This window comes from Erigeron canadensis, chromosome 2 (genome assembly GCF_010389155.1).
Source record: "Erigeron canadensis isolate Cc75 chromosome 2, C_canadensis_v1, whole genome shotgun sequence".
Taxonomy (NCBI): domain Eukaryota; kingdom Viridiplantae; phylum Streptophyta; class Magnoliopsida; order Asterales; family Asteraceae; genus Erigeron; species Erigeron canadensis.
The window spans coordinates 23,939,687-24,083,865 of NC_057762.1; the positions used below are offsets into that span (position 1 = coordinate 23,939,687).

The 144,179-nt window shown below is 33.0% G+C and overlaps 12 protein-coding genes and 2 non-coding genes across 17 annotated transcripts; 7 read left to right on the forward strand and 7 right to left on the reverse strand.

Moving 5' to 3' along the window:
* Positions 1 to 6,778: 6,778 nt before the first annotated feature.
* LOC122586877 (histone H2B.5-like) lies at positions 6,779 to 7,418 on the reverse strand. Its single transcript, XM_043758892.1, has one exon. It carries the CDS (start codon positions 7,341 to 7,343, stop codon positions 6,927 to 6,929), a length of 417 nt encoding a protein of 138 aa, XP_043614827.1. The 5' UTR covers positions 7,344 to 7,418; the 3' UTR covers positions 6,779 to 6,926.
* Positions 7,419 to 29,999: 22,581 nt separating this feature from the next.
* On the forward strand, positions 30,000 to 30,724 carry LOC122590275 (histone H2B.5-like). Its single transcript, XM_043762604.1, has one exon. It carries the CDS (start codon positions 30,075 to 30,077, stop codon positions 30,489 to 30,491), a length of 417 nt encoding a protein of 138 aa, XP_043618539.1. The 5' UTR covers positions 30,000 to 30,074; the 3' UTR covers positions 30,492 to 30,724.
* On the forward strand, positions 30,027 to 50,652 carry LOC122590276 (histone H2B.5-like). The gene is made up of 2 exons (XM_043762605.1): positions 30,027 to 30,057; positions 50,089 to 50,652. The coding sequence occupies exon 2, from the start codon at positions 50,108 to 50,110 to the stop codon at positions 50,522 to 50,524; it is 417 nt and encodes a 138-aa protein (XP_043618540.1). The 5' UTR covers positions 30,027 to 30,057; positions 50,089 to 50,107; the 3' UTR covers positions 50,525 to 50,652.
* On the reverse strand, positions 35,113 to 35,185 carry TRNAA-AGC. Its single transcript has one exon. It is a non-coding gene; the product is annotated as a tRNA-Ala (tRNA).
* On the forward strand, positions 36,398 to 37,867 carry LOC122587921 (histone H2B.3-like). Its single transcript, XM_043760075.1, has 2 exons — positions 36,398 to 36,436; positions 37,472 to 37,867. The coding sequence occupies exons 1-2, from the start codon at positions 36,398 to 36,400 to the stop codon at positions 37,865 to 37,867; spliced, it is 435 nt and encodes a 144-aa protein (XP_043616010.1).
* Positions 47,687 to 49,188, reverse strand: LOC122587922 (zinc finger BED domain-containing protein RICESLEEPER 2-like). Its single transcript, XM_043760076.1, has 2 exons — positions 48,117 to 49,188; positions 47,687 to 48,015 (listed from the first exon to the last, which is right to left on the reverse strand). The coding sequence occupies exons 1-2, from the start codon at positions 49,186 to 49,188 to the stop codon at positions 47,687 to 47,689; spliced, it is 1,401 nt and encodes a 466-aa protein (XP_043616011.1).
* A 5,378-nt stretch (positions 50,653 to 56,030) lies between the features above and the next one.
* TRNAA-AGC lies at positions 56,031 to 56,103 on the reverse strand. Its single transcript has one exon. It is a non-coding gene; the product is annotated as a tRNA-Ala (tRNA).
* A 380-nt stretch (positions 56,104 to 56,483) lies between these two features.
* On the reverse strand, positions 56,484 to 57,653 carry LOC122587923 (zinc finger protein ZAT5-like). Its single transcript, XM_043760077.1, has one exon. It carries the CDS (start codon positions 57,651 to 57,653, stop codon positions 56,508 to 56,510), a length of 1,146 nt encoding a protein of 381 aa, XP_043616012.1. The 3' UTR covers positions 56,484 to 56,507.
* A 1,949-nt stretch (positions 57,654 to 59,602) lies between these two features.
* On the forward strand, positions 59,603 to 64,659 carry LOC122588698 (UDP-N-acetylglucosamine transferase subunit ALG14 homolog). The gene is made up of 6 exons (XM_043760867.1): positions 59,603 to 59,707; positions 60,477 to 60,673; positions 60,909 to 61,048; positions 63,079 to 63,225; positions 63,327 to 63,386; positions 64,100 to 64,659. Exons 2-6 carry the CDS (start codon positions 60,526 to 60,528, stop codon positions 64,274 to 64,276), a joined length of 672 nt encoding a protein of 223 aa, XP_043616802.1. The 5' UTR covers positions 59,603 to 59,707; positions 60,477 to 60,525; the 3' UTR covers positions 64,277 to 64,659.
* A 597-nt stretch (positions 64,660 to 65,256) lies between these two features.
* On the forward strand, positions 65,257 to 69,674 carry LOC122589562 (pentatricopeptide repeat-containing protein At3g09040, mitochondrial). 3 transcript variants are annotated; one of them, XM_043761863.1, is made up of 5 exons: positions 65,257 to 68,336; positions 68,412 to 68,524; positions 68,651 to 68,763; positions 69,009 to 69,089; positions 69,167 to 69,674. In XM_043761863.1, exon 1 carries the CDS (start codon positions 65,290 to 65,292, stop codon positions 68,206 to 68,208), a length of 2,919 nt encoding a protein of 972 aa, XP_043617798.1. In that variant the 5' UTR covers positions 65,257 to 65,289; the 3' UTR covers positions 68,209 to 68,336; positions 68,412 to 68,524; positions 68,651 to 68,763; positions 69,009 to 69,089; positions 69,167 to 69,674. The 3 variants fall into 3 exon arrangements, with proteins under 3 accessions (XP_043617798.1, XP_043617797.1, XP_043617799.1); XM_043761862.1 differs by lacking the exon at positions 69,009 to 69,089 and having other exon boundaries at positions 69,153 to 69,674; XM_043761864.1 differs by lacking the exon at positions 69,009 to 69,089 and having other exon boundaries at positions 68,655 to 68,763; positions 69,153 to 69,674.
* A 1,711-nt stretch (positions 69,675 to 71,385) lies between these two features.
* On the forward strand, positions 71,386 to 76,348 carry LOC122587180 (cyclin-L1-1). The gene is made up of 9 exons (XM_043759274.1): positions 71,386 to 71,591; positions 72,502 to 72,665; positions 72,828 to 72,909; positions 73,007 to 73,147; positions 73,233 to 73,402; positions 73,627 to 73,900; positions 74,601 to 74,994; positions 75,972 to 76,007; positions 76,110 to 76,348. Exons 2-9 carry the CDS (start codon positions 72,514 to 72,516, stop codon positions 76,163 to 76,165), a joined length of 1,305 nt encoding a protein of 434 aa, XP_043615209.1. The 5' UTR covers positions 71,386 to 71,591; positions 72,502 to 72,513; the 3' UTR covers positions 76,166 to 76,348.
* A 5,116-nt stretch (positions 76,349 to 81,464) lies between these two features.
* LOC122588846 (MND1-interacting protein 1-like) lies at positions 81,465 to 86,416 on the forward strand. The gene is made up of 4 exons (XM_043761060.1): positions 81,465 to 81,535; positions 81,634 to 83,235; positions 84,109 to 84,647; positions 86,170 to 86,416. The coding sequence occupies exons 2-3, from the start codon at positions 81,649 to 81,651 to the stop codon at positions 84,607 to 84,609; spliced, it is 2,088 nt and encodes a 695-aa protein (XP_043616995.1). The 5' UTR covers positions 81,465 to 81,535; positions 81,634 to 81,648; the 3' UTR covers positions 84,610 to 84,647; positions 86,170 to 86,416.
* Positions 86,417 to 95,040: 8,624 nt separating this feature from the next.
* LOC122589362 lies at positions 95,041 to 96,406 on the reverse strand. The gene is made up of 2 exons (XM_043761649.1): positions 96,290 to 96,406; positions 95,041 to 96,146 (listed from the first exon to the last, which is right to left on the reverse strand). Exons 1-2 carry the CDS (start codon positions 96,338 to 96,340, stop codon positions 95,364 to 95,366), a joined length of 834 nt encoding a protein of 277 aa, XP_043617584.1. The 5' UTR covers positions 96,341 to 96,406; the 3' UTR covers positions 95,041 to 95,363.
* A 42,954-nt stretch (positions 96,407 to 139,360) lies between these two features.
* Positions 139,361 to 142,126, reverse strand: LOC122589224 (SHUGOSHIN 2-like). Of its 2 annotated transcripts, none has more exons than XM_043761482.1 (10): positions 141,917 to 142,126; positions 141,546 to 141,706; positions 141,404 to 141,441; positions 141,179 to 141,284; positions 141,068 to 141,091; positions 140,911 to 140,979; positions 140,798 to 140,839; positions 140,598 to 140,697; positions 140,451 to 140,505; positions 139,361 to 139,946 (listed from the first exon to the last, which is right to left on the reverse strand). In XM_043761482.1, exons 1-10 carry the CDS (start codon positions 141,963 to 141,965, stop codon positions 139,640 to 139,642), a joined length of 951 nt encoding a protein of 316 aa, XP_043617417.1. In that variant the 5' UTR covers positions 141,966 to 142,126; the 3' UTR covers positions 139,361 to 139,639. The 2 variants fall into 2 exon arrangements, with proteins under 2 accessions (XP_043617417.1, XP_043617416.1); XM_043761481.1 differs by having other exon boundaries at positions 141,179 to 141,287.
* Positions 142,127 to 144,179: the final 2,053 nt, after the last annotated feature.

The following is a 144,179-nucleotide window of genomic DNA, read 5'->3' on the forward strand; positions in this document are numbered from 1 at the left end:
TGTCTCAACATCGACACATTGTTGATCTTCTTCGTGATGTTAACATGGATGGTGCTAAGGATGTTACTACTCCACTTGGATCCTCTGATGTGTTATCCATGTCTAATGGTTCTCCATCAGCTGACGTCACTTCCTATCGCAAGATCGTTGGTTCACTTCAATATCTTGCATTCACTCGTCCAGATATCTCCTTTGCTGTGAATCGGTTGTCACAATTCATGCATTCACCTTCTCAAAAACACCTTCAATCTTTAAAGAGGGTTCTACGCTACCTTAAAGGTACCATTTACCATGGACTATTTCTCAATCGTGGTTCGTCTATGTCCCTCTTTGCCTTTGTTGACTCTGACTGGGGTGGCACAATGATGGTGGGCGTTCCACATCTGCCTACTTAGTTTATCTGGGCTCTAATATTATCTCTTGGCGGTCATCTCGACAGAAATCAGTCTCACAGTCATCAACAGAGGCGGAATATAAAGCTCTTGCCAATGCTGCGGCTGAAGTAACTTGGATTCAAAACTTACTTATAGAACTTGTTGTGCCGCTTTCTTCCACTCCACAACTTTTTTGTGACACTACTGGAGCTACTTATTTGTGTGCTAATCCTGTCTACCATTCTCGGATGAAGCATGTCGCACTTGACTATCACTTTGTACGTGATCGGGTTACCGCAGGCAAATTGAAAGTTCTTCACATTCACTCGGCTAATCAACCTGCTGATGCAATTACCAAACCACTTGCCAAAGGCCCATTTCTCAGATTTAGATCCAAGCTGGGCGTCACTGATGGATCCGCCATCTTGCGGGGGCATATTAAGGAAGTTACTCAATATAGTTTTGTATATTCTATTTATTTAGTCAATCATAGTTACCTTATAGTTATCCTTATTACTTGAAGAACAAGTTGTAATTGGCTATGTATAAAGCCCTCATTGGATCAATAATAATTATCATATTCATTCGTCTATATATCACAATTCATATTATTTAACTAAGTAAGGGTCCAACTAGTTTTCATTTTATTTACATATAGATAATAGAAATCTATATGCTATATTAGTTGAAAAATAAAGATGTTTGACATCAATTTGATAAAAAAAAATTCTTAATTTTATATAGTCGTTCAAATTATGTTATACAGTATTAGTTTCAATTTTCTTCAAATTCTCATGATATCCTTAGTTTACAAGTTATATATATAAACTAGTGTTCAGGCCCGTTTAATGAACGGGTAGTCTCAAAATATATTAATCAAAGCTAAAAAATTAACATTAATATGATTCGAGCAACTTAGACAACTTAAAAAATTTACACAGTAATAGTATGATTCACAACTTAATCCATACGAAAGCTAAAGAAAAGACATATGAAAATTAACTTCATATAAATATTGATTCCAGATTACCCTCTTTTTTCAACTTTAGTTAAATAAAAAATTGGCAATTTGTTATATCTAAACAGTCCATACATGCACAACAAGGAGTCGTATATGATGGTTAACATGTGTTGCCTTAAGATATTCAAGATGAACTCCAAAAATATAATTATTATTTTTAAATTGGGTTAAAACATAAATTGGTGATGAAAAATCAAAAAGTGTAAGTTAATTATTTTTAAATTAGGTTAAAGTGTAAATTGGTGATGAGAAACTAAAAAGTGTAAATTAATGAAAATCAAAAAGTGTAAGTTAATTATTTTTAAATTGAGTTAAAGTGTAAATTGGTGATAGCAAACCAAAAAGTGTAAATTAATTGTTTAGATTGGGGTTAAAGTGTAAATTATTGATGGAAACCAAAAAGTGTAAATTAATTTAGACTAATATTAAAAAATTATAGGATTAATAAGGATTGAGGATTAGGCTAAAGGAGGGGGATTAGGGGTGTCAAATGTACCCCCAACCCCTCTTTTAGTTATATTACTAGATTTTAGACCCATGTCCAACACTGGACACGGGGTTTACGATATTATCAATATTAGATCTTCATACATTTAATTTATAAAATCTTATAATTTTGAAGATATACGTTTCTAAGTTTTATAATGTGCAAGTTGTAGTACAATAATCGCATGTTCGTCACTGTCATTATTAGCTGAGACATATTGATGGAATATTTTGACATAGGTATTCCACAAGGCACATGCTAAAATAATTTCCCTATCATAGAAGTTTTTAAAACCACTTATACTCATAATGTAATATTATTATGAAAATATAATTAAGAATTAAAATATAACTATACTTGTGATCTTTATTTGACATTCAAGTATACGTATGTTGTCATGATGCGGGATCATTTTCAATCACCTGTCTTATGATAATTAGATAACAATTATGATTGTTTTTACTTTCTTTGATAACAATTAGAATTCTTTATTTGAGTGACAATTGTAACTTAAAATAAATTAAATATAAGGATAATTATTATTAGGAATTTTAATTTATAGTTTATCTAAATGATGACATAAGCGAGAGTCAATTTGATAAAATTGAGCGATTTAATTGGTTAATAAGTCATTAGTTCAACTGTCTTATAGTATATATTAACATTAAGATTAAGATTAAGATAAGATAGATTGAACATTTGGAGAAAAAACCCATCAAGTATGTTAAAGACTTCCATAACGTCCATGAGTAAAGATGGAGCGACAACTACTAGATAGCGAGACTGGGCGAAATTCCTGGCCGGATTAAAAAGTATTTAAGGTCCTTTATGCTTGTTTCTACATTCTTGAGCATTTACTTTTGTTTTTAAAGATAAATTTTATTCACTACGTTTTGTAAAATCCACAAAGGTCAAAGTGTATACATTGTTTATGTTATGTTAAATTTACACCAATATATAGTTTTTTGATATGGATCCTCTAAAATTGTGATTAACTTTAGTCTTTAGTAGTGAATATAGACAAAGGTCAAAGTTTATATATTCTGACCGTTGATATTAATTCAGGAGATAAAATCCTTCCAAATTTACCTAAAGTTTTTCTAACTTTAGAGAATCATAATCTATAATTTTTTGTTATACTTTTATACTACAGAAAGCTCGAGAACTTGATGTTAAGAACAATCTTCCCAACATTGATCTCCATCTTCAAGAACTTTAGTTATTTCTTGCTTTCCAAAGACCAACTAGTCACCATAACTATATAAGAGTGTAAATCTTTTTAGACCTTTAACCAATACCCATATATTTATATAAATCTCGACTAAGACTCTGTTTGAAAGTACAAAAAATGGAGTCGCCTTGAACCAAAAACACCGATATGGTTCCAGCCCTTCATAGCAATCTGCCAATTTCGCAAGCCAAAATTAGATGCAACGGATTCCGGTTCCAAATTGCATAGCACACTGCACACATGAAGATGTTGCTTTTTTGGGAACCCAATTAGCCCATCAAATTGAACACATATACTGAAGTCCCTGTCAACCAAAAAGTACACCTTAACTTCATCGAAAAATCACACTTCTTACCTCCCATCCGCTTCCACTTTTCATTCCCTCTTGATAATCTATCATTAACCATGCTCGACATCCCCACAAACACTTGTATTAGAATTAAAACGATCACTAACTTTGCATCTCTTTGCCATTTCTAGCTTCTATATATAGATTTGGAAATTTGTCTTTCAGTACACTGTATAGCCAATGGTCTAACCAAAACCCAATAATATTGCCATCCCCAACATTTCCTGGTCTCCAGAATTACTTGATTAATCCCTATCCCCAAATCATAATTTTTTCAATTACATTTTCTATGACTTTCCATGCTCGACATTCTAACTGGGAGAGACTCCAAAGTAATGTTGTCATGTAAAGCTTTTATAATAGATCTCCAAATCCCCGTATGTTCATATAGATACCTCCAGAGTCCAAAGCCATTTTGTATTCTATATAAGCCTTGTATATATTTTATAAGTTGTCAAGTATTCTATATAAGCCTTGTATATGGCACTATGAACGAAAAGTTCATACCATAACATATATGCAATATATTGCAAGCAAACAATGACATGTATTTATTGACTTAAAAAGGGTAATAATACCTCATATCATATTTGAATGTAATAAAAGAATATAAGGCAGACAGTACAACGATGGCAACTAGCCAACTATCCTCTGCAAACATGCCGGGAGGAGAAATAACAAGCTGTATAGTCTGCGAAAGACATAATTCATATCCAGGCTAAACAGCCGGTCTTTGTACCCAAACATTGGCACAACCAACTGACCCTACAAATTAATGAAAATTTGAAACCACCGGACTTTGAGCCCAAAACCATTGAGCTGCAAAATTTGAAAGCTCATTTAGAGATATTAAGGTTTTCATTACCATACCTAAGCATCTGGCCTGCACAGTTGGTCTATTTGCAACCCAATTACCATTTATACTATGCATTTGAGAAAAAAAACATAAATTGACCAATCTTGGTCTATAGCAGTACATCATCATCACAACAACAGTCCAACGCAAACCCAGGCAAGCCTTAGCTGACACAATAGCTTGATGTAGCTTAGTCTTGAATTAAAAACCATCCCGAAAGTTTAAACAGACAGAAACAACAATCAAGATCATTTCTCAAAGTAAAATCGAATAAATAGAACACCCCTGTGAAGATGAGAAATTAGGTGTTAAGATGCAACATAACTCTCACTCTCTCATAGTTACTGGACTAAGAAAAGAGAAGTCTTCAGGATATCATTTACGTGCGTGTGTGGTCAAAAAAGCGTGTTGCCTTCAGATAAGATGTGCACCGGGTCAACCTTACCCGCCGGATCCCTTCATTTAATCAATGTTATTGCTATGAGAGCCATTTTAGTACCTCGTTAGTAGCATTACCCACAAATCCAATGGCCCATTTCTGCACTTTATGCAGCAGTGATGTTCCAAATGAATACTAAACAATTGCATTCTTAATATGTAATCCTTGGGACTAATAGCAGATATATTAAACCATTCAAATCACAACCAAAAAGATGTATGCCCTGGCAAGTTAGCTCAATAACAGGCTAGTCTGTGTACTTAACTGAATGGTATACGCATTCAACCAGAACATTAACACAGCCCTCTAGGCTCTAGTTGAACAACATTTTCTCGACCTATTATCAGAGCTTACAGATGGGACCTTATAAAAGATGAGAAATGTGATTATCAACCTTCTTAAATCGAAAATTTGAAACAGCTTTTCACAAGATGGTTGAATAAGATAAGAGAATGTCTTATATATCGAGTTAAAAAGGAGTTCTAATATCTTTTGTCATTGTTAAATGAGATAAGAGAATACAGGCAGACCGTACGATAATGGCTACCAACTTTTGAGGACATACCGGTTAGGACTGAATTACAAGCCATATTGTCTGCAAACGACATCATTCTTAACAAGCTAATATAACCAGATTCTCGTCAAGTACTTGCTTCAGTAAGAAAGTCCTGAAACTTACTTGTGGTACTCCTTTGGCAGCAATAATCTGCCTAGGTATTAAACTGTAAACCTTAGCTGCAAGTCCATAGCTTGATGCATATCAGTCTTTAAATCAAAAATCCATCTCTAAACCGACGGAAACAATAATCAAGATCATTTGTTTCTCGTGAACAAACTCTTGATTTATTATGCTAAACAAGTACAAACACAGATTTATAAATTTGATATAACTTATGTAAGCAAAAAAGAAGGTTACTTATAGCAACAAAGTAACAAGCTACAAGTATTTCAAAAATTATCAGAGTGTCATTACAGTCCTTTGAAGCCCATAGCTTCTATCTCTTTTTAAGCCGATATAGTTCATATAAAACCCATAAATCATTCATTCAGAAACCAACTAAAGAGGGTCCAAATCAACTTTTATCACAGGCCCATCGCATGCATCTCCATTTTTCCCCAACCAAAACATTATTGCGATGAAGATATGAGCTTTAGTATGGAACCAGAAGATTGTATTTTAATCATACTTGTAACATCAAAACAGAACCGAAGTACAGTCAGGAGGCATAAACCATCGTATTAGTATGAAGACATTTGGGCCATGAATATGATATGTGCAAAAACAACAGAAGAAACTACCTCATCTCAGCGATTCGTAAAGGCATGTACAAACGAATTATCTAGAGCACTCCTCGTTTAAAATGCGATATTAGAAGGAATACACCCAATGGATAAATGTTGATCAAGGATGCAATGTTAATACGTAAGCCATTGGGATTAATAACAGCCATATTAAAAAAATTCAAAACACAATTATGGATAATGGCATCTGCCCTGGTAAGTTAACCTCATGACAGAAGCATGTAACATTGTAACATCAACTGAATAGAATCGAAGTTCAACCAAAGCCATATACGCAGCTTTTCACTTAAAGCCTTAAAGGTTAACACAGTTTCAATCCAAAGGTATGCAGAATCAGATGCAGGGCCGATTCGCTGAATTAGCAGCCATGTTTCCGTGTCCTGGATGGAAACTTGTGATTTGTTGTACTGGTAAGTTTCTTAATTCTTACCAACATTTTTTTAAAGAAAGTTCAATGTAGTTAAAAAAAATTTACTTTACAGCTAAACCTCATCTATGCATACAGAAATAGTGAAATGCCCCCACTTTGTTACTAAATTAATTATCCCATTAACTATTACATACATATATGCAAGGCATACCTAGTGACAGGAGTGGTACATTGATAAAAAGGATAACAGAAAAGAACCAAAAATTACAAACTTCTTGAAGAGCTTGAGGCGTATATAGAGCTACGGACCAACGAGGCAACGATATATAACAAGCAATACTATAGCGCATTTGGTCAATTAATCATAAAATTGACAATTAAAGACATAAACACAAACTTTTGCATATCAAACCAAATTGCAGGATATTTTTAGTTACTTCCAATCTAAAATGGCTAATTTCTTCTACCTACATCAACAATTAAAACTTATATTTCATCTAACCGCTTGTAAACTTGGTAACGGCCTTGGTACCCTCGGAGACGGCGTGTTTGGCCAACTCGCCGGGAAGAACGAGTCTGACGGCGGTCTGGATCTCACGGGAAGAAAGGGTGTTCTTCTTGTTGTACCTGGCCAGCTTGGCGGCCTCCTGCGCGAGCTTCTCGAAGATGTCGTTGATGAACGAGTTCATGATTCCCATGGCCTTGCTGGAGATCCCGATATCGGGATGGACCTGTTTGAGGACCTTGAAGATGTAAATCTTGTACGTCTCCACCGATTTCTTGTGCCTCTTTTTCTTCTTGTCTGCAGAGGATGCGTCTTTTGGGGGAATCTTCTTCTCGGCCTTGGGTTTTGGGGCTTTCTCGGCGACTGGTTTCTTCTCGGCTGCCGGTTTTTTCTCGGCCTTTGGTGCCATTTTTGTGTTTTGAGAAAAGAAAGGATTGGTTTTGAATGAAAGAGTGTTTGAAAGAATGTGAGAGAACGATAATATTGTGGTGAGATCTGTTTAACAGGGGAGTTAGTTTATATACAATATGACAAGATGTTTTGATTGGTGGGTTTTCAATCACACGGATCGTGATGGTTGACCGTTGATTTTGAGACCATCTATTTCAACGGTGAAGATCTGTTTAGAATCACGAGGATCAACTATCCCTCCCGATTTCTTCCAATAAAGTATTTTTTCTTCGTATTCAATATGTGAAAATGTAGAAAAATATTACTCCTTATTTAAATATTATTTTTTTGAGTCGTTTATCATTTGCGCGCAACAAGTGATCTAGCTTACATTGTCTTAACTTGATCCACACTAAAGAGTTACCTCGCCCTCAATACCTAGTAGGAGAAGAAACTCTCAACTAAACCGTCCGAATGAAGGACATTTAATTGTGATAAAACATCCCCCCCTCTACAAGACTCAAACATGCTTCACTGGAAAACTTTATTTGTGAAATACTTTGGAATGTCATTCTCATATCTTGAATTCGAGACCTCCACCATGAAGAGTTGTTGCTCGACCATTGAGTTAAAGGAGAAGTACCCGTATTTAAATATCTAATACTGTAATTGCCAGCATAAGTGTAAATCTTATTCCAACACTTATGTCACTCCTTATACCACCCACTTATTCCATTATTCATCAGTTTTTTCTCTCCAAGAACACCCTCTCCTTATACTACCAACTTCTTCCCCACTTCTTAACTATTCATCACTATTTTATTATTTAATTTTTTTTACACAAAATAAAAAAAACACATTTTATTATAATTAAACACACATACATTACATTATCTAAAAGTAAAAGATATTACAATAATAAAAAAGACAGTACTGTAAAAAAACATTGCGGCTTTAAAAACATTGTTGATCACCCTCTTGACCGTTTTGCTCTCATCTTGCAGAAACTGCGAATATGTCTTTTCGTGTTTCGAGACCTTGCGGTCTGGTGCTTCTATGTCCTGAACGTGTTACTTGCATTGTTGTCACTTCTACCGTATGTAACCCAGGACCCCAGAGAGTCAGTTTGAAGGAGGGTTTCCTCTTTGATATCGGCCATGATTCGTGTTTTCATCTCATCTTCGGTGAGACGAGATCAATGAACATTCTTGTTTGATGAGATGAAGCCATTTGGAATGGTGAGTGAGTTAGTAGATGAAACAAGTGTTTAGAATAGACACAAGTGGAATGGTGATGAAACTGGTTAATGCTCTGGGTTGGTATTTATAGAGTGACAATCTAGGTAGCCGTTAAGGGCCTGGAAATGTAAATGTTTTTGAATTTTTGGTTGTTGGAGGGACTTTAATTGTAAATATTTTTTATGTGTAAAATCGAGTTATAAAATTTATAAACAAGAACTACCTAATTACCGACTACTACACATTTGCGGGCAGAGGACCCGTTCGTATATAGTATAGCTAAAAGGCAAGTCCAGGATCGAACACAGGGACTGATCTAGAGCAAGCGAGTTTAATGCAGTTTAAAAAGAGTTGGATTTTAAAGACTCCACGTCATATTGGATTTTGAAAAAGTAGTTAGTTGATTATTAAAAATTAGTAATTCCGAGGAATTAAACAAAAAGAGAATTTGTGAAAAAATAATATTAAAAAGCAAACCCACTTAGAATAGCTAACATGTCAAATTATCACAATGCCACTTTTTTATGTTGAACTACTTAATATGTAATTAAGATGAACTCTTATTATACTCAAATCTTTAATTGTCAAAAGTATAGTAATCGCTCTCGTGAATAATTTCTACCATAACAATCAAGCATTAAGTCCTAAGTTGGTTTTACGATTTAACCTAATAAAGCTTTCTCTCGAACTGCTTATTAGTCGTCTATTTAGATCTCTATATCATAAACGACTAACACATTCATCCAAATTCGACTGTTTTAATCTCTATCACTAGTTTCTCTCGAACTCCGATGACTTTGAATTAATTAAAGACCGATTAATTCTTTCATAAACCAATTAGCAATCCTATAGATTTATCTCGAACTTCTATAATTAATTACCAACTAATTTACATAAAAAACCAAAACAATATATAAACTTGGACAAACATGGATCTTCGACTAAACGTAAAACCTTGTTCAACAATTATAACAACAAAGTGACAACTTTATGACATGTTCACATTATCCAAGTGTGTGTAAAGAAAATTAGCTACTCATGACAAAATAAATAAAACTAACAATTACTAAATAAATAAAATCCATAATGATAATTGTATGTAATATAGTCTTGCAATAGTGTATCTAATATATAAAGTAAAGGGGGTAAAAGAATTCGAACAAAATTATTAGCTTGCGATTGTGTCGAAGTCGAACCAAACTTGAGGTGTTGCTGCTTCTTGTCGAATACCTCACAAAGAACCCACGTGAGGGTTCTTTTGTGGCTGACTCTCTCCAACTATCGAACTAAGCACCTCTGCCAAATCCCTCCTACGAACTCCCCCCTTATTCGATGGATTAGATAGATTATTTATATAATAGTGGACTTGCCTTATTATCAAACTTTAGTCCCAAGGTTTTCTGGCCGACTTCCACTCTCTTCTCGGCCCGACATCAACTGACCTCTTCTTCTATTTTGCAAGACCAAAAGCCCACGTGAAAGTTCAATATGATGGATTTTAAAAACCCACATAAGACATTATTTTGGTCAGAGCTTCTCCAAATTAATTAAGAGTCCAAATTAATTAAGAGTCAAACATGACTAAAAAGCCATTTTAGCTCTTTTGTTTCTAAACCCACGAGCACCACCACTCTTTTACATTGCCATTGCTATTTTTCTTTTTCTCCTCTGTTGACTTCGACATGAACAAGTCTATGTGATGTTGGAACCACGTTAAATATTACCGTCACTGATCGTTTATCATTCGTGATATGATAATTGACAATAACTGAAATCTCTATATCTAGTAAATATACGATGGGCGTATTTACTTTTAAAAGACATATTATAGGGTTTCCCATTAGATGATTGAAATTACAAGGACTTATAACGCACATACTAAACACCAGGGTCTAAAGTGTAAATGCCATTTACAAGAATTAAAACCCTAATCTTGCACCCTTTGTGTGTGTTTTTCTCTCCCATACTCATACTTATCTTTAATCAATCATCTCGTTCTGGGAACCCGACATCAATGGCAAACATTATTGCTCTTACAAGGTCCTCTAGATCATCAGGTATATATTATTATCATCATATTTTCATTATATTTACAATCCTTATTCCAACATGTGATCCATGCTCATTAAAAAATATATTCTTCAGTACTTGACACATTTACTTTCTTCAGTACTTGACACATTTACTGTCTTTTGAACTCTAATCTTTATTTCTTCATAAAAAGTCTTTATTTAGCTCACTTTCAACATAATTTATCTCATGAACCTATAATTCAATATAAGCACATATAAAGTATAAAAGTCCATAAAATGATCACAATTTATATATAAAAGAGATGATATCGCATAAAATAAATATGTATAAAATAAGCGATATCAAATTCCCCCACACTTGAGCTTTGCTTGCCCTCAAGCAAATTAAAATTTCAAAACAAACAATCCTTTGGTTCACAATCGCAAGAACATGACAATTATCAAAAAGAAGCTAAACCATTAAAGTTATAAAACATAAGAGATGGTTAAGCAGTTTTAATCTTAAATAAAAATTGAAATGTTTGACAATATTTGAATGATATACAAGCCTCGAAAACACGACTAAGCACTTTAATCAAATGAAAGAAGAACATCTCAACTAACTTTCTCCAATTAACAAACTATTGGGTTGAAATATTGTATCAATCACTCGAAGCCTAGTCGTGACGCATATATTTTAACCATAGGCTTGTACTACAATCGTTCTTTCATCGTCATGACGCAAGCACCATAAACGTCTATCAAAAAAGGTAATTTACGGTTGTAATGTACAATTCTGGAGGCTTACAAGGGTCATTAAACAATGTGTATGGAAATTTAGGATATAATTGGTGTTAAAAGAAAATAACACAACAATTAACAAAGTTTTTACATATAGTCTAGTCTAACACAACCCATATCACTAGTTGCCATCTAACCACAACCCAAAAGACGTTGTCCCGACACTACTCCCCCAATAGACCGATACAAACCGACACCATTGTGGTGTATGACATTCAAATGACTTCAAACCACCAATTCTTACCCATATTAGCTTACACGAACATTGCTAATTCCAAATAAAAAATATAATCAATCTAAGAACCTTTTAGTTGGTTTAACTAAACATACCAACTCAAACTCCAATCTTTAAATAATTGTTGGTTTAATTTAACTTACCAACTTCCTTTGATTTGACAAAAATGATGGAAATACCAACTGACAGTCCAAGTTCGTTTTTCTTCTTTTTTTACTTTTTCTGTTTTTCAATCTTTTTATTCTTTCTTTCTCTTTTTTTTTTATGAACTACTTTTTACCCTGCCTAATTGGTACCCCTTTTTATAACTTTGAAACATGTTGACAAATCATAACTCTTACTAATTAGAATAATCTAGACTTTATCCATAATCATGACGAAATCAATCTACCCCTAACATAGAGAATACACCAACCCGACACAAGAAAGACAAACCCAAACCATCCAACTGGTATAGGCAACTAGTGACCAACCAAGGATTTCGACTATTGGTACGGTGAGGATATGTTACATATTTAAGTGGATTTAACACAAACGAAAAGGCTAGGCTCAACAAGTTTCCTAAATGTATCTTGCACTAAAAATGAGTGCAACAAGGGTTTAAACAAAGGTAATTCACTAACCGATGTGATTAACTACTAAACACATGCACAAACATGGTTTAACAATAATGAACATAAACAAAGGGTGAATAAACAAAGAACAAGGGTTTAATCCTACATTTACCTCTTTATCATCTAGCAAACTACGGGACGATCAACTAAGACAAGTTCTAGAATCAACGCAATCACCGGCACACTCATATCAAAGAAAAAAATAATCAGAAATGGGATAAATTAACCTCAAACTTGCACATCATAGTTCAAAGTCCTAAAAGAACCCTTACTCTTGAATAAATCCAAAAGCCTATGACAGGGATAAATTTACAAGGCAATCAAACCAAAATCGTAACACCTATCAATCTAAAAATGAAGCAAGATCTCACATATTTGGTGTTTTCGGGTAGAAGTGTGCTAGTCATGTTATCAATCCAGAAGGGATTTGCCTAATTAATCATTCAAAACACATTTCATAAATTAAAAATTTTGACCAAAGGAATTTATAGTTCAATTATTTACTAAATATGATTAAATCTATGTGACAAAGTAATTAAACTATAAGGACAAACAAGCAAAAACTCAAAGTCTACCAATTAACCCGGCTTTTTCCTATTGACCTCTCCCCCCACACTTGAATTGTACAATGCCCTCAATGTACAATGAACCAATTAAAACTATGAGAAATAGGAAAAAGTAAATAAAAAGAGTAAAAGAAAGTGAAACTTACCGGGTTTAATGCGCGTGCTCCAAATGCTCGGTTGATTTCCAAGATAAAATAAGTGCTAACTTCATTCCAACCGCATTTAACTCCTTTCTAACATCTCTAAGACAAACTCAACAAATACATCAAACATACAAAAATAAAAAGAAAAAGAAAAGAACAAAAAAATAAAAATAAAAATAAGACTAAACTCCTACTTACGAATAAACAAACAAAACTAAAATCAAAATATTTTTGGATTTTTTGTATTTTTTAACTTTTTCAAAATCTTTTTTGGATTTTTTGAAAATTTTCAAATTTTATGGATTTTTGAAGTTTATAAAAATTAAATGACATTAAAACTAGACAAAAGAAATTAAAAATAAAAATACCTAACCTTGGGTTGCCTCCTAGAAGCGCTAATTTTTGTTCGAGTCACTAGCTTGAAATAGGGGCATTGTACTGATCTTGAGTGTCAATACTTTACTTATTTGCAGGGAAGTTCGACAAGATTCAAGAAGTTGTGGAAGAAATTGTTTGTGCGCTCATCACCTTGAATGGGTTCATCAATACTACCAAAGCAGTTTATGCGATGAAGAAATAAGTAGGCTCTTTTAATATTATGTTGTATGTTTCTCTGTATTAAGTTTGTAATGTTTTTAAATATATGAATAAACTTATGTTCTTATAAAATGTAAATCCCTCGTTAGCTATAGATCGCTCTCGAGATCGTCTATGATTATGTCGTGAGTGCGGAATCCTCACGAGATAACTAGTTTGATTAGTAAACTGGTATATCGCTAATTATCAAGTAAATAATCAGCCGTATTGTGCTATCTTCGTTTCTATAAGCTATAGAACGAACTTAGGTGTCTGGAGTACTTGTATGTCGAACATATATAATCTTAGGGTATTCGTTCGTATATATATGTTTCAGGTCGAACTGGGCTTGCTGGGCTTTGTTCTTACGAACTTAGCTGCCAGCCCATCTAACGAAGTTAATCTTCGTTTGTACCAAACGAAGTTTATCTTCGTTTGCCTCTAACGAAGATATACTTTATCTTCGTTAGATGTAATACTTGGTTATATTCCTAAGTGTTTCATCTTAAGGAATCCTAACACATATTATGTTTGTACTTGTATATCACACAACAAACATCATACATAACACATATATATATATACAACTCCAAAACATGTAATCGATCATTACCAAAACATAAAGTCCATAATATATCAATTACATATATAGATACGACATAAATTAACATAATGTCTCAATCTAAACAACATATTAAATCTAAGTTGTTGTTGTCACATCAACGTGCATCAACATAAAATCATAAAGTAGACTTATATTATTAAAATACTTAAAAACATTACAATAGTAAAAGACAACACACAATTCAAACTGCTAAAACACACTTAAAAATACTAAACCACACTTAATCAAACTAGAAAGTCCATTTCATAATCCAAAACAATTAAAAAGGAACAAAGATAAGCTGCCTGAAACAGTGCTTGTATCTGAAGCCACTCCCATGCTTTTCCCGATATATCTGATACGTCGTTGCATAATATTGCTCATCATTGCCGGCCCTCTCCTGTGCATTCAACTGCGAGCAAATTGCCTCAAACTGCTTGCATTCCTTCTTAATCCTGCTCCAGTGACCTTGCAGTTGAGCCTTGCTTCGTGGTCCTCTAGTGGTCTGTTATAATATGAACACCCAAACAAACATAATCACGAGTATGCGCAACGGAAGAAATCGAAACATATATGCAATCAAATTAATTAACAAAGACTAGAATTGAGTCGTATACCTTATGCAAGCTCCAATAAAAATAATAATAACAAGATTATTATTAATGCTTAGGGTTTAAAGCAAAACCCGTCTACGATCGCACACTAGACACCCCGAATAACGTATGCTAGTACTCGATCACAAACCAAACAACCTTTTGCTTGAACCTTAAACTTCAAAGTCGAAACCCCTCAAGAAGAAGGAATTTCGGCCACTTCAAAGCAAGGAAGAAAAAGGAGAGAATTTGCTTATGTGAAAAAGTATATGAAAAGCCAAGAATTAAGCCTCTATTTATAGGGCTTAATTAGGGTTAACATATCTTGGAAAATAAGCAACATAAAGGCTTAAAAAGGCCTCCATATTGTCGTCCCCCTACATGGACTTTAGGTCCAAGTCCATTTTTCGAGTTTTACATTTTAATCCTCCTCTTTAATCAATTAAATATAACTAACCCTTTAATTATGTTTAATTAATCATTCCATGATCAAACTAATCAATATATTACTTTAATATATCAATTAATATTATCGAGTTACCGTGTCATTTTGTGTGACCCCGTAGGCTCAAATTATTTCCGGACATGCGATTTATAATAAAATGATCACACTCCAACAGCTCCCACTTGAGCATGTTATTATAAAGGCAATAACATTGGTTGGCGTCTAGCAACACTCCAATGCTCCCGGAAATATTTAAGAATAGATTTTTAAATCACCAAGTTGAAATGATTTAGTTTTTAATATCCCTTTGTTCAGATACCCTTGTTAATTATGAATATGGATTAATGTCATTTCATAATTTAACGATTATGTTTCTCATTTCTACAATTAATTAAGATTGCCAAATTAGTCAAGACAACTTCTTGAGTTCATTTGGGTGTGGCCACACAAATATCTTCAATTAATTAATGAGGGCGCCAAATGGTATCATACTTCAGTTGCAAATTGAAGGAACAAATCCTGTATTGACTACAAGTGTCTGGCCATGTCGTTTCTTAACATTTCTGAAAATAGCCCTTTATTACTGCCTTGTTCAGGACCGTTAGAAACTATATCAAGAAATGCAATCCACACATGCATAACTCACTTGTATCCCAAGTCAAAGGATAAATAAAGTAACCATTTCACGAATTTCATTTAATGACGTCGATCCATAAAATGATAATTCGTTCTGTGGGGTAAGTCTAATATTCACCTTTTGAATATCATGTGAGTTTGGTACGATCCACCATCTTCAAAATATTCCCTTAAATATTTTCACCAATCTCTCACAATTGTCTTACTTTAATTATATTCCCATATAATTAATCGACAATAGACATTTAGAATATTCAACTAATATTCATGGATTTAAACAAGCAAATATAGAACACAATTATTATAAAAATGAAACCACTTATACCGCGTATAAAAATTTATTAATTGAAAATAACAATTGTTTAACATCCCATTATCCAAATACCAATCACAGATTTACATGATATAACTTAGCAATATCTAAGACCTAAGCCTTCTACATGCTTGTTTAGCTTTCCCTTTGACAATGCCTTTGTAAAAGGATCCACCAAGTTATAATCTGTGTGAACTTTGAGTAAATTGATTTCACGTGATTCGATTTGCTCCCAAACATAGTGATATCTTCTTTGGTAATGTCTGGCATTCTTTTGAACCCCAGGTTCATTGGCAATGACAATTGCTCCAGAATTGTCACAGTACAAATCCATAGGTGTATTATTTGATGGCATCACATCAAGCCTAGAAATAAACTTTCTGATCCAGACAGCTTCCATTGCTGCATCCGAAGTAGCTATATACTCAGACTCAGTAGTAGACATAGCAACAGTAGATTGCTTCTTGCTCTTCCAATCTACTGCTCCTCCATTCAAAATGAAGACATACCCTGACTGAGACTTGGTATCATCCTTATCAGTCTGAAATCCAGCATCACAGTATCCAGTGACTTTAAGCTCTTGATCTGGATTTCCTCCATACACCAAAAACTATTCTTTAGTAGCACGCATGTACTTAAGAATGTTTTTCACAGCAGTCCAATGATCCTCTCCGGGATTTTGCTGATATCGGCTTACTATATTTTGCGCAAACGCAACATCAGGTCTAGTGCATCTAACCACATACATGATAGATCCCACCGCCAAAGCATAAGGGACTCTCTTCATACGCTCCACCTCTTCAGGTGTAGAAGCACCATTCTTGTTGGATAAATTAAGTCCTTCTTGCATAGGCAAGTTCCGGCGCTTAGAATTTTCCATCTTGAATCTTTTCAAGATCTTATCTATATACGCACTTTGACTTAATCCGATCAACCGTTTACTTCTATCTCTATAGATTTTGATTCCAAGTATGAATGTTGCTTCACCCAAGTCTTTCATAGCGAAACACTTTCCAAGATAGGATTTAACATCTTTCAACATTGGAATGTGATTTCTTATTATCAATATGTCATCGACATACAAAACAAGGAAAGTAACATTACTCCCACTAGCTTTGCGATATACACATGGCTCATCAGGATTCTAAACAAATTCAAACTTTTTGATCTCTTCATCAAACCTTTTATTCCAACTCCTTGATGCTTGCTTTAGTCCATAAATGGACCTTTGAAGCTTGCATACTTTGTTGGGATATTTAGGATCGACAAAACCTTCTGGTTGTACCATATAGACTTCCTCGTCTAGAAAACCATTCAAGAAAGTGGTTTTGACATCCATTTGCTATATCTCAAAGTCATAGTACGCTGCTATGGCTAAGATGATCCTAATAGCTCTAATGTCCGCGACCGGAGAAAAGGTTTCCTCATAATCAACTCCAAAGAGTTGAGTATAACCTTTCGCCACAAGACGAGCTTTATAGGTGTGTATATTTCCATCCATGTCGGTCTTCTTCTTGAAGATCCACTTGCACCCAACGGTTCTACCATTTGTGGAAGGTCAACTAAGCTCCAGACTTGATTGTCTTTCATGGATTTCATTTCCACATTCGCAGCTTCAAGCCATTTGTCAGATTCCGGATCTGATAATGCAACATTGAAATTAGGAGGTTCATTCAAATCTCCTACTACGTGTTCTTCAGACTCAATCATAAGATTTAATCTATCATGAGCACATTTTGTCCTTGAGGACCTACGAAGTGGAATCGCTTCATCTTCAACTTGAAGTTCATCTTGAGATTCATCTCTTTGAACATTTCCCCCCCCCCCCCCCCAAGTTGAAGATTGCTAGTATCTTTAGAAGTTGACACATCTTCTTGATGCTCATCAAGTTCAACAATCCTCCCACTTTCTTCTTGAGATATGAGTTTCTCCTCAAAGAACTCAGCATATCGATGGACCTTGACAGTGTTTTTCGTAGGAAAGTAGAAGTAGTAACCCATCGTTTCCTTTGGGTATCCTATAAAGATGCACTTGACATATCTAGGTGCAAGCTTGTCAGGCGTATCTCGTTTCACGAGTGCCTTACATCCCCAGACCTTTAAGTAAGACAAATGAGGGACACTTCCATGCCACAATTCATGCGGTGTCTTATCAACTTTCTTAGTTGGAACCATATTGAGAATGCGAATAGCAGTCTCAAGGGCATAATCCCAAAACGAAAAAGGAAGAGTCGTATGATTCATAATTGATCGAACTATTTCCAACAAGGTTCGATTCCTCCTCTCCGAAACACCATTGTGTTGAGGAGTATATGGAGGAGTAAGCTGTTGAACTATTCCACAAGCTTTAAGATAATCTTTAAACTCTTGACTTAAGTATTCACCACCTCGATCCGAACGAAGGATCTTCATGGTTCTACCGAGTTGATTCTCCACTTCACTTTTAAATTCCTTGAATGTTTCAAAGACTTCATGTTTATGCTTAATCAAGTAAACATAACCATAACGACTGAAATCATCCGTAAAAGTGACGAAATAGCTAGCACCTCTCCTTGACACATGTCTAAATGGGCCACATACATCCGAATGTATTAGTCCAAGTAGCTCTTTAGGCATTTCTGGTTTATTTTGAAAAGGTTTCCTTGTCATTTTGCCAGAAACACAAGATACGCATTTTTCAAATGATTCATCATTTGTTTGCAAGACACCATCCCTTTGAAGTCTTTCAATGCGTTTCTTGCCAACATGAGCAAGTCGACAATGCTAAAGATAAGTCGAGTCCGAATTGGGCTTGACTCGTTTGCTAACATTATACATTGAATTATCCTTTGAATCACAACCATGCATATCAATTTCATAAATACCATCACAAGCAATAGCATCAAAATAATGAACATTATTTCGAGAAACTGAAATACCAATATCATCAAAGATATTTATGAATCCGTTGTTTTTCAACAAAGAAACTGAAATAACACCTCTAGTAATAGAAGGTGCATAATGAAAATCGTTTAAAACAATTATTAAACCACTAGGTAAAACCAAATGATAATCTCTGATTTCTTCTACAGTTGCTGGTAGGCCATTTCCCACGAACAGTTGCAAAGATCCCGGTTTCAGTTTCTTTCCCCTTCTAAGCCCCTGTAATGAATTACAGATATGAGTACCACACCCAGTGTCGTAAACCCATGAATTCCGCTTAGAAAATGAATATAATTCAATGGTGAAGAATATACCTGAAGTCTCGGACGTACCAGGCTTTTTCTTCTTCAACTCAGCAAGATACTTAGGACAATTGTGCTTTCAATGACCCACTTCATTACAATAGTAACAAGGTAGGTTCTTAGCGGGATGTTCCTTCTTCGCTGGAGGGGTCTTCTTAGGTTTAGGAGCAGCAGCAATTTGCTTTCCTTTACCTTCAGCTTTACCCTTTCCCTTCGGTTGTTTGCCTTTTTGGACCTTTCCCCCCTTGATCATGAGAACATTGGGAGTAGCAGTTTTCTTTGGCAACTTCTTTTCAAACTCATTAGCCATGGCAAGAAGTTCCATAACGGTTTTATCCATGCTATGCATAGTATAATTGTGTCCAAACTCTTCAAAATCCTTAGATAAGGACTTGAGAATCAGACCAATTTGTACTTGCTTTGCATAAGCATATCGATAAGATCGAATAACTCCACGCCAGCTTGCTTCTCGAACATAGACTTGAGTTCAGTAAGCATGTCACATGGAAATGAATGCTCAAATTGCTTTTGTAGGTCAGCATTCATACTTCCCAACATCAGACAAGTGACCTCATTATGTCTATCATATGCAGCAGCATAATCCGCTAATACTTCATTAGAAGCATTGGCAGCAGGAGCAACGGGTCTTGGCTCTTCAAGGACTTGGTATTTCCTTTCAGCTCTCAAAACGATCCTGAGCTGACGATACCAATCATTGAAATTCGGCCTAGAAAGTTTTTCCCTTTCCAACATCGACCTAAATGCCAATTGATGTATGTTTTGAGTGGTATTGTTTGTTGCCATCTACAAAACAGACAAAAGTTCAATTATCAGTATTCCGATAATTATCCTTAAGAAATGTAATTTTACCCTTGTTAAATTCATCTAACAAATTACTTTCACTAAGGCTAAGATCCAACTTGACATACAATCATTTCATCAGTTGATCTGCTAGAAATGACGGTATTCAAAAGGTAATCGAGAATCGATAATTGGATTGATGCAACTCCTAGAATTATGGGACTTACAACAGCACTGTAAAGGGGTATTAAGTGTTTTGTAAACATGTTTCGTCCCATCTTATGCCACGGGTTAAGGTCTCACCTCTTAACTCGTTTTAAGTCGCCCAATTAAGAACATGTAGATAGTCCACCGCTGTCTCACAACGAGTGATAATCCACCTTGAAGAGATACAATTCACCTACGTCTCACGTTGAGCAAAAAGCACTGGCAAGTGTTCTTAGCAAAGTGGGTGGCATTGACTTAACTTTAAATGGGTAATGCATTTGATGTGAATCAAAAGTTTATGTTTGAAGACTCATGCATAATCTTCGAAACATAATATTTTAATAAAATTATTTGTATAGTCTTACAACACAAGAGAGCTCGGTAGCTCCATTTGAACGCACAAAGAAGCGCAAGGGCAAAGGTTTGCGATGAACGCAATTAAAAACCCGTCCTTTTAGAAGGCTAGCGCACTCCGACTTATACCTCTCTTAGAGTTTGTTCAAATGGGTGAGCCGGTGTATCTCAAGGTTGCAAGACTCCAATTTTATTAATGAAATCTCCATTTCGATAGTTCTTAATCAAGTTTATTTTCAAAACCAATTTTTGCATCACCTTTATACTACTTATAAACAATACAAAAATTAATAAACTTTACTAATTCTGAACTACTTAATCAAGTAACAAGTTAAGGTAGGCCACCTAAACATGGTCACTATGGTTCATGCATATGTTTAAACCCGGCTCCCCCTTCCGGAAAAGAGGACCACATGCATCAAGTTACCTTGATTGCGTAAGCCTTTAAACAAAATAACTAACAATTAGCACATAAACACATAAAACATGCTGACTGGAAATTTCCAGTAGCTTCACGACCAGTTTAAGCCTGTTTTTTTGTCCGATTCAGCTTTCGACCAGAACTACAAAGTTGTAGCCCTATGAGTCGAAAATCTACAGTCCGAATTTGGGCTTCTAACTCATTACCGATTAATTGATATGAATTTTTTAGTAAACTGTCGCACATCAGGAAATTTACACGAAAAATTCACATTGTCACATAATTAACTAATAATCAACCCTAATTATTGGATCATCATGCTTTGAAAAATATATATCTATATATCCAGTAAAATCACAATAAATTTTGCATTTAATTTTTGTAATTTTACTATTATTTAACAACTTTAAATAATCAAAATACACATAATCATGCAATTAATCACATAAATCAGGTCAATTCACAATTCAAAACTTGCTTGAGGGTTTCAATCTCTATTGAATGAGGTTGAAAATTTAATTAAACAAAAACCCTAACTTTTATTTAATCAAGATCCGATTTAATTAATTTAAAAATTAGAAAAAAAACCTTTTAATTATTCAAGTTTTGATCTCTGTAATTAATAGATCATATATGTGGCTCATGATACCACTGTTATAATATGAACACCTTATGCAAGCTCCAATAAAAATAATAATAACAAGATTATTATTAATGCTTAGGGTTTAAAGCAAAACCCCTCTACGATCGCACACTAGACACCCCGAATAACGTATGCTAGTACTCGATCACAAACCAAACAACCTATTGCTTGAACCTTAAACTTCAAAGTCGAAACCCATCAAGAAGAAGGAATTTCGGCCACTTCAAAGTAAGGAAGAAAAAAGAGAGAATTTGCTTATGTGAAAAAGTATATAAAAAACCAAGAATTAAGCCTCTATTTATAGGGCTTAATTAGGGTAACATATCTTGGAAAATAAACAACATAAAGGCTTAAAAAGGCCTCCATATTGTCGTCCCCCTACATGGACTTTAGGTCCAAGTCCATTTTTCGATTTTTACATTTTAATCCTCCTCTTTAATCAATTAAATATAACTAACCCTTTAATTATGTTTAATTAATCATTCCGTGATCAAACTAATCAATATATTACTTTAAGATATCAATTAATATTATCGAGTTACAGTGTCATTTATTGTGACCCCGTAGGCTCAAATTATTTCCGGACATGCGATTTATAATAAAATGATCACACTCCAGCATGGTCTTCGTGTTGAACATTGCAGTACCGTCGTCCCAAAAGGATACGCCAGGATTATTCATTTCACACATACCCGTAACAGGGTCCGGTCTCCTCAACACTTAACACCTCGACAAACAAAGATCTTCTGATTGAGTCCACACACTTCTAAACATTGTGAATGGAATGGTTTATGAAAAATGGTTTATGGAATGGTTTGAGGAAGATAAAATGGTTTGTAAGTGATAGAGATTTGTATATTATAGATGGTTATTTGAAATGGTAGTGTGGAAGTGGTATAAATAAAAAATGAAAATAAAGAAAAAATAATTTAAAAATGGCTACCAGCCGTTTGTTTTTATAAGTTTGATTTGAATTTTTTTTTATTCAACAACGGTACACTTCAGGGCCCACAAGCAACCAAAAGCCGCACGTCTAAACACGGAAGAAACATCTCGGACACAAGCCACGACACACCCGTGCTAATGGCGTCCTCCCGGTGGCGTGCGTCGGACGCGGAAGGACACACGTATAAGGAACGGCCTTATAACATAACAAACTATACTTTTAATATAAACGTATACAAGATGATATCAGGATAGCTAGATGCCTAACATTAAATTTAAACTATGAGTGAGAGGAACCGAATGGTGTAATTATGTGGCATCTGTGAGTGAAATCGGCATCACTTGCAAAGTTATTGTTTGTTTTTGTAATTTGATTGTATTTAACTATACAAACTCAAAAACTAAACAACCAAAAAGTAAGTCTTTTTTCTCATTAAATTACATTCTTTTTTTAAAAAAATTTCGAAAAACATCTGGCAACATGTTCAAGCAATCAAACACCACAAGTTTAACAACCATTTTGTCCTTCACAACCTCGACAACCTCAGTACCAAACGACGGATTCAATGCTCGTGCAAAGGTGTTGTCGAGCAAAGAAAATGTGACATTATATATTACCGGCAAATACGGATGGTTTTATATCCCGAGTGTTGAAAACTTCTATATTTGCTTCTTTTTTGTCGGAATTTATTAATTCAATAGTGCATTATCTATATCTATACTATATTATAAAACATTGGTTGGCGTTTCAACTTTTAACATTCCATTTCAACAATGTACACAGATAATGCATGATGTATCATACATTAATGCCTACAACTTTTCTCTCCTCCATTAATCATTTTATTCCTCAAATTTTTTCAAAATATTTTATCTCAAAAACCGTACATCGATAAATTATAAAAATTATATGAGTGTTTTTAAAATTTAATGCTCTTTCATTAGAAATGTTATTCGCTATACTTTCGACGAATTTTTAAATCCGAAGACGAAACCCGTGCGGTTAAGGCATTTGGCTATGACACTCTATGACATATCACATCCTATGACCTATCATTGTAAGTCCCAACTATTACTAGATGAGTAATGAAGACACCTCTATGTTGATGGTGAGTTTACTTTGCAACACGTTCACTGTATCTGAACGTGAATAGTTGCAGTGAACAGTGTACCAGGTTAACTGGAAGTTACTTATTAAGGTGACAATACAAATAAGTAAATACGTAGCAATAATGTAAAGTACAAGTAAAGTAAATTAGTGAGACAATATATAATTTTTCAAGTGTATTTTATTTATAGATTGTTAAATAAAATACAAGGTTATTGCGGAACTAAGATAATACACGAATGTGAATATCCTAATAACCTATGAAATACAATTGATCCATACTTGGAAATTCTCTTATACAATCAAAACACTTAGAGTTGTGAAATGTTCTTTTTAGCGATTGAGAGAATATTGCAAAAGTTCACCAACAATATTGCAGGTACATGTGTTTTTGCAAAGTTGTTCAAATGCTTATGCAAGAACCTCTATTTATAGTCGAAGGTTGAACATTGGAATCTCAACTTCGACGTACAAATATGGTTGACAGCACACAAAAGTATTAGTAAATAATTCTTTGTGTGTGTGCTAAATAAAGTACGACAAAAGGTTACTTTATTCAGCCACTCTACATCTTTGCACTTTTATACACAGACAAGATTATTATCCGGTTAAAAGGATGTAGTGTAAAAGGTCCTCCTTGTTGTAAGAGCATTTACACTGGAGGATCTCCAGTTGATTAATCTGATTAGAATGTCAACTGGGCTTCACTGCCATTGTTATTCTCTTTCTTTCACTTGTTGTCTTCGACTTCAACTAGAATGTCTTCAGATGTTGTTCTTCAGATCTCAACTAGAGGAAGTCATCAGTTGCATAAACTGTACATTACAACTGGACTTCAAATATTTCAGACAATTCTTCCTTCTCTCCAGATGCAACTGGAGAGCTCTAGTTTTTAGCAAAACTAGACATAACAATCATACTCTATGACCTATCACCCTCATCATCTCACCGCCGTAACATGCAGATAATTGCTCTCGTTATCTTTAACGAAATGATAGTTTTTAATAATCTAAATGTGATTCGGTAAAGTTTAGTTGGTAACATACTAGCATTTGCTAAAAATTGTCAACCACATCCTTGACATTTTTTAAGCATAGTTTAACATATTTTGTTGGAAGCTACATGACTCTTCCAATTAACTATGAGTATAGTTGTCAAACTCTTAAGAGTCACGAGTCGACTCGTATGAGTCGAGTCAAAATCAAGTGAAAACGAGACGACTCAGTAGATCGGTTTTGCTCTAGACTCGTAGCATGACTCATGTTTTGTTGTGCAAGTCGTCCCGAGTCATGTTCCAAATCACGAGTCGAGTCACGAGTCACAAAATACTTTTCTTAATTTTTAAACTTTTTTTATTTCTTTTTAAACATAAATTTTTTATATGCTTTTAAATTTGATTTCATTTTAATAATGTTTGTTATATTATGTATTATCAAAATTTTCTGACTCTTACGATTCAAGTTACGAGTTAAAAAATCAAATTTTGAGTCGAGTCAAAAATACCGAGCGGATAGCTATGCCTATAACCATACGAAGTTTTGATACGGTGATAACCATACCTTCACCCTAAATGTTATCTTATTATAGTTTTTAGTAATATGGTTATTTTAGACTTTTAGTTATGGTTGAATAATCATTGTATCCATTTCTTTTAAATGACTATAGATGAATGTCACAGAAAATAATTGAGAATAACCTTGTTACTGAAATAGTCATATTCCAAATAAATGAAACTCGATCCCTAATAGAAATAAGGGATAATGGTACCAGAGTATAATTAACTATGACCAAAAGGTTATGTAATGTAACCAACTACTCGATAAGATATATAGTGTAACCACCTTTGTTTGTTGGGTTATGTAATGTAAGTAACCAGATGAGAAACAAGTTGTCGGTTACCACTTTCATTTTTATTTTTTTTAATTGAAAAAAGGGGCCACGTGTTACATATATTAAGAATACATATTTACTACTTATTTATATATAAACAATTATATTTATATGTATGTATATATACCTCTTTTCTCTATAAAATACACCACATTAATCATGGTGGTGACGATTTTGATTTTGAAGATTCCGGCAACAAGCGACCTCTCGTTTCTACGAATCGGCGTGGTGAAACCATTTGTCTACGACGGCGAAGGAGAAATTTATATATATATATATATATATATATATATATAGTGATAGATAGAAGAAGATATATTGATTGATAATGATATGGTAAATCGGGTGGGTTAATATATTTGGGTTTAAATTCTCATTGAGTTGTGTTCCATAGTCCGTGTGATGAGATGAAGAAGATAAACGAAGCAAAAGAAATGAATAATTCTATAACTTTTTTTTTGTTAGTGGAATTACAAAGTTGGTTACACTATATAGCTAGTCGAGTAGTTGGTTACATTACATAACCTTTTGCTCATAGTTGGTTACACTACATAACCTTTTAGTCATAGTTGGTTACACTCCGGTGCCATTATCCCTAAGTTTATTTTTGGCTTAACCGGATGGAAACTTGAAGTAGCCGGTAGCTTACATGACATAACCCAAAAAACAAAGGTGGTTACAATACACAGCTTATCGAGTAATTGGTTACATTACATAATCTTTTGGTCATAGTTGATTATACTCCGGTGCCATTATCTCTAGAAATAAAGACATCTTTTTATTATTATACCATATACAATGACATATCATGATTAACCAAGTCCAAAACAAGTTCTTAAATCTTTACGAGTACAGCCGCACCTCTTATATGGTCCCCGTCGCACTAAATCCTTATGTTCTTCCGGACAAATAAAGTTTAGAGCTGATTTAGTTTAACTGGGTTAATCAACCTTCTAATCAGCTATAATAACAATTAGATGAAATCATTCCTGGAATAAAGCCTAACCAAGAATAGAATACAACTCTGTTTTACTTCAAAAATAGCAAACCCTTATCTTTATAAATACTCTAAACTGTTCTATTTTGATCTACGCTTTCTTTCTTTTCATCATTAGCTTAAGTACATTAAGAAAATTTTAGCTTGCTTTATAATTAGAATTAACATTCATCTTATTACAAACATTCCAAAAAGTGTAGACTGTTTCTGAAGATTTTAGTTGATTGATCTAGGTTTCAGTTATGAGGTTACTTCAAGAAGTTTAATTAAAAACAATTCCCACTGTGCTTTATTAGTCTCTCAAGAGGACAGAGCATTCTTGTTATACCTCATGAGTTTAAAAACTCCTTGAACAAGTTTTTCTTAGATTTGGATGAACAAGCTAGTTATACAAGTAGCTAAACAAACTGAAACGAAAGCTTTATCAAAACATTTGCAGTACTTCTTTGATAAGGTTGGAGGGCCTTTTCTACCTTTAGGTAGAAATGGAAGCAACCTCTTTACTTAGATAAAGGTAAAGTCTGCCTACATCTTAATCTCCTCATACACCGTCGAGGTATATCACGGTTCAAGTGAGTTGTGTCATGGGATATCACTGTATATAGTATAATAATACAAGTGATGTCTTTATTTTGGATTAAATGCCTCCAAAGTTGGGGGTTTCATTTTTCATCAAAACTGAGTGTCGAAATTTTTATACTAACGGCCGATCCCTCTCTCACGGATGATGGATGACGGTTCAAGCGAGGTCATGTTTTCCCGAGTCTTCATTACACATTTTCGAGACCTTAAACTTGTTTCAAAGTCTTATATTAACATTCTAAGATGGTTGTGTTTGTTAGATTTCAATTTTGACCACTTTGATCTTTCACCAAAATTGGATCCCAAATTTTTTCTAAATATGAAAGTCAAAAGTGGCCAAGAATGGTTTTGGTCAAAATCTGGAAAATTAGCATTTGTCGTAAATAACCTAAACGACTGCTTAGACCTTTGCGGTCGCTGAGGCCCAGCGCCCGTGAGGTTCTATTACCGTAACTCAAGTATTTTCAGGGTTTCGTTACATATTCCCGAGACCTAGAACTTGCTCCATAACTTTCAATTGACATATTAAGAAGGTTACTATTGTTAGATATTCAAAAAGACACCTTTCATTTTTCACTGTTCAAGCGAGGCCATGTTTTCCCGAGTCTTCATTACAGATTTTCGAGACCTTAAACTTGTTTCAAAGTCTTATTAACATTCTAAGATGGTTGTGTTGGTTAGATTTCAATTTTGACTACTTTGATCTTTCACCAAAATTGGATCCCAATTTTTTTATAAACTAATATTGAAAAAAAAGTTAAAATTTCGTATGGTCTATTCAACGCTCATACATTACAATTACAGTTCTAGCTGAATATCTCATGATAGATTGTTTCAGCACGTGGGTGGAATTTGTTGAACATTTTTTTGTTTTTAGATTTCCATTAATGATTGAAACTACTTGAATGAAAATGTTGAATGAGAAGTGTTTTGGTTGTGAAGATAATGTATAATGTTCGAAGGGAAAAATCTTTTTTGTTGGTCATTGTTTTAGATTCAAAGAGTCAACTATTTGAGCGAAATCAATTTTAAAAAACAGTAATTTCACACGTCCTGATCAACGACTAGTTACATCGGCATAATGATGTTGATTTTGACTCACCAATTCTGCATGTCGATTTATATAGATACTGCATGCCAATGTTTTAGGGCATTGGCAACGTACGCAACAAAGGCGAGTGGTGGGTGGTCACCACAAGTGTAACACCGCCACCGATGGGTGTCCACGCGTGGGTGGTTGAAAATGGGTGCACATACCACGCGAGTGGTGAGATACGGCTTTTGTGACAGTTTTAAGTTTTAACGGCTAATTTCAACTTCTTTACTTTTTTTTATCCTTCTTTTTATATTTAAACACTCCTACATTCACTCATTCATTCATACATACACATTCATATTCACACATTCATATCTACACACATATTTACCCATTCATCCATCCATACTTTTTACTTCAAACATGGCAAACAACCAAACAACACTACAATGAACCGTTGACATTGTAAAATGGCGATGCAAACCCACATGAATAACGATATCAAACACCGATCTGAAGTAAACAACGTCATTCAGAGTATATCTGACAACAAGGCCGCTTACCAAGCCGAATCCACCGAATTGAAGCTCCCAATCGGCTTTGTAGCGCCGCCGAAAAAGAGTATGTTTTATATCTTCAAGGGAAGACCGATTGGTAAGATCAAGTTATTTTCCAGCCTACCACCGCCTCTTTGACGTTGATAGTCACGCTAGACAATGAGGTATTCTGGCAAGACAGTGTCGGTGGTGGCGACACTACCGGCCTTCCTGACCTCTACAGATACATTCATCGAAACGACAACAACATTAATATGGACTCGGATTATTCCGAGTGTTAGTATTATATATTGTATTATGTTTTATTTAATATTATGTAAGTTTTATTACGTTTTATTTAGTATTATGTAAGTTTTTTTATGTTTTATTTAGTATTATGTCAGTTTTTTTAAAAGTTTTTTATTATTATGTAATGTTTTTTTTTATTTATTTATGATTTTAATAATTTATGTAATGGTTTTATGTTTAATGAAATTTAATTTTAAAAAAAAAAACTGTAGTGAGTGGTGGGTGAGTGGTGACAATGCAAACAAAATTAGAGTGAGTGGTGACTGAGCGATGAATTTGATGTGACATCACGTGATTAGTTTGAAGTGGGTGGTGAGTGAAGATAATGCCAAAGTCCTCATGCCAATCCCACCCTATATATAGTGATGCATTCCGATATTTTAATGCCAATCACACCCGTCGGTGATGGTTTTACATTTGATGGTAGGATTACAAAATACAAGAGATGTTAGCGATTAATATAGTCGGGTTCTTGTATAAGTTTATAATAAACTTATAAACATATATTGACTTATAGTTTTGTTATGTGATAAGTGTTTGAATAAGCTAGATTTACAGTTATCAGTTATGCTAGCAATTACATGATTAAATATTTCAATAAGGAATTATTCTACATTTTCATATGTTAAATACAAAGAAAAGAAATACGAGTAGTATTTTATTAGAACAAGAAATCGGGAGGGATAGTTGATCCTCGTGATTCTAAACAGATCTTCACCGTTGAAATAGATGGTCTCAAAATCAACGGTCAACCATCACGATCCGTGTGATTGAAAAACCCACCAATCAAAACATCTTGTCATATTGTATATAAAACTAACTCCCCTGTTAAACAGATCTCACCACAATATTATCGTTCTCTCACATTCTTTCAAACACTCTTTCATTCAAAACCAATCCTTTCTTTTCTCAAAACACAAAAATGGCACCAAAGGCCGAGAAAAAACCGGCAGCCGAGAAGAAACCAGTCGCCGAGAAAGCCCCAAAACCCAAGGCCGAGAAGAAGATTCCCCCAAAAGACGCATCCTCTGCAGACAAGAAGAAAAAGAGGCACAAGAAATCGGTGGAGACGTACAAGATTTACATCTTCAAGGTCCTCAAACAGGTCCATCCCGATATCGGGATCTCCAGCAAGGCCATGGGAATCATGAACTCGTTCATCAACGACATCTTCGAGAAGCTCGCGCAGGAGGCCGCCAAGCTGGCCAGGTACAACAAGAAGAACACCCTTTCTTCCCGTGAGATCCAGACCGCCGTCAGACTCGTTCTTCCCGGCGAGTTGGCCAAACACGCCGTCTCCGAGGGTACCAAGGCCGTTACCAAGTTTACAAGCGGTTAGATGAAATATAAGTTTTAATTGTTGATGTAGGTAGAAGAAATTAGCCATTTTAGATTGGAAGTAACTAAAAATATCCTGCAATTTGATTTATATGTTTCCATTATATTAGATTTAGGATTTAGGAAGAAGAAATTGTTGAGTTTAGATCAGAATTTAGAAGTACCTAAAAAAATGTCTTGTGTATTCTCCTGTTATTTGGTATGAATATGAAACAGTTTGTGTTTTTTATTTTATTCTTCTGTTTTATTATTTCTTGGTTAATTGTATTTGTTGTGTTATATAAGTTTTTTGTTTAATCAATTGTAATTCTGGAAAAACACAAGCTAATTTTTATCAATAACAAACGTTAAGATCAAAGTTAGAACTTAGAACAAATTAGGGACAATAATTTTTTTTATACATCTAAAGATTATGAACCCGTTAACAAGAAAAAATTATTGTTTTTACAAAATAACATTTATTTTACAGGATTTATTTTTGAAAAATCTATTTTTAAAGATTTAGAAAAAAGTAAAATACAAGTTCTATCTTACCAATCCCATTGGCTTTTGTATTTACTATGAATTATATATATATATATATATATATATATATATATTGGCTTAATTAAACGGACTGTAATGGTTTTTCGATTGTTTTTGAGAAAATTGTAATGTGTTGCTATAATTAAGAAACCTAATTGTTTGGTTAAAACAGTTAAAGCTATAAAGCTGATATTTGTAGTTGTTTATTGTTATAGATGAAGAGTTTGTTCACTTGAGAGAACCGAATGTTCTTAAATCGTAGTTTCTCTCTGTTTAGAGATGGATTTTTGATTCAAAGAGTAAGCTGCAAGTATGGACTTTTGCTGCCAAAGGAGTCTGCAATTAAATTTAGGACTAAGCTGTATCAAGCTAAGGTTTGCAGTTAGAACGGCAGATTATTGCTGCCAAAGGAGTCTGCGAGTAAGATTTAGGACTTTTTTACTGGAGTAAGTGCTAGGTTTGATGGTGCATAGATTGGTTAATGACATGTTTCTATGAGGATAAAGGTTGGTCTATCTCTGTTTTTTTTTATTCTCAAATGCAAACTTCAAATGGTGTATGATATACATATACTATGTATAAAATGGAATAACTGGGCAGGCCAGATGGTTGGGTCTGATATGTGCAACCTCAACATCTCTGAATGGACTTTCCAAACTTGAAGCTCAGCTCAGATAGTTTTGGGTTCAAGTATCTGACGGATGGTTTAATAGGTTGCAGCAGCATCGGTTTGTAGGTAGAAGAATTATCGACTTTAGTTTAGAAGTACCTAAAATGTCTTTTGTAAATCTTATGCTTTTTGTATGATATGGAAAGTTTGAGTTTATTCGTATGTTTATTGATTGTTGGTTGATTCTAAAGGCTCCTAGAGTACTTATGATAGTATGGTTTTCAGATTCGCAGTCTAAGGTGCATCGTGCCACCATATTGTGTCAGACTATTTGATTAAAAAGGTTTTGAAGTTGATCTTTGTTAGCGAGTATCTTCTAATGATTAATCTAAAGATTAATATCTGACAATGGATTCTAATATTCTATCTTCCTGAAAATGCCAACTCATTTGAGAATATTTGCATCTTCTATAGTTCTAGATAGAGGTACCTGCGTATTTTTAGTTTGGACAAAAATCGATAAATCTGTTTTATATCCGATCTTGGTTGGTTATCATCTTGATTAATGCCCATAAAGCGTCTAATATGTTGAGATTGTCTCACATATTTCCATTGTCTTCAACTTCTGAAGAACTGATGACCGAAAGAGAACTAATCCGATCAATTGAAATTCTGGAAAAACACAACCTAATTTTTATCAATAACAAACATTCAGATTAAAGTTGGAATTATAACCTTTTTTACACATCCATTATGATGTTTGTCATCTTTGGTGTTTTTGAAAATTTTAATATGATTGTTATCAATCTCAATGGCTTTCGTATCAACTAAGGGTTTTATATGAACTATATCGGTTTAAAAGAAGATAGAAACTATGGGCTTAAACGGACTGTAATGGTTTTTGATTGTTTTTAAGAAATTTGTAATGTGTTGCTATAGAAATCAGTTATATCGAAGTTATAAATCTGTTTTTTGTAGTTGTTTAGTTGTAGTTTCTGTCTGTAAAAGAGATGGTTTGTTGATTCAGAGACTAAGCTGTATCAAGCTAAGGTTTGCAGTTAGAACGGCAGATTATTGCTGCCAAGGAGTCTGCAAGTAAGATTTAGGACTTTTTTAGTTTTGATGTTGCATAGATTGGTTAATGACATGTTTCTATGAGGATTAAGATTGGTTAATGATACAAATGGAATAACTGGGCAGGCCAGATGGTTGGGTCTGATATACATACTGCAAAACTCAACATCTCTGAATAGACTTTCAAACCTTGGAGCTCGGATAGTTTTGGGTTCAAGTACTTGATGGATGTTTGAATAGGTTGCAGCATCATCGGTTTGTTGGTTTCTAAAAATTATCGATTTTAGTATAGAAGTACCTAAAAATGTCTTTTGTAAGTCTTATGTTTTTTGCATGATATGGAAACTTTGTGTTTATTCGCCTGTTTATCGATTGTTGATTGATTCTAAAAGGCTACTTATGATACTAAAGCTCTATTATATATGAGGGTTGTGAGTGTCTAATGAATGGTTTTCGGATTCAAAGTCTAAGGCGCATCGTGCTACATTGTGTCGGACCATTCGATTGAAAAGGTTTTGAAGTTGATCTTTGTTATCTTTTAATGATTGGTCTAAAGATTAACAACTGAGAATGGATTTTATCTTCCTAAAAATGCCAACTCATTTGAGAAAATTTCCATCTTCTAGAGTTCTAGATATGAGGTATTTGTTTTATATCCTATCTTGCTTGGTTAACATCTTGATTCTTGACTAATGCCTAGGAAGCGTCTAATATGTTGAGATTGTCGCACATATTTTCACTGTCTTCAACTTCTGAAGAACTGATGACAGAAAGAGAGCTAATCTGATTATTGTAGACTTCAACCTTGATTGAGTTTTTGTTTGTTGTTTTACGAAGTGAGTGTTTCTAGAGATGGACCTGGCCGGAGAACCATCGTTATCCATTCAGAGGATACTAACACCAATCTATTTATCTACGCTCCTCTAAAATCTGAATTCTTTTCTACTGCAACTTACTTATTTGTTAGCTGTTGACTTAGTCAGTCAAAAGATCTAAACCAGGTAAGCCTTATTATACCTTTACACTAGACATACATTGGTTTCATGGAGGCATGAAACCAAATCTTGAAAATTTTGATATACAATACTGTTGAAGCAAGGAAAAGCCACTATGAACACCAAAATTCATCTTAATTATACCTTTCCTTTTCTCAACACTAGTTGTCAGAATGGCCAATGTAGCTCCTCAGCCAATAAAGATTCACAGGTAAAAGAAGGGTTGATCGCTTTATAAATGCAGGCATGTGAAGTAAAGAAGCGGAGATTTTGCCCACTTCGTGTCATCAGTTTGAAGTTTTATTATCTATCATTCTTCTTAACCTTACTGTCTATGATAATATGCTGCTTCTATGATTTACTAAATTCCGCTCCATTTCCAGATTCCACCTTACTAAAAGAAGCCAAACTACACTAAGTATGGACAAAATATATCATTTTGTTTGTACGTAATCAAATCCTTTATGTTTTGACTTTAAAGTGTGCTTTAGTATCTTATAGGAGCTCATGTTCTTTCTCTGGCCTAATGCGATATGGTGATCTCGTGTTCATTGATAATGAAATTGGTCATTGAATACCTTCTTGTAAAATCGTCACGCTGAAGCTGCATTAAAAAAATGTTGAGTTAATATATAATACGACAATCTTGAAAGTGGCCAACCAGTGAGGTTTAAACTCGGATCGTAGAAAAAACGTCCATGGCTCCATCTGAACCCCACGTGGTAGACATGTTCGGATGTTCAGGTATAAGCCTAGGAAACGACTACATGAATAATGGTTACGTTGCGCACATCACAGTTAAAAGCTCTACTTTCCCCCGTAAGCTGAATAGGGAATAGGGATCCCTCTCCGGAATTTGAAAATTCTTCCATGCTCCTTTGCTCAACAAAAGGCATTGATCGATCTCATCTCCATCTTTTTAGCTGCTAATAAGAAATTGTAGCCTGTTTGCAACAATATAAAGCATATATAAATGCAGACGCTTGTTATGTAAACATCTCCAATCAATATATACAGAATAGATTATAGATATTTTTTGAAACATACATACATTGTTATTCTAAAGAATCAAAGTTGGGATCAGTGGTTGGAGCTCATGCCTCTGGAAACAGAGGTCATGGGTTCGATCCTCATGCCCAGCAAGGCTGGAGGTCCTTTTCTACCTATGGTAGAACCTGGAAGCAGCCCCTTTGGTAGGGGTAAGACTGTCTACATATCAACCTCCCCCATACACCGTCGAAGACGGTATTGGGACCCAAAACCCGTGGAAGACGGCATTGGGAGCCAAAACCCGTGAAAGACGGCATTGGGAGTTACTTTACTTTACTTTTCTAAAGAATCAAAGTTCAGGATGATAAATGACATTTCAGAAATGGCTAAAGATGAAAAAAAAAAAAAAAAAAAAAAAGCAAGTAACATGGAGATGCGGGGTATCGATCCCCGTACCTCTCGCATGCTAAGCGAGCGCTCTACCATCTGAGCTACATCCCCATTTGCTGCGTTTTTGATGTTAGTTCTTTTCAATTATTTTATATATTCATTACGATGTCTTTTCATATGCTTTGATGGTTTTTTTAGTTAGGTTATATCTATGCATTACATGTTCATATATTTTTTTTTTTTTATAAAACTCATCATTTATCTATTTTTATTTTATACAAAGTAACATATTACTGTATGAGTTTTACCAAACTCCATAACCAGTTAACCACTTAACAAACAACAACAATATACTATGCATTTCCGATTTCTATGTATTCATACATAACACACCATTGCGGCTATCTCAAATATTTAGGATGTTGTTAGCTGTTCTTTAGCCGACACATTATATTCTTATATGCAAATATTAAAAATCTTTTAATTTTACTTTCAACAAGAAAATAAATATTATGGATATTTTAAAATATTAAAAACATGTCCTTAACTATAGACAATTAGAAATTGTGCATAAAAACAAATTTTAAGGGTGTAACTTTAGAACGTTTCGCTTACAATTTGTATTTTATCTTTATACCTTATATATGGGCAACCTTATATATGGGCAAACTTACAAATATATACCACTAAAATGGGAAAAAAAAAAGAGTTTACATTGAATCAAAATTGGGCTGGGGCAACTGCCCACACCGTCTCCATGCTAAATTCGTCCATAATTCCACCTATGAATAAGCAAGGACAAACACTGTGATGAATAAGTAAGGACAAGTAAAGAATAAAAGTATGAAAGGATGTGGAAAAACATCCATATTAGAGATATTCTTAATAAAAATCATTGTTGAAAAAAATTTAAATTTATTTATAAAATACACATTAAATATTAGGAAATGATTAATCATCTTAAAAAAACCAACTCCACTTTGGTGAGTTGATCAGTGGTATTTTCTAAATCCACTATGTGCTCCGGAGGTAAATTTTTTCCAAGGTCTCGGGTTTGAGTCTTGGGTTTCTTATCTCAAGATATTTTTCATAAGTATGGGGTTGGAGGTCCAGCAAATTGCTGGTTAAAATTACCTCTAACTTTACAAAAAAAAAAAAAAAAACCTATTAAAAATCCTTCTGAGAATATATGCTATTTGGTATAATCAAGGGATAACATTAAGAATAAGACAAATACACTTTCAAGTAGTTATCATATGAAAAAGGATTATTAGAAGAATGTATCAATTGTTCAAAAATTAACTTATCGTAAAGGTAATATAAATGGGTTTATGGAAGAAAAAAATGCTTCAAAGTAACAAGGTATGATGCTATGTGATAAGAAAAAACAGTTAATGTGACAAAATTTTGGTTTGATAATTGTCTAAATATCATGGCGTAAGTACATAGAAAAATAAAATATTTGCTTTTTGAAAATTTTATTTTATGATATGACTAAAATGACCTCTGTACATATACAAAAAAGTTTTCGACCGATGTTTTAGTTAGTTACTAGTTCGAACTCTAGCATGTTAGAGACTGGAACCTAAAGGCACCCTTAGAGATCAAGGGTGCAATAATACGACCTGCACACATCTGAAGAGATAAATGCCTTGATACATATTGGTATGTTTGACAAATAGCTTTTAGAAACTTAAAGTTTCAAACTTTTAATAAAAACCCTATCCATTAAAAAGTCTTGTTTGAGTGAAATATCTATAAGCTTTTAGGTTGGGAGAAAAAGCTCATTATTATAGATTTATAACTCTCAAAACAAGCATTTGAGAAAACTAAAAGCTTTTAATGTCTAATATTACTTCAATAGATTATAGGTAAATAAAACAAGTATTAAGTATCAAAAAATGCAGTCAACTAATGCTCAAAGTTATTATGTGCACGAACTTTAGGTCAACTTTATTGTATTCAGGAAACTTGTTCAATAGTCCTATAGCATGCAAAAGTGACCGGGTCAAAAGTTAGTCGGTCACTACTTTCACGTTGACCCATTGACTGCTTACGTGACATGCACACAATAACTTTTTGGGATTAGTTTATGCTCACAATAACTTTTTGGGATTAGTTTATACACACAATTAAAAAAAAAACATATTATTTTTTTTCAAACTCGCCGGAAACTGCAAATACTCGTTGGAAAACTTAAAAATCCGATTAAACCTTCGTTTCTTCGAATTAGACCATGAAAATTGGCACCAAAATACTCAAAAATCAGCCGCGAACAAACCCTCGGCAAAATTTAAAGCAATTGAGACTCGCCGGATAATTCATCAACTCGCCGGAAAATTTAAAATCACCATAACTTTGTTGTTTCTTCGAGTTTCGGACAACAACTTTGAGCAGTTTGGTGTTGGTTTCAAGTCGAAACCCAAGGCCGAGAAGAAGATTCCCCCAAAAGACGCATCATCTGCAGACAAGAAGAAAAAGAGGCACAAGAAATTGGTGGAGACGTACAAGATTTACATCTTCAAGGTCCTCAAATATGTCCATCCGGATATCGGGATATCCAGCAAGGCCATGGGGATCATGAACTCATTTATTAACGACATGTTCGAGAAGCTCGCACAGGAGGCTTCCAAGCTGGCCAGGTACAACAAGAAGAACACCCTTTCCTCACGTGAGATCCAGTTCGCCGTCAGGCTCGTTCTTCCTGACGAGTTGGCCGAACACGCCGTCTCCGAAGGCATCCAGGCCGTCACCAAGTTCACTGACAAATGTTCAGATCAAAATTGGAAATAATTAATGAGGGATACTAATTAACTAACCCTTAATGTTTACTGATCCAATTAGGATGTTTGTCATGTTTGGTAATGACTTGTTATGATTTGTAGGTTTCTAAGAATTATTGATTTTAGTTATGAAGTACCTAAAAATGTCTTTTGTAAATCTAATGCTTTTTGAATCTAATGTATGGATTTCGGATTCAAAGTCCAATTAAGGTGAATCGCGCTACCGTATTTTGTCGGACTATATGATTCAAAATCCGATTTCTTTTCTACTGCAACTTACTAATTTGGTAGCTGTTGATGACTTATTTAGTCAAAAGATTAAAACCAGGTAAGGCTAAATTTATCATGACTTATTTAGCCCCGAAATCCCTTTACCCTTGAAGCGCAAGAAGCCTTATGTTGGGTAGAGATCCCTCAAGTTATCCCAATTTGAAGAGTAAAGTTTGGAGGATCTTGACCCTTGAATTAAAATCAAGAGTTAAGATTAAAAAATAATTATCAAATCTTGACCCTTGATTTTAATTTAAGGGTTGAGATTATCCTAACTTTACCCCTCAAGTTGATGATAACTTAAAGGAATCCCCACCCCTTTATTTTACCTTCACATTAGAAGTATCTATACATTAGTTTCATGGAGGCATGAAAATAAGTCTTAAATGCTAAATTGACTTTATGTCTTACTTTATCCAGCATTTTCAAAGGATTTCAAATTGAATCCTTAAATGCTAGTAACCATATTTAGGCGGCGAAGCTGGAATCCCAATACCAACTTTGTCTATAAATAGAGGTCTTTGCACAACCAAGAAACCACTTTTGCATATTCAGACTTTGCATATTCTTAGTGGACTTGTGCAATATTCTCTCAATCGCAAAAAGGAATATTTCGAAACTTTAAGTGTTTCGATTGACAAAGAGAATTTCCAAGTATAGATCAATTGTATTTCATAGGTTGTTAGGATATTTACATCTTTGTATTATCTTGGTTCCGCAACAACCTTGTATTTTATTTAGACATCAGTAAATAAAATACACTTGAAAAATTACAACTTGGTCTCACCATATTTACTTTAATGTATTTACATATTGCATTGTATTTTACTTATTGTCACCATAAGTAATTTTTCCAAGAACTTGGTAGTGTTTATATTGCAAAGTAATCTCACCATCGATATAAAGGTGTCTTCAGTTAGTATCATCTCTTGAATTAAGACTTACAGATATTATATGTATACTAGATGGAAATGTTTAAATGACTGAAACTATATAATGCTAAATATAAATCAAATGTTAATTTATCTATTAGATTTATTTTAAAAATATAAAGTAATTATTAATTGTATTATTATTTTTACTATTTATAAAAGTGCTTGTTATTATTATTATTATTATTAATAATTAAAATAATAACATTGCTAATTCTGTGAATTCATCCAAAGTTCATTTCTAATTTCGTGAATTAAAAGTCAAACTGACACGTCAGCAGATTACCAGGTCAGATGTTACTTTTTCTGCTAATAAACAAAATATGATTTCTAAAAAGTAAATTTCTCAAAGGATATTGCTAATTTCATGAAATCGATTAAAGTTCATTTCTATTTTCTACAGTTATCCCTATATTTAATACATATCATCATCATCTACAAAAGAAAACCCAAATCGGTAAACTTCCCCCTTTCGATCTACAACCAAAAACCAACTAAACTTCTATATGTTATTTTACTAGCTAATTAAATCGGGGTTCAACCCGGATTTTAAAGTTAAATTGGTTCTGACCCAGACATTTTCCGTTCAAATCAATATTAGAAGAAAAAAAGTTCAAAAGTTCAAAATTTTAAAAAAAAACCGTAAGAGGTTTAATGTTAATGTTGATGACTATTCATTTATCATTGTATATATGTTTTGAAAAATTATTTATATGAGGATAGAAAAATAGCTAAAGGAAGTCAACATGTTTAATGTAAAAAAAAAACAATAAGAAAATAAAATTACAAAGATTATGATGTCATATCTATTTAAATATTGTGCTAGCAAAATATGAGAGTTTGTCATGTCATTCTTTTTCTAAAAATAGTTTTTGAAAACAATTTGTTTTATTAATATAAGAGATTAAATATAAAGTAGACATTATGCATTAGATAATACAGAGAGCCCTACATATCCACTAAAAAACAATAAAAGGCAGGATGACGATGTCCGGCAAAGATATAAAGAACTCCGAAGGGGTGATCGTTGCCGGATGAGGTAGGGGTGGAGAGGTGGTCGATGTCGGATGCCATTAATGCCCCCATACCCCATGCTCTAAGTGACAATGCTGCTTCTATGATTTACAATGTTTTGTTCCATTCCTGGCCTAATGTGGGAGATCTCGTGTTCGTATTCAATCAAATCCTTTATGTAAACATTTACAATATATATATATATATATATATATATATATATAGAAAAGTAAGTATAAGACTATTATGCATCCAACTTGGGTCAAAACCCCTTACATACCAATATTTTAATATTTTAAATAAGTGTTTGACCCCCATGATTTTTATGGTTTAAAAAAAGGTATGTGAGAGATTTTTCACCAACTTAGGTGCCTAACAGCCTCATATTCCCTCCTCCATATATATATATATATATATACACACACAGAATACTAGAATAGATTATAGATACTCTTTCAAACGTACATACATTATTATGAAAAACTATCAATCAAAGTTCAGGGATGATATATGACATTTCAAAAAAGGTGAAAGATGATTAGTGATCTACTGTTATAGCGCTCTACCATCTGAGCTATATGTTGTTTTGATCTTGTTCTTTTTAGATTCGTATACGAGTATATAGGTTACATTGTGTTTTCATTATCACAGCATGTTCATATTCAATTGCTTAGATGATTAGTGATCTACTGTTATAACTAAACAAAATAACTTTTATAATTGTATTTAGTTAGCTATATTTATTCTTTAAAAAATCTGATGCAGCTCCTTTGTGAAATAATATTAGCTTACCTATCAACCTCTCACAATAATGAGGAATGCTAACATGACTAACATTTTTACTAATTTTTATTTACTAACCCACATGGAGACTTATGTGGCTTATCCACCTCATTTGCTTAAATAATATTAACCTAGATTAAATAATTTCACTCTAATTTATCTTCCAAATATATATATATATATATATATATATACTAGGTCTTTCACCCGCGCGATGCGCGGTTATTAGAAGTATAATTGATTTAAGAGTTTGCTAAAAGTTTATAATATAGACGTTTAACTATTAGTAATAAATAGTTGGTTCCGCCATCGCAACAATTTAGTATACAAATCAAAAAAGTATTTCCTTGTACATGTTTAAGACATATAAAAGCCTATTTAATTTAATGTACTACAATCCTATATAGAGCTTTAGGTATCAGCCAACATTTGAGGATTTGCAATTGCTTGATGGCATGACATCTCATCTTCAGAATTCTATGTTTGAGTTAACTCCGTAGGGATAAAGGTCGCAAGTCTAAGCACGTGACTTCTCTTTCTATAAAAGCAGCAAACTTTCTAAAATTGTCTAAAATTAAAAAATAAAATTAAAAAGTAACAAATTATCTATCATTAGATTACTAGGAAAGAAAATATGATCACATCAATTCTTACCTGTCATAATAGGGGTGCAAAGTTAGTGTCAGAAATTTTGGAGCACGGATAAGAATGCACAGAAGCAAATTCATTGTAGCCGAGATGTTTAGAATTTGATGCATACATCCCATAACCTATGACATGAAAAATCTTTCCCAACATAAGAAAGTCCTCTCTCAAATATTCTGGTAAAGAATAAATCAAAACTCAAAATGTCCTCTTCCAAGTTTGTGTTCCAAGGAGTGAAATGACTTTTACGTTAATAACTACGATTTTAGTTCATCAAGTATTGAAAATGTGTAGAGAGTTTAGAAGTTACCGACGAACATCAAATGGGTCAACAACAAATTTGGGCACACTTTTTGCTTACTTAGCATAGTCGATATAGCATGTGCTTTCATCTAAGTTGAATGGCATTGTAACGGTCTACATTACAAAAAAGAGCAATTATATCATGACTTATAAATTTTAGGTTAGTCCTAATCAAATAAAACAGATGTTAGCTCGTTTAAAACTATACATAACATCATTACCTGATAACCATGTTAATGTCCACCATGAGGTAGATCTAGAGCCGTGATTCTCCCATTACGTTTGACCAGTGCGGTAACTTGAGAGTTAGCATAGATAGTGACTGCACATTGACTGCAATAGGGATGACAACATTCGAAGCACAAACACCAAAATGGAATGTTCATAATTAGGCCTAGTAAGTTGCATTACAAAAATAAAAAGGCCAAAAAACAGATCTTATAATTGATTATGTGATTGTGATGATTCTTTAAAGTTTAAACCACATTAATCACTTTCAAAAGAAATATGACAACAATCCCTCAGACCATTAGATGTGCTTTAACTCAATAGATCCACAGTCAATTTAAAGTAAAGTTGCTTGATAAAAAGTTCAATGACTTTTTGACCCAAAAAACTTGGTTTCCATGGCAAACTAACAAACGAACTTATGCAAAAAAGCCCACAAACCTTGGTTTCCATTACAAACTAACGAACGACTTTATACAAAACAACATCTGGTTGGCAATTTCGCATTGAGGAACTTTACACATTATGGAAATTAAACGCAAAAATATCATCTTTTGTGGTAGCTAGCTTCTATCCGAAAGAGAACTATTCACTGCTAGCTTCTTTGTGTTTTTGCAATATAAAATGGTCAAAAAAGAAAACAACTGGGATTTGATATATTACCTCCGCATTTTAAAGGATCCAAATAAAAAGCATTCAAAGCACACTTCTGACACAATTTCTCAGCCACATCAATGTACCTTCATAAAAAACAAAATGTGACATAATTATGCATGTAAAAATGATAAGTTACAAAAAAATAACGTGTTATAGCTCAAAAGTCGACTCTCTAATACTCATTTCCTCCATAATATCTAGCATCACAATAACCTTTACTATATTTGGTGGTCATCATTGACCCAAGGGCCCCCATCACCGACAATGAGGTGATATTCTCTATTAGGTATAAGGTCGAATATGTATATGGTCACACATAGTAATCATGTTCTCCATATTGGATGGTACTACAAATATACCACTGGTGTTACGTCATCCATGCTATTTACCATATAACCTGGTTTGGGAACACCAATTGCTAATAAAAGTTAATAAGTCATGTCATTATCGATGTTCAAGACATACCTGTTTGACCCTCAAAACTCAAACTATAGCTTAATATATGTCCTATCAAGGTGTGTTAGTAGGTACTTCGAAAGTGATTATGAGTTATGGCCACAATCGTTACGACTTTAATTAATTTAATATTATACACACAAAACCGAGGGAAATGTGAAATAACTACCTCAAAATAAGTAGTCGAATCGATTTCTACATGAGAATCTACATGTTTTTTAATCATCTTGTGTGGTAGAGTTATAGATTTTTCAAATTATTCTTTGCTCTATTTCTGTTTTTTAAGTCCATTCCATTCAAACATAGAACATGACACAATAAGAACAAAAAAAGTCAACAAAAGAAAAAATATCACATATACGAATTGCAGAAAATAGAAAGTAAACAATCATCCATGGTTTGCCTGAATATCACATTAATTGGTTATACAAATTTTCATAAGCAATAGACAAAAAGTACAATCACTGAAGTTTTGGATTTCAAAATAGTCTAAACGAACGGAAAGTGGAGCACAAAAGCCAATCTCTAGCAGAAGCTTATTCATAGTCTTTCCATCCTAATTCATCAAATCAACACCATCTAAAGGCAAACATGATTATGGAGAAACCAAAGCATTTGTTTAATAACAATGTACACCTATAAAAAATCCTATATGTTATGAACAAATAATAAAAGAGTTCATAAATGCTCACATATAGCATTATCTTCATATTACACCTCCAATCTTTCTATATCATCCCCTCGATTAACCTAAATTCAACAAAAAAAACACTTCTACATTCAAACATGAAAAACATTTTATTAGAATCTATAAGAAGAAATAAAAAACTGATATATTAAAACTAACTACAAAAACCCAAAATCAAAATCATCTTCTTTATTCATAAAAAAATAAAAATAATAAACCTCTGTCATTCATAAGCATAGAGAGCAGATTCAAAATTAAAATTATACAAACCTGAAAATAGGATTAAATATCTTCTTATTTCATTGATAAAGAAGAAATAGGATTTATAGATATGTATTCAACAGAGTGTTGAGAGAAGAAAGATGGAGGATAGGGTTTGGTTTAACACGGAGGAGTATCCAGGAATATTATTTTAGAATTCGGGTTTTAGGATCCGCGCGTTATTTAATATTAATGGAAAAATAATTATGGTGATGCCACGTATAAAAAAACTTACGTGGCAATGTGTGATAATATTTTAAAGTTGAAAAGGCTTTAGAATCATTAGGATAACTACTGTTTTAATAATTATATAGATAGTAAAGTAATAAGATACGATACTAGATGTTCCAGCGGTATACAATCTCAATATCGATTACAAGTTCTAAACTGAACGCCCTAAACTAAAGCAACAATTTCCATTTTATACATCTCAAGATGAACAATATATAAAGTACAAAACAACAAGTTCAGAATTAAGTGAGCAAAAACTAATATAAGTATAAAAATTTAACAATTTCATGAATATAAAAACATTCAACGACTCACAGATTGTTAGATATTACCACAAGGAAATTGAAAAAAATCAGCCAACAAAATAATTGGGGAATTTCTTCAAACGTCTGGTATACAATGTATATAAATTTATATATATATTTTCAATCAATCCATAAAACTTCAATGTGTCTTGTATTGATCTTGCGGGCCTTTTGTTTTTTTAGAAGGAATGGAGATATACATGTTTTAAAGAGAGAAAATAAGAATGGTCAAATTATTATAACCGTTAATAAGAAGTTGAATAAAGGAATTTAACCATAGTTAAGTTTTAGAATGATGTGGATGGCCACGTAAGCTTCCATGTAAGTTACTAAACAAAAATTAGTAAAAGTGTTAATCAACTTAGCATTTCTCCACAATAATAACTAGTGAATTTCACGTCGTGCGATGTGTCGCGTTAGTTAGTGTAAGCATATGCGTTAATGAGTTGTGTACGTTGTGTGCTATCATGGATATGTTTTTTAAGGGTAGTACCACAACCAAGTGATGAAATGTTAGCCGGAAGGAAGACTGTTAGACTGCCAGTTCAAGTGGCGCAAGAGTTGGGCTTCAAGTGGCGAGACGCAAGCTAAACCCAATAGGATTGTTCAGATTCAAGAAGTTGCATTCAGGGCGTTTAATGAAGATTATAGAAAACTTGACGAAGAGTGGGAAAGGTAGAAAGTAATAAACTCCTTTGCATTTCTTGTGCGGCCGATTCCAACCAATGTGCCGGAAAAAAAACTGAAAGCCCTCCTGACGTATCGTAAAATATTGATGGAAGAGTTTGGGCACCACTTTAATGACAACGACGATGACGATGGCAGCAATAATGATGACTACGACGACGTCAACGACATCGAGTATTTATGTTTTTAAAAATAAAGCATTGTTGTTATTTTTCTATAAATAATGTCTTCTTTTAGTTTTTTTTTTTAGGTTTTAACTTTTATTATTTTCATGTATTTTTATTGTTGTATTTTCTTTGTAATGTTTTTTTATGTAATATAATGTTATTATTATTAGTTTTTGTTTTATTAAATGATTATGATTTGGCGACGATGTAACAGATACAAGTTAAAAATTTGGTGAGAATGAGAGTATTATTGTTAGAGTAAAATTTTGTAAGTATAAAATGATGTGGCATTCCACAGTCCAGACCGTGTGAATTTTGAGTTCCTCATTAAAATATAATTTGGTGAGAGTGAAAATATTATTGTTAAGGTAAAATTTTGAAATTATAAAATGATGTGCCATTTCACAGTCCAGAACGTGTGAATTTGGGTTCCTTATTGACTGGCAATAGTAGGCTTGTAGCTATAGGAGATGTTCAATTATATAATTAGTCAAGGAATCAAAACTGGGCTCTCTGCATGCACTTTTTAAGTATGTATCTATTGTAGCTCTTATCAAAGAAACAAGCAAATCTATGATGGCTACTGACTTATTGCAACTTTTTTTCCTAATTTCAAATGACGGGGCTGCATGTCATAGAATTTGGAACATGTTGGTTTGTAAACCAAAAAACTGATCCAAAATGAAACAAAATAAAATCCAACTATTTCTGATTTTCAAAAACCGAAATGTTGTTTTTGGGCCAAAACCGACCCACGCTTACTCTACTTAGGGGGTGTTTGGTACAATAGAATGGAAATGGTGGAAAGGGAATGAGAAAAACTTCTCATGTTTGGTTGTAATGGAGAATGGGAAAGACAAACGAGAAGTGGGAATCGATTCCATTCCCTCAATTCTTCTATAAAATGTAGAGAATGGATGAGAATGAATTTTTTTTTTTTTTTTTTTTTAGTGATGTTATATGTATTAAACTTGGTTATTATTTAAAATTTTGTATTTTTTATATATTCATTCTCTGCTTGTACCAAACGACGGAATCCATTCTCTTTCCAAATACTCATTCTCTTTCCCACTATATATTCATTCTCTATTACATTTCCATTCTCTTTAATTAACTCCTACCAAACACCTCCTTAGTTTGATGCTAATTTGACAAAGAAAGATCCAGTGTGACATATTTTGGTTTGAAAGTTGTCTAAATTATATTACTTAAGTATAGGGGTATTCATCGGTTCGGTTTTCGGTTATTTGGTCTATTCGGTTCGGGTTTTTTCGGTTTTTTATATTATTTTTTCGAAACTAAAACCCAACCAAAACCTAATTCAAAATGGAAAAAACCAAACCAATAACCAAATTAGAATTCGGTTCGGTTCGGTTTCGGTTTAAAACTAAAAAAACCAAATATGGAAAACACAAACTCTACCTTTTTATTCAACCTCCAAGTAGTAAATATAGAATTCAATTACAAAATAGATAAATGACAAAGTCATCACAAAACATAAAGTAGTCTTAGAAAATACTAAAATAAATAAACTCTTATTGTCTTCATTATTAAAATTCAAATTCTTCAATCTACGGTCTTCAAAAGCTCTTCATTGGTCCATTTGATCTTGTCATATCTCTGTAAAAGATGAATGAAATAAATAAATACATATCATATGTAAAAGGTTTATATTATAAAAAACATCAAATTACTATCTTCAAAGTGTTCAAGGTCTTCAATGCGCTCTTCAACATCAATAATGACATCACTCTTACGGATCCAGTCTTGACAACATATTAGCGCCTCAACTGTTTCCGGACTTAAAGAACTCCTAAATGAGTCAAGGACTCTACCACCCGTACTAAAGGTAGATTCGGATGCCACGGTTGAGATGGGAATTGCTAGAATGTCACGAGCAAGTAAAGACAATATAGGAAACATAGGACTTCTCTTTTTCCACCAGCCCAAAACAGTAAATTCGGCACTATCGAAATATTTGTCATCACCCTCGATCTCCTCTTCCAAATACCTATCGAGTTCAGACTTTGAATCCTTTGTCTTACCTGATTCTAACTTTCTTCTTTTAACTTCAGCTAGGTTTCTCTCTCTAAGTGCCCTGAGTGTATCATTAGAGCTACCAAACATATATGTGTTCTCAACCTTTTTGCTTACATTAGTAGACTCAGTCATCTCAGGAGAAGAGGAAGAATTATTACCATGTTATGCTGAGTGGATTCTTTTGTAGTCATTGAACAACTCTTTCAATGCTTCTTCACAACACTTAGCAACCTTAGTCCCAATATCAACACCATACATACCATGAAGTGATGTCTCAAGGTACAAAAACTTTGTTCTTGGATCAAAAACAGAAGCTATAAACACCAACAAATTGAATTTCTTCACATCACCCCAATACTTATCAAACTTAAGCTTCATTTCCCTTGCCATATCTTGCAAATCTTTATCTTCATTTTTGGAACATTGCTCCAAAACATCATTGATGACATAAATCGAGTCCAAGTATGTGTTTGAAGTAATGTACTTCGTACCTGTGAAGTAATTAAACAAGATAAGACACTATTAATGTTTAAAGAAATATACAATAATAAAAGTAGATACTAGACATACATTAATGGAATTTGACATGTACCTGAAACTCTAAGGGTAAGCTCATAGAAATGGCGAAGGAAAACTATCAAACGTTTCACATTTTGCCAATCACTGGTCTCTGGCACCCCAGGTCGTTCTCCTCCTTGAAGGTCACGGAAATACATATAATCCTCTTCCGCAAACATATCAAACGCCTTTTCATACTCAGCTGCTACACTCAACATTAAGTAAGTGGAGTTCCAACGAGTTGGAACATCTAAGCATAACGACTTTTCACATGTTATTTTCTCTTGTCTAGCATACTCATAGAATTTTTTCAACCTTGCTGTTGATAGTCTTACCCAACGAACAGCTGCCCTAACACGATCAATTGAAATTCCCAATTCTTTTAGCCCATCTTGAACGATTAAGTTCATAATGTGTGCCACACATCTAACATGAGTCCACTTTCCTTGAAGAATGCAACGATCGTTCCATTTAACCAATCTGCTCTTCAAATAGTCAACTGCAGTATCGTTGCTACTAGCATTATCAACCGTAATAGTCAAAACATTTTCTATTTCCCAATTCTTCAAACAAGTCTCTATAGCCTTCCCAATATCATGCCCTCGATGGCTAGAAATCTGACAAAAGTTTATAACTTTCTTTTGCAGCTTCCAATTCTCGTCAACATAATGTGAAGTGAGACACATGTAATCGATTCTTTGCAAAGAGGTCCATGTATCAGTTGTTAAACAAACCCTTAAAGGGGATTTTTTTAACTGCTCTTTTAGTATAGCTTTTTGCTCAAGATATAGCTCGTAACAATCCTTTTTTATGGTCGTTCGTGATACAATATGAAGGGCTGGTTGGCAAACCTTCATTAATCTTCTAAAACCTTCATTCTCCACAAAGCTTAATGGCAACTCATCAATGATTATCATCTCAGCTACTGCTCTCTTACCTTTTTCTGGAATAAACCTCACAGCTTGTAAATCAACTTTAGTCTGTCCCGTTTCATCATCCTTGGTTTTATTAATCATTAAACGGGTTTGGGTATTGCCTTCTTTGTTGTGAGGATTAAATTCACATTTCCTTGCATGAGTCCATAAAGTAGATGTACCTGAACCCATATTGCCACATAAATCAGTAGGACAATAGTTACATTTGGCTCTAAGCTTACCCTCTTTGTCAGCAAATCTATATAGTACTGCCACACCTCCGACCTGTCTTTATACTTTCTACGTTTACCACTTGTGTTTCCTTCTTGAGTTTGATGTCCCTCATTTGCATCTGACATTTTCCTAATAAAATATGGAATCTCTAAAGTTAGTTTCACATTTGAAAGCTTATTATAATGGAACATAAACTATTCATCATTTAAACGGTTCGGTTTTTGGTTTAATCGGGTAAAAACCAAACCGCGAACACCCCTACTTAAGTACAAACAAAAGTAAAATATTTGGTTTTAATAATATCATTTGATGGTATGACGTCTTTACATATACATCTTTTATTACTCGTATTTGTTTTGGTGATCAAATAAAAAAATTTCTTTGTTTTGAAAAAAAACATACATTGTTTTGTAAGATACATGCCACATAAAGTTATTAATAAATGTTTTTTATGAGTTTTACAAACAAAGAGAGATAGAAAAGGTATTGAAATAATATGTAATTTTATTTTATTAACGGGGCCAATTCATTTTTTTCATGTCCTTCAATATTTCTATGTTCATGAACATACGAAACAGTTTTAAAACTTTAAAAAGGACTAAAAATTTGAATGAAAAAAAAGTCGTCAATGAGTGGCGCGCGAAAACTTTCAGAAGCCATCTGATTCAATCTCGACCGTCAAACTGAATAAACTCAACATCAACGGCTGAAGATAACGATCCGTGTGATTGAAAAGCAACCAATCAAACATCTTTTCCACATCCTATATATACCAAACAAACTGCTCCCCTCAAAACCACATCTCACATTCTCACCCCCACTAAACTCTCAATTTCCTTCTCACAAATCCCACTCTATTTTCTCAAAAAGAAAAAAAATGGCACCAAAGGCGGAGAAAAAGCCGGCAGCCGAGAAGAAACCAGTCGCCGAGAAAGCCCCAAAACCCAAGGCCGAGAAGAAGATTCCCCCAAAAGACGCATCCTCTGCAGACAAGAAGAAAAAGAGGCACAAGAAATCGGTGGAGACGTACAAGATTTACATCTTCAAGGTCCTCAAACAGGTCCATCCCGATATCGGGATCTCTAGCAAGGCCATGGGGATCATGAACTCTTTCATCAACGATATCTTCGAGAAGCTCGCGCAGGAGGCCGCCAAGCTCGCCAGGTACAACAAGAAGAACACCCTTTCTTCCCGTGAGATCCAGACCGCCGTCAGACTCGTCCTCCCCGGGGAGTTGGCGAAACATGCCGTCTCTGAAGGCACCAAGGCCGTCACCAAGTTTACAAGCGGTTAATTTTGATTTTATTGACTAGGTGTTTGTTAATTTAGTATTATAGTTTTTAATTTCGTATTGGGTGTTAATGTAGTATTGTAGTTGGGGTCCAAGTATTATTCCTGGAAATGCAAGTATTTCTTTGATTATTATTATTGTTATTTTTTTTGTTTTAATTATTTTATTTGAGCCAAAAACTAATTAGTTAATCGTAGTAAAAATTTTTAGGGTTGTCCGTCGTGTATCTATAAATACACACATTTCTGCTATTTTTATTGTTAATTACGTTTACCGATTATCGCTAAAGAAAACAAGCACAATTTTTGTTGACCAACAACATATAGAATCTAAAGTATTTGATCTGATTTCTGTACATATATTACTTTTTTATTTCTTCTTATTATTAAGAGATCTCTATTATTAATTTTATTGTTATTATTATTTTATTAATTTTTCTCTATTTTCTGGTTGATTGATAAATTTTATATAGTTATCTGTATTGATGACTTGTATTTCCTCAAGGTTCTATTCTTGAGTTTTATTTTGAGAAGATAAGAAAAAAAAAGGTAAGAAACTTTTAGTTTTTGTATTTTTGAGTTTTTGTTTTAAAATAAAGGGAAGGGAAAGAAAGGGAAAAATAGAGTGTTTTGATCCCAAAACTTTCTTGCCATTTTTGGCAAGATTTGAATGAAAAAGTGGTTAAATTATTATTATACCCCTCAAACTTATATATAGGTTTTAATTATTACAAGGCTATAAATGTAAAATTGTATCTTTTTACCCTTTCTTTTCCTTCCCTTTTAACTCAAAAATACATTCAATTATCAACTTTTTTTTTTTCTTCTTTCAACTCGAGAATGCCTTTTTTTTATGTAATTTTCTATCCATTCTTCCCCTATCCAATCTTCTCTTTTTTTTTTCTTTTAATAAAAACTTGAGAATACAGTGCAAAAGTTGCCCTTATACTCAGTATTATTTTGTTATAAAAATTAATACTTGTAAGAATTTATGTCGTTGCCCTGGTGTAGAATACTAAAATAGGATACATTGATGCATTTGTAACACCTTGGACCCATGGCAATTTGAGGCATGTAGGGGTGTTAGTGGTCTGGTTTTGACTAAATCTCAAATCAAACCAAGATTCGCGGTTTCAACTTATTTCAAACCAAACCGGACCAGATATGTTGTCAAACCAGACCAAACCAAACAATGTAAGTCGGTCCGGTTTGACCGGTTCAACGGTTTCGTGATTTCTTTTTTTTTTTTTCATTTTTATCCCCAAATAGTTTTATGCATATATATTCCGTATATATTTTTTATCTTTTCTTTTATTACTCAAATAAATATCACGAACACAATGATCTTAATATTATTAATAAAAACACTAATAAAGTTACAATTATATTGTGTTTTGTACTCACAAAATATGAAATACTAAAGGTGATGAAGGGCTCGAGTCTTATAATTTTGATCTTTGAGTGGAAAATAGTGTAGTAATGAAGATGAAAAAAATAAAAAGATAAACTAAAAATAGGAAAGAATGAAAGAAAAAGTATATTTATATAATATAAATAAATGTTTATTAGAATATCTTATAATTGTCTACCAAATTTTTTTTTTATAATATATCTGAAGTAAAATACCTGATAATATATTGCGCATAATACTAAAATATGTAAGTAGAATATCTTCAGTAAAAGTTGATAAATATGTGAAGTAAATATATTATATATATACATATATATCTTTTGGTCCGGTCCGGTTTTTGACGGTTTACGTTTTGCTCAAACCGTAACCGGACCAAGGAACCCGGTTTTTCAAAAATTAAAACGTCAGACCAGGCTTTAACAACTCAATCCGACCAAACCAATCCAAGTACCCCGGTTTGGTCCGGTTTTGACGGTTTGACGGTTTGATGAACACCCCTAGAGGCATGTATCGGAGAAGTAGAAGAAGGGATTAATCACGGGATGCCTAATGTTCTTTTCAGTTTGTACATGGTTGCCTATTATACTTTTTTTTTATTGATATATATTACCCACAAACTTATAAAATTTGTACATGGTTGACCATTATCTTCAAATATTCTTCTCTCTCATCTACATATCTTCACATCTGCTTCTCTCCCTTAAAAAAAAAAATTCCAGAAAACCCAGAGCTTCAAAAATAAAAAAAAATAAAAACGAAAGGACCAGTTGATCGAACAATTTATCTTACACTGGCCATTGTGTTATCTGAAAGCTTGGTATCACAACTAAATTCCACCACAAACGGAATATAACTAGATCAATACCCGGTCGGTGACCGGGTTAGAAACAATAAATATATACTTAAAAGTACACGAAATACGTACAACTTTATCTTTAACTTGATTTTTTTTATCGGGTCCGGGTTAGGTTATTAGGTGGTTCAGTTGACCCGTTAACCTGAATAACTTCTTTAAAATCATATTTATTATATATAATGTTGACCCATTTGACCTCAAAACCCACTTGACCTATCAACTCATCAACACACATCACCAAAAAAAAAACCTATTTGACCCACTTGACCTAAGTTATATTCATTTGACCGCCAACCCACTTGACCCAAAAGAACCCGCTTGACCTAAACTAACCCAATTGACCTGCCCACCCCATTGACCAAAAACAACATATTTGACCCAAAGCTAGCCATTTGATTTGTCAACCCATTAACTTGCCAACCTAAATGGCTGAAAATTAGTTATAATTAATTAGGTTAATTTGGCAGACCCGAGATAGGGGTAGGTTGATATTTCTAACAATAAATTTTTAGTGGGCGAGTTAGGATTATATATTTTCAACTTGGCATCCCGGCGCAGGTTGACCCGATTGATAACCCTAATAATAACGGTTGTTTACAAATACACACATCTTGTATAAACCACTAAGAAACTTTATTTAATATATTTATTTAAAATTTAGATTAAATGGTTAATTTGTTAAGAGTTTAATTTGACGAAATTTCTAGTCAATTTGTTTAGAACTTTAGATGTATTCCTAGCATACTAATTAATTTCCTTCAATCTTGAACAAAATTGGTTCACTAATATGAATTAAAATTTAATTTATTTTAAATAGCAAAATGTAAAATTTGTACCAATGTTGCGAAAAATTCTGAAAATGTAATTTTGACTACGTAAATTGCATATATGTGGTGTGTGTAATTAAACTCATGATGTGTGATTAGAACGACCCAAAACATATTTAATAAAAATATACTCGTATTTGATATTTAATTATAAAAAGATTAGAAAGTAAAAATGAGCAGGAATGATAAAAACAAAACAAAAACTCTGTCATGTCAAACCTCATTTCACATTTTTATCAAACACACACTTCTCTAGTCCAGCCACAACACGCCCTTTCACCACCACACGACCCGCCATGTCACTCCTCCAGCCACCGTCGCACACCACTTCTAGCCCGACCCCTCTTCTCCCGTCGACTACTTCGCCTCTATATTTGTGCGTGTAATAAGAGATCTGTGGGTATGTTTATCCGTCTATAGATCCGTGTGTGTGTGTGTGTGATGATAGATTTATGGGCATGATACACTTCAATACTATGGAGAAAATAAATTTTGTAATTAATCAACGTAATGGTTATATGGTAATATCTTCACTTTTGTAATGAATTTTGATGAATTTTGTGGGTATGATATACTTCAATAGATTTGTGTGTATGTGTGATGAATGAACATAGTGGTTAAAAAACTTAATGTAATCTTACGTTTATATATCTGTGGTGTGCGACGGTATAAATCCGTGTGTACATCCGTTTTGGATGGAATTTGGTTGCAGGTGTACAGCGGTTGGTGGTAGCCATTGGCCAGAGGTAACAGCGGCTACTGGTAGTTGGTGGCAGGTAGTGGCCGAAAGTTATTTTGATAGTTGGTGATATGGTTAAAGATGGTAAATGAATTGATATTTTGTATAAAGATATGTAATTAATTTTTAGTCAGATCTATTAATTAAATTAATAATAGAAAATGCTTGATTTTAATTTCATATATTAAATGCGAATGAATCTGAAAGGTTACATTGGTTGTTTGACTATTTGACTATTAGTTTTAAGGGGTTGAGATCAATTTGGTTATTAATTTTTTAGTGGTCAAGATCAAAAGTTGAGTTGATTTTTTTCTCTTAGCTCTGAAAGCCATAAATATATATAATATTTATATATAATTTTATACACAAAACGTGTATATATTCATATAGATACAGAAACATGTATGTATGTATGTATACAAACTTGAGAAATGATATGTGAAGTTGATGAAATGAAGTGCAAGATCTAGCTATTTAAAGCAAATCAAAATATATACAAAAGTTTGTTATTATTCTGTAATTATACGCATTTAAAGGGATGATTTTTTTGATAAGAGGAAAGTGTTTGGTTAGATAGGCGAAGGTACAATATGTATTGCGGGGTATACAAGTGAATAAGAGATGGCTTGCGGCTACTAAAAAACTATCCAAAACTTATTAAAGGGATGACTTTTTTTTTTCTTTTAAGATATGCGTTTTTCTGATTTTTCTGGGTTTTCTTGAGTTTGTTTTTTAGAGACAGAATCAGATTTGAAGATATGTAGATGAGAGAGAACCAGATTTGAAAATAATGGTGAACCATGTACAATTGTATAAGTTTGTGGGTTAATATATACCAATAAAAAAAGTATAATGGGTAACTATGTACAAACTGGAAAGTATGTTAGGTATCCCGTGATTAATCCCTTAGAAGAAATGCTATATCACTGATTTCATATAGGATTAGAGTTCGTAGTTAGAATCTAGGTGCTTTAGATGAAAATTTTTAGAGTTGATTGATCCATTGAGTAGGCAGAAAGTAGATATCGATTGCTTTCAAGTGACAAAATGGAAGGGGAAAATACGAGACATGAACGACTACAAACACTAGTAGTCGGCGACAGAATCGTCTCTTAAGAGAGTATGAGTAATTATGAGTTTCTAGGATATAAAAAGAATAAATTAGGATTTAGAGAATTAGAGGTGTTACACATGTTATAAAACTAATATATTTATAATGTTTTTTAAGTTGACATTTGTAATATAAACTTAAGTGTTTTCCAAAATTTTAGTAAAATACTGATAAATAACACAATAAACACTTCTGAAAGTTCTATGTTTTCCCTCTTTATACATTGTTATTATTCAAGACAAATCACTATTGGGGAACATTTTCTATAAAATTGGTGCATCCAAATATGTGATTAATGATATGAGTCAATACATCTAACATATATTGCCTGCTTTGGTGTCCTCCATATACTTCCCGACTTTGTTCTTATAACGTGTTCATACACTGGTTCAAAACGAACATAACACTTCAGAGAACTTTGGGCTTTTGTGTATTTACTTTTTGGGCTTTTGTATATTTTCGTCTCCATCTTGAGGTCTCCATTAGGCCCATTAGCGCAAGGTAAGCATATTAAACCCATTTGGAGAACTTTGCCTATTAAAAAATAAATATTAAAAAAAGAGGTATGGAGATGCGGGGTATCGATCCCCGTACCTCTCGCATGCTAAGCGAGCGCTCTACCATCTGAGCTACATCCCCTCTTGCTGTTCAATTTATGAAGACGGTTCTTTCAAGTTAGATAATTTATTACTTTACCAAGTGCTTCAATTATTTTAGTAAGCAATCCGTCTCTATGTTTATAACAAATCACTAAACCGTTATATATCCAATATATGTTAAAGAAAAACACAAAAAGAGAAAAGATATATAACAACAAAATTCAACATTCATTATACATAGTTTCGATATATGATGGAGTATATAATACATACAGGACAACAAATTAATTAATTACTCCTACTGTGTATTTAAATGTGTTCGGCAGTAGTGTATGATCGATCGATGATTGAATCTATATATATATCTACCTTTACAAGTCACTTTAACTTATAAATAAATGTAATTAAGAATCAGAGATTTTGGTGAATGCTATACATTTCCCTTTAGTAGTGACAATCCACCAATGTTGGGGTGGTGGACAATTGAACAACCGGTTGTTCTTCCTTCTCGTTATTCTCCATTGTCGGTGGTGGCAATGCAAAGACGGTCTGTTGTTGTTGAAGGTCACTATCGGCCGCTACGGTGGTTTCTCGTGGTGCAGGAAGGTTAAGATCCAAACCTAGACATAATGCATCATCACCATTTTTCGAATTTAAATCATAGACCTCCGCATTTGTAACCATACCAAATGGGATCAATGACAACATAGTATTGTTTGTGCTTTTGTTAATGTTGTTGTTGATGGTTGTAGTGTTGTTGATGTTCTTTCCCCTATTTCCGCCATTAGCTACCCTATGTCTCCTCATATGACCACCCAATGCTTGCCCTGAATTGAATTCGGTACCACAAATCGAGCATTCATGAAGCTTGGACGACGATTTTATCGTGTTTCCAATGAACGAAGAAACACGGTTATTTAATTGAGAATGGGGATAATTTGTCATAGATGTATAATTGTTATTCCTTGATGGGAATTCAAATTGTAATGGTGGTGGTGGTGGCTCATTGTTGTTGTTGTCAATAACCATCTTGTATGGTTGCGGTCTTCTTATGTCGACGTCATTATTTTTAGGTTTTCTGTGGCTGGCTCGATGGCCTCCAAGAGCTTGAAACGAAGGAAAGGTCCGGCTACATGTCTTGCACTCGTAAACATAAACTCCGCCGCTTGAAGGAGACTCTATGTATTTTTTGCTATTAAACTTGGTAACTCCTCCATCATAATTATCATCTTTGTTTCTTTTCGATGTAAAAAGGTCTAATGAATGGCCTTTTGAGAGAAGGATCAAGGATTCCGCGGTGTCTTCATCTTCCGTTGTGGTGCTACCATCAGGAAAACCAGATGAAGACACCGGGGAATAATACGTTAAATCATTATTATCAATATTGTTGGATGATGAAAATGTGAAAAGAATCGGAGATTGTGGCCTTTGACGTTTGGTACGTTTGCCTTTAGCCACAATATTGTTGGTAATGTCTTTAGGACCCGGACCACTATCATGATCACCATTATAATCAACAGGCACACCGCCATCAGCGGCCTCGCCGGTGACCGTTATCATTGTAGTGGTTTGTTCTACGGCAGCCTCCATATATGGCTGGCTAGGTTTATGATATAACAACCCCAATAATCAATCACCATGCAAGATAGAAAAATTTGTGGAGAGAAAATATAGGATTGAAAAGAAGTAAATATACAAGTAGTAAAGGTGGTGCATATGTATTTATATATTCTTATGCATGTGATCAATGTAAGTGGGAGATAGAGAGATATAAGTGGTGAAGAGTGGATGGAACATAAAATTTGAAAAATAAAAGGCCAAATCTTTTCTATAATTTATAATCTTTCTGTGTCTAGATTTTTATTTGGGCACAAAATAAAATGGGGTTAATTATGACCTTTAATATCATTTGGTGGCAACTTTTGGTAATAACATGTTAAAAAAATAGAAGAATTACTCGTTAGAAAAGTTTGAAACTATATCTTCATCCACGTATCAATTTTTATTACTATTCGTTTAAAACTTTAAATATTTTTTCTTAATTTCAACGTTTTTTAATTAAATATAATAAGATAAATTAGTTTAGCTAAGTTTTAGTTACAAATTGACTTCATATTTTCATTGGGATTTTTATTTTCATATATATATATATATATATATATTATAACTAGATTTTTTATTTGCACCATATGCGGTGGCTGAATTGATACAATAAAACTTTTAAGATTAACATTCATAATCAATAAAGTTTATAGTAAACAACTTAACATTTATATACAATAAAATATATGTAAAAATAATTGAACGTATTAGAAAACCTTATAATCAAATCTTTTCTTGTAGTCGGATCCTTAAAAAAATCTGCATCGAACTAAAGATGGTAATCTTAATGTATATATACAGTTATTATGTTAGAATAACGACGTTAATCTAATTACAAGGCTATCTTTAATAATTACATACAGTATTTTACAAGGCGTTACTCGTTAAATGAAGGTGTTACCCGTTAAAATGAAAAATATCATACCGTTACATTACATTGTGTGTTCTCCTTTTGATTAGTTATCTTATACTCTTTCTACAAGTTTTTCCTTTTGGGAAATGCAATATTTTTTTAAAGGTGAATTTTGCTGGAAACTTCGTGTCGTGATTCGACAATGGAAGGTCTAGCATACGTTGTTTTAATCAGATCTGCGTTAGAGAGCTCCCTAACAGTAGAAATGTCTATTTTAAATACCTGATAGGGGGCCCTTTACTAATCTGTCCGAAGACACGACGATTTATAAGGGTAAACCCTGTCCTCTCAGACTTGAATCTGGGTATACCCACGCCAAACCCTCATAAATGAACTTCCTATATCTTTCCTAAGGCTTGAACACAAGACCTCTTAAATAAGAGATGACATTTCAACCATTAAGCTAATGATCAATGACCAAATTGAGAAGAAAATATGAGAATAAAAATGCGATATTTTGGTATTATAAAATTCTATCAATTAGGTAAATTTATTAATTAACACTAACATTTAAAATTGAGAAGAAAAATGCTATATATTTTGGTATTTTAAAATTCTATCAATTGGGTAAGGAAGACGATCCACACATTATTGTATTGTACAATTAATAAATACTTAAAACATATTTGGTGATATTAAGTTGAAAAGTTAATATAAAGTAGAAATGATCACCTATTCCATAAATAACATTAGTTTTGTATTTTTGTTTAGGAAAATGCTAAACATAATAAATGTTATTTTTCTATTAAAAACTCACTTTTAAATTTTATTGTAACGGTATAACTGTCAAAACCTGTTAGAAAAATGCTAAAAGAAAATAGGATTGGTATCTTATTGGTTGCTAGAGTTGTTAATCTTAACCCTTAAATTAAAGAGTGATTTAAAGATAATCTTTTATCTTTTTATCTTTTGAATCTTAAGATCAAAATATTTTCAAAAGTTAAAAACAATTTTAAAGTACTCCATAAAAAAAATTGAGTTTAAGAAAATACGACTACCTAAAACGCTGACTGATTTGTAAACTCCATTGGGTGGCTTTGAAGTCAACTTTAAGACACCAATCCGTATTCAAATAGAAGATGTTTAATTTAGGGTTTCTGATGATGGAACTCCTTTCTAATTAATTAAGGTACCCATCCCCAATTTTATTTTAATTTCCTTATATTTTACAACAATAAAATATTTATCATAATTTTATTAGCATAGAATCTATATAGATCAACAGCTAGTATTACCGTTGTTATTCATAATTTTGTAATTTTAGACTTCAATTTTCAAGTTGCAAATTAGGTGTTCGATCAAATGCCTCAATGAAGTCTGCACCTTGATAAAATTTTTTTTAACTTGAGAGCTGAAAGTGTTCATAGTTCATTCTTATTTTTATCATGTTGTATGCTCACTGATCGAATATATATAGAAATTTATATCTATTTTAATTTGTAATTTGGAGGGCAAAAGCAAAATTCTAAAATGAAACCTTTTTGATTAGCCTTTTGACATATTAATATGTTGTCTATTTTTTTTTTTTTTTAAAATATTTTATAACAAAGTTATCTTTCGAACTTTTGTGATGCAGAATCTTTAACATAATTGATGTAGTCAGTTTTTCAATTGATAAATCATTCGATCATTATAAACGCGGCATTATTCTATGTGCGACAGAAATGTCTGAGAAAAAATTAGCTTCGTTTTCTTATACATGGTTAAGACTTTTTAAGGGCAAGTATATATGACTTTACATAATCAGGGGGCCAAAAATTGTAGCTTTAGCAGCTTAATCTTCGAGACACCATTGGGATATGACATTGCTCAATTAGTTTTGGAAAAATGTGATATTCTATGAACCTTTGATGCGAGTATTTTTCAATATTCCTTAACTATTAATTTATGTGATGCAGGTAATATACTTGTACAAGTAAGCAAGTCTAGCAGATTGCCTATCCGAAAATGCTGCAGTTTTTCGCAATTTTTGTCGTTCTTGTGATTACTACCACGCTACTTGTGGTTCGTATTCTGTATGTTATATTTCAGAGTAGCAAACCGATCCCTAAAACTTCTCAGAAGCATTTGAGTACCCTTGTTGTTTTGGGTTCAGGTGCGCTTTCAAATGTATAACTGCTCTTGCTCCTACATAAATGAAACATACAATCTGACTCGTTTTAAGCTCATCATTCTTATGGATTCATAACATTTTTCCGGTTCCTTAAATTGATTAAGTAGGCAATGGTTATTTTCAAAATTCAAACTTTATCATATTCTTTTTAAGATGGAGACAGTTTTTTTGTTCGAATATACTTTTGATTCATATCAAATTTTTGGTTTTGTTGTAGGTGGGCACACGGCTGAAATGATTAATTTGTTATCTGTTATGGAAAAAGATCGATTTGCTCCAAGATTCTATGTTGCTGCAGCAACTGACAATATGAGTCTTCAGAAGGCACGTGTTTTTGAGGAAACTTTGAATAATAAGGTATGCAAGAAGTATGAAATGGCCTGTGATTATTGTTTAGGTGATGCATTGAAGTTTTGCTCAAGATAACTGAAAACTTTAGATTGCCTTCTACATGTATCTACAATATTAGCTGTCCCTTTCCTTTTCGTTGTACTAGATGAATTATCCTTCCTTTAGGCTATAGCCAGTTTACCCGACTCTATTTTGCCTGACTGAGTCCTATGTTATCAATTTCGGTGGTCTACCGGTGGTATACCAGATTTTGGATGGTTGACACAATTTCGGTTTCATATACCGGTTTCGTTTTCGTTTCTGGGAAAACCGGTGGTATTGACCGAAATTTGACCTTTTCTATTTCGGTATTTTCGGTGGTTTTACCGTTTTTTTTTTTGGGCCTAATTTAATAACATTCAGGTTCTTTTTTTCTTTTTTATGGCCCATTATCAATTAAACACGTGAGTAAAGAAACCCACCCAAATAAAACAACCTAAACCTAATCTCTTAACAAAAAAAAGCCACGATCAAATTTTACAATCAAGCAACAGAGTGAGTGAGTGACTGACAACCGCGGGGGCTTCAAGCATTCAGGATTCTGCTTTTTCGTTTCATGTAGGCATTCTATTTTCTGTTTTCTGCTTTCAGAATTCTGTTTTCTGTTTTCTGCTTTTAGAAATCTGTTTTCAGTTTTCTGTTTTCAGAATTCTGTATTCTGTTTTCTGCTTTCTGAAGTCTGTATTTCAGTAATTTGAATTCTGTTTTCAGCAATCTGAATATGTTTTCTGTTTTTCAGCAATCTGTTTTGTGTTTACAGCAATCTGTTTTCTGTTTCAGTGCTTCAGCACTTCCCGGTTTCATCTTTTTCTTATTATTTATGTATATACATCTATATATATATAATTATATATAATAATATAATATTAATAATATTAATTACCGGAATACCACCGAAATACCATCCGAAATACCGAAATTTTGTATACCGGTCCTTGAACGAAACACCGAAATACCAGTTCTTAACTACTTAGACTGAGTCAAGTCACAGATTGAACTTACTCTTGGTCTGACCTGGATAAAGTTTACATTGACCTTTTCTTAGTTTAGAGTATGTATTAGAAATTAAAGATCTGAGTTCTTTTGTATCTAACCCTTACCATTGTTACAACACACATACATTTTGGATATGATTGTTAAGAAATACTGGATAGTCTTTTGTATTCATCTATCCTTTTCTTCAAACAACTAGTTGACAAGCACAACGGGAACACCTTAAAGGGGCCAACATCTAAACTATCATTACATTTTCACTCATTTGTAAAACAATTTATCAAGCATTTTATATCTTGGCAATTCTTTGGTCAAATTTTTTTCTTGCATGAGTTAGTTTGTGTTATGATCTGGTTTGTTTAGAAAAATATTTTGTTGTGCTGTTTTCTGTGTGTCATTCTTAATATCTGGTTTAATGTGCTTCCATATATAGGATATGATTCTGTTTCTATCTTTTATATTTATGAATAGTATTAACTATCTTTAGCCCTCTGTTGCTGATGGGAACACTTTATGCTACACTTCCTGTCAATCTATTTGGTTCTCAGCCTCTCACAGATACACAAACAGCAAATCCCTTTAGCATACATTCTGGCACACTGCATTGTAAAATTGCAACATTTCCAGCTTTATTATTCCAAACAGCAACATTGTCTTTATCATGCTGCACTTGTTAAATACCACTTAACTCTGCTGCAACCAAATTCCATTTCTGTATTTCTGTACTTCAGTATGAGAGACATTAATTCACTGTTTAATGCTGCTTTTACATTCTACTGGATGACTCAAATTCATATAGGTAATTGGTTCCTCAAGTGGAGGCCAGAACTTTGGTTTTCATGATTCTTGTGTTTAGGTTTTATATTAAAGTTATGCTTCTTTTTATATTTTCTTGCAGTCAATATTTCTGGAATTTAGCTTCTCTCATTTACATAAATGACAATTCCTGTTTGTTTTCTGACTAACTCGAACCATGGCTTAAAATGGGGTACCTACTCGTGCAGACAAGTCTGCAAGGGCAAGATTCTGTACAGTTTATGCAAATATATCGAAGCCGTGAAGTGGGTCAGTCATATATCACCTCTGTTGGGACAACTTTATATGCTTTAAGTCATGCTTTGTTGCTCATGGTGAAAATCAGACCTGAAGTGGTACCGTCTTTCTTTACATTAGTACCCTACTACAAATAATGTTATTTCGTTCTTTTGTTGTCTTTGTAGACTTTTGATGACATCTCATTTTTTATATGCAGATTATATGCAACGGTCCTGGGACTTGTATTCCCATATGTGCCATCGCATCTGTTTTCAAGGTTTGATTACCTAAACCTTATATTACTTCTCTCTTCAGCCCATGAAAAGTTTCATAACTTCTCTTTTGGCATGTCCTATTAAACGTGTACTTTTAAAAGAATATATATTTGATGTTAAGTTACATTTTGCCCATTACAACAATTGAAAATTATTTGATAATATTGATTATGGTCGCCAAGATTTATTTAATCTATATTTTAGATTAATAGATAGTCAACTAACTGCCAAAAAGTTCCCTTAAACTGTTCGCCATGTCTTATATTATGCTTAGAGGACACTTACGCCAAAGCATCTTATTTCGAAAGCAGCGAGCGCTCGAGCAGTTATGACAAACAATTCCAAACTTTTGCCATTTTGACCCCTTTACTAATATAGGTTTAATTTTGGGTCGTTTTTCTACTTCAAATTGCTTGAAAGTTGCCAAAGGCTATTTTTAATGCTTACAACCTCCTAGATTATTATATACAAAGATTTTGATTTTGAATGTCTTCTTCTGTAAGCATACACGATGGACTCATAATTTTTTTTTAAAGAAATGGTCAAAAATGTGTTAGCTTATCATCTTAACCTGCCGGGCCACTTAACCTGTACTGAAATTGCTTTGCTTCAACCCGTATTTGTTTTGCCCATTACTGGAATCTGTTCATTTTGCCATCTTCTATTTGTGTTTTGTTTTTGCTGACCCTTTTGATGACGCTGTGTGCAACTTCAGGTTTTGGGAATCAGATGGTCGTATATTTTCTATGTGGAGAGTATTGCAAGAGTCCAAAGACTATCATTGAGTGGATTGCTTCTTTACAGATTACGCATGGCTGATCAGTTATTTGTGCAGTGGCCGCAACTACAAAAACAATATCCCCGAGCTTGTTATGTGGGCCGCCTTATGTAGTTAGAATATAGGTTCGACTCCATCTTTACACATGCCATTTTCCCATCTGTTTTCAAAGTTCTATGGCGGCAGATTGGGCTTTGAATTTAGTTGGCAAGTTTTTACTAAGTTACTCGACGAAGTTGAAGCTGGTAAAGGAAATATTACTTACATCAGAGGATGGCTATCGCTGCAAGATTTTATGAAATCGTCTGATGTAACAAATTGTACTTTGAATAGATGCCTGAATCTATAGATATGCATGGTTAATAACCTTTACAAAAGTTATATTGTAACTCATAAACCAAACTCAGAAGGTTATATATGAATGGGTCACATCCTTCACAAAATTGATACTTCAGTAGTTTATGTAGCCAAATTAGTAAAAGAATTATTTTATCTTATTGTGCTTCATTTGCTTTATATTTGTGAAAGTTTAGAATTGTTCGGGGAAATTTCATTTTCCGCCGAGTAAAAACTCAATAGCTAAATTGTCATCTGAATTAAAAAAAAAGAAAGAAAGAAATTGCTTATTGTCACCTTTTGGGTTCTGAGTCCCAGTACCTTGGTTAATCTCTAAGTAGAAAGATTGCTTCCATTTTTCTACTTAAATGGTAGAAAAGACCTTTAAACTTTGCATGGGATGATGATCCAACCTTGTCATCTGATTGATATCTTAAATTTGGCTGTTTGGATTAGCTTATTTTCTTCTTTATTATTTTATTTAAGAGGGGTATATATGAAATTAACTCTTACTCGTATTTAAAAGTTATTGTTATTACTCTATCATAACTTACAATTACTCCATAAAAATAATATATTATGTTTTTTACATCAGTCTCTAATATCTACAGAGTGTCAGAGTTCAATAGCTACTCGTTTTTGATAATTTTTTAAAAATTTGTAATAGATTTTGTCAACATCATTATGGTTTTTTAATTGTTAATTTACTTACCAAAGTTCAAAATATTTTCTTTGTAAATAGCTTGGAAATAAAAAAAATATTGAGACTCAAATTCTTAAACCCAAATACAATGCTGAGTCGTCACCACCAAGTATCATCACAAATAATCAAACTGACCAAATCCAAGCCAACTTTTTGCACTGCAATTCTGCAGCCCCCCCACATATTGACCCTTGAACAACAAGAAGCCGCATACGCCCATCTTCTAAAACTATGTCTGCAACACTGCAAACAAATTCAATCCCGCCGACTGTTCGACGAAATGCCTCAAAGAGGCAGACAAGCAGTATACCTTATACACGCCCAAAGTATAACACATGGGTTTGAATCCAATGGCAAACTTGGCAATGCCATTGTCGATTTACACGCTAAATGTGGCAACTTGGCCTTTGCTCAACAAGCTTTCAACAGGTTGGAACACCAGGGTACACTTTCTTGGAACTCAATATTGTCAATGTACTCGAGACATGGGATGTTGGAACATGTTGTGCAGCTGTTTTGCTCTATGCAGGCGGTTTCTGGGGTGTCGCCGAATCAGTTTACGTATGCTATAGTTTTGTCGGTTTGTGCAAGGTTGACGGATATTGTGTTGGGTAGAATGGTGCATTGTGTTGTTATGAAAACGGGGTTTGTTTGTGATTCGTTTTGTGTTGGATCACTAGTTGACTTGTATGCAAAATGTGGTTTTGTTGATGAGGCGTTTAAGATATTTGATGGGTCGGTGTATAGAGATACAGTTTTATGGACAGCGATGATTGCTGGTTATGTTCAAGGTGGTTTTCCTGATAAGGCAATACAATTGTTTAAAGATATGTTGAGACTGAGATATGTACCTGACCAAGTAGCATTTGTGACTGTTATAACTGCGTGTGTTGAATCAGGACGTTTTGATGATGCCCGTTGTTTGTTTGACCAAATGTGTAATCCGAATGTTGTGGCTTGGAATGTCATGATTTCAGGGCATGCTCGGTATGGTTTTTATAATATTGCTATTGATTATTTTCAGCGTATGATTAGTTCTGGGGTTAAACCAACAAGGCCATCTCTAGGAAGTGTTTTGAGTGCCATTGCAAGTACGTTTGATCTTGATGGCGGTTCACAAGTTCATGCTCAAGCAACTAAACTAGGGCTGGGTTCCAACGTTTACGTCGGAAGTTCTTTAGTTAATATGTATGCAAAGTGTCAAGAAATGAGTTTCGCAAGGAGTATCTTTGACACACTAGACGAGAAAAACATTGTTTTATGGAACACCATGCTTGGAGGTTATGCACAAAATAGAAATGCTGATGAAGTAATTTATTTATTTGTAAATATGAGACATTTTGGATTCGTACCTGACGAATTCACTTACACAAGCGTTTTGAGCGCGTCTGCATATCTGAAAAGTGTCGAAATGGGGAAGCAATTACACTCACTTGCTATCAAAAACAAATTCAGCATGAACTTATTTGTTGGAAATGCATTGGTATATATGTATGCAAAATCCAGTTCTCTAGAGGATGCTAGAAAACAGTTTAGCATGATAGAGAATCGAGATAATGTTTCTTGGAATGCAATAATTGTCGGGTTGGTGCAGGAAGAAGAAGAAAATGAAGCTTTTAGCATGTTTCAAAGGATGAGATTAGCCGTGATCACCCCTGATGAGGTATGCTTTGCTAGTATGCTGAGTGCTTGTGCAAATATCCAATCTCTAGCTAAAGGAAAACAGTTGCATTCCCTCTCAATCAAATTTAATATGGAAACCAGCCTTTATGCTGGAAGCTCTCTTGTTGATATGTATTCTAAGTGTGGGGTCATTACAGATGCACAGAAAATTTTCAGTTCCATGCCGGAGAAAAGTATAACTTCTTTTAACGCTTTGATCCATGGGTACGTTCAAAATTCAATTACGTTAGCCATTAGTCTGTTTATGGCTATGCCATCTCAAGGATTAAATCCATCACTAGTCACATTAGCAATCTTACTCGATGGCTGCAACGAGCCTTCCAAATTGAATCTTGGAAGGCAAATTCACAATTTAGTAATTAAATACGGTTTCTCATATGATGATGAGTTCTTGGCGGTATCTCTTTCGGGAATGTATTTTAGCTCGCGCGTCCCACGGGATGCAATGGTTGTCTTCTCTGAATTGCCAAAATCTAAAAGTACAGTTTTGTGGACCGCTGTTTTATCAGGACTTGCTCAAAATGATTGTAGTGAGAAGGCATTGGAAATATACCAACAAATGAGGAGAAACAATTCAATGCCAGATCAAGCCACATTTGTTAGCATTCTTAAAGCATGCGCAGCCTTAGCATCTCTACAAGAAGGCCCTGTAATTCACTCACTTATTTTCCACACAGGTTTTGACTCAGATGAGTTGACTTGCAGTGGTCTTGTGGACATGTATGCTAAGTGCGGGGACGTTGCAAGTTCCTCACAAGTGTTTAAGGAAATACTTAACAAAAAAGACGTTATTATATGGAACTCAATGATAGTTGGTTATGGAAAAAACGGGTTTGCTGAGAATGCACTACAAGTCTTCAATGAAATGAAGGAGTCAAATGTTATGCCTGATGACATAACATTTCTTGGAGTACTCACCGCTTGTAGTCATGCAGGAAAAGTCACTGAAGGACGTTCTATATTCGATTCTATGATAAATCAATACAAGATTCAACCACGTATGGATCATATTTCATGTATGGTTGATCTTCTTGGGAGGTGGGGTTATCTCAAGGAGGCTGAGGAATTTATCAACAAATTAGAATTTATACCAAATGCTATGCTTTGGACTACCTTCCTAGGGGCATGTAGAGTACACGGTGATGAAAGAAGAGGAAAACGTGCGAGTGAAGAACTTTCAAAGTTGGAGCCCGAAAGTTCAGCTTCTTTTGTGTTGCTATCTAATATATATGCAGCTTCAGGGCATTGGGACCGAGCAAACTTCGTCAGAATGGAAATGAAAGAGAAGAAGATTCAAAAGCATCCTGGATGTAGTTGGAGATAAGGGTGATTGGTGAGTCAACTGAGTTCTTTTGTTGTTATGGGAATTTGAACAGTAATCGTAATTACTGCTTGCTTCTTGCTGAAACGTCCTATTGGCAGTTGGAGCATTCCTATATTTTGCTGTTTCCGGTAGGCACAAATGACAAATACTCTGTCATAAGATCAACAAATCATGTTTTTAATTGTTTTTGTGATATATTACAGATCTTCCTGAAGAAAGAGTGAGGTGCAAGGCACTCCTATTTGCGGAAGGATGCATATGATTAGCATTATTATGTTACAGTCATGGTGCACTTCCGTATTGGAATTATATCGAGGTTTTATTCAGCTTAGTTTACAATAAGATGCACTATGTATAAATATTCTTTGAAGCATTGCTGCAACTACTGCTCTTGAAGAACAAATTTGATGTTTGTTGCACTAATGCCACGAATTTTTTGTAGTCAGTTGCGATTCTGAAGATTTAAGAAGATGAAAAACATGCTTTGGCTGCAGCAAGCTAGTTGTGGTATCAAAGCCACATGCTGTATGCCTGTATCTGATATTCTGATATGAGGTGCATAATTATTAACCACTTCCTCTTTTTTTTTTCTTTTATTTTATTATTTTCTTTTATTTTATTTGCATTCCCCCTCGTGTGCAAAGAATCCTTTATATCCGTCTTTGTTAAGCAAGTAGATTATTTAGATTCATTACAGTGAATCATGTACTATGTTTAACTGTTAGTGATTTGACTGTTCTGCAAGAAATACCTAATATAGTCTCTTTTTTGTGGTCATCTTATGGGCACTTTCTTAACAGTTTTCAGTCCTTCAATGAAGGTTGAAGAACATCCTTTGTGCACCTAGTTTTCAGTTCCTTCATTTTCATTTTATTCCGAAGGTTTGGTTTTTCTATAGTTCTTCGCTATATAAAGCTTACAGTTTGAGTTCTGATTTGATACAGATAATTTTTTACAGAGAGTTGCTGCTAAGTGTGTTTGGCTTGTTTCAAAGCTCGAGAAAGACCACAAGAGGTGAGGCATTACCCAAGTGTGGAAGGGAGAATCTACCTAGACAGCTTTTGGATACCTTTCCAAAGGTGTCTATCAATTTTACCTGCAACTTACTTACAGATTTTTATTTTTTACTTTTTGAGGTAACTGGGGAATTTAGACCGTGCCAACGTGGCTTACTTGGCAGTAAAATCTGGGGCTGCACGTATACCTAGCGAATGCATGGAACCTGGAAAACGACCAGCCCTCTATGAATCTGGATTACTAGCTAGGCTTGGAACCTCTTTTGAGGACTCCCAAGCCCTTAGCCCTGGGCCAGCCTCTTAGGGTTCATTAGTTCTAATTAATTCTAGAAGTATCTTTGGGATTCTCTTTCATTTAAAGAAAGCGTTATATGCTTATGTCGATATAATACCCTTTCTACAGAAAAATTTGAAGATAAATTTGATTAGATCTGAAAGTCATTTACTGAAGGAGATGAGTTCATGACTTCATCTGCCATGTTTACCATCCTCATAAAGTATATTAAACTACCATAACACCCTTGAGGCTTGAGACACTCCTAGATTTAAGAAACTAAGAATGTAATCTTACAAATGACGGGTATGAAAATTGGTCCCTTTTACCTGAAAAGTCAAATTCTCTCTTCACATTTTGCATAAACTAAAGGAGATGGTGTTTGTTGTGTTGGTCAGCTTGTGTACTGATTTATGTTTGCGGCTCAAGAGTTTCGTTGTGGCCTTTTGAGTTGTACACTTGTACATGCTGCCGATTTACAACTGCCTGAAAACTGACTGTTTTTTACTGGACAAACGGTTATTGGGGTGTTCTAGCTTAACTATACACTCTACCTTTGGCACAATATTTAGCAGTATGCAAAGAAGGCGGTCCGTTTACAATGTCTAATTGTTTCATAATCCCAACCCATTTCCCTAAATAGCTAGACAACAGCTATGTCACTACATACTCTTCCCCATGTTTCATTATTCATATTATGAATGAACCATGAAAAATGTGAGGGAATATGTTAGTGCCTCCAAGACGGATACTAGTAGTTGATAGCAGAATTACTCGTTTAAACCATCTGATCAAGAGCAAGAGCAGTAAAAGATAACTAGTGTTCACATTGATGATTGATGGTATATTGCATATTTTATTTGTATTCAATCTGATTACCAAAAAGAATGTTAAGCTAGCGATTGGTTGTAGCAGATCAAAGCTTTAGGTGACAGGCAAATAACTGAATAAGTCGACAAATTTGACTGTGGGGAGCTCTAACATTGCTATGGTTTTGTACCTAAATACGTGGTGGCATTCAAAATTAAGGCGTGTGTCCATCCATGAATTTGAACACCATGGTCGTGATGATAATTCGGTTCTTAATTTTATAAGAGAAATGTTAGAGTTACACACCATACATATTAAAGTTTATAAAAATATATGACATGTGACATAGATCAATGAATAAAAAGAGATAAAGAAGAGAGTAGAAAATGTATTGATTTGATTGGTGTAATATATGTTTGGAGGTTTTAGGTAAAATAAAACAAATATTATAGTAAAATAAATAAAATAATAGGTTTCTTATAACTGAAAATCACCGTGCATCATGAAAATAACCGTGCATCATGAAAATCATCGTGCATCAATTTAACCATGATCTATCGGTCAAGATTTTGTTTTATTTGTTTTACTTTAATATTTGTTTTACAATATTCAACCCCTATGTCTGTAAGTTTTTATTTGTAGGTTAATATAAATGTAATCATTGTAAAAGTGGTAGTAGAAATATTTTAGAAGATAAAGATTTAAGGTGTAAAGCTAGTTTATTAAGTAATAAAAGCGCAGGATTCATTGAAAGTAAATTAGTTATTTTTAAATTTTTTTAATAACTTTTCAGTAAGATGATATAATTTTTATAATAAGTAAAGTTAAAACTTCTATAACCTTTTATAAAACATATTAACTTCTCTTAAAAGTCATAAAGAAATTATATAAAATATCATTAACGATTAAATTATCCTATCAGTCATTTATCTAAATAAGATAACATGTAATTGGGTAAAACCTTACCCCGGGATTCCTTTTAAATCCAAACTATGTAAAGGTGAACCATAAACATTTTATTTCTTAATTAAATTCTTCTAAATTTCCCATAGAGTTCAAAAATAAGTTGGCCAAACGCCCTCCCCAAAATAAAAATATTTGTTTTCCCAAATCACATTCTTTCCTTCCCACCGATTCCACATCAGAAAATCCCCTGAGCCGTTTACGGCGGTGTCGACGACTTTCCGTCCAACCATTAGGATTCTCTCCTGCTGTTTTTTTCTCTTCTTCTAAAATCCCAAATTAGGGTTTGAATTCTGAAAGAAGAAAACAATATCAAGTTGGTAAGTTACTAAATTCAGCTCTTCTGATTATTTATTTTACTCTTACTTATATTTATATTTTCGCTTCGTAAACCCTAGTTGTTACTTATTGTGTTAATTTTCCATTGTTTTTGATTTCGTTAACATACTTATTGTTTGAGTTTTGAAATATCAACTATAGGGTTGTTAGCTTACTTAGGTATGTCACTTTGTAGCCCTAGGGTTCACTACGTTCCGTTTAAACCCGAATCAAAACCTAAATATAATCCAGATTTTGGTTTATGTATTTGCTTCAGTTTGGCGAGAAAGAAAATCCGCTAAATGAATATTTATATATGTATACAATAAAGAGTGGGATTGCTCTTGAAACATGTTGATAGGTTTCAAATTGATTAAGACGGTATCAGTGTTCAGTGGTTAACCGATTCTCCAATCAACTAGGTAAAGATAGTTAGGATTTAAAAATAGTTTACGAGAAGCGAAAGGTAAATAAAAATCTAATTGAGTATTCAATCGAGAGATGGATTACTTAGGGATAATGGTTATTTTCATTCAACGTAAAGGAATTACCAAAGAATTTTTTAGACACATAGCACATGGCTCAAGGGATGTCTTTTCGGTAAATTTTTCAGATGAATTTCACTTTAGCATCGTGGATTTCTAGTTTCATCGTAACTTAAATTTTGGTAAATAAAAAAAATGGATAGCTTACTGTCAGTGATTGTACAAAGATTAGCAGAGGTCTGTTTTCTCCAAGAATGAAGCAGGGATATTTATAGATTGTTATCGTTTTACTATATGTTAGAATACAACAAAAGTGTTTTACACTGGTCGTATAAATATTATTTATCTTTTATATGAAAGTTGACATCTTTGGTATATGTCGTTAAGACTGTTCTGATTCTGCACTCTGGTTTGTTCTTTGTAACAGTCTTCGGCAACTATGATTTACACTGCTATAGATACGTTCTATCTAACGGATGAAGAACTTCAGAACACACCTTCTCGAAAAGATGGAATAGATGAAGCCACTGAAACGACACTTAGAATTTATGGCTGTGATCTTATCCAAGAAAGTGGCATTTTACTTAAAGCGTATCCTTTTGGCAATCTTTATATTGTGTTTTCGAGTTCCATTCAATCTTATTCAGAAATATATCACACACCATTTGCTTAATCTAATCACATTGATGCTGACGTTGCTATGCTACCAGAATAGTTGTATTGTAAAATACCTTAACTATTTTAACCAAACAGACCACAGCAAGTAATGGCCACCGGGCAGGTTTTATTCCATCGATTCTACTGCAAGAAGTCATTTGTTCGTTTCAATGTTAAGGTTTGTTACTTCTTTCTATAGAGAGATTAATTACTGTTTATTCATTTAAATATGTTTACGGCTTGAATATTTAATTGACATTTACAATTATTCTCAGAGAGTTGCTGCTAGCTGCGTCTGGCTTGCCTCAAAGCTCGAGGAAAACCCTATGAGAGCAAGGCATGTCCTAAATGTTTTTCATAGAATGGAATGTAGAAGGGAAAATCTACCCATAGAACATTTGGATGCCTTTTCAAAGGTATGTAATTAATTCTATCTGCACTTGTCCTAGAACTTTCTTTAGTTGAAGCGGGGCTTTTTGTGATTATGTTGAAGTTTTACAGAAATACTCAGACTTGAAGATGGATTTGATTAGGTCAGAAAGACATTTACTAAAGGAGATGGGCTTTATCTGCCATGTTGAACATCCTCATAAATTTATTTCAAATTATCTTGCCACCCTTGAGACACCGCCGGAGTTGAGACAAGAAGCTTGGAATCTAGCAAACGACAGGTATGAAACTATGAATTTTTGGTCCTTCCTGAGTGCTTAGTCATTTTTAAATTTCTACACATATTATAACTAGATTAGGTTGTAGTACCAAATGATGAACTAAGAACTTGAAAAGCTACCTGTTTGATCTGAAGAGTCGAATTGTTTCCTTTCCCTATTCTATTTAATGAAAGTCAAGTTCTGTGCTTTTTTGTGCTTATCATCTTTAGATTTCTTTCAAACAGTTTGCGTACAACTTTATGTGTGCGGTTCAAGAGTGCAGTTGTGGCGTGTGGAGTTGTATATGCTGCTGCTCGCAGATTCCATGTTCCCCTGCCAGAAAATCCCCCATGGTGGAAAGCATTTGATGCTGACAAGATGGGTATAGATGAAGTTTGTAGAGTTCTAGCTCACTTATACACTCTACCCAAGGCACAATATATACCTGTATGCAAAGAAGGTGGTTCATTTACAGTGTCTAATAGGTCATGGGATTCACCATCCCAACAACCCCCCAAGGTACATCTCTCTCTGTTTTCACTCTTTGTGTGGTTTTCTCTGAGGTTGTATCGTGAAGGTGGCAATATCAACCCATTTACTTATAAATGGGTCGATTTTGGTTGTGTCACAAGGGCAATTAAAAGTCACCCAAATCTATCTCAGTATTTTTATTTCCTACAGCTTTCTAAATTATTTAATTCAAAGGTTATCTGTTTATGGTTAGCATGTGTATGGGTATCTTAGGACCAAAATTTGGACTTCATACGCATAACTTCAAACCTTTTGTTTTTGCTTTTCTTCGAGGGGAGCGGGGGTGGAATAAATTTTTTCCCATGAAAACCCATATAACTCTACATTTACAAACAGAACAACATTATAAACAATCATATCGTTTACCTCTTCACTTTTTCTTTCAGTTTCAAACCCATAGTCATTAGTCAATACCCCAATTACTAACCAAACACCTCCTTGTATTATCAATGTGATGCTATTATCACACAATGGGTATTCACACATTAATTTTATATATATTTTTATGAAGATTGGGCTAAAAGTGTTTGCAGATTAAGCATCAAGCTGACCCATACTAATTTTCTATTTTGAGTTTTTGACACGCTATGCAACCCTCAGGACCACCCTTATTAATAATTGTAGTTTCCTTTCTATTCCTGTATTATATGTTGCAGCATGATTTAGTTTTGTACGTTACATGTTCCAGGATGGTCCGCAAAGTGTCCCTCCAATGCCTGACGATACAAACATTAGCAAGGCATCTCCAACAGCTGTTAATCCGGACTCCAAAGATGCTCTGGTGAAAACAGCGATTGGTAATATGAAAGATACCACAAAGAGTGATGACGATAGTCAGGGCATTCCTATTGAGGGAGATGTTAAAGATGAGCCTGTCTCAAAAAACAAAGAATATAGAACAGATACCAACATCGAACGATCAAGGAATAAGGAACGGGAAAGAGAAAGAGATAGATACAAGGGTCGTGATCGTGAACGAGGGAGAGATTCTGACAGGGAAAGGAAGCGCGATGATGTCGAGAGAGACCGAGAAAAGGTAAAAGGTAGGAGACACAGGTCAAAGGACCGAGCAAAGGATTCAGGTTAGCTGTCACTTACTCATCTAATTTTATTCCTTTAGGCAAAACACATGCTATAAGTAAACCGTTTCCTAAGCAAAAGCTGATAACAGCCTTGAAGTCGAAGTACATAAATAGGTTTGCTGTACTCCAATAGATGCCTAACTAAAAGGCGACAAAACGATTTGGTTTATGATCCATTGATCTTACTGAATCGCTTTGATAGTGAGCAAATTGTGAGTATTGCTTGTGCACCATCGTTAAGAGACCATATTGACTATTTTGTGGCTTGTCAATATCATAAACGCCGTTGGATTATAGTATATGCCAGTTTACTAGAATCTTATGGACTTATCTGATGTCAACAAAACTTTGTTAATGATATTCGGGTAGCAAGTATATTAGTAAAGTTGCAAGTATGGGCGGGTTTGATAATGAGCCAAAACTGGCAACGTTTGTGTATTGTATGGGTTGCCGATTAAAAGTATTATATTTATAAGTTTTTTGTTTAAAATATCGTTACACTCTGTAGAATATATATTATTTTAATGGTAATATGTTTTTTGATTAAAATACACTTGAGGCGACAGCTTGGACATTTGGCTCGTTTAACTGTTCCTTTTCAGCTATTTTTCTTATTTACCTGTTCATAACCTGCATCAACCCATATGTTACTATAAGGGTTTAAATTGCCAATTATATTGTTCGATTAAAAAGTTTACCAGACGGAATCTGCAATTCTTTGGTACCACCTAAGCAACCATAACAGTGGGTCAATATGTAATAACAGAACAATAGTATCTTTGAAACTGCAGTTTTCACAGAACATGCTAACATGTACCATCTAAGTTTTTACATTTCTATCAAGTTTTCTCAAAGATAAATACATCTAGTTTGAAGTTCCATAGAGTAGGGTCACATAACTTTGTTATTATATTATTTTTTTGTGTCAAGCATAACTTTGTTATCTGATGTAATAAAAACTGGTTTTAAATCTGCAGGATATGCTGAAAAAACGAAACACCATTCTTCGCGAGGTACATAATCGGAAAATTTCTTTCATTATTCTCTTAACTGTATATAAATTTACTCCCAGATGTTAGAAATAGCAGTAATATCTACATTCATGTTCTGTTCAGATCGCTCATACTCTTCAAGGGAGAAGGATCGCCACAGACATCATTCGTATGGCTAATATCTACTGGAAGAGGCTCAGATAGAATTGTATTTGTTCTGTTCACATCACTTCCATTTATGAAGCATTATGAAGGTTGACATTCACCTGCCTGATGCTTCAATAATGTGAAGCTTATTGACATTTTCACACTTAATGACCTAGTTTGTGTTAGATTCTTTTTTAAAAAAAGAGCTTGAACAATTTGCTGTATCATATATAACACCAACTTATCCTAGATTTATACTGCAACATATTTGTATTATAATTGTCAAGTGTCTTTAGCCCGGCTCAAAATTTCTTTTACAAGTTTGTTTAGTTTGTTGTGCTATGTTCTTCTGATCCAGCGTCCAGAGAACCGCGCAAAGAAGGTTTTATGGTTTTACCTAATAATAATAACTTAAGTAATTTTTAGATCTAAAAAGCCCTAAATCATAAAACCAAAAATTCAACTTTTTTGAATCATGTGACTTTTTGAAATCAATTAATGTGTATCAATAAAAATGCATCAAAAGCTAACAATTAAATAAAACTTGTATATCTTTTCATCATCATCATCTTCATTCTGATGGAGGAGCAAGAAAGCATATCAAAATGCAAAGGAGCAGAAAAACGGAAGAAAAAGAGAATCATACATTAAAATAAAGATATTTGTAGCAAATCTAAAAACAAGGGAATGCCATTTTCAATTTTGAATGGCATACACTTGGGGAGTAAAAGCAGTTGGTAGGATGTTTTGAAACCTATTTGTGTTGTGTGGTAAGAGTTGAAAATAGCAGGTTCGCATATGTCAAAGGGATAAGTATCTTGTAATGTAACAAACTTTAAACGAATGTCTATAATAGGAAATAACTAAAATTGTGTGTATTATATGTAAACAATTCGAAAATAATATTTATTGTATGTAAGAAAATGTATTCAACCAATAAAAATCAGACAAGTGACACCTCTATATGGTTGTCACGTATGTTTTCTTACATACAATAAACATTTTTTAAAGTTGTTTACATACAATACACAAAACTTTAGTTATTTCCTACTATAGACATTCATCCAAAGTTTGTTACATTCCAGGATACTTATCCCTATGTCATATAATGGTTGGGCAAAAGTGAAAGTTAACGTACATCATTGTATAAATAAGGTTGTATAAATATCAGCAAAGTTGTATGCAAGTTGATTGGCAGCCATGGCAAAATACCTAGCCAATGCGAATACGGAAGAGAACCATATATATTAGACGAGGTTTTTGTCCCGTGTGTTGCACGAGTTAACATAAATTTACAACAAATAATTCAACAAAAGCTCAATATATATAAAAAAATTTAAGTGAAGAACGGACATATGAAATTCTTGTAACCTTAAACATATAACCCCGTAACAATTTCAAAGCAAATTTGTTACATCTATTACCTGAACGTAGATAGCTAAGAAGACACTTACACATACACATCATTATTTACAATAATATTCGCATTCGGAAGTAAGAAATACCCAATGCGTATATAAAAAGATGTTTCATGTATTTATAAATATTTAATGTTAATGGAATAAGAATTATCTAGAGAATGAAAATCGAATGCCAATAATCATGGTAGAGAGTAGAGACTTTTTGATTTTTTTTTAATAGAGTAATGTAATTTAGATCTTTAAGAAAAATGATTTTTTGCTTAACGGTTCTTGTTCTTAAAAAATAAGAACGACAACGACGGCTATTTTGTAACTTTTGTTAAAAACAAACTTAGTATATTCCTAACCAGTGACGGAGCCAGGAATTCGGATGAAGATATGCCAAATTAATATATATATTAAAAACAAAAGTAAGAAAAAACGTGTAAAGAATAGTATATTTTTTATTCTTTTTATTTTAACTACATAAGTTTCAATATTTACATTTTGTGCACTAAACTATATTATTTTTTAGTAAAGAATAGTATACTTTTTATTCTTTTTATTTTTTATTTTTACTATAAAAGTTTCAATCTTTACACTTTTAATACTAAACTATAATAATTTTTAGTAAACTTTTTATTTTTTCTATTTTCACCATAAAACAAAAGTATGAAAAAACGTGTAAAGAATAGTGTACTTTATATTCTTTTTATTTTAACCACATAAGTTTCAATGTTTACACTTTGCGCACTAAACTATAATACTTTTTAGTAAAGAATAGTATAATTTTTATTATTTTTATTTTCACTACAAAACTTTCAATGTTTACACTTTTAGCACTAAACTATGATACTTTTTAGTAAACTTTTTATTCCTTTTATTTTCATCACAATATTTGAATTATTTACACTTTAGCCCTAAACTTTCATACTTTTTGATTTTTCTTTTATCTTAAAGTACGGGAAAACGTGCTAAGAATAGTATATTTTTTATTTTTACTTTTTATTTTCACCACTAAATTTTCACTCTTTACACTTTTAGCACTAAATTTTCATAATTTTTAGCACTAAATTAGTTTTACTCTTTACACTTTTAGCACTAAATTTTCATAATTTTTAGTAAACTTTTTATCTTTTTATTTTGATCACAATATTTTAACTCTTTACACTTTTAGCACTAAACATTCATACTTTTTGATAATCTTTTATTTTAGTCACAACATTTTAGCCTCTTATATATTATGAACAAACTTTTTAACATATATATTAAAAAGAAATATACAAGAAAACGTGTAAAGAATAATAAACTTTTTATTCATTTTATTTTCACCACAATATTTGAACTTTTTACATTTTTAGCACTAAGTTTTTATACTTTTTGATTTTCTTTTATTTTCACCACAACATTTTAGCCACTTATACTTTTAGCACTAAACTATTATACGAACTACTTTCTTTCAAAAAAATTTTTTACTATTTGTCTTTTAACTATCACATGTAAAGAATAGTACCATTTTTATTCTTTTTGTTTTCACCACAACATTTTAACTCCCTACACTTTTAGCACTAAATTTTATACTTTTTGATTTTCTTTTATTTTCACCATAACATTTAAGCCTCTTACACTTTTAGCACTAAACTTTTATGCGAACTACTTTCACTTTCGCACAAAACTTTTACTGTTCATTTTTTAACTGACAGATGTCAATTTTTGTTGTATTTTTAATCATTTGAATAATACATGTTTTCTTCAAAAAGTTTGTGGTTTTTTAACCTAGGTCCATGAAAGCATACCTATTTGTAACGCATTATCTCTTGAATAATTCTTTTCTATTAAATCGTTAACAAATGTAATGTCTCCCGGAGCAACGCCCGGGTTACATATCTTGTTTTTATTAAACACAAACAAGTGCCAAAAATACTTATAACACCTAAATGTATAGTTCATTTCAGTTACATAGTACGCTATTTCTAATCATTAAAGTCATCTAAGATTGCGTCTAAATTAATAGTGTTAACCCTCTGCTTGGTACTCTACAAACCACAAAGTAATGGAAAGTATTAGTAATTTAGTAGGATAGTTCAATGTTACATATTTATAGTATGATTACTGATTAATCTCATAAATATTCATAGATCATAATCCAACTATTTTACAAGTCACAATATGTATGTCTAAATTACTTCACTCCAAATAGATTATAAAGCATAAAAGCTTGGTCACAATTTCACAAATTGCACATAATCTTTTACATAATCTTGGATACCGAGTAGTAGGAAACTATATATAAACATAGACGATGAAGTAGAAAATAGCAAACATATACTATAACAAAATTCTCGATGCAATTTTCATTAGTAATTTAGTAGTAAATTATAAATATAAATATAAACATAAACAATGAAATAGAAAATACTAAATATAAACAATTCATCCCCTGATCTAATTATTATCATTAGTGATTTAGTAGTAAACTATAAATGTAATTATGTAAACAATAAAATAGGAAGCAAAAGAATTTGGGAAATACCAAATTAATATTTAATGCATTGTTGACGAGGTTGTAAAACTCCCCCGAGTCGGCTGAGTTTCTAAAATAAACTCCTAACCTCCAACCTCGCCGAGTCGAGTCTGAGTCACAAGTTTTCCAACCATGAAACGAACAAAATGATGATGAAACATGAATCTATCAACTAATCTAACGTTTAATTTTCAAGTTTTAATTATTATGTTAATGCTTTTAACACTTATATTTATTTTCGAAGTTTAGAATATATTTTTAAAGTTTTATTACATATAATTTCAAAAAAATTTATGTTTGTATATACAATTTGAATCCGAATTCTCCCCGAGTCGAGTCCGAGTTTCCAAAAACTTCTGACTCCCCACCTCGATGAGTCGAGTCCGAGTCACGAGTTCTTTAATCTTGATCGTTGAATCTTGATTTTTGTTGGATCCATTATCAAATTAACGGATGATTTTTTTAGAGTTTCACCATAAACTTGGAAGAGTATTGAAGACCACCGCCAAACTCCAAGCCCCCAATTCCCAAAAAAGCGAACTTTTTACCGTTTAACTTCTCGAGTTTTCATCTATTTTTAACTTATTATTACTCTCAATTGTAATTTGTATTTTACAATTAACCTTACAAAATTGGGCTAAAAAAATATATGATGGGCCAGAACTTACGGGTCATTGCATTTTGGGGGGGGGAACCTCATCCCTAATATACTTCCGCCACTGTTCCTAACCTCACGTTGTTACTGAGTTAGACTTGTGCCTAACCCAATACTACTATTGAGTCGGTCATGAGGATTAAAGAGTATATGAAGTGAAAAACTTTGTCATATTGTATTCATGTTCGTATAAATCTTATAGTAAGAAATTGTATCATCATTATTGAAGTGTCATTATCTTCATTACTTAAAATTACTTCTATGTGGTATGTTAAGGATATCAAAATAGTGTTATATGTAATTTGTTTTACTAAAATATTAGCACATGCTATGTCATTATGGTAACCTACCATGTTTTTACACGAGGATAAAATCTGATGGTTTACAATAAGATATTACTCCGTATATTATTATTATAATAATATTAATAATAGTATTAGTAATATTATGTTACGTAATAGGATCAATTACGTGTCAGATGGGGAAAAAAAACTTGCAACATGATTCTTAGTTCTTAAGGGTGTTTGATGTTGAGTTTTTAAAAAAGATTTTATGTTTTTAAAATATATCAAATGATATTTTTTTATCCAAACATTTTGTTAGATTATTTGTATTTTACAAACTTAATAATCAAATAATCACATGACACACAAATACATTTGTACATGAACTTGGTCCAACCCGGCCCATAATCTTCTCAATCGGGTCACCACATCCGGGTTGAAATACAAATCACCTATCATATTCTGTCAGCTAATTCAATAAGAATCTGTTGTCTGTCATTTTTACAATCACTCACAAATCCCGAGTTTGATCTGTAACTGTAAGTATTATTTTATCTCTATATCTATACATACACATCAATTGTATCTATCTTTCTTTTTAAATTTAATTAATCACAAAAATCTTGAATTTTTGTAGGTAGATATTTAAGAAATGGGCTGTACTGTTAGAGAAAAACACATCCGTACAAATCGGAGACCAAGGCCATTGAAAACAGATCATCCTGCTGCTGCTGATGGAAATGTTAGTAATAATTCTGGCTTAAATTTCCAACTGGGTTTTAATAAAGATGGAAACCCTAATCTTGATTATGATGATGGTAATTGGGGTTATTGTACAGAAGAACAGTTAGAAGAAATCTTGTTAAAAAATTTGGAAGTTTTATATAATGAAGCTATTGTAAAGCTTGTTGCTTTAGGTTATGATGAGGATGTTGCTTTAAAAGCTATTTTGAGAAATGGGCATTGTTATGGTGGGATGGATGTGTTGACTAATATATTGCATAACTCGTTGGCGTTTTTAAACGGCGGGGGGAACGGTGATGAGAATGAGCATGTTTTTGGAGATTTAAGGGAGTTGGAAGAGTATTCGTTGGCGGGTATGGTTTGTTTGTTGCAACAAATTAAGCCAAATATGAGTAAAGGTGATGCTATGTGGTGTTTGCTTATGAGTGAGTTGCACGTGGGTCGAGCAAGTGTTATGGAAATGCCGAATGTGGGTAATGGGGATGGTGTTGGGAGTAGTGAGGGTAGTGTTGTTGTGGGTGGTGGTGGGGTTGTGAATGGGTTGGAGAAGGTGGGTAATGATTCGGTTGGGGTGACCCCGGCTTTGTGTAGGTTTCATGGTGGATGGGGGTTTGGAAATAGTGGGATGTCGAATTTTCCAGTGAATCGGTTTTTATCGTGTACGACTTCAGAAACTAGTTTGAGGAGGGAGATTGAGTGTCCTAAAAGGTTTAATCTTAGTCCTTCAATGGAAATGCTTTTGAAACAAAATGTAGCTATGTTTGCGGCTGGATATAGGGCGAACCCAAAACATCAATCTCAGGTTGGGTCAAGTTCTTTGTTGAATGGGTATTCGTCGAATGCAGTTGAGACTAGTGCTGAAAAGGTTGAAGAGGGGCAGAGTGCAAAGAATCGGGAAGTGGTTAATATGATGTTGAGTAAGTTTCGTGACATGAATCTTGAGGGAGATACAGAATATGTACCTGAGGATCAGAAGGATGAGATGATTTTGAGTTTGGTGCATCAAATTAAAGATCTTGAAAAACAAGTGAAGGAAAGGAAGGAATGGGCGCATCAGAAAGCAATGCAAGCAGCAAGAAAACTCAGTAGCGATCTCACCGAATTAAAAATGTTGAGGATGGAAAGGGAGGAGATTCAAAGGCAGAAACAGGTAAAATCAACCGTTGAAGATCCGACAATGAAGAGGCTTTCAGATATGGAGACTGCTTTGAGGAAAGCAAGTGGTCAAGTTGATCGTACAAATGCAGCAGTTCGACGTCTTGAAACTGAGAATGCTGAAATGAGAGCAGAAATGGAGGCTTCAAAGTTAAGTGCCTCTGAATCTGTTAATACTTGTTTGGAAGTTGCAAGGAGGGAAAAGAAGTACCTCAAGAGGCTATTGGCTTGGGAAAAGCAGAGAGCTAAGTTGCAGGATGATATCGCAGCCGAGAAGCGGAGGATCCTGGAGTTGCAAGAAGAGATGATTCAGGTGGAAGCAGCAAAAAGTGCGGCTGAGGTATTCATTTTATATATTTCTTATCCTTTTGTAGTATATGTTGTCGTGGATATTGATTTTAATGGTTCTGAGAATGCGAAACCAAAACTCTTAATTCCTTATAAGATACACATGTTCAACTTTTGTCCTTGCTTTGTCGATATAACTTTTGACACGTAATTCTATCACTAAATGCACCTAATTAGAGAACTACAGAATTTGCAATATGACTAGACATTAGCATGGGTAGTTAAAATTGGGATTAGGAATCATTTGATTTACCAAGTCAGAGATCGCTAGGACACACTTTAGTGTATAGTACTACATAGTTGGGCTTTTACTTCTTTTTCTTTTGATTACTGGTGGGTGTGTCCTACTCCGATATACTATGAAATCAGTAGCATAGCTATTGATGAGCAGAATCAGTTTGCTGCACCAAATGGTTGCAGCCATCCTTACAAGGATTATTTGCCAAAAAACAGTTGCAGTGTACAGCAATACAGCATCGCATTGATTGTCAGTATTAGTCTTCTAGAACATTCCAACACACTAAAACATAGCGCCGTGTAAGCCGCTGCAAGATGAAAGTAGTACAGTGCACCAAAATCACCCAAAATAAACTTGGAATATGAAACACAAATGTAACTTGCTCGCAATATATCCCAAAAGCCTGCAACGCAATTGTCCCATATTGAGAGATCAGAGACTGCAAAAAACTATCACAGAGTTGACAATGACCCATATGTAACTTGCTCGCAATATCTCCCAAAATGAGTTATATTCAAAAGAGGTCCCTATGTTATATTTTGCATTTTCTTTCGGTTTTCTATTATTACGAATATTCATAATATTATCGCCAGTTTACATTTTCTTCGCTGGAATTTCGCTCAACAGGCAAAATGGAGGCAAGAGCAGAAGGCTAGAGAGAGTGCACTTGCACAAGTTGATGAAGAAAGACGACTCAAAGAAGCAGCAGAAGCTACTAATAAAAGAAAGCATGAAGCTTTGTGGTCCAAAATAGAATTAGACTTCCAACGCCACAAAGATGATCTTCAAAGACTCGAACAAGAACTTTCACGCCTCAAAATGTCTACCAATTTAGATAACCCGTCAACCAATCAGTCAAGAGCTGGGCTTCCCAATGGGTCACACCCAACCATTGTGAGGCTCCTTAATGAACTGGATGATTTTGATGAAACAGAAGGTGGAATTGATCGTGAATGTATCATTTGTTTGAAAGATGAAGTTTCTGTTGTCTTTTTGCCTTGTGCACATCAAGTTCTTTGTGCTAATTGCAATGATGAGTATGGAAATGGGACCAAGGGGAAGGCAACATGTCCGATTTGCCGTGTGGCCATTGAACAGAGGATTCGTGTCTTTGGTGCAAACTCATAACTTGGAAAACAGGTCAAAAGACCGAGCAAAATATTCAGGTTAGTTGTCACTTCCTCAACTAATATCATTTCTTTTGGCAAAATACATACTATAACCGTTTCTTATGCAAAACCTGACCAAAGACTTGAAGGTTAAGTACATAAATAGCGAGCAAATCTTGATTGTTGCTTGTGCACCATGCCACCATCGTTAAGAGACCAAATTGACTATTTTTGTGGCTTGTCAATATCATAAATCCCATTGAGTTATGGTATGCCAGCTTACTAGAATCTTATGGGACTTATCTGATGTCAATAAACCTTTGTTAATGACATTGGGGTAGCAATTATATTAGTAAAATTGCATATATGGGCGTGTTGGATAATGTGCCAAAACTGGCAACTTTTTGGGTATGGTTCGGGACTTCGGGTTGACTGAAAACAAATTCTGCCCAGGAAAATATTTTTAAATCTTATTGATAACGTACTACTATATTCCAAAGTTTTTCTTTTATTTTTTGGTTCAAAATATGGATAGCCTATATAGAGTATATAATTATCTTAATGATAATATGTTCTTTGATTAAAATTATGCAATTAAAATACACTTGAGGCGACACACAGCTTCTACTAGTACAAGGGTTTAATATGATTTGATTAAAAAGTTCACTGGACAGAGAACTTGCAATGCTTTGGTACCATGAAAGGAACTGAAGCAGTGGGTCAATAAGTAATAACAGAATACAAATATCTTAATAACTGCAGTTTTCACGGGACATTTAACGCCTGTTAAGTTTTTACATTTCTATCAAGTTTTCTCAAAGATAGATCATCTAGTCTGAAGTCCCGTAGAGCAGGCTAATTTAACTTTGTTATTTATTGTGCCAAGCATATAAAGTAATTTTATTATTGAAAGCATGTATCAGAAGGCAATCTTTGCTTGCTTTTGGCTTTGTTTTATCTTGGTCCCATCGATGACTGGTTAGTAAGTTACCCATGCTTACCACATGATAATCAACTATGCTTTACGTGTTAAATAATCGATTTGGATATTTATTCAGCTGCAACATAAACTCCATTAGCTAAATGTACCGATTATCTCAAAAACAAATGTTCTTTATGACTATTGTAGTATGCCAACTAAATATAGCAAATTTGTCAAACTTCAGTTCATGGGGTATCATATGTTTATCAGGTCACTTCTGTTTTGCTATTTATGATCTGACAAACATATAAGTTATGACGTCCTCAGTTTACAAGGTCAGATACATATTGCTAAGTGAATGTTTGATACAGAGTAGACTGTACAAAAGTTTACTACACCATAGTTATTAAACTCGCAGGAGTTCCGACTCCCGAGTAAAATTACTCATAGTAATAAAAAGGGTAGATTATTACAACAATATCCAGGCATTATCTTACTACCTGTTTTATTATCATTGATTATTCTGCAATTCGAGAAAACATACTTCCCGAGGTACAAAATTGGAAATTTGTTTTCAATATTCTCTTAACTGCATATAAATTTGCCCCTACATGTTATAAATAGCAGTAACATTTACAATTATGTTCTGTTGTTCAGATTGCTCATACTCTTCAAGGAAGAAGGATCGCCAGAGACATCATTTGTATGACTAATATCTACATCAAAAGAGGCTCAGATAGAATTGTATTTGTAAAAAAAATAAATAAAAAGTTCATATCACTATCATTTTACATTCCAAAGATTGCGATTCACCCGCTTGATGCCTTGTTAATGTGAAACTTTTGGATGTTATCACACATTCACACTTAATGACCTAGTTTGTGTTGGATCTTCCTTAGAAAAATGATACTGCAACATATATAAAACCAACTTTTCTTTAGATTGATACTGTGACATACTTGTATTTAAAATCGTCAAGTGCTTTTTGCTCGGCTCAAATTTCATTTACAGGTTTGTTTACTTTGTTGTGCCCTTTTCCGCTGATCCACCAACTCTCCAGGAGACTACGCCAAAGAAGGTTTGATGGTTTTACCCGTCTTTGATAATACTCGCTTAGTTACCAATCCCAAACGTACCCCATATATGTGCTCTATAAGCTTGAGTTCTAAGTCATGATACCAATTACTTTTAATTTGGGTCCCCATATGTCTTATATTACCTCCGTGATTTTCAAATGGTTGTAGACCGATGTTACTGTGTTGTTCCTTGGTCATTTGTTGTCCCTGGCCTTGCAATCATGGTGGATCGTCGTAACTTATGCCCAGTCGATCAATGTGCTACTACGTCTGAGGGGAAGATTGTTCTCTGTAAACCGAATTGCAACAAAAATGTAACTCTAAGGAATTCGCCTTGTTAGAATTCACAATCTTAAATCTAAAAAGAAACAGTACCATGATTTATTTACTACACAATTGGCTATGCATGTGTTCCAATGCAAAAATTAACGTAAATGGACCTGAATAATATTTATTCGTTATGGAAATGCTTGAATAGATGGAACTAGGGGTGTAAACGAGCCGAGCCGAGCCCGATCTTGGTTATGCTCGAGCTCGAGATCGTTTTGGAAGCTCGAGCTCGAGATTGAGCTCGTTTGAACCTTAATGTTTAAACTCGAGCTCGGCTCGTGATGTATTAAGAAAGCTCGAGCTCGACTCGAGATCGACTCTTTTGTCAAAAAAAGCTAAAACGGATTTGAGCTTTGCTCGAGCTCGAGTTCGGTAAGTGATAAAAACTAAGATTACTTATTTGAAACTCGTGAAAAAAGCCCGTTTAGACTCGACTCGACTAGTATTTGAAAGCTCGATTAATATAATATGTTTGTATATATACAAATAATTATTAAGAGGGCAGACATATGCCCTCTTAATCGGTTTATAATGCCAAGGCAAATAAAACAAGCGGGGTTTTCTCTACAAACAAAGATTCATGATGTGTAACAGAGAGATAATTGGTTATGGCCTGTTGCTTGGTATACTCTTTTTCCTGTGCTAACTAATCTACCAGCAATAACCTTGCATCCCCTACAAGACGATTCGCTTACTTGGAGGAATTTGGAAGGTAAAAATGTTTATTTTAGTTCGTATGAGGTATGGGATGTTATAGGAAATCGACAAGCCCAGGTCCCATGGGCTAGGATAGTATGGTTTTCGCATTGTATTTCTAGACATGTGTTTTTCTTATGGCTCGTAATGAATAAGAAGCTAAAGACACATGATAAGATGTGGCATTGGGATGTGGCTGGGAATACTAATCTTAATCTTATGTGTTGCTCACAATGTAAAGCTGGCCCTGATTCTCATGCACACTTGTTCATTGAGTGGAAATTTTCTTTACAGGTGTGGAGCCCGGTTAAACATTTAGCTGAGATGCATTGCGTTTCTGCAAAGTGGGATGATATAGTTGCTTGGTTACTACCCAAATCACATTCAATGTCTGCCAGAAGTGTTGTGGCGCAAATCAAGATAAGATCTGTGGCGCAAATCAATTAAGGACATTATACTCTCTACTGTTCAGATGAGGATGGCCACTTTGAATTTCGAGAATACCAACCAAGTTCATCGAATGCTGGAAGGATGGAAGCTACCAAGACATGCTCTGATCAAGGAAGGTACTGTTGCTTAAGTAATGGGCGTACACGTTAGCTAGTCTAGTTGATATGTAGCTTTTGTTTTAGTTGACTTGTTTGCTATTTGCGTGGATACCTGTGCTTGGCATATCAAGCACATGAACGAATGTGACATCCAGTCATATTACTTAATATTTTACATCTTGTAATATGAAATCTCATCGGGGTACTCTTTACCCAAAAAATAATAATTATATTATTATATTATATGTGAAAGCTCGTTAGGCTCGCGAGTTTAATTGATTCATGTATTCGAAGTTCGAACTCGAGCTCGATTACTAAATGAGTCAATAGCTAAGCTAGCTCGAACTCGACTCGAACTCGTTTAAGCTCGACTCGAAACGAGCTTTTTACGAATCGAATTCGAATTAGTGTTGATCAGGCGTGACTCATTTACACCCCTAGATGGAACACATCATTTAAACATGGAAAATGCTTCTAAAGATATTACTAAAATCCTCTCCTAAGTAACTCATCTCTTGATTTTGTCACATGTCATGATATTATAGTTAGGAGGATTTTCAAGTTGATTAGTTAGGATGAAATATCATTTTCCTTTAAATGTTTACCTAAATTACCTCTATCATTTGTTCACTAATTTAACAATCTCTACATAATGTATCTATAAATACCTTTGATGAGATAATTTACAACATAGATCTTTCAACCTTTAAAATGACTACATAATATCTTTTGGACATCAATTAATTTTACATTAATCACCACACAATCACCACCGCCACCATTGTCGCAACCACTCATCGTTGCTATTGCCACATTGCCACTACTATACCGCCACCGCTATCATCATGGTCACGGCATCGTCCGTGCATACGACCCAAACAAATAAAATCATTAATTAATAAGTACAAATAAATGCTAAATTAAAATAAACTATACTTTAAAAAGAGTCTACTTTTTGATAGAGGATAAAAGACCAAGTCTCAGTATCGACAATACATGTGTAAAGTTGACCATTTTAAAGTCAAAGAATGAGTCTAAATATCTTTAAAATGGACTTTGTGTTTCCATTGACATGCTTACTAATCGAAACAAATAACTTTGCCGACTCTCTTTAAATATATAAATGCTACAAATATATTTAAAAGTAAAAATATTCGTCACTAGTTTCGCTAATATTGTTTGTATTATTAGAATCATGTTGAAGTTCGCCATTTATTAAAATGGATTGTGGGTCGTGGAGATTTATATATAATTTTCCTAACAAGTTAAAACTTAAAATAACATAATTAATTTAATTAAGAACATGTTATTCATACATAAAAAAAAAAAAAAAAACTGTTGAATGAACATTTCTAGATGGAATATATAATTCAATATATATGTACTTTGCAAGCTAATGAAATATATACATCTACATATACATGATACATACATATACATACAAACAGTTATTTCCAATCCAAATGGCCATGATTTGCTAAGAACAAACCTCCGACAAGAGTGATGAAAGTAAAATGAGTATTTTGGAAAAAAAGAAAATATAAAAGAAATACAACCAACTTCAGCTAGTCGTCGGTTACCACAATAATCACGTAAAAAAATACTTGAAAGCTGATTGATTACGATGTCGTATTTTGAGAACTTAAATTACACCCATCTTATAAATCTAGATAGGATGCATTGTCATAAAAGAAACAAAACAGTAAAACCTCTATAAATTAATAATGTTGGAACCGAAATAATTTATTAATTTATAAAGATGTTGTTATATTGATAAATTAATAAATTATTATCTTAAAGAGGTTCATGTATAACATTTCAAAATTTTGGTGTCTAATGTGCATTTACACATTAAATGAACACAAGAGTCTATAGCAAATTGCTTTCGACGTAGTAAAATTCATTCGATAAATTCAACCGGCACAAATGATTTAAACGATGTTATGATATGAGAATACAATGTCTCAACTCTTAAATGTAATGAAGACATCCAAAAATAAAATTCAACGTAGATTTGAAGTTTAAAAAAGATAAGTGAATATAGATTTAAATTTTACTAAACAAGAGTATCAAAATTTTGAAATACTTAAGAAGTTATAAATTTAAGTTTTGTTTGGACCTATATATTTATACTAGGATTTCAAAAAAAATATTATCTTCTTATTTTATCGATTGGTGTCTAATTTTGTACTGGTCCTAAGTCAGGATCGGACAAATTATTAATTTTATCGAGGTTATTAATTTATCGAGTACTAATTTATAGAGGTTTTACTATATTTCTTTTTTTTTTAATCAAAAAGCAGATCTTAATTTTATATATTAAGTGCGACTTTACAACACAATGGTAGACAAATGGACAACAAGTTGCGCCACCACCCTTTTTTTTCTGTAAAAGGCCATCACCCCTGGTTATATAATATATATCAACGAAAAACATGCAATCTAGCTGAGTACTAGATTCGCTTTACAACCCATGCACAAAGTGCAACATCCAATAAACAAAAAACTTCCTATGCCCATAGCATTACGTTAAATAATGGTAGATCCCATGATGTTAAATAATGCTCGACTCTCTTTGTCTTCTTAAATCTGCATGTTGTCAATTTTAGCCTAACAGTCGATGTAATAACATCAACTATTTGGTTCACATTACGCTTCTTTTGCTTGAACATCCTTGCAGTATACCGCTGCAGTAAACACAAGCTTTACTAGCAACTCGTGACCAAATTTGTAAAGCAAACGGACATTCAAAAAACAAATGCTGGTGAGAATCAGGCTTTGACTCACACAGCGAACACATTAGAGGAGTATTCGACTGAGCATGAACATCCCAAGAGCGCAGTTGATCTTGTGTTTTCAGTTTCTTCCTAAACGCCAACCATAAGATAAAAGAATGTTTCGGCACTTGGTGAGAAAACCACGTATGAAACCAAGCTACAAGAGGAGCAGAATACCGAATAGAATTCCAAGCTCTAGCAACAGAAAACTCATGAACACTATTGGTTTGATCCTTCCACGTCAAATTGTCGCTAGTTCCTTCATGGAGCATCGGGACATTAAGCTGAGGAAACTTTTTATGCCAAGAAATTCCGCCGCCACCCTTTTCTGAGTAGTAAATCCTATCTTACTGAAAACAAACTTTTAGTCCCTAGGGGCCGAGAAATTGCTATGAATGACCTTCTGTACTCTATTATCAATGTATTACCTATGTTAGGAACGTAAATTGTTTTTTTGTTCATCTATATCACTTTTTTTTTTATCTTAACTAAAACAATATTGTGATGAAATCAGAATTTTATAAAAATTGTTTACATGATACCTCCAAATCTTTTCTCTAAAATTATTTCTTTTTCATTTATTTTATTATGATGTCATAATAATTTTTTTTCCTAAGATTAATTTTATTATTTTTTATTTTATTATGTCATACTTCTTCAGAGGAAAATTATTCCTTTCTTATTTTAAAACTCTAATAATTAATACACGGTGTTTTACATTTTTGTCATCGATACAAATTTGTCATAACATATTTTTTAAACTATGATGACATTATTAGTATTAAAGAAAAACTTATTTGCATTATTAGACATATTCTTGTTTATTTTTTGTTTTTATTTAATTAATTTATGAGATCGTATTTAATTAAACTTTGATTTGTTATTACTTCATTAGGAAGTATATTCACTTTTAAAGATTTTAAATGTAGAAAATTGTTCATATATTTTTTAATATCAGATTACGTACATGACATATACAAATATTTTTGGTATATTAAATTAAGTTTTCTTTTTTATTTGCCTATGTAATAAACGGGTTACTAAGCTAGTAAGATATTACAAAACCAAATATTATACATTGAGTAAAACATCAAAGTATAACATGACAAAAAAAGATAATGATAAATCAACCTAAATAGACTCTAAATTAGCTCAAAAACAATTAAGCTCAGCTAAAATAAAGTTTTTAACGAGTCGAATTCGAATTGGTCACAAGTAAATTCGGTCGTTTACAAGCCTTATACAAGACTAAGATCTGAGAATATTACGTAAGAACTTTGACAACGTACATGAGAAACTAGATAACTTTATAAATGTTTGGACTAATACATTTACTACACTAGGAAAGTGGGAATAAATCATTTTTAAATTATATCATGACCAGTAAATGAAAAACAATTGTATAGTACTGTTAGTAAAAGGTGAAATTACATCATAGCGAATCACAAGTAAATAAGTAACAGTTGAAAGCATAATAAGTTAGTTATAGATGCCGTTTTAATGGCAGACACACACCATGCATCATAGATGCGCTTGATAAACACAAAAGATTCTAAAAGTAAATTATCTCAAACAGTTTTTTTTTTTAATGATATATATATATATATATATATATAGGGGAAGGAATATGAGGCTGTTAGGCACCACCCAAAAATCTCTCACATACCTTTTTTTAAAAGGTAAAAATCATGAGGGGGCCATGTATTTATTTAAAATATTAAAATATTAGTATGTGAGGGGTTTTTCACCCAAGTTGGGTGCATAACAGCCTCATACTCACTTTTCCCATATATATATATATATATATTACTAAAGGATACCTGTGCAATGCGACAACGGTGGTGAGTAACGGCGACGACGATGAGTGGCATCGGTGGCGACGACTAGTGGCGGTTGAGCTAACAATGTGATTATTAATGTAAAAGTAATTGACTTAATGGGTATAGTATAGTTATTTTAAAAGCTGAGGGAAGTATGTTGTAAATAATTACATGGAGAGTATTATAAGTATATTAGGTGTAGATATTTGAATAAGTGAATAAAAGAGCGAGGTAATTTAAGTATTTTAAAAAGTGAAAGTTGAAAAAAAAATAAGTAGTGATTTGTTTTATGAAGGAGTATACATATATAGAAGTATAGATATTACCATTATAATAGACAAAAGGACAGTGATTTTTACACCATCAAATTTTAACCGTATAACACTAAATATGCTTTAAGTTGTTATACGCCTCTAGCAAGGTTAAAAATATATTAGCAAGTCTTAAAAATATATCTATCTCCTCAAGTATCTAACGAATTATTACACCATCAATTTTCAACCATATAAAACGAAATATGCTTTAAGTTGTTATATGCATCTAGCAAGTACTAAAAATATATCTATCTCCTCGAGTATCTAACGACGAAACAATAACACATTTATTCAATGAAAGAAATTAGTGGATTGTAAGACATTTCACAAATACTTTCTACATATTTGATAATCTACAAAGTACATATATGTAGATTTATAACGAAATCAAATTAACAAATAAATTTTGTGAAAAAGGTTGATATTGACAACCTAAAACGACTTACGATTGACTGCTTAATTATAATGTGAGGCTTATTTATAATGTGATGATATACCTGATTTAAGTTGTAGCTATTGTTGAAATTGATATACCTAATATATGAACTTTATCAAAGTGAGTATGAGGCTTATTTATAATGTGATGATATACAAAGTACATATATGTAGATTTATAATGTCATATTTTAACTAATTATTGAAATTATAGATATATATGATGTTATATATATTAAAATATTATAAATTTCATCAAATATCTTTATCTTTATCTTTATATATACTAAAAGACAACCGACCAAACCTCAATTGATCAATCAAAACTTTCAATTTCTCTAATTTATCAAATTAAACATGTGACTTAATCCAATTAATTAAAATTAAGTTAATTATGTTGGTCGTCCAAAACAAATGTCTTTAGATTATTACAATAGATATAAATATAATTATTATATAAGTTATAGTCCTAGATAAATATAACTATTAAATAAGTTCTACATTTTGTTAGTTCAAAAATATAATGTTGACCTTATTTTAACGAACCCACAGCTACATTAAATTTATGTATGTTCTACATCAATTATATATTATATATGAATGTTTTAAAAAAAAATATTATATATATATATATCATACATATTTTGTTGCGTGTATTTAGTTTATTAAGTTAATATATAGTTTATTATACATATAAGTATTTTTGTCTTACATATATTGTTTTTTATATTAACAATTTAATAAATTCGTGTATTTGACACAAGTCTAAAATCTATAACATAAACAAAATTATTTACGATCAAAATTATGAAAGAAAGACTTGGAAGTCAATATTTAAATCGGGACGGGTGAAGTAAATCATAAATTAACCACAAATTATTTAGAAGAATATCAGTACATCCGATAAATTAAACAAATTAATATAAATCCTACTGTTTAATTTTTTTTTTAACATATATGATAAAATCTTATGGCAAAAGTAAAAGTGAAAAAAGCAGGAGTAATCATATATATGCAACCGCTACATGTAATCATAATTTCAAGTGAAGAGCCCACATCCACCAAAACTCTACAACCCAATCCACACACCTTTCACATAATCATATATCATATAATTATAGATACAAATATAAATATAAATATAAATATATATAAATAAACAGAAGTGTTAACTTCCAAAAAAGTGACCAAGCTCACATATATATAAAAAAAAAAAGTACATAAAAACAGTTCAATAAAGTTGTTGGTAATTTGTAACACATAATATATGTATATGATTAATTTACAACATATGGCTTTTAGGTAGAAACTTCAATATTGAAAGAAGTCCTGTTGTAAAACAATAGTAAATTTTCATTCATAAAAATAATTCTCCATCATTTTGGAGTATACAAGAACTCGCCCAAAATCACATTTTATATGTGAAATAAGGAGAGTAAGCAATACCAAAAGTACAAGAACATAAAATGTTGGATAATACTCTCAAGTAGCTTGAGATGTCTTGAGTGTAATTTCAGACTACAACTGCCAAAAATACGAATGCCAATCTTAATTACTAAAATAAGGTTTTTAGTAGTAGCTAGTGGAAATGATGTAAAAAGGAAAGCCCTCAATCAAACATAGAGGCTCCAAGGGTTTGATTGCGCCCTCTCTTTTTTGCTAACAATAGTTAATTAGGATACTTAAGTTCTAAGGATAAAAGTAATTAATGTACACCCACTCTAAAAGGGGAAAAAACAAAGGATTCATCATGTCCATCCCTTTCATCCTAATAAACTTTTTCCAAGCCTAATGAAAATGATGGAAATTGACATATTTTGTGGCTATATGGTAAGAGGGAATCAATCACTAGTCACTACATGTTGGTCAATGATGATTGGTGAACAACCTTTTGGTTCTTAGTGTTGGTGTTGGTGTAAGAATCATAGTCAATTTCCTCGTATTTTTCCTCTAAACCTCTTTTCTTAGTAGTGACCAACCCTCCACCTCCGCTATTTTTGCTACCACCACTAATGATTGTGCTTACACAAGAGTCTTGATGGAGGAGGATTCGGGGTGTGGTGGTTGAATTGGATGGGATGGTCACTGGTGGGATCTCAATTGAGTTGAGTTGTGGTGGAGGGTGTTGCCATTGTGGAAGCGGGCCTGCTAAAAGCAGAGTTTGAAGTAATGGGCCCGCTTCCACTACTGCTTGCAAGAACTTGCCATTTTCTGGCAATCCTTTTTTCAGTATTATATCATCAACAACTATTGTTTGTGGTTTTTGTGTTGGAGGCTGTAGTGACAATGGAACCCTTTCGATTCCTTGTGTTCCAGCAAAGCTTTCATCGGAGCCTGAAGACGAATCTACCCCTAAGTTAGGGTCATCTTCTAAGTAGCAATTGGGAGTGGTTCTAACAAAAGAAGATGAATGGGCTTCTAGTTCTTGAATCTTTTGTTGGAGAATGATGTTCTCCATAACTAACCCTTGACATTTCATATGGGCTTCATCTCTCTCTTTGATAGTTTTTGACAAAAGGCATTTGAAATGCGAAACCTCATCTCGTTTTCTTGTAATCTCTTCATGGACACACGCAATTGTTGTTTCCAACTCTAGTGTGTACAATAAAGTGTGCTTCAACTCTTCCATTCCTTGCCCCTAAATTAGCAAAATAATAGATAATTAGTATAACCACAAACACTAGTACTAAACCAAACAAAACAAAACAAAAAAATCAAAATGTCTTGATTTGGTTTAAGAATAAACCAAAATTAAGGAACTTTTAAAGAAGTGGTTATTACCTCTTCTTGATAGTAACAATCCCAATTGAAAGGACTACATTCATCATCCATATTGATAAGAGCACAATGAGAAAGTGTAAGTGTGTTTTTGCAAGTGGAGTGAAGGGTTTTAAGTAGAGGTTTGTTGGTTTCTTTTTGCAACTTTTGCTTTTGCTTTTGGGTCTTTTTATTTGGTGTTTTCTTCACAATGGGGACAAACGGTTGTGAGTTGTGAGGCAACAAGGAAAAAAGCGAGTAGAATAGAAAGTTCTGCCTATAGTGCTTTTTTTATCCCGTTGAAAAATCTTTTTTAAGATCCCAAAAGAATATAAATACTATATATCTATTACTATAATTATTTTTACTTAATTTATTCTTTTATTTAGACCAATAAGCCATATCGAAAAGGATTGCACATGTACCAACTCTTTATTAACAATGCATAATAATTATTGTAAGCAATGTTTAAATATATCTAAGCAATTAATCATCAAGTGAGTATCTTGATATTTTTTCATTAGAAATGAACTTTATAGTACATATGTAACTTGTATGCTACATTATCATTTTTATTAACTCGGGCCAATTAGAAGGCTCTATAATTTCTATAATATTTTTTTCCATCTATATCAGTCTTTAAGCTTAACACTCCATCATCTGTGTAATTTTTTGTGGTCAAATAGTACAACATGGCTAGTCTACCAAAACTGGAATTGTCAAGAACGTACACTTTGATCATTAGTTCTTTATTTTTCCTTTTCCTTCAAACCTTCATAATTACTACTACACATTCAATCTTAGTATACAAAATATAGAACTTTGATCCGGCAAAATTAAAGTTGGGCAACTTCATCACATTTATCAAAGCACTTTAGCATTAACATATATAATATATATTAAGATATACTTACATTATTAAACCTCATCATGTACTATGTCTATGGATGAACGAATATTGAAAAGTTCAATTGTATAGTTATGTATAATTGTATGCATAGACTTTACCAAAAAAAAATGTATATATAGACTGCCAAAACTTTATGCACAAGCTAGTACAAGTCTTCATGTAAGCTCTAACTAGCTAGCTACTACTACTACGTACTACTACTTGGCAGCTTTTTCTAGTATATGCTATACAATTTTTGGCGTCAAATTAATTAATTTGTTAACCAATAACTATTATTATTTGATCGAATGTCTAAAAATTGTTTATATTTTAATGTCAAGCGAAATGATATATAAACAAATTAATAATATTCTATAATAAATAACATTGCTTCATACGATATACACACTACACACGCACACTATACTGTATAATTCTTCATTATAATCGAAAGTTCTCATGCATAGTTGCATACACTGTGGAAACACTATTCACAAAATAAAACTTTATTGATAAAACTATTCGAATTACAACAAGAAAATACATAATACAAGAAACTAAATTACATCAACAGAAAAGAAACAACAAGAAATTAAATAGGGCACTATGATTGGGGATATTGTTAAACCAAGGTCCCTTAAAACTGATTTCGGACCATCCAAGTGAACCTGTCAGTTTTTCAGGGTACAACAGCCTAAGCAATATGTACTGCCGGAGTTATTATAGCACCCAGAATTACACCTTGATTAAGAGAATGGAGGGAGGAGAAGGAAAGAAAAGAATTATGTTGATGTGTTCATAGAGTGTAATTTTTCATATTGCAAGTGTTGTAGCAGTGGTTGTTGGTTTAACACCTGTTGACCAAGAGCAACAGTAAGTGGCACCATGTGTTTAACCAGGAACCATTTGACCCATTAAGCCATGAAGCTGAGCTGATGCAAAGTGCGTCACTAAAACGTCATATTACGCCTCATTGCCCCCGACCTCGATCGCAACCCCAACCCCGGGCACGTCGGTTGCTTCACACCTCCTTGCCAACTTGGGGTGTAGCCTCTTATAAGGAATTATTATTCATCCAACACTCCTCTGAATAAACACTTAATGTTTACACCACTAACAACGTGAGACAAACCCACATTATTAAACATTAAATAATACACTTTAAACCTTCCAATATTAGATATCTATTCACATTGATCAATTTATGCTTAAGATAATTGTATATTTCAACACATAAAATACGTTTAACATAAATTATCCAACATACACAATTACACATCATCTCTACAATAATTGTTTGTAAAGATACAAATTAACTTATATTCAATACGTATATATCAAGTATATGTAATGATGATCGCTTTATCATTGGTGAAGAAATCTTTGTTAAGATATTTGATTGGTATAAAAAGTTGCAAAATAAATTATGATGGCTTGTTACCTAAAAAACAAACTTAAACAAGTTAACCTTAAAATAATGAAACATTCTTTAAAATGTGTAACAAAAAGCCTAACACACACATCATCACAATGTGGAACAAAAATCCTAAAACTCGTCAAAAACGACAGCATTAATTTGTTTTAATACATTCGAAAATACTAATTAAATACATTAAATAGTTTACTTTTGTTAAAAATTGAATATTATTTGTCCCGATATGATCGAATAACTTATAAACACTTGCATGCATTAGAAACTTCGGTTTTTGCTGCTTCACGTGGATGATCAAACATTTTATATAATGGTGTGTTACTATATTGTTTGATATTCTTCACATGGGGATTTAACTATTTTCATTATAGATAATTGTTGAATAAGAATATATAAATACAAAAATGGATTAATTAGGCCGTCAAAGTTTCTAGATATGATTAGATATGAGATTTGGTTTTAACCCAACATCTTGAAGCCGCAAGAGAGTTCCATATTTGCAACTTTGCGAACATGGCTTTAATTTGGACTTGCTTTCATATACACATGCAAAAGTAGTTCACTTAGCTTGATATGTGACTGTGGCAATAAACATACACACGTACACAATGACGCAAACTCATCCATATATAGGTGTATGTTCGGGTTCAAAACAGTACTTGACTATAATCGAACGAGATTGGTATTATAAATTTTGATAAACTTATCATACAACACAAATTTGATGATAGTGTACAGCCATCAAATTCATGGTTTTGATATAATAAATAAAGTCTTTGGTACCGTACTAATATTATTTCTTAAAGAATATTACTGCTGTCAATGGGTGTATTCGGGTTGGTTGGTTGAAGATTTCTAACCCTAATCTGACCCACCCACTAAAACTTTAACCCTGACTCAGTATCTGCCAACCATTTAAATTCAAAACCCACCAACATGAAAAAAATCATATTGATGGCCGAGTTTTTGGCTTTTGGGTCAAATGGGTTGGCGGTTTGATTTCAGGTCAAACAGTTTATATGGGTTATGGGTTGGTGGGTTGATGGGTTAATTTCAGTTCAAATGGGTTATGCAATAACGGGTCAAATGGGTTGCTGGGTCGATCCATTTAGAAAAAGTTATACATATTTTCGGATCGACTTGTTAACCTAAAAGGTGAGCACAACCCCAATCCAAAAAAATCAAATTAGTGGGTTAACAAGTCGAGATTTTTAAAACCCTAACCCGGTATTTTCAGGTTGATTTCATGTTGGGTTCTGGTTCAGTCAAACATTGACAACATAAATTGAAATTATCAAATACTAAACTTTAGATTTTGGAGTATCCAAAGTATATGTATAAGTTATTTATAAGCCTGTTCTACCCTATATGTAAAGTAGGTAAAGGTTAAGAAATTAAGTTAATTGTAGATTAAGGCTATGTATATAAAATATCTCCTCTCTCTATTGTATGTGTATTCAAAATGTAATTCTCTTTCAGTTGTAATCTTTCGATCGCTAAGTGATAAAAGTTTTCGACTTCGTGTATCCTTTATTGATTGTACCATTGTTATTAACATGTATATATATTAACCAAATTTTTATCTTTCGTTTTATTGGTCTATATTATTATATATATATACATGCTTGTTCCAAATATATTGTCCACCGATATTAGTGGTCAGAAAAATGACTGGAATTAACCATATATAGTAAAACTGATGGGTTAGATAAATGAGCCAAAAATAAACTCAGTGGGATAATCCGTGTCTAAAAAAAACTAATAATATCCTAACAATGTCAAAATCTTGAAATTCGGCAACAACTCACAGTCTCGCACTTTACTTATATTTTATTTATTAAATTACTCGTACTAATATATAGGTCGTGTGTACATGGCACAAAATTAAGATAGGTCCTACTCGAATCAAGAAAATAAAAATTCACGAATGAATGAATAAGAAAAACCATGTCACATGGAAGGCCAAAATCTTCAAACCTTTACGAGGGTCACCATCACAACCATTCTGTGATACACCAAAAACCGCGTTAATGCACGAAAGAAAACAATAATCATCATGCTAATAATAATAAATTTGGGGATATGTTTTTTAATAATATTTAAAGTACTAATCTACATACCATCTATAATTTTGTTGTTTTAAAAATACGACAAAATCATTTCAAATGTTTTATGTCACATCGTCTTTTGGCTCCTCGTATGCATAAAAGCATAATCAATATGTATATCTATCATTACATTGTTATAAGAGTAATTTATGATTTTTATACTTAGACACATTTCATACGTATTATTTTGAATTCAAGTAAAAGAAATTAATATACTAAAAACCATCCCTAATTTGCACAACTACACATTTTAAGCTATTCAATCAACGTCAACAGTTGGAGGTTAAGTTATCTCATGTTGAAGTCACTTGAGCAATTTAATGACCAAAATTTGATGATATATTAATTAGCTAAATATAAATGTTGGAATAAATATAATTCGATTCAAGTAAAAAAATACTAACTAGATAATCCAGTAAAACATGTAAAGGCATTAAACATGTTTGTCACTGATTTCGGGTTCCCAAAACAACATGATTGGGTGATGATGGGATGATAAATTCGTCTGGAAGTGATGCACGGATTTATCAAAGGAATAACACATGAATTTAGTTAAGAGTTTTATACGTGATTAACCTTAGATTAGGGTTAATTAATGACTTTCTATTTACAATGAGAATATATACACATTCAACTCTTTTGTTGTTTAATGTGTGTACTGTTAGTCCTCTTAGTTTCAATCACTTAATAGAAAACTCTATAATATGTCTTTAAGAGTAAATATCCCCATCGTATGTTTACCAGATATAGAGATTTCATTTATTGTGAGTTATCATATCAAGAATGACAAACGATCAGTGACGGTCTCATTAAAATGGTTCCAACAATAAAAAATTCCGTTGTGCCAATTAGGGGGTTAACTTTTTGCTTCTTTTATTTTTACTTGAAAAAATGATAGATGTGAAATGCCAATTATAAGAACAAAATGTGTAACCGGGTCACTTGTTATAATGTTTGAAAAAACACACATTCAATTCACCAAAATGTCATTTCGTGAAAACCACTCGAGTATATATATATTATATATATATATATATACCTAAGCTTAGGTGTGGAACACTCACATGTTTTAATCCATAAATTTCATGAGGGCCTACACATTTATTCATTAATCAAGAAATATTAAAAAATTTATATGTGAGAGGTTCCACACCTAAGTTTAGATGCCGGACAACCTTATATTCACTTTTCCCATATATATAGATATATATATATATATATTGAGTTTGTAACGCATCTAAACATCAACTCAATACTTAATTAAGGGTCTTGATTTTAGTCGTATTTGAGGTGACTAATCAAGTAATCTATCAACCGTTACATTTATGTAAACTTTACGGTACACAATTGTAGATATGTATGAATTTTGTGAGGATAATTGAAACGTTGTCTTGAGAAAAAGCACTTGCTGAATTACCAAGGTATATCGAGAAAGTCTTGACCAAATGTAGTTGCTATATATTGGTCGTTTATCCAAATTTCGAGCAAAATGATTTATATACTTCATACCTTTCATTTTGTTACGTTTTAGAGTTGTTTTTTTTTTAAGATTTTAAATCACCGCATAAAAGACTAGCAAACTAGTCTATGTAGCCTATCTACCTTATTGATATGACTAAAAGCATCAACAAAAAACATTATACAAAGAAAAATAGGATAGTTCGTCATTCCAGAAAAAAATGATATATCAAATAAAGTGTTATACTCCGTAAATGACTAGTGTGTTAGTGGTCGTGGGGAGGTTCGCGGTGACGTACACTTTGTTGTACGTGGTCGACCATGGTGGCCATAATTGGTGGATAACCACTTTGTCCATCAATAAGGTCTTAGATCTTGAAAATCCATCAGGATTCGAATCTCACTTCCTACATTGATAGGAGTTGATTATTAGGGGGGGGGGGTCGAGAGTCGTAAGCTTCATCCCAGTCATGTGTGGTTCGAACTCCACATACTACTCAATTAAATGTTATTGTGGTGTTTCAAATGATAATTGCTAACTATTAACTATTAACTCGCTGTTAAAAAATATATAAATAAAAGAGGTGCGATGTATCATTTTATATTGATTTTTTTAACGGCAAAAATATATTATACAAAAGACTTATTAGCAACATACTAGAGGTCATACAAGAGTACACATCTAGTATACAATAATTACACAACTAGATTTATCCAGAAACTTTAATTAGACAAGATCTTAAGAAGTTTTAAATTTTTATATTGTTAGGTTGAGAAAAGATGCATGTAGCATCATTTTTATACGAGTAATTGATTTTATTTAATTTCAAAATAGGGGCAAGATTTATGTTTTATTTATTTTCAAAATAGGGGTAAGATTTATGTTTCATTAATACTGTTACAAGTATAAAAGTTGCACAAAGAATCATTATGTAATTCAAATACAAGTGTTAGAAATTTTATGGATTAAATTATTAAATTAGTGAGTTGCGGACCTGTTTAAAAAAAAAATATGCTAGATCTTCAATATTCATAAGTAATTCACATCTTTAAAAAATAGAAAAAAATGTTTTTGTAACACCCAAACAAGGCGGAATCATGCGGTTACACAAATAGTACAACACGACATGAAAATTATGTAGAGTTAAACTAAATGCATAAAAAGGATTGGACAATCCATACAATCATTCAAGAATACAAGCACTGGATCATGCAAAAATGCATAAATAGCACAACACCATTAAACGTTTACAAAAGATAGTTCAAAAATTGGCTAACGATCCTAAGCATAACCCATAAGCGGGAATTATGAATCACAGATCCAAGAAAAGTCTAAGTTCAATCCTAGCATGCAAATAATCATCCAATACGTCTTTGATTCACTTGTTCATCTGAAAAATATACTAAAACGTGTCAACATAAAGTTTGTGAGTTCATAGGTTTCTGTAATAAAAATCAAGTGTTGGGATATCAACCTTTATCGATATACTAGGATTAGAATACCTAATCACGTAAAAGGAACCCTAGAAGGGCACACATTAGCACAAGTCAATACAATCAACGTCAACGTCTCAAACAATTGTCTACATGACAAAAAGTACATGTGTAAATTAACTTACTTCCTTCTTCTTCCTTCCATCTCCGACCACCACCATGATCCTCCAGCGACGGCGATCATGGTGGTGGTCGGAGATAATCATGGTGATGAAATAACCCACCCCCATATATATATATATATAACATGGTATATATGATAACGTCTTTATGCAGGTTCAACAACCCGTATCGTGGTATGATCATACCGGGTGTGGATTCGTCAATCCATCGTTAAAATAGAAGTTTGACCTGCAAAAGAGAAGTTAATATCAAGGTATTATCGTTTGATGATCGTCACTCGAGGATACCTATAATTATGCATATACGTGTTATGTTAAGTCTCCGTTTGAGTTCTAGAAACATCACTCGACTTTAACCGACTCTTGCAACTGATGTAAACACTATAGGAGTTGAGCCTTATTACAAACGAAAGCTTAACGCAACCTTAGGATTAAGAAAGGGAACCTAGGAACTAAATTGGAAATTAGACTAGCCATGCCACCGTCTTGCACGCCATGACCCAACATCTCGTACGCTAGCCAGAACCTGGCCTAGCGTCTGGCACGTTAACCACCACCATCCCAGACGGTGGTCTGGAAAAGAGTGTTTTAGCATCTAGCCACAGTCTCTTACCGTAAGATAGAGGAGGGGCTTCAAATTTTCGAAATCTTAAGTTAGGGACAACCGTCTCACACGGTGGGGGACCGTATGAGGCGCTAAAGGGATTGGGCCAGCGTCTTGCACGCTAAATCTAGCGCAACAAACGGTGCAAGGGAAACAAAGAAAATTCTGGGTGTGATCTTAAAGCTATGCACGACCCAAACAAGACCCAAACTCCATTTTTGACTTGCAATACTACTTGGGAGGTTCCAAAACTCATTTTGAAGCTTAAAAAAAGCATAATTTGACATAAATAAAAATAACCCATAGCATAAACTCGATCCAAACACCAAATTTATAACTCAAATCTATTGAAATCAAAAAAACCCTAATTCGAAACCCTAGGTAGACCCAAATCAAGTTTTGACTCGAAACTAGACCCAAAAACACTTGAATATGACTAGAAACATGTTTACAAACTTTAAATGATGAATTTGAGATATGATTAACTTACCAACTCTTCCTCCAAATAACCAAATCCGAAAATGAGTTATAAGTGTTAGATTTCTTACACTTTGGAGATCCAACTTTTGATATGATGATTAATTGATGATTATGATGATTATTCTTACACAAATCTAGCCCAAACAATAGTTAATAACCCAAGAATTTAGAGAGAGGGGGTTGAAGTATTTTGGTCTGGCTTATAGTGAGAGAGAGAGAGAGTGTGTGTGTGTGTGTGTGTGGGTGGAAGAATTGAATGAGTGGATGGAGGGTGAGGGAGTGAATGAGATAGGGTTGGGTCAATTGGGTGGTTCATGGGTCAATTGGGTCGACCCGTGGATCACTCGATTACATTACTAGATAGTTTATAAGTCGTCTTACGTCATAAAATCGCTCGATACGTCCACATAGTCTCGTCTAGTATATTAAACATCTCTAAATCGTCAAACAAAGCATTAAATTATTTCAACTAAGCAAATTAGTTAGTGATTTTGTACGTTTAAGTCAATGGGTCAAAAATAAATAAATTACGTTTAATCACGTTAATTACAAGTCAAACGAGTCAAAATTCACGAATGTTATAGTTTTATAATATAGGTAAAACTATTAATAATAAGATAATGTATAATAGTAATCCAAATCTTACATAGTCTAAACAACAGATTTGTTGCTAAAATATTATGGTAAGTTTCACTTTCGTATTTCTCCATGTTTTTTGGCATTTGGTTACAAAAGTGTTGTAGAAAGATATCTGGGGCTGATTTTGTTGTCTCCATCTTTGGTATGTTTGAGGTAATAGAATATGATTATGTCATTTTCAAAAGAACAAAAGTATTGGTTATCAAATTATAGAGTTAAAGTTTGTTGTGGGCCAAAACGTACCCTTGGCATTTTAGTGGTTAATAATATCATATATCTTTTAAACGAGAAAAGAAAAAACAGAATACGAAAAATAACAATTTTATGTTATGAGTATACTAAAGATATTTTGTAAACCCAATATACAATACGTTAAAAATATGACACCATAAAAGACCCATAAAAAAAATTATGAAAAATCTATATCTGTAGTGTATATATATATATATTATATATATATATATTATATATATTATATAGGGTAACACTCCGGTGAGAACACTCTTAAAATAAGAACGGTGAGAACACTTTAAAAACATCATTTTGATGCATTAAAAGTCCATAAAACTAACATAGTGCATAACTAATTATCTTTATTTAAGTGTTTAACAACAAATTCATCCTTCAAAATCAAAATAATCATGTTTTTTGTTTTGTGCATCCATCTTGGATGCATATTGATCAAAATGATGCATCCAACAAAAAACGTGATTTTTTCAATTTTGATGAATCAATGTGTTGTTAAACGCTTAAATAATGATAATTAGTTATGCACTATGTCAGTTTTATAGACGTTTAATGCATCAAAATGATGTTTTTAAGGTGTTCTCACCGTTCTTATTTTAAAACTGTTTTTATTTGATTGTCCCCCTATATATATATATATATACAAGATCAAATCACCATAAATTTAAGGAAATGATTAATTCTTTTAATTGGCTAACCTAAAAATTCCCCTAATTCATAGGATGATGATATGATATGTGGAAATTCAAGTGATAAAATTAAGAAAGAAATTAAGTGGAATCCACATGTCACATTCATATGATTTTAAAAGGATGTTTAGGCTAATGTTTAGAAAGATTAATCTTTTTCCTAAATTTATTTATGTATTTGTACTTGTATTTTTTTAATTAATTCTGTATAACATTTTTTTAATATAAATTTAATGATGATGCGGTGGCAGATTATGTTTTACGTATGTTGAATTGGAGATATAACTAATTCGGTATAGGGTAATTGGGTTTGTTGGGATAGGGTAATTGCACCGGTGGAATCGGGCGGGCTTGGGTTGGATAGTTTGTATAATAAAAATATTTCTTTACTTTCTAAATGGTGGTGGAGGTTCCGTAAGGAGCCGAACTCTCTGTGGTGTTAAGTCGTTATGGCTATTCACTCCTCTTCTAGGAATTGTTGTCCCATTCCAGTTAAGAACAACATTGTGGGAGTTTGGAAGTCCATTGCGGGCTTAAACTCCCACTTTGCCCCACTGGACGTTTTGTTGGAGCGTGTCATTACAGGTTCAGTTTGCAATGGAGCTTCCCTTCGCTTTTGGATTGATCCCTGGATTGGAGACTCCCCATTATTTTTAGCATACCTTGAGTTATTTAGATTAGAAAGACAAAAGAATTGCCGAGTCAGAGATAGATGCGCAGGAGCTGGAAGATTTTCTCAATGGGAGTGGGAGTAGACTAATGCTCCCTTAACCCCTCTTGAACTGTTTCAATTACAAGATTTACTGTTACGAATAAGCCAAGTCTCACTTACAGATAAGGAAGATAGCTGGAGAAGCACGATTGATCCTGATGGAATTTTCTCGGTCAAATCAATTAGGAGATGCATCAAAGTTGCTGTACACGGCCCCAACTGTTGGATTTTTCCGTGGAACAAACTCGCGCCTCTGAAAGTAAACATTTTCTGCTGGAGATTAGAGATGAACCGGATCGCCACTTCTGACCTGCTGCAAAACAGAAACATTGTTGTCCCTTCTTCTCTTTGCGTCTTATGTAAGGCCATGAATAAAACTGCCAATCACCTTTTCCTACATTGCGATTTCGCTGAGCAATTATGGGGATTCATTCGATCATGGGTGAAGCTACTTGTATCCAATCCGGAAAGCATAAAAGAACTCCTTGAGTATCACAAAGTCCCCGTGATACGTCATGGAAAAAGAGAGCTGTTAAATGTTATCATTTTATCCTACTGCTGGACTTTATGGAATTTATGGAAGACCCGGAACGACTGCATATTCTCTGGAAAGTCTCCCTCAACAAGACAAGCGGCCAAAGATATAAAGAGCAATAGCTTTCTGTGGATTACTAACCGATCAAAGGCTTGTGATATTAATTGGTCTCAATGGAGCAGCTTCTCATTCTAAGTGAACTTCTGATATCCTGGCCATCTTGCTGATCTCAGTGAACTCTTTGTTTGCTTTGTGTTTGTGCCCTTCCTTCTTCATCTCTATTATCAGTATCAATATGTCAAATCTGTAACGTAACCTTATACCCCTTTCAACTGTACTTTTCACTAGCGCCTCGCTAGTTATTATTTATAAATGGGTTATTTTAATGTTCAAAAAAAAAAATAAAAAATTCGGTATGTTATTGACGGGCAAAATAAAAATTTGATGTACTGACTTTGCAATTTTGAATTTAACGGTTTTACCTGAGTTTTTTATGCCCCTACTTCCAAGGATGTTGGTCATAATTATTTAAATGAAAATGATAAATCCTCTTAACTAATCCTTTTAAAAATTCTTCTAATATATCCACTTGTTAACACATGTAATCCACTAATTTTCTTTTATAATCTCACCCTCTGATTTTTCACATGTTGTAATCCTATTAATTAGGATAATTTTTAGGCTAATGAGTTAAGAGAATTGATCATTACCCTTATTTAAATTAATGAACAACTTGCCGGTATTTATCTCCTCGACCATGATTACAAACAATTTATTTATCTATTACCACACTCTTTGAATTCACTATATATTTCTATCAATTGCTACTTTCTTGTGATACAAATGGCCACTTTTCTTAGTTAAATTAGGGACACATGAGATAAAACACCTTATTTTTAGCAGTTGAGATTCTTACCTTTTATTTCTCGATGTAATTGTAATTTTTACTTTTTGAAATGCGGTTCATTAAACACGAAAGCAAGCATGATCGATTCAAGGAAATAACAAAAAGCACCCGAAAAGTACTATTTATGTTCTTTTAAATAAGTACATCTCACCTTGATCAAACGTGCATATAAAAAGGAAAAGAATAAAGAGGGAGAAACACTATTTTAGTTCATGCTAAAGCAAGAGCTGTTATCCAATATTTGGTCATAAGTTTCACTAGATTGCACAAAATCTTGGACGTATATCTTAGAATATATATACCCTTAAAAGTACACAAAAAATAATTCCGCAATAATCATTATCAATATGAATAGAAAGAAAAGAAAAAAAAAGTTCATATTGAGGTTTGATTAAGATTATAGGGGTTTGCTAATTTGATTAATTATAGTTTTTCTTTGAAAAAAAAAAAGATAACCTAGCTGGTAAAGGCATTCTCGGTTTTACCAAGCTTTTGAGTTCGATCCCCAAAGATAATAAACTTTGGAGTTTTTCCTTCCGAATACTTGTAACGGTCTCTTTTCAACATATCATTGACTAGGTTAGGTGAAGGCTTCACCATTATACGGTGAGATTCCCAGATATCGTATCTCAACAGAATGTTCGGAAGAAATCTTAGTCATTTATTTTGTATGATTTATATTTATTTTTACTTTTTTTTGTTTCCTTTCCAGTCTTGTTTTCTCCATACACTAGTTTTTTCCCTTCTCCACCACCACGATCATCCGTCACTTCGACCATCGCCACCACAATCTCCGAAGGTTGAGCTCGCACGGTAGATCACCCCCATCATCGATCACCTCACCAAAAATCACCCACCAGCTACCTTACATTAATGGGAATGATGGTGCTACCATTACTTTTTATTAATTTACTACAAGGTACAAGTTTTCAGCATACATTACAAGTCAGTAATGTTTATGTTTGGCAGGTGTATCTCCTGTTGTATGGATATCACTTTGGTTTATTAATTGGGATAATGACATATGAATGTAACCATCTATGACAAAATGGTTATGTAATATAGTAACCTACTCAGGTGGCTATGTAATGTATGCACTTATGTTTTTTTGGCTATACTATGTAAAATATGTACGGACCTTACATAGTATAGCCAAAAAAATTACATAAGTCCTTACATTGATTGACCCAAATAAAAAGGTCCTTACATAGTATAGCTAAAAACACATAGGTGCATACATTACATAGCCATCTGAGTAGGTTACTACATTACATAACCATTTTGTCATAGGTGGTTACATTCGTATGCCATTATCTCGTATTAATACCCTTAAGGGCAAAACCCAGTTCTAACCACGATATTTGAATTACAATGTGCTTGGAGATTTTGATCACACATGTGACCGGGATCTCCAAACACATTGTGATTCTAACATATCGTGGTTGTAGTTTTCAATCACAAAGTGATTGGAACATGTAAACACATTGTGATTCAAACAAATTTGGATTGTAGTTACTTATCACGATGTGAATGGAACCTACTATCGTTTAATATGTATGGTTGACGGCGATGGTGATGGAGATAGTTGTGGTGGAGGTGGTAGCGATGAAGATGGTGGTGGTGGAGATGAAGAACAAGGTTGAAACGGAAATGGGGAAGAGAAATTAGATATAGAAAATAAACATTTAAAATTTATCCTTTAGTTATTAATATTTTTTGTGATTTTTTCACATGTTATCATCTTACAATTAGGCACATCTTTAAGCACATCAATTATGTTGATTTATCATTATCCATATATAATATATAGAAAAGATAGAAAAAGAGTCAACTAGGTTATTTTCTGCAAACATAAGAAAAAAGATCTCATTCAATGTATAGGAATCCAGTTAATTGTTCATAAAATTAACACACAAACTTGTATTTATAAAAGATCTTGTTGACTGTATTTTAAAATGTTTGTACTTTTATCAAATTGAATTAAGGGAAAAATTCATAAAAAGATAACATAGTTACTCAAAATTCATAATAAGAAAACCTATTTAGTTTTCGTCTATTAAAAAGAGTTCATTTCTAAAAGTTTCTCAATAAAGATAATACCGTTAATTTTCATCGTTAGTCGTCTGTTAAGTGACATGTTAACATGCCACGTCATTAAAAAAAAGCACACATGGATATTAGATGTTGCATTACATGAGGGTATATTGAGACGTTTATCATTTATAAAGTAAATCAATGACCCAGGGTCTATTTGTGATATTTCATGTCATCTTCATCATTTTAAAAAATCGTTCAACTTTTTCTTGTGAACGGAATAACTTTTTGCCCTCATCAAATCCATAATTAAAAATCATACTATGAAAACTAAAATATCACAAATTGTACACCATATTTTCTTATATAATACAAAAAATTCAATCCATCCAAAACCATATTTATATATATATATATATATATATGCAAATACATACACTTTCCCAGCACCTTTCACCTCACACCCAATTGAAACCCCCATTTTAATCAAAAGAAAAAGATGTGCCGCCACAACCACTAGTCGGAATTGCCAGGCGGTTGGATCGCTTTAATGACGTCGAGTAGAATGTAACTAATGAATAAAAAAGGGTTCACTTTAAGCAATTCAAATCGCCTACCTAGAAACAGTGTCGGCTCAATGCTTTTGGGGCCTTAGGCGAGAAACATTTTGGGGGCCTCTTGAGTTAGGGCATATAAATCTAGGTAAACAAAGAAAGCAAAAGAAAGGTACATGCCTTCTAGCCTCGTTAGTCTGCTGGACTGCTGCACTCACTAAGTATATATGTTGTCTATATTGTTACCTGTTATTGTAAGTAATAGAAAATAAAAACATCAGTGTTAAAACTACCGATCCTCTTGTATTGTGAAATAGTCCCATTTATTTTTCTGTTAGTCTGCTACCTTTCATTGTTACCTATAAGTTTGTTCCATTACCTTTTATTGAACAAGAGGGACAATCAATATACTTTTTATAAACTTGAAATCAAACGACACAATCATGGTAGAGCCGACAAGGCTGTTCGAATTTATCTAGGATAGTAATGGAACTTACATTTTCAAAAAAAGTGTGGTGGAGGATGAAACGATTCATATTCAGATTAAAAAATTGGTTGTTCTCCCTGATAAAAAAAAGCCCTAAATCTAATTTTATTAATCTAAAGTTACAAACTTCAGTATAGTAATCGGCTGAAGTATGGAAGACTTGGGGGCCCAAATGTTTAGTGGGTCTTAGGCTTATGCCTAGCCCAACACAACTATAAAGCCGGCTCTGCCTAGAAAGACGTGTTCTACAGATGCGATCCTGTATATGTACATGATTCACTTTAACGTCGTCGTCTTTTATTTCTTCTCATTATGATATTAGAGGTAGTGATGGTGATGATTATATAGATCTATAATTGGGGATATGATATATATGTGTATACAGATGTACAGAAAATTAATAATTAATATTTGTAGTTAGTTTATGATGATGAATTGATCATGTTTAAAGCTATATAATCATAATCGGTATAGTATAGCGATAGTCCTTGTGAATTGTGATTGCGATATGGATACAAATACAAAAGTAATTGAGGATTATATAATACATAGAATATAGAGATATGCATAATTGCATTTTTGGTCCCTGTGTTATCACACTATTTGCAACTATGATACAAACATGTGAAAAGTGACGAAACATATCCCTATGATATCACACCTATTGCAATTTTGGTCCAAAAGTAACGTGCCGTTAGAATTCAGCCGTTAAAGCCCCATGTGCGTCTCACGTGCGGGGTAGTTGAGTCATTTACACCCTCCCTCCCATATATATACCAAAAACCACCCCCAAATTTACTTCAATCGGGATTTCTTTCCAAATCGGATTTGGTTGTTGCTTTTCCCATAATCTCAGCAAACAAAAACAAAAACTAGATAAAATAACAATAAATAAAACTAAAACGAACTGAAAATGGGACATGTTGGATGAAAATGGAAATGGGTTACGGCTGTTGAGTGTTGTGATTGGTGAATGATCAACAACGTAAAATCTTCAATTTTGAGAATGCTGTGCTCTTCACGTCATACACAAATGTTAAACAAATAAACAGATCTACATCGTCATCATCCAACTTATAGCAGAAACAATTAGCAAAACTGAAAACACCACCACCATAGAGCATCTGAATTGAAACCACCACCACTCCCAATTTCTGTAGTGGGCGTTGATGTGTTTTTCGATTAGAATCCCAAAACCTTGATGCTTCTTTTTTTTTTGATTTGTTGTTGTTGTTGCTTTTGCTACCCTTCAGATCCACCGTCGCAACCGCATCCACCACCGCCGCTTTCGCCCTTCGAATCCACACCGCCACCGCCCTTTGAGATCCGTGATGGTCGGAATTTGGTTGTAATGATGGTCGGGTTATATATATATAACCCTTGAATAATTAACTCAAACAAAGATATAATAGCCTTGTGGATTTGTTTGGTGGATTGAAATGAAATTTGGAAAATGAAAATGATGGAGGAGTTTTGGTTTTACTTAATTAGATCGAGAGATTTATATAAGTAATTTGATGATGATGATGATATATATTGTAACAAATGTCATTGTTTAGACGAAAAAACAATATTGTCCATCACGTGCCTTTCACATGATACATTTATCGGTTGAATTCTAACGACACGTTACTTTTGGACCATGATGTGTGAGGTCTAGTTATAAAATTTATAAAACACGAATCACTGGGAACTGAGTACAACACATTTACGGGCAGTGTACCCGTTCATATGCAGTATAGTAACCGGTAAATCCGAGATCGTTCACAAGGACTTTTATAAGCCATTATTAAAATAAAGTGATTCAAGAAATGGGGCTTTTGTGGCCGAGTTGCCACGTTGCAAAATTAATTTAAAAGAAAATAATTAAATCCGGTGTAACTGGGGCAGGGATCGTCCGCAAACGATAGTAAAAATGATCTTATAGCAAGAAATTTAAAGGTCATCCATCTTGATTTCGTTCGACAACATGTTTAGATTGCACATTAAATAAAGTTCAAATTCAATTTCGTTGATTAAATAACCGAGACTCAAATTGATCGCCAACCCTGTACCCGTCAAGTTAACAACTTCATTTGACTATCCTGTTTAAACTAGTTCCATTATTAAGATCGGTACCCCAAGACGCCTTTCATAACTGTGATAACACGATTTCAGCACCGAATTCACAGATTCAATGGCAGATTTGGTGTGTGTGTGTGTGTTCTTGGTGTTTTAGTGTGTGTTTCTAGAGAGAGAGAGAGAAAGAGAGGGGAATGATTGGAATTAAGTGTGTGTAAAGTTACAGGAATGAATGGAAAATATGGAAAAAAGCTTACAATTAATGTGTGGAAGGGGGCAATTAATGTGTGGAAGGGGGCTATTTATATCATAAATCTAAGTTTCACTAATGCCCCTTCCACCTCTAAAATAATTACATTTTAACACCATTTTAGATTTCTAACATTCTTCCCCTTGGTGTTGAAATGTAATTCATGCACGACATCATCTATAAATACGAATTTGTTGATGAAGGTCTTCGAAGCTTTCTCATTGTCTTCAAGATCTTCCATCAAACTTGACGTTACGTCTTTAATCTTCACACTTACCTTAAAGATGTATCTTTAAGTCTTGAACTTCTCAGAGTATAAGCATTGCGGAAACTTGATCTTGGCTCTTTAGATTTGAACATGAAAGCCTCTTCTTGACAAACTTAACTTTGTCACACTTCCCCTTAATTAATGAATCTCTCTGTTGAAGCATTTGGACAAACATCATTTTCATCACAAACTTCCCCTCGATCAAACAAACATATTTGTGTACCACCAACGCTTATGTATAGGGTGTACCCGAGGTGTACCCACCACGTTGGCGATAACTATCTTCAAAGAATAATTTGGGGATCACTTTAGTCAACAATTTATCTTTCTTCCCCACTTTAGTCAACAATTTATCTTTCTTCCCATCAACTGATGAATTTTTTTTTCCCCATCAAATTTCAAGAAACTTAAGGTATTTTCGACTTCATTGTTCTCTTTCTTCCCCTCATGATGAATGTGTTCCAACATGTTCATCATGTTTATTTGAAGTCGAAACTGGGGAATCAACCATTATGAAGATGTAGTCCAATACACATCTTAAGCCCGGGTTATACACTGACATGTGTATAAACCAAATTCACCAGATTACTTAACAACAACCTTTGGAACCCATTTTTGCTGAGGCCCAATGGTTTTTGTCTTCACATTCCAAATGTAAGTATCATCAATCCGGCAAATTGAGTCTGAAGTCCATGGAGGGTGAAAACTCGAAGTCGTTGAAAAATTGAGTTTTCGTGGACGCAGTGGAGAGGATAAGACATTCACTTTTGACATATGAATTGTTTTAGGTGCAAGATTGAAGAGTTGCCAAAATGAGTATTTGATTGTCTTATTCTCAGTTGACTTTTGTTTGTAAACTGATTTCCATGTGAGCTTAGGCAACTGAGCTTTGGCTTGTAAAATGAAAGCTGTATTGTCTTCAAAAGATAGGATTGAGACTGAAGATACTGATCCATCAACTGGAGATGATGTTGAATACTTCTTACTCTTCTCCAATGAGTAATTGGTAAACTGAGACATCTTTCGGGCAGGGGTTGATGAAACATTGACTTTGGAGCTCTTTGGGATGGACTCAGTGGAAACTTTCTTTGAAACATCAAGTTCAGTTGGAAGTATTGGACTTGCATCATGATAAACTGAGCCATCATCACTTTGAGTGTCACAAGATGTTGATTGTGTTTGCAATTCAATCTCAAGTTCAGAGATTCTCTTTTGTAAAGATGTTTCATTTGATTGAGATTGCAAACATTTTTCTTCAAGAGTCTTAATTTTGTTGCAAACATCTTGTCTCTCCTTCTCAACTTTGTTCATCTCAGCAATAAACTTTCTCTCCATGGTTAAGAAAATTGAGGACTCATTTTGAAACTGAAGTTGAATACTTGAAATCTTTTCTTGCAAAATAAGTTCTCTTGATTTGCTCTCCAAGATAGTATCATTCAGCTTCTTGTTGGAAGTTTCCAATTCCTTTGATAGACTTGAAATCTTGGACTGCAAAAGATCTTGTTCTTTTTTAACACTTTCCATGTTGGACAATTTTAGATCATTTGCATGTTTGAGCTCTTTGTTTTCTTTTTTGAGATGTTGAACTTCAAATTGGAAATTGTGGTGTTGTTCCAAAATATCAAGAAGCTTTTTCAAGTTAGCTTCTTTTCTTTCATATTCAGCCACAATACAATTTGTAGAAACATATTGAGCACCACATGAGCAAGTTTAGAAACATGATGATGAATCTCTTTCCAATTTGGTTCTAAGCCTATTAAATCTTCTGACAAGGAATGAATAAAATCTTTTGTAATTTCGATTGACATTTTGTTGAGCAAAGGTGGGATGAAATGAAAGGTAATTGTGATTGAAATTGAAGTGAATTAAAGAAAAATGATTTGGAATTTTGAGAAATGAAAAAATGGAAATGAAACGATCTTGGAGAGGATCGTTTTGAACCTTTGGAAATGAGACGGTCTTGGATGAAGATCGTCTTAGTTTCTTGAGTTTTGAAAAATAAATTCTAAGTATTTTGAAGAAAAATGGACAGAGTGTTAATATGATTTGGAAGGAATGAAATTGAGCAAAACTAATCTAGAAGATTAGTTACCCAAGAAGTTTGTGATTCCCAATCACAACAACTTCGAATGATCAAACAAACACACCAACTTTCAGAAGAATACTGAGACGATCTTGATGAAGATCGTCTTAGTATCAGGTAGCTGAGACGATCTTGGCAAGATCGTCTTAGCTTTCTGTCTTAAAATTTTCAAAGTTAAAATACTTTGAATTGACCAAACCAATCCGTAAGGATTAGTTAGCCACAACAAAAACTTTTCAACACACAACACTTGTCAGAACGATCTTGTGAGGATCGTCCTACAAGCCACAAAGCACAAGAATAAAAGTATGAAGTATCAGACACTAAGACGATCTTGGGAAGATCATCCTAGTGAGGATCGTCTTGTGGTCATCTTCTTCATCAGGAAACAAGTCATTTCATAAACTCCATTAATGACTTCTTAAAACTTCAATATCTTCTGAATTACTTGGAGTTAGAACTTGAAATATCTTGCAAAATGTTCGTTTTCACCTCAGCTACAAATCTACGAACAAAATTCAACACAAAACACAACAGATTCGAAACCCAAAAATTGTGCCAAAAAGCTAAAATTCGAACTTGAGATTTGAATCGAATTGGAACTTGAATTTTGACAGGAATATGTTTTAAACTATCATGAATCTATTGGTGAACAAAAAACTATGATTTTATGAGATTTGATAGGCGAAAAATGAAGAAAAAGTGATGGCTTAGAAAAACGGTTTTGAATTTGAATTATTGATGAATCTGTGATCTAATTCAGTAATGGATCGATATCAGAATGATGTTTTGCTCTGATACCACATGTGATAACACGATTTCGGCACCAAATTCACATATTCATTGGCAGATTTGGTGTGTGTGTGTTCTTGGTGTTTTAGTGTGTGTTTCTAGAGAGAGAGAGAGGAATGATTGGAATTAAGTGTGTGTAAAGTTACAGGAATGAATGGAAAATATGGGGAAAAGCTTACAATTAATGTGTGGAAGGGGGCTATTTATATCATAAATCTAAGTTTCACTAATGCCCCTTCCACCTCTAAAGTAATTACATTTTAACACCATTTTAGATTTCTAACAATAACTTTGCTAATTCAACAATGGTTTTGGTTATTTTAGATAACAATTGTGTCTATTGATTGTAACCAACCATTAACCCGTTAATTCTTATTAATTATTAACTACCTTCTACCGTACCCTTTATAGAAACAATTGCTTCTAACCAAGCAATTAAAATAGCCTTTACGCAACCTAAGTTACCACTAAGATCATGCAAAAACTATCCGCAATCAATAATTAAATAGCAAAGAATTAATAAGTTAAGATCACAACACAACGTTAAATTAAATCAACTTGAATTATAAAAATAGTGCAATCCTTACCTATTGTCTACTCCATCAAGATGGATGAAAAGGCAATTAGCTACTCATATGAAAATAAGAGTAACAATCAAATAAAGAGAATTCATCGTTACCGAGTACAAAGGAGTGAAAACGAATAACGGAATTGATCCAATCTTGCTTGAAATTCTTAAAGATGGTTGAATACAAGAAAAACCCTCAAAAAGTGCTTCAAATTCGACTGGAAGGTAAAAGTTAGGGTTTAGGAATAATTAAGCTCTTCATTTATAGTTTTCCAAAATTAAAATCGAAACCGACTTAAACTGCGTCACAGACTCCATACTGCATCGCAGCTTCATTTGACTTTCGTTGACTTGACCAAATGTTGACCTTGAAACTGGCTCGTTCTTTGTCCCACTGCGTCGCATCTCCACGAAACTGCGAAGCAGTTAAATCTTCTGTTTTTACACTGCGGCGCAGTCTTGCAATGTGTCGCAGATACACGTTGACTTCCATTGACCAGAGTTGACTTGATTTGACCAGCTTCCTACTTCACTCTCATGCTTCGTAAAACGTCCATAAGCACTTGTTTTGACTCTAGAAACGTTGTTTTCTCCAAAATAATGCTTAGGTACCTGTTCATTTCCTGAAACACTAACAAATGTCATAAACGTACCAAATATTCATAGAAACAACTCCTAAACCACTGAAAACCGACTCACTAAGCTGTGGGAAATGGGTATAAAATACGACATATCAGACCAAAATTGCAATAGGTGTGATTTCACAAGGATACGTTTCGCCACTTTTCACATGTTTGTATCAAAGTTGCAAATGGTGTGATAACACAGGGACCAAAAATGCATTTCGTTCAAAAATATTTGTGTCACAAATAGTCCCTTTGTCATTGATTTACTTTAGGGGGGAGAAGATATGAAGCTAAAAAGACTAATATACCCTCATGTAATGCTATATCCAACGTCCACATGTGCTTTTTCAATGACGTGACATGCCAACATGTTACTTAACAGACAACTAACGATGAAAATTAACGACATTACCTTTATTGAGAAACTTTTAGAAATGAACTCTTTTTAATAGACGAAAATTAAATAGATACCCCTTATTAGGAATTTTGAGTAAAAACGTTACCTTTTTATGGACAACTAACAATTTTTTACTAAACGATTTAGAGTTAAGCTCAACAAAAAAGAAAAACAAAAATAGAAATAAAAAGTGTACAATATATAATTTGAAAAATACATACAACTTCATCAACAAAGACCATTTCGAATGTTTTGATTTTCTTCGAATTGTTCTACTCCGAAACAGTCCATACATGCACAACACGGAGTCGTAGATGATGGTTGACATGTGTTGATTTAAAATCTTCAAGATGAACTAATGTGGTCTTATTTTTTGTTGTTGAAGAAGAAGTCATAGTTAACTTATAATGGACAACAAACTAAATTAAAAGAGATAATAATAACAATAACATAAGAATTCAATGTTAAATAATAATAATAATAATGAATAAATATGAACAAATATTTATATAAATAAATAAACCTTTTTGGTAGTCGACCGTAAGTTTTTTTTTGCCGTAGGTTTTTTTTTGTTGAGAATATGTGGTGGTTTTTTCTAGGTGGTATATATATAGATGATGATGATGATGATAATAATAATAATAATAATAATAATAATAATAATAACGATTTTTTTATAAGATTATTAAATAAATATTTAAAAAAATAGAGAATTAATAAGGAGAGAGTATTAGGCTAAAGGAGGAGGATTCGGGGTGCCAAATGTACCCCCAACCTTCTCTTTTAGTTATATTATAGATATATTAATATAAAATATATATATATATACTAGTGCTCAGGTCCGAACAATGGACGAGTAGTCTCAAAATATCTTAATCAAATATCACAATTAAATCAATACGAAAGCTAAAGAAAAACATATGAAAATTAACTCCATGTAAATATTGTTTCCAGTTTATCCTCTTTTTTTTCAACTTTAGTTAAATAAAAAAGAAAAACAAAAAGTTAGACCATTTTTTATTAAATAAATATTAAAAAAATAAAGGAATATTAAGGAGGGAGTATTAGGCTAAAGGAGGAGGATTAGGGGTGCCAAAATGTACCACAATCCCCTCTTTTAGTTATATTATAGATAGATAGTAGTATTCACACAAAACATCAAAGTTAAATATTTATTGGTGGTGTTTAATGAGATTTAAATAGTAATTGTCGCAGTTTCAAATGTGGTGTTTAATGAGATCAAATACCGCGTAATACGCGAGTAATCATATAAATATGTATATAGAAGACCCTTATTTAAGAAACTTTTAGTATAGATAGCACGATACCCTGGCAATGTGGTATTAGTGTTCGTAAGGGAAAGATTTGATCTCGATTATATTTGATCTTGACGACAACAATTTCTCTAAGACTAAGGGTCTCGTGGTGCCGCGACAGGTGGTGATGGCGGCGAATATTGGTAGTGATGGTGGTGTCAAGTGGTGTAGATTGATGTTATATAATTGATGTAAAGACAGTTGTTAAAATATTTTAGAAGATAGAAGTATAATCGCGTGATGCGATGATGAGGTGGTAGTGGGGGTAACCAATAAACATTTCCATTGCATTGGTTTTCCATCAAACTTTCAAAATTTGCTTAAAAATGATTATGAATTTTCAAAATGTGCCACATATGGTCATTAGAAAGTCATCAAAATTTGAATTGTCTAATGACCATATATGTACAAATATTGAGAGTTTAATACCCACACCTGAACAAATTTGAATGTTATATGGAACCAATTTAATAAAAAAAGTTTGATGGTGTAACTGTGTATAAATGAAAAATTATATTGGTGCACCAACGATTTTAGAAAGAATATATCAGGGGTGTTATTCGGCCTGGTTAATTGGGTTTCGAGTTATTTGGTCTCGATAAGAATCCGAGCTATTTAGGTTTGGGTCATTCGAGTTGGGCCAAGTCTTGGGTAACCCAATTTAACCCAAATTCAATTAAAGCTTCATTATCAGGTTTAGATCACCCCTAAAAATATATATTTTCATTAAGTCACAAATTTTATTTTTATTTAAGATATAATTAGTAATCATATCCTTGAGATTACTTCCACGGTGCATTTTAAATGATTTTACAGTATCCGCAAGCTAAAACGATTCTATCAATTCTAATTTGTTAATAATGTATAAGAAGACACTTCATGATGGATTACATGTTTAATAAGAGGCTTTTCAGTCTTCATACGTGTTTTTTCGACCTTTAAATATTACTTTTTTGTAGCGGTATATTTACATGGAAATTTTCACTAATTTAAAATAGGTTTAACTCGTACATAAATGTGTTATTCAGATCACCAAAATCTTTATATGCTTAACACATATACTAAACCGATATTTAGGTTCAGGTAACCCAAATAACCCATAAATTCCCAAATAAGAGACCCGTATGACTAAAACCCATTTGGGTCAGGTCGGTTATTTGGGTATATGCATTTTTGCCACCCTTAATATATATATATATATATATATATATATTTTGAATAATCATCTAAAATATGAGAATTAATATTGTCTTAGTCTGATAAATAAATTAAAAATAACATCATCAATGTGATCTAATGACACCCTCATGGAACTATTTTGTATATATTAAAAAACAATTGCTTTAAAATTTATTGACCAATAATAGCTTTCTATTTCTTCAAGTTGACTTTTAATTTCAATTTTGACTTTAATTTATTTTATTTTTTTTTTATCACCAATTTATACTTTTAACCAATAATTTTTATATAATAAATCAAAAATAATAGTTAGCGTATATCCAATAGAAGAATAATATATATATATATCATATTAGTATGCTCTATCTTATATATATGAAATTAATCAATAAAAAATAAATGAAATTCAATGTAAATATATTAAGATTTTAAAAATAACTGTACTATTATTTTTTTCTAAGTTGTTTTTAGTAATTGTCATGACACATGTAAGAAAAACAAAACATGTTACAATGTAATGTTTGTAGAAACACCTATAACAGTTTTGTCATAATCTAACTGAAGTATTTAAGATATGTTTCATTTAAGAATAAAATATTATTTATAATTGCGGAAAATAAATATTTAATAAATCACCTGTAACAATAAAACAAATAAATTGATAGTTCTATATTATGATTTTGTAATATTCAACATCGTTAATTATATCACAGTAAACAACTTCGATAAGCATATTTTAAAAAATATTTTAATATAACAAAAATCAAAGTTTGATATATAGATTAATTTTTTATTAACAAAAATAGTAAAATAAATTTAAACCGCAATCAATTTACGCTTAATATTTATAATGTCGTAAGCATCGTGTATTGAACACGTGTTTAAAATTTAGTTATGAAGTATGAGTTAAGATATATATTATTTATTAATTTTATTTATATATTTGCAACTTTTGTATTTATAAGTTCTTTTTTTTTGTATTTATTTTGTTATTAATTTATTTTAAAAATATCATTAAAATAAACTTTTAGAGTTAGTCTTTTTAAGTATAAAAATAAACAAAACCTTTTGTATTTGGCATGTGATGGGCTAAGGAAAGAAAAACAAAATCCTTGGTTTGTGAAGTCGATGGAAAAGAAATTAAGTTAAATATATGAGGTTTAATTATATAAAGTATAAGGATTAATATCGTGTTTGTTCAATCATCAATTTGGTGATGATACTATTATTTTGATCTAAGGGTTACAATTAAAAGTTAATACTCATCTAACGATCTTTTTTTTTTCAAAAAGGAATTTAGGACCCTGTTATATATATATATATTGACATATATATATATATACACTAGCACGTTACCCGCACAATGCGGCGGTGATCGTGGCGACGATGATGTGGTGGCAAGTGCGACGGTTGGTGACAGATGAGACGTCGATTGGTGTAGATTATTGATATAAAGGGTTAATGGGAATATTTTAAAAGATAAAGGATTGATAGTGTAACGTAATCATTAATGTTAAGGGGTGTGTAACTGAAAATATCTGAGTGCTAAGTGAAAATATTATGTATTTTAAGGGTAGTAGATTAAAATATTACATGGAAGGACATTTTAGACATTTTCCCCCATGTAACTTTCAACATCGGGGTATTTTCTTTAATAAGTAGTATAGATATCACGATATATGAAAAATTTTGAATATTAAAAGCTCCCGATAAAATAAATATTGTATTAATTAGCGTAAATTAATTTGTGAATAAGTTATATCGTTCTTTTATACGTAAATTAATTAGCGTAAAAAGTGTATTTAATTCTTATGGATAACGGTTAAAAATATGATTTTCATAATTAAGAATTATAAGTTATCTATATTACTTCACAAAGATTACACCACCCAATTTTAAAACTTATACTATTGAGATATGAGAATTTACCAAAATACTCTTAATAATTACATTATACTATCTATACTATATTATAAAGCAGATTTTCTCTAGATTTTCAACATTGAACTTGAAATTTTCAATATTGATTTTAAGTACTTTCCTAAAATGTCCTTACTATCTATTCTATATTTATCTAAAATAACTATAATACCCTTTCTCTCTTCTCAAATCTCAATCAATCATTTTTTTTCCCTCTCCTCCATAAATCATTTATTCCTCCAATTCATTCAAAATCTTTTATCTCAAAAACCGTACATCGATGAATTATAAAAATTGTATGGGTGTTCTTAAAATTTCATGCTCTTTCATTAGAGATGTCATTCGATATACTTTCGACAAATTTTTAAATCCGAGGGCGGATCCCGTACGGCTATGGCATTTGACTATCATACTTTATGACATATCAACTCCTATAACCTATCATACTCTATGACCTAGGTTCCCCACCATCTCACCGCCGCAACGCGCGGATATTTGCTCTCATTAGTCATTTACGAGTAACTTTTAAAATATTTTCATTAACAATTTTACATCATTTATCTACACCTTTTTGACTTAAAAAAAGCATGATGCTAAACAAAATATGTGTCGTATTCGTATGTACCAAAAATGTGCCGCATCTTTTAGTCAGAGAACTCCAACAGCCAAATATGCGCCACGCATAACCGATGTGAGCTGAATATTAGGGTCGACCTCGATTTTTGTTTTCCTCCGAACGATACCCATACCCCAAGTACGACTTTTACACATGAATTTGGCATTAATTGGGACCCATATGAACCTTTGAAAACATCGATTGATCATTAAATCAAGTGCAAACATAAATCTTCCTTTTCATCATCAAAACGACTATAAACGAGACAACGTTTTGTACTACAATCCAACTAAAAGATTATGGCTCTAATTAAATCCCTTGAGTTCACTTATAATCAATATTGAAACATGTTAAAAGCAAGTTAGCTACTTGATATCACCAACTCAGTCATATAGTAATTACCTCGATTACTTAGACGATTAACAAATGGAAATATATAGCATCCATTGACCCAATTATTCGATCATATCCCAACCCTTATGACTCGAATTGAATGATTAAAATCTTTAACAATTAATCACAAATCATAAATAGGACGGAATATTACCTGTAGGGAAGATGAACAAATCAAAAGTAGAAGAAAACCACCTCCTTTTGGTCAGGGACGCCTCGTCGGTTTTATGGGTCCTGCTTAATAAGCAAAAGATAGGCCTTTTGTAAATGGAAAGTTTGCATATACCAATTATGTAATTAAGTAGAATTAACCATTCATATATAAAACTAAAAACTAATTTGAAGAAAATTAAACATCAAATAGCTAAGCTAATTAACTATTCATACATATAATACGTTAAGCCATTCAGGAATCAATTTACGATGGAGTATGGAGTAATTATCTTTGATTTGTGATTTTGATTAAACTGTTTAAATTAAACTTATGTAGGAGAGGTTGATGAATATATTTATGTTTTATGAAAGACAAGTGTCGAAGCATAAATATCAGGAAGACTCACGTGAACATAAAACAAATGTTTTTCATATATGCATTAAGCCATTAACCTCTAAAGACTAAAAGTGTTTAGTAGTATTATACTATCATTTATTTTGAAATGGGCTTTATAAGATTTGGAAGAAAAATAGGATAAGATTGTAAAATTAAAAAGATCTTGACCTCTCAATTAAAATCAAAGGTCAAGATTAAATAATCATTTTTGAATCTTAACTTTTAATTTTACCTGTAACATCCGTGACTTTTGACCGTTTGACTTTTCGTGTAATTTAACTAACAAATTTAATTAACGACCAAATTGAGTTCATTTGAAGCATAACAAAGTACGATACGCTTAAAGGAATTGATTGACCACTTACTTGGCGACGGGATACTAGATGATTCGAGTTAACGATTAATTAACTAGTTGAATGATAACAGGTCAACCGGTGGATCTTACCCACACCCATGACCCACCTACTTTACCCAACATTATCTCTCCATATTCTTCCATCCTCCTCTTCTACCCATTTCATTTCTATCTTCTCTTTCTCTCTCTATTTCCCTTCCAAGAACACACACACAAACACATACCTCCCCTCTCTCTCTCTCTCTCTCTCTCTCTCTCTCTAGATTCCTATCACATTTATTGAAATTTAAGCAAGATTAAACTAGAATAATCATCATCATCTTCTAAACAACATATCAAAAGTTGGAGCTTCAAGGTGCAAGAAATCTTCACATTCGGGTCAAAAATGGGTTTAACACTTTGGTGAAGGCTTTGGTAAGTCAAATCTATTTCAATTTAATCATTTTATGTTTGTAATCATGTTCCTAAGTCAAACCCATGAGTTTTTTTTGGTCAAAATCGGGTTCAAGCTTCAATTAGGTCAAAATTAGGGTTTTGGTTGATTTAGGGGTATGATTTGGTCTTTGATTGTGTTATGGAAGAGTTTGGATGATGGGTTTTGGTCAAATCATGTTAGTAACATGTTTGCTAGCTTCAAAATGGTTCCAAAGTGATTAAAAATAAATTGGGGTGGATTTAGGCTTGGTTTCGCCGAGCCCAATGTTGGGCTTGTCGATATTGGGTTCTAGAATGAAAATGCAGATTTTGGTGTTGGGCTTGTCGAGCCCCATGTTGGGCTCGTCGATATCGTGAGGCAGAATGGGTTAATCTTGAAATGACCATAAGTTTCAAACCGTAACTCCGTTTTTGACATATGACCTATCGTTGGAATCTTATAAGAGTCTAATTTCTCATAGTATTATTCATTTAGGATGAATCTTTTCCCATTTCTAAAAATGTCGAGTCAAAGTGTCTTCTTTATACTCGGGAAAGTCATTGAAGCGCTTGTGGGTTTGTGACTCGACTTAAACTTACTAAACCAACTTGTTTAGGGTTATAGAGTTGACTTTGATGATATTATGATATACATTGATAGGTTTTGGAAATGTAGCGATTGTTGAGCATTTATCACTCTTTGCTAACTCATTGTTGTTGCTTGGAAACCAAGGTAAGTTCCATAGCTCCCTACTCAATTGAGATTTAGGCTGAAAAGTGTACACATACGTGCTTGTTTGATTGTTTGGTTGATTTGATTGACAGCTTATTGATTGTTTCATTGATTGTTTGAATGATGGATGGTATTGATTGATTGTTGGATGGTTTACGGATATGATTGTGATATTGTGATTATTTAGGATAGTCGTACATACATGGAGGTCGGTTATGCCTTCAAAGGGTTTTAGATGTGGTGGGAAGGCTGCGGGTGACCCTATACATAAGCATCTAGAACTTGATGAAAGTAAAACACCCTCCGAAGTGTATGTACGTGTTGTTTAGTGGAAATGGATGGACTTGTGATTAAGATTGATTATGCTTTTGTGCAGGCCGTCTTCGAGAATGCTAAAAAAAGTTTAGGCCCCAGGCAAAAAGAAATAACGGGCCCCCAAAATGAGAAAATGTTTACCATAACCTTTGTTGGTTTTTCAACATGTCAACTCTTACAAAGTATGCTATTTAACTTTTTGGTTTGGACTAAAAACAATGAAGATCGTCAAAGTATAACTAAAAAGACCAAAATTATGGGGCCCTTTAGAACTTGGGCCCAAGGCACAAGCCCTTCCTGCTTTGCCTCAAAGCCAGCACTGCTTTTGTACTTATTGATTGGTTGATGTACTTCCAAGTGTCTTGCACTTGAGAACATGCTTTTGTACTTATTGATTGGTTAATGTACTTCCAAGTGTCTTGCACTTGAGAACATGATTTTGTGCTTATTGATTGATTGGCTTGAGTTACGATTTGTCTTATTGCTCAATTGATTGTTTGATTGATTTGTTTGATGGTTTAACTTATTGTTGTTGGATTATGTTCTCAATTTGGATTATGTGGTGTGATTAGGATAGTTGTACATACATGAAAGACGATGATACATTTAATGAACTGTAGATGTTGTGGGAAGGCTGCGGGTGACCCTATATATAAGCATCTATGATTCCTTAAATATAGAGTCGTATGGAATGTATGTGCATTGTGGTTTGGATGATTTATGGTATGATAGACTTGTGATTGAGATTGATTATGTTTGTACTTATTGATTGGTTTGTCGTACTCCCAAGTGCCTTGCACTTGAGAACATGCTTTGGTACTTATTGATTGGTTTGATGTACTCCTAAGTGTCATACACTTGAGAACGCGCTTTTGTAAGACGTACATCCAAATATTTCATACTTGAGAACACTATGGTTGTGTGGTTTTTATTGTTGTTCTGGTACACTTATCATACATTATTTGATGTCTTATTGTTTGGACACACATGTTATCCTTTCTTCAGTTATTGTGATTAGACACTTGTACTAGTACTAATACATGGTTAGGTTACGCCATGAGTAACCCTCCTTACATTCATGTGTAATGCATTGGTTTACCGTAAGTTTTGATTTACTCACACGTTGTACATGTTACGTCTCACTTATGCTTTACACATTTTGCGACTTGGATGGTTCCTTGTGAACCATTACTACGAACTCACCAACCTAGTGTTGACTTTGTTTAGTATACTTTCAGGTAATACAATGAATCCAAGATGTGATGGTTGATTGATGCTTGTGCTAGAACTTGGGCTTGGACTTACATGGATCCAGGATTCATTTGCCCCTTATTTTGCATTATGCATTATGTACTTGTGTGTTGATGTTGGATTCACCGAATCCCTTTTATTCATATAGTTCGTGTTCTACGATAATCTCATGCATACGCTATATCTTTTTAGTAATATTCATATAGCTCGGGGTGTTACATTACACCTCAAGTTGGGATAACTTGAGGGGATCTTTACCCAGAAAAATATAGGCCTTTGTAAGAATGTGGCCCTGTTCCTTTGAATAGGTTGAACACCTCTTTATCCGGGCCTGCTTTTGGTCGTGAAATCGCTAAAACCTCTAGAGATGCAATTTGGTTTTGTTTGTGAAAGTGTGAATTATGACTGAACTAAGATTAACTCACGTATATCAAGCCCTACAACTGTTGGACCAAGTTTTTAAACTCAACATCTAAGCCCTTCCACTTCCTAATAATCCATAATGCCACTCAAAAGCTCGTTTAATACATACGGAAACTCTTACTTAGACTTTTATCCCTCAGAAACACATATTGACCTCTTTAAACACATAATTAGTCATTTAATTTGATTACACATTGCATGGAGCACACTTACACATTAAACACTTGCACATTAAAACACATAAACACATTTTAGTCACACATTAGTTAACGAAAACTAACGATTGGTCAACGATCAAAGCAAAAAGATTTGGGATGTTACAATTCTCTTCTTTTTAAAGGATTATGTCATTAGAATCATCTCTAACAATACCATCAAAGCATCGAATATACATGTAATTTGCACATAATTAAGCTTAAAACGACTTAGAAACGGTATGGGAATGTCTATATAAATGGACATATCAATGATCAATCAAAATACTCGGGAAGAATTTTGTTGATGCCTCATTGTCGCTCCCCTATTTGTCTTTAGTAAGGTTTAAACCTAAGACTTGCAACTTTCATTTGTATACTCATATAGTATGATGGCGGTATCAATTGATCGTTTTTGAAGTATTTTTCTAACCATTTTTAAAATATTTACATAAGCATGTTCGAATATGAAACATTTTGTATAGAAAAACATCATGCATGATGCATAACCACTAATTAAAAGACAATACGTATAAACTATAAGGACATGTCTTTATCGGATAATAGAAATATAAATATCTACTTTTTACTTGATTAAGGGAACTTAAAATTTTGAATAACTTTTTTTAACAGTAAATTTGGGCTCAGTGACATGCTTGTTCAAATACTTAACTTCAATTCTAGAGAAAATTCATGCTGGAAAAATCTTTGTATTCGTTTCTATGAGCATTTTGCACATATTAAGATTTAAACCTATTATTTTGATAATTTACTTGTAGAAATAAGCATTTATTTAGAATAAACAATCATTGAGGTGAAAACCTCAGTGGAAAATGTAGTCCCCCAATGAAGGGGTTTGGACCCGGTAACCCCAAGTTCGAATCTTAGAGGAGGCAAGGATTTACCCATTTTAATTGTCGTGTCTTCAGGTGGATTAGTGGGAGTCTTTCCCATTGGGTATTTGAAACAGGTATTTTTGCTTTGGTGGAGCTCTATAGCGCAGATCCAATTAAGATAACGTATGCTAGACCTCCCGCTGTCGAATCACGATATAAAGTTTCAACTAAATTCTAACTTTCAAAATAAAAAAGTTAGAATAAACAAATATAAAAATGTATACCGATTAAATGAGAGGAATTGAAAGAAAAAAAATAACCTTAACTTAGATTTTGTGTTAACTTTATGAGATCCGAATCTTATCTATCCTTTGCTTATTACTAAAGAATTAATATTAATTAAACTTAACTAAATATTCGTTTGAACCTTGATAGCTCATGATGATGGTGACATAGTATTTCTATTGTTAATTTTGTTTTTGGAATTTTTTGAAAATATTTGTTATCTGTTGTAATGGTCGTCAATATAATTAAAAAAAATTACTTAAAGCAAAAATTTCACCGTTAATATATATATATATATATATTTTCCTTATTTTGAGAACTATTTCTTTTTGTAAGAACCATGAGAACTCTTAGATAATATACTTGTTCACATGTTTTTTTTGCTCATTCACATATGAAATGATATAAAAAGGTATGTTGTAGAAGAAACTTTTTTATGAAACCTTCAAAGTAGCTTTTTATGAACTTGTGAATGAATTTGTTCACATTTTCTGTTCACATGTGACAAACGACTATATGTAAGGTTTTGAAAAAATATTTCTTCTGTAACATATTTTTTTATAACGTTTCACATGTGAATGAACAAAAAAAACATGTGATCCAATAAATATATTAGGAGTTCTTACGGTTCTTACAAAAAAATGGGTTCTCAAAATAAGGCTCCCCTATATATAGTTTCATATATATGAGCATGGTACCCGCGCAATGCAGCAGCGGTGGTGGTGGTGTCGGTTTTGCCCTTAATTGTTGGTGGTGGCGGTGTCAAGTAGTTTAAGTTGATTTAATTATGATAGTGAAAAATTTAAAAGATAGGAGCTTAAAGTGTTAATTATTAAAATAAAGGTTTAGAGTGTAATTTATAATTCATTAAGGGCAAAACATAAAAAGTCAAGGATAATTCTGGTAATTCAAAGGTAGAATTACCTAAAATAAAAAGAGGTTATTTCCTTTATAAGGGAGTAAAGATATGGTCAGTTCAACTGGTTAGAAACACTCTCGTTTTTACCCAATGGACTCCCGGCACAAGACAATATTTAACAATGTGTCATTCTCCGTTAGGCGTAAGTATTGTGGACGTGCATATTTGCAAATCTTGGGTATGACTCGGATAAATAGATTCGTGGGGGTATGTCTGGTATAATTTCATGTATTCATCGGCTACTATGTTTGTAATTTACCCTAAATAAAACAGAGATACATATTCTATTTTATGTTTTTAATTGTTTCTCGTTTTTGTTGTTTCTCATGGTTTAAGAAAGTTCAATTTTTAGTGTTATTTTATATTTCCAATAATATCATTTCATCCCCATTTTTTTGCTTATCGTTTTTCAGGTGGTGTTTGTTGTTGTATGGTAGTTTGTAGAAGGTGAAAGTCATGTTGTAGGTAGTTGTTGATTAGTTAGCATCAACCTCATTACTCTATCAATTGAGGTAATTACCCACCAATCAAGTATTCCTGGATCCGCTTTAGGTTAAGCATCCTCATTTCATGTCTAAAAATCTCATGTTTGAAACTCTTAATGACAAATTGACAACATTTTGAGAATGATCACAGATGACAGTTAAGATGTTTAAATAAATATTCTGTAGTTTATTATGGACCTTACAAAAATGCGACATCATAAAGCCATAAAGGTGCCTAAGTGGCTAAGTGCCTTCGCGTTTTCAATCTATAGCCAAAAAAATCATACCATACAAAATTAATTAATAAATCATTCATAATCAGATCGTTTAGTAAATTTACATTGAATATTTCAATTTGATTATTAAAACATTTAAAGTTCTTAATTTTGACAATGTAATAAATTAAGGAAAATGATTTTCATACCACAAATATTGATAAATCTATCATATAATATAACTCTGTTAAAACATATCATATAAACCATTAAAACATACATATAGTAAATTAATTAATACATATCATACAGAATCAATCGTATAGTTGAATGTGGAGAAATTTGTAATCGGACCCACATTCACCCGTGAGATGACCCGGGCCCGCAAAAGAAACGCGTGGAGTAGTCAAAGGTTATTGCTTTCCCTTCAGATATATATGCTTGTGTTCTGTCCAAAGTCCAAAGTGTTTTATAGACCCCCTCCTTGTGATCCTCTTCCCTCCAAATATTATTTCTTTAACTTCTCCCTCCAAATTTAATGGTCACAAAAAGTTCTTTAAAATTAATCATATGATTTATTCGAAAACTGAATTATTGTTCCGCATAATATACGAGAAAACATATATAATATATATATAATGTTATCGTATACTAAAACCATACAATAATACTTATATATACTGAATGTTAGGAAAAATTTGATATTAATATTATGAGAAGTATTTTGTTGAATATATAAACAACCACAAAATTATGTTAATATTTTTGTTAAAAAATTGGTTTTAAAAGTAGTTAACCCTAACAAAGTCTAACAATTAATTCACTTTCATAACATTCTCAGTTTTTAAGTTGATCCATTTTCGACATCATGTAGTTTTGTATACAAAAATATACAAAACCGGAAAATCAAACGAAATCATACCACTCATTCATTTTCATAGTTTCATCGAGTTGGTCGGTCTGAAACTTGCATTAGTGTAACTCAAATCAATGCGTTAAATACTAATCCAAACTTCAACTATTTAAAAAACAAATATATATAATTAATCAACATGATAAATAAAAATAATTTGAAAATACTGAATACAATGTTTATGAGTATTGTACAATTTGAACCATTTTATTTAGTTTAAAAGGAATATAAACAACCATATATAGTAACAATATTCAATACAGTTAGTGTGTGATAATGTGAAATAAGGAATGAAAGAATACGATATAAACAATCAAAGAGAATATTATTTACGAAATATGGTTTAAAATGATTATCATTATTTGCATTTAAATAACAATTAAAAGTCATATTTCTTAAAAAGACTTGATTATTAATTATATTAAGAACTATAAAAAAAACTCATTAAATGATATTTTTTTGTTTTCCATCACCAACTTACATTTTTCTATTTTTCATAACTAATTTACATTTTCCATCACTAATATTTAATATAGAAGACATATATGTGACTAATCATTTTGTAAGTGCAACCTAGAGGGGGTGAATATGTTGTACCCAATTTTTAATTTGGTTTATAAAACTTTTTGATTAATAATCAATCTTGACTTATCGGTTACAAAACTTGCATGATTTGAACAACAAAGAAGTTAACACTTGTAGCAATAACAACCAATTGAATCCTTGAGAAGCAAATATGATAACAAGATAATGAACAATAATAAGAAGATAAGGGTAAGAAAGTATATCACCACACGAACACCACGATATATAGTGGTTGGGGTCGGATGTTAACTAATCCGCCTTAATCCACTCCTCGATTCACAATCGAGATTTTGTAGCACTATCTTTCTCCAAAACCGGTGTAGAATCCGGAATACAATCGTGACACTTCAAGACGAACCAACAATTCCTAATCACTAGGAATTTACCAAGTCTTGACACTTCAAGACACACCAATGATTCCTAACCACTAGGAGATCTTCATTTCTTGACACTTCAAGAATTTTCCCTACTCTAACCACGAGAGTTTAATTTACACCCAAATGATCTTGACACTTCAAGATACAAAGTTTCCTAACTACTAGGAAAACACAAGCTCTTGACACTTCAAGAGAATACACAACAATCACACTCACTAGTGTAATTGAATACCCAATTTGTAGGCTCTCAATATTACACAAATATTATTCTCACTACAAATTTGACGCTCTTGCTAATAATCAATGATATGAGATTGGAAATGTATGTATGAATTTTTCCAGGAGTTGTAGATGCAAGAGGTGAAGTCCAAATATGCCCAAGTCTTCAATTTATAGTCAAAAAGTGCTTTATTATCGTTTGACTCGGACGACTCCAAACAGAGGTCGTGCTTCATGGCACAAGAGCCGTGCTCCAAACAAGAGTCGTGCTATACTGGAAAACTACAAAAAGCCTTTGCAACCTCCCATGAAATCCCACTCACAACAACAACTTTCCTAAACCAATATTAACTATAAGAGAGAAAGGGGGAAAGAGAGATATATGCTTACCTTGAATGGATGAATGGGGATTGAGGAAGTCACAAGAAGTGTTATGGAAATGAGAACACAATCCACTCAAATTCAAATATATATCAGATTTGTATTATCTCTTTGACCAATTTTGACCATTCAACCAATTTTGACTTATCTTGACTTGGGCATATTTACACTTTTTTTTTTTATTTTTCGTCATTATTTCACACTTTGCATCTTTAATATTTAATTTAAAATATTTTGACTAATAATCTAAAGTGTGAGGATTAATATTGTCTTTAACATATTTAAAAGTTAAAGAATGTAATCTAGTGGTTATAATTAAAGTTGAAAATCATTAAACGATCCTTATTCTTTTAAGATAATTTTAGACTCAGTTGTATATATGGTATGATTGAATTTATGTCTGATCGTGTGGTCTTTAAAGTTGCGCAACATAAATGCATCAAGTATGAAGTTAAACGTGTGCAACCGTTGGATATTGGTTTCTTTCCTTTTCTTTCAGTAACCCTACTGAAAAGGATCCAAAAGTTCTTCGTGACTCAAGACATTGGGGCGCATGCTTCTACTCATACTTTTCATATGATCGGTTTTGCTATAGCTAGAGGAGTGAGGGCTAGTATCACGGCTCCGCTCTAATTTCTTGTTAATTCTATGAAATTTTTAATGAAATTAATGATATAATAAAAATTAATAATAATAATAATAATAATAACAGTCATTTTGTTTAAATCTTATGCATATAAATTTATTATTTTAATAAGTAATAATACATGTGTATACAATTGTAATAATAATAATAATAATAATAATAATAATAATAATAATAATAATAATAATAATCTTTTATTATACTAAAGCATAGTTGCTCTAATAACTTATTGACCAATCACAACTCTCGATTTCTTAATGTTGACTTTTGTTTTTAATTTTGACTTTAATTTACACTTTTTTTGTTTTTCATCACAAATTTACACTTTTTATCCAATAATTTTAATATAATAAATAACAATAATAGCTTATATATGTAACACCCCGCTAAAGCGGAATATACGGGATGCACAGATAAACACAATTGTACACAGTACAAGTTCCAACACAGCCATTATCATTAACAAGGACAAAAGTATGGTAGTTTTACAGAACATAAGATGTACTCAGAATTGTCAATAATCATAAGACAGAACAATTGTCTTTAAGAGCCAATATTTGAACTGATTAGCAAAGGAAAGATCTTCACAACTCCCGATCTTGGATCCTCGAACAATCGCCAAAGGATGAGTTTAAGAGAAGAAGAATCCTATGCTACAAGATCTACTTAGCCTAGCCTGAAAAGCATGTAAGTTCAAAAGGTCAACTACAAAAGTAGTTGGTGAGATTCACATAAAGTACGTTTAGTTTACATATAAGTATATATGTATAATAAGAACAGGATCACAAGAACAAGATCATAAGTTTTGTACGTTGAACCAAAGTACTTTTGTAATAATAAGAACTAGGTCAAGATCTGCACGTTGAACGTAAGTACTTTATAATAAGAAGAACTAGGTCAAGAACATATAATGAACTTTAGATATGAATTGTCACTGCTAATCCGATTGGCCAGAACTGAACTGTAATGTAATAACATGCTCATATAGTTCAAGTACGTCAAATAAGGTCTAGATCAGAGCAAGAACAAGTACAAGTAATATGCATCCTCCAGAACTGCGGAGAATGAGGGTGGGCCTACCCTAAACAGCGCTGTCCATAATTACCTATGGTTCATTCCCTGAACTGTGGGATATGAATTGATAGCAGTGAACAAGAACTGAACAAGTACATGTACGAACTAGAACATGATAAAGATCAAGTACAATAATATAGATGTATTTAAGACCCTGCCCATTCAAGACTTAAATACTCTTTTAAACAGTTTAAGAATCATTTCATAAGTAGCTCAAGATCATAGTATAGTACGTAAGATAGTTCAAGAACATATGTACAAGTACAAAATAGTTTTCATGTTTTTCAGTCCCCGATAAAGAACTTGAACAAAATGTACGAAAGGGGATTAGTGAACTCACAGTGATCTGGTACAAGCACAGAGAACAAGTACGGAGATAGATAAGTTATATCTATCAAAATCCAAGTACGTCTTGATGGAAGCCTTAAGTACATGTCATTGATCATAAATAAGTACATATTTTAGCTCATGTGATTACTTAATCACTGAAATGTCCTTGATGAACTGATGATTTGGTCCTTTGAAGATCTTTGAACGTTTTGACTCAAAAGAGTTTAAATGAACTTTAAGTAGATGAACTGGACTCGAACTGAACGTCTTAGAACTCACACATAAGTACTTATCGTGTTAATGAGTTGAACATGCCTTTAATAATGAACTTTAGCCTTAAGAACTCAATTTAGTTGTTCATAGAACTTGTACTTTAGTAATCAAGATAGAACATGTCTTTATTGTACTCGATTAGGGTTTGCACAATGTTCGTTGTTCGAGATCGATTTATGGACTAGCTTTGATGTTAATAAGTAGCCTTTGGTGTGATTGATCGAGTGATAATGATGTTATGAACTGGTTTGGTGATCAGTGATCAAGTATGGTATGTTATAGAACAAGTTCGTGTTGTTTTCTGATGAGTACAAGATCGTTTAGGGTTTTGGAACTTCAAGATCGTCCCTCTGGCTAGGCAAGATCGTCCCTCTGGCTAGCCAAGATCGTCCCACTGGCTAGCCAAGATCGTTCTGGTGATCAGGCTCAAGGTCGTCTCATATACATGTTCAAGATCGTTTCATAGTTCAATGATGCAAGATCGTCTCACTTTCTAGGGTTCGAGATCGTTCCATTGACCAATGCTCAGATCGTTTCAGTCAAGATCGTCTTAGGGGAAAGGCTCAAGATCGTTCTAGGTTACATAGGCCAAAACAGTTTCAAGTTTAATGAACAAGAACCAAGGTACAAGATCATTTCATGAATAATTGTTTGAGCAAAACCGATCCAAAGGATCAGTTACCCATTAAACGTACCAACAACATCACAACACCACACAAGATCGAACGAACAAGTACGATGAACCAAATGGATGCCTAGGACGATCTTGGGACAAGATCGTCCCATTCCAGAATCGTCCCACTGCCCAAACAGGCTGAATGGAGATATTTTGGATAAATGAGTGATATTGTAATTTAATCATTAATGATATTTTAAATAATTCATCCATAACTTTTAAATAGGGAGTTATTTTATTTATTAAATAGTATAAAAGTACAGATTAGGTGTATAGGGGAATTTGGATTAAGAAATAAGGATATTTTGGGTTTAAAAAAGTACTGAATTTTCTAAAATTGAAGATGTCAATATGCTTTATAAGGGGTTATAGATATAGATACCAACGTAAAAGAGCATCAACAACAATAGATTTTTATGTAAAATTATTATCATTAAAAACGTTTTTATAATTTTATGTTTAGTTAAGCATAAATTTCTCAAAAAGATTTATGCTGTGGTTTCAAGTAAATTTATTTACATTTCGAGGCATGCGCTACGTCATAAATCTAGGTCTTTTGGTGTGACGTAAACATGAAAAACAAATCTCTTATGAGTTACACAATATATATAAACCTCTATAAACTTTATAAATATATTCATAAACCACCATTGTAGTCTTGTAGACATTCTAATACAAATGAAATCATTAAAAGATGTAGAGTGTTAACAAATAAGCAACTAGTTGACTGGTTGTGAAAATGACTAGAAGAATTTACTGTGTTCATAAAGAAAGTAATCAAGTAAATTGCCACCTTTGCCAGTCCATTCCGTTTTCCTTTTCAGGGTTCATAATAATCTAGTTGTAAAAGGTTTACGGGCCCAGAACCCAGAGGCTATAATTACCTAGAGCCTAGAGGAAATACTTAAAAACTTTAAGACCAGTTTAAAGTCGTTGGGCTAACTACTTATAATACGGCCTGTATAAATATTAGACCAAAATATTAGTTGAGGCCTTTACATAATTTATAAAAGAAGTCGTATTCACATAGATGCTGATATTAAAGTCTCTTTTGGTTCATAATTTTGATAGAATTTGATAGAATCCATTCCATAGTGTGTTTGGTTGTCAAATCATGAAAGAATATTATATTGTTAAAATGTAAACATTTCATTAGTTGAATGAATCTTCATTTCATAGGAGATATTGATGGATTTCAATTTGTTTATACTCTTGAATCTCAAAAAAAAAAAAAAAAAAAAAAAAGAAATCCCGTCAAAATTACATTCTTTCAAACTCCTACTTAAACAGATTTTAATTCTTGTCAAAACATTCGGTGGACCAAACGACATTTGATGCATTTAGTTATCTTGTCATATGTTAGGTTAACATGAAAAAATTTAAATTTCATTCTATCAAATTCTCATACATTCTAGAAACCAAACGGTCCTGTATTATGACAATATGGAAGATACATATAGTAATACAGATGTGAAAGCTAGTTAACCAGTTGAATTTGCATTGTTAGTGATGTATTTGTTTGCTTGTTTTGAAGATGAAGCTACAATATGTAAAGGTCTTTCTTCCGTGTTTTATGAGTCTCGTAAATAGGTTGCATTTTTTTTAGTTATATAAAAAGAGACCTAAAAATGATATAACATTAAATCAAGACATAATACATTAGACCTTACATAACGCTCACCTTGGATGTCTGCCCAGATTCGAATCATTAATCATTAACATCTAACACTTGTCGTTTAAAAAAAAATGAGAAATATTAAATATGTCAAAACTCTGTAAATTAAAGTATGATGATCTAACATATTTTTAAGAAATCAAAAACAAAAAAGCGCACCTTGACCCAATTTTTTGAGAACTATGTTAAAAATGGTGAAATAACTTGAACACAATACAAATGCACTTATTAATGTCGTATAAAGCACATAACATTTTAATTATTGTGTGGAACAACTGATCGAGAGTTACCTTCAGGAGTTACTTAACATACTCTTTCGGCAGCATGGCAAGCAACCAAAGTTCCAATAAACAATTGGGAAGGGAGATGAAGTCCAGTTGATTTGTCATCCATTTCCAGCATGGTGAAGAGGTAATATAATTACAAGGGTCTCATTGGGAACTAAATTGACTAAGAAGGTATGGGTGACATCAATATATAAAAGAAATTACACTACAGATAGAAGCAGCTAGTGTTGGCCTACTTATACACAAAACGTAGCAGATGTGATTATGTATAGTTAGAGAAACAATTTTTAATTAAACAGGATATGACTAGCAGGGGAGGAGATGATAATCAGAGTCAAGCAAAGATATAAGGAAGCTGACAGATAAATTAAGAGAAGAAGAATATTGCCAAGGAGAGGGCTTGCTGTTTAGTGTTTACTGTATTTTGGATCTGTCACAGCCTAACAGGTGACCCATTATGGCTTGTAGAGAATTCAGCAAGTTTCTAGCCAAAATCCATATGAACCCTGCAGTTATAACACATCCCAGAAATGAACCCAAACGTCAACGTAAACAGTTTCCAAACCAACAGATTGCTCTTTTGGAAGACCCTAGAGGACAGTTACACTATGCATCATTAAAAATGAAGATGAGATCCATAAAGCATAAAGTGAAAAGATAGATTAACACACTCTTGACAGTAAAAACTGCATATCAACACCACTACATTCACGGATCTTGGGACTTCAAATGAGCAAGCGAATCTCCATATAAACGGCAGAAAACTATACATACATTCTATACAGAACTAAATACCTTCATTATCATAAATGGCAATTACCAAACTTCCAGAAGAAGAAAAGTTATATATTTTCAAACATACTCCCCGTATTTAGAAAATAAGACCGGTATTGCGCATTAAGAATGGTCAACATACAACTGACAATCAACTGCACTGACTTCGATTAGCTAGCTATCATATGCCCAATAAATCGTTTAACACATCATACAGATACAAAAAAGGAACGTTTTTCCTCAATCTCCAACTAAAGAAATATTGAACGGAATTCAAACCAACTTGTTGTCAAATGATGATTTCCTCATAGCAAAAAACTTGAAACAAACTTACTCAGGTCTCCGCATCTTCACTTGCAGGCCGATTTCCTTGTAAGATTGAACCTTCTTAGCTGCTACACGAGATGGCCTTGAAATAGATGCTCTTCTACTTTCTTGAGTTACTTTATTTGGTAAAAAGTCATCTTCTATATTCTCTTTCTTAACAGAAAAAGCCACTGAACTTGAATCATCCTCATGCATTTTTTCATCAGATAATGAACATTGTGAGAGATTCACATTGTCTGCATGAAAAACATCTTCTCTAGGCTTTGGTTCCTCGTGCTTAAATCTAGCAGACTGCCTTCTAGCTTGGATCCTGTAAAAGAAAACCAAAAAAAGCGTATTTATGTGAAATCATAGTCTCTGTAATAAATTAAGAAAAGAAAGATAGATAATCAAATACAAATAGAAGTGAAAATTTCAATCCGCTAATAGATTGGACCAAATATTAGATTATGTTCTATCCCTAACCAGTCAGATAGACACATATATAGTTGAAAACGAAACAGGCCAAAAGTGTTCCAAAGTATCTCTTTAAGTCTTTAAATCATTCTATACAATATATCATATTACTAGCGAGTCACTGAGACATACTATTCTTGAAATCATAGATGTACACTAAGTAGTCCCAAAGTATCCCTTAAAAGGCACAGAAAGGTTAATAACTTTTGCCAAAGTGTATGGGGTCCAACCCAGCCCAATTCATTTCAACATATCCCAAGAAACTGCCCATTTTGACTTTGTCCCCCTCCCCTCCCTTTCCTTTTTTTTTTTTACCATCTCTGCAACCAACTTGTAGATATTACAAGTGTGAACCAACCTTCCATTGTCACGTACATCCTTTTCCGGGCCCTCTCTAACTGATGGCCCTAAACCTGGAACAATAAGGAGAGTAAATTAAATTTATAAATCAGCTGGTACAAAACTGTAAATTGGGAATGAGATTAGCCACTAAAACTACACGAACTTTTGGATTTTAGCCTTGTGCTGGTATTACACTGTTGTTCTTTATCTTTTTCTGCTACTGTACAGACTCCCATCTCCTCAGGCTCATATACTTTCAGCTTCTACGTGTTCACATGCAAAAAGAAGTTGCTCAATTCTAGTTACAAGAGACGATCACTTAAAAAAGTTAAATAAAATTACTCATGGGATTCAAATGCTAACCTTAACATCTTTCGTTTCACATGTTGTAATTTTCCTTTTCCCCTGAAATAAAATGTATTATGTATGTAACAAACATACGATGGACCAATGTGAAGGAAGAATAGGAAACTAACCTCTAGCTCTTTTTGTTTTGCAACAAGCAAACCATTTTTGCATCCAAGCTGATGTTGCAGGTCTTTTAGCTAAACAAAAACAAAAATATAGCATCACTTTAATCGTAAATGGATGGCAACAAGACAAATCATCATACCACATATATGAACAACTTACTCTATCTTTGCCGGAATTCAGTTCCTGAAAAATCATTAATATACGTCAATCAGCCATTTTGACAAGTATAGCATAAGAAACTGAACATGTATTATGTCAAGCAAAACAAACCGCAAGCATCTGACTATTTGTCTGAGCAAGCTGCAAATTCTGCATCTGCATCTTCTGCAAAGTAATCCTCAGTTTGTGTAACTCAGTTCCACTTAAATCAATAATCCTACTGTAACAACGTTAAGGAAAAACTGTACATCTTTTCGGTTGGCACAAGAAAGGTTTATCTAAAAATTCCCATAACCACATAAACTCTAAAACGATAACATATAATATAAAGGATACTTTTTATCTGCTAAAAGCTTAACGAGCGTCGCATTTTCCTGGTTCACATTCAAACAAAAAAACGATATAAATACACAATAACGGCAGTTATATTCATCTTAAAGTACCAGAAATTGCAGTGAAAACCATGGAAAAGAAGTACCTTTTGGAGCTTGTCGATAAATTCTTTGACAGTTATGGAATTGGGGCGAGACTTGTTGTTATTTTCTACCAAACTATTCGGTTTTTGGGGGACGTTACTTATATCAGCAAGCATTTTCCTCCCCGAATTACCAATAGATTCCTTCGCCATTTTCGGCGTATCTAATTACAAAAAAAATTGTTTAAAAGAAATCACATTTCAAATTAAAAATGAACATTAAAACCCTAATAAATCTATCTAATACTAATAATTGAAAATTCGGGATGCTGTAAGGAATTACTAATAACTAATTATAATTTATTAGATAAAACCCTAATTCATTTAATTGAGAATCAGCAATAGATCGAAATGAGGTAAGGAGGAAAAGATACCTTTGAATACGACGTCGTTTTGGGTATTATGAACGGAAATACCTTCCATTTTGATCGAAATTAACAAATCCCTAATTTATTAATATACATCAATTAATTTTATTTTTTTTAGTTTTCAGTACACACTCTCTGTCTCTCGCACACACACAGACGAAAATGGAGTAGAAAGAGCAGGGGAGGCAAGATCCGAGCCTAATTTTGAATCTTAACGGCCTTTTGTTTTCTAAAATAAATGTGTTATTTCTTGATGGTTCTCTTTTATACTTCTATATTTATATTTATATATTTATATTTATACTAGTGATTAGACTCCGTACGATACACGGATAACCCTAAATAATTTTTCTTAAACTTTATTTTAAGATATCAATGAATAAATATAACTGAGTTGGACATAATAAAAATATTATTATGAGTTGATTAATTTAAAGAAAAAAGTTTGTTAGATATACCTTGGGATTTATTAATGATAAACGAGGGCTTAAAACGCGTCATTGCACGTCGGAGAGAAATTATAAAATTGATTGCCCATAGTAGGCGCATATAAGAAGGATTATGTTGGTTACCTGGATGTGATAGGTATTATGAATTTTCCCCTACTTTGATATATAGACCCACATGGATGCGCTATAACCTTAAATAATTTCTTTAACACCAGTTCAAGCATGCATGTAGCAAAGTAAATGTACTCCTATTACAACTAATGACCATTTAAAAAAAAAATTAATGACTTAAAATGCATAGAAAAATCTTATTTAGCACTAAAATAAATCAAATATGCTTCAAAATTTTCATCACAAATTTGATAGGCTGTTCTTTGTATAAGATTTGAAATTTGTTCATCATTCATTTTAACTCCAATAGCACCAGTGGCATCTACAATCCTAACTTGCACATTAAACCTACCAAAAAAAAAAAAAAACAGAGATACAATTTTACCACACAACTTAATGATTATAGAGTTTTAATATGAAATATAAATATATACCTAGATGAGAACTCCTTCCTTGTTACATGAACAACAAATCCACATTTTGTTGTCCCTTAAAGCATCAATAATGTCGACTGCATCCATGTAGAGATCGGTCAACTAAACTTCTTGAGAACAATTCACACATTCTATTGAATACCATAACTGGTCGGTTGGAATAAAACTGATTGTTGCAACAACAACCACTTTATCAAACTGTCAAAATGAAAATGTTTATACATTAGAATGTTAAAAAGCTAGTTATAAATTCGAAAGAAAGTTATGTTAAAAAGTAATCTAATCAAAAAAGAAAAATTCACAAACAATAAATACTTACATGTTCGTCCATCAGGATCATCTCAATACTACCTATGTTATTAACATCTCCATATAGAGGTTGCTTCCATAGCCGCAGATTCTAACCGTTATTGTACATGGCTTATTATTTGGACGCAAATTTCTAATTGAAACATGGTTTAGTGAAGCCATGTTAAAATTGATCTGTTATGTGTTTACGTTTTGAAATGCCTTAAAACTAAATGGAAGTGGCCTTATATAGACATAGACATGCAAGGAAGTAACCGACACAAGCAATACACGAACGGTTACATATTCAAATTTTCAAAAATCTGAACTTCTTGAAAGCATAACTAATCCGTTTTTGAAAATTTGAACTTATAAAAGTAACTAATCCGTAGACCTTCCAAGGAGCAATATTGTAATGATTTTTGGGCTTTCTTGCATTTTTAAGCATACCACATAGGCAATAACTAACAAATTTTGAAGTATCATTATATAATGTAGGGATTTATATTTAGAGTAAATTACATTTTTCGTCCCTGAAGTTGGCACGTTTTTCACTTTTCGTCCCTTAAGTGAAAAAATACAATTTTGACCTTAAAGTTGGCAGATTTTTTCAATCATCGTCCCTAGCCAAACGTCGTTAAGTTTCAGCCGTTAAGTCAAACACGTGCAACACACGTGATGGACTGAAACTGCAAAAAATGACAAGTTCAGTGACGAAAACTGAAATTTACGTTTCTGTTGTCATCGTCTTCATCTTCTCCGGCTGACTTTCATCGAAAAATTCGCCGAAAAACTTAAAATGTCGATATCTCACTCGTTTCTTTGAATTAGACCACAAAACCACCACCAAACTTCTCAAAATAATTTCTGTATGAATCCTAACCAAAAAAAAAAATAATCTTAAAATGCCGATATTTCATGAAATGTAAATGAAAAGCATCATAAATGAATTTGTAACCAAGACCCAGTTGACCAAAAAAATCAACA

What these genes read in the sequence shown, in the direction of transcription:
- LOC122586877 (XM_043758892.1), bottom strand. Translation starts at nt 7,343, where the DNA reads ATGGCACCAAAGGCCGAGAAAAAACCGGCAGCCGAGAAGAAACCAGTC.
- LOC122590275 (XM_043762604.1), top strand. Translation starts at nt 30,075, where the DNA reads ATGGCACCAAAGGCCGAGAAAAAACCGGCAGCCGAGAAGAAACCAGTC.
- LOC122587921 (XM_043760075.1), top strand. Translation starts at nt 36,398, where the DNA reads ATGGGTTTATGGAAGAAAAAAATGCTTCAAAGTAACAAG. An exon ending in AAATGCTTCAAAGTAACAAG is followed by an intron (nt 36,437 to 37,471) that starts GTATGATGCTAT and finishes AACTTTGAGCAG; the next exon opens with TTTGGTGTTGGTTTCAAGTC.
- LOC122587922 (XM_043760076.1), bottom strand. Translation starts at nt 49,188, where the DNA reads ATGGGTTCAGGTACATCTACTTTATGGACTCATGCAAGGAAATGTGAA. An exon ending in GCTTACCCTTAGAGTTTCAG is followed by an intron (nt 48,016 to 48,116) that starts GTACATGTCAAA and finishes ATTACTTCACAG; the next exon opens with GTACGAAGTACATTACTTCA.
- LOC122590276 (XM_043762605.1), top strand. Translation starts at nt 50,108, where the DNA reads ATGGCACCAAAGGCGGAGAAAAAGCCGGCAGCCGAGAAGAAACCAGTC.
- LOC122587923 (XM_043760077.1), bottom strand. Translation starts at nt 57,653, where the DNA reads ATGGAGGCTGCCGTAGAACAAACCACTACAATGATAACGGTCACCGGC.
- LOC122588698 (XM_043760867.1), top strand. Translation starts at nt 60,526, where the DNA reads ATGCTGCAGTTTTTCGCAATTTTTGTCGTTCTTGTGATTACTACCACG. An exon ending in CCTTGTTGTTTTGGGTTCAG is followed by an intron (nt 60,674 to 60,908) that starts GTGCGCTTTCAA and finishes GTTTTGTTGTAG; the next exon opens with GTGGGCACACGGCTGAAATG. An exon ending in TGAAAATCAGACCTGAAGTG is followed by an intron (nt 63,226 to 63,326) that starts GTACCGTCTTTC and finishes TTTTATATGCAG; the next exon opens with ATTATATGCAACGGTCCTGG.
- LOC122589562 (XM_043761863.1), top strand. Translation starts at nt 65,290, where the DNA reads ATGCTGAGTCGTCACCACCAAGTATCATCACAAATAATCAAACTGACC.
- LOC122587180 (XM_043759274.1), top strand. Translation starts at nt 72,514, where the DNA reads ATGATTTACACTGCTATAGATACGTTCTATCTAACGGATGAAGAACTT. An exon ending in TTGTTCGTTTCAATGTTAAG is followed by an intron (nt 72,910 to 73,006) that starts GTTTGTTACTTC and finishes AATTATTCTCAG; the next exon opens with AGAGTTGCTGCTAGCTGCGT. An exon ending in CATCCCAACAACCCCCCAAG is followed by an intron (nt 73,901 to 74,600) that starts GTACATCTCTCT and finishes TACATGTTCCAG; the next exon opens with GATGGTCCGCAAAGTGTCCC.
- LOC122588846 (XM_043761060.1), top strand. Translation starts at nt 81,649, where the DNA reads ATGGGCTGTACTGTTAGAGAAAAACACATCCGTACAAATCGGAGACCA. An exon ending in CAGCAAAAAGTGCGGCTGAG is followed by an intron (nt 83,236 to 84,108) that starts GTATTCATTTTA and finishes TTCGCTCAACAG; the next exon opens with GCAAAATGGAGGCAAGAGCA.
- LOC122589362 (XM_043761649.1), bottom strand. Translation starts at nt 96,340, where the DNA reads ATGGATGATGAATGTAGTCCTTTCAATTGGGATTGTTACTATCAAGAA. An exon ending in ATTGTTACTATCAAGAAGAG is followed by an intron (nt 96,147 to 96,289) that starts GTAATAACCACT and finishes TTGCTAATTTAG; the next exon opens with GGGCAAGGAATGGAAGAGTT.
- LOC122589224 (XM_043761481.1), bottom strand. Translation starts at nt 141,965, where the DNA reads ATGGAAGGTATTTCCGTTCATAATACCCAAAACGACGTCGTATTCAAA. An exon ending in TTATCGACAAGCTCCAAAAG is followed by an intron (nt 141,442 to 141,545) that starts GTACTTCTTTTC and finishes AATGTGAACCAG; the next exon opens with GAAAATGCGACGCTCGTTAA. An exon ending in GATGTACGTGACAATGGAAG is followed by an intron (nt 139,947 to 140,450) that starts GTTGGTTCACAC and finishes TTTCTTTTACAG; the next exon opens with GATCCAAGCTAGAAGGCAGT.